The sequence below is a fragment of the Silene latifolia genome, chromosome X (assembly GCF_048544455.1).
Source record: "Silene latifolia isolate original U9 population chromosome X, ASM4854445v1, whole genome shotgun sequence".
NCBI classification, from domain to species: Eukaryota; Viridiplantae; Streptophyta; class Magnoliopsida; order Caryophyllales; family Caryophyllaceae; genus Silene; species Silene latifolia.
Genome location: NC_133537.1, coordinates 12,912,793 through 13,056,971, shown reverse-complemented (window position 1 = coordinate 13,056,971; position 144,179 = coordinate 12,912,793). Strand labels below are relative to the sequence as shown.

General features: G+C 38.0%; 7 protein-coding genes and 1 long non-coding RNA gene across 13 annotated transcripts; 3 read left to right on the top strand and 5 right to left on the bottom strand.

Moving 5' to 3' along the window:
• Positions 1 to 6,704: 6,704 nt before the first annotated feature.
• On the top strand, positions 6,705 to 8,862 carry LOC141616897 (uncharacterized). Its single transcript, XM_074434054.1, has 4 exons — positions 6,705 to 7,055; positions 7,874 to 8,110; positions 8,198 to 8,278; positions 8,509 to 8,862. The coding sequence occupies exons 1-4, from the start codon at positions 6,705 to 6,707 to the stop codon at positions 8,860 to 8,862; spliced, it is 1,023 nt and encodes a 340-aa protein (XP_074290155.1).
• A 73,285-nt stretch (positions 8,863 to 82,147) lies between these two features.
• LOC141616896 (uncharacterized) lies at positions 82,148 to 83,848 on the top strand. The gene is made up of 2 exons (XM_074434053.1): positions 82,148 to 83,606; positions 83,703 to 83,848. The coding sequence occupies exons 1-2, from the start codon at positions 82,148 to 82,150 to the stop codon at positions 83,846 to 83,848; spliced, it is 1,605 nt and encodes a 534-aa protein (XP_074290154.1).
• A 12,319-nt stretch (positions 83,849 to 96,167) lies between these two features.
• LOC141622917 (transcription initiation factor IIA large subunit-like) lies at positions 96,168 to 99,844 on the top strand. The gene is made up of 11 exons (XM_074438944.1): positions 96,168 to 96,419; positions 96,676 to 96,846; positions 97,056 to 97,223; positions 97,490 to 97,547; positions 97,679 to 97,734; positions 97,893 to 98,018; positions 98,212 to 98,364; positions 98,816 to 98,876; positions 98,968 to 99,128; positions 99,236 to 99,319; positions 99,616 to 99,844. The coding sequence occupies exons 1-11, from the start codon at positions 96,174 to 96,176 to the stop codon at positions 99,637 to 99,639; spliced, it is 1,308 nt and encodes a 435-aa protein (XP_074295045.1). The 5' UTR covers positions 96,168 to 96,173; the 3' UTR covers positions 99,640 to 99,844.
• Positions 99,845 to 101,219: 1,375 nt separating this feature from the next.
• On the bottom strand, positions 101,220 to 103,785 carry LOC141622916 (L-type lectin-domain containing receptor kinase IV.2-like). The gene has a single exon (XM_074438943.1). It carries the CDS (start codon positions 103,491 to 103,493, stop codon positions 101,505 to 101,507), a length of 1,989 nt encoding a protein of 662 aa, XP_074295044.1. The 5' UTR covers positions 103,494 to 103,785; the 3' UTR covers positions 101,220 to 101,504.
• An 870-nt stretch (positions 103,786 to 104,655) lies between these two features.
• On the bottom strand, positions 104,656 to 110,957 carry LOC141622915 (uncharacterized). 3 transcript variants are annotated; one of them, XM_074438941.1, is made up of 6 exons: positions 109,081 to 110,957; positions 108,531 to 108,609; positions 107,845 to 108,087; positions 106,687 to 107,255; positions 105,934 to 106,270; positions 104,656 to 105,043 (listed from the first exon to the last, which is right to left on the bottom strand). In XM_074438941.1, the coding sequence occupies exons 1-6, from the start codon at positions 109,138 to 109,140 to the stop codon at positions 105,003 to 105,005; spliced, it is 1,329 nt and encodes a 442-aa protein (XP_074295042.1). In that variant the 5' UTR covers positions 109,141 to 110,957; the 3' UTR covers positions 104,656 to 105,002. The 3 variants fall into 3 exon arrangements, 2 of the variants coding, with proteins under 2 accessions (XP_074295042.1, XP_074295043.1); XM_074438942.1 differs by lacking the exon at positions 109,081 to 110,957 and adding an exon at positions 108,705 to 109,063; XR_012533140.1 differs by lacking the exons at positions 104,656 to 105,043; positions 105,934 to 106,270; positions 106,687 to 107,255; positions 108,531 to 108,609 and having other exon boundaries at positions 107,998 to 108,087.
• A 1,578-nt stretch (positions 110,958 to 112,535) lies between these two features.
• LOC141622911 (alpha-glucan phosphorylase 2, cytosolic) lies at positions 112,536 to 120,931 on the bottom strand. 3 transcript variants are annotated; one of them, XM_074438936.1, is made up of 17 exons: positions 120,653 to 120,931; positions 119,268 to 119,506; positions 118,704 to 118,883; positions 117,945 to 118,121; positions 117,736 to 117,821; positions 117,425 to 117,614; positions 117,250 to 117,342; positions 116,329 to 116,513; positions 116,125 to 116,242; positions 115,906 to 116,034; positions 115,583 to 115,801; positions 115,265 to 115,468; positions 114,807 to 114,965; positions 114,031 to 114,294; positions 113,423 to 113,613; positions 113,110 to 113,260; positions 112,536 to 112,850 (listed from the first exon to the last, which is right to left on the bottom strand). In XM_074438936.1, exons 2-16 carry the CDS (start codon positions 119,478 to 119,480, stop codon positions 113,134 to 113,136), a joined length of 2,535 nt encoding a protein of 844 aa, XP_074295037.1. In that variant the 5' UTR covers positions 119,481 to 119,506; positions 120,653 to 120,931; the 3' UTR covers positions 112,536 to 112,850; positions 113,110 to 113,133. The 3 variants fall into 3 exon arrangements, with proteins under 3 accessions (XP_074295037.1, XP_074295039.1, XP_074295038.1); XM_074438938.1 differs by lacking the exon at positions 120,653 to 120,931 and adding an exon at positions 119,714 to 119,732; XM_074438937.1 differs by lacking the exon at positions 120,653 to 120,931 and adding an exon at positions 119,594 to 119,676.
• A 1,458-nt stretch (positions 120,932 to 122,389) lies between these two features.
• On the bottom strand, positions 122,390 to 124,848 carry LOC141622914 (uncharacterized). The gene is made up of 5 exons (XR_012533139.1): positions 124,763 to 124,848; positions 124,229 to 124,317; positions 123,234 to 123,500; positions 122,625 to 122,747; positions 122,390 to 122,538 (listed from the first exon to the last, which is right to left on the bottom strand). It is a non-coding gene; the product is annotated as an uncharacterized LOC141622914 (long non-coding RNA).
• Positions 124,849 to 125,158: 310 nt separating this feature from the next.
• Positions 125,159 to 130,746, bottom strand: LOC141622913 (putative anion transporter 4, chloroplastic). 2 transcript variants are annotated; one of them, XM_074438939.1, is made up of 9 exons: positions 130,117 to 130,746; positions 127,838 to 128,064; positions 127,286 to 127,658; positions 127,097 to 127,141; positions 126,851 to 126,997; positions 126,428 to 126,565; positions 126,299 to 126,332; positions 126,005 to 126,184; positions 125,159 to 125,435 (listed from the first exon to the last, which is right to left on the bottom strand). In XM_074438939.1, the coding sequence occupies exons 1-9, from the start codon at positions 130,531 to 130,533 to the stop codon at positions 125,428 to 125,430; spliced, it is 1,569 nt and encodes a 522-aa protein (XP_074295040.1). In that variant the 5' UTR covers positions 130,534 to 130,746; the 3' UTR covers positions 125,159 to 125,427. The 2 variants fall into 2 exon arrangements, with proteins under 2 accessions (XP_074295040.1, XP_074295041.1); XM_074438940.1 differs by having other exon boundaries at positions 127,286 to 127,645; positions 130,117 to 130,245.
• Between the last annotated feature and the right edge of the window lie 13,433 nt (positions 130,747 to 144,179).

Here is a 144,179-nt window from a genome sequence, read left to right as displayed (position 1 = left end):
ATTTCCACTAAGAATATCCATTTTCTATCCAAAAATAACAACACATTAATAGCACAATAACAAAGTAGAATAACACAACAAAGAAAGCAGAATAGCGAGTAACACAGAATAATAGGGGAATAATAAAGTAGAATAAAAGGATAACATATTCCCGCAATTTTTGGTAGTTCATGCATCTCGATTTATATTGTCTTGCAATTTTTGCTTAGTATTTTAGAAGCTACATTAATAGCGGGAATAGCGGTGGAATAACATTAATAGCGAGTAGAATAACAACACATTAATAGCGAGAATAGCGGTAGAATAACACAACAAAGACAGAATAGCGAGTAACACAGAATAATAGGGGAATAACGAGAATAAGAGGATAACATTAGAATAATAGGAGAGTATTAGTCCGATTCATACCTCTTCGATTTCCGATTCTTCTTCATCTTCGTCATCGAAGGGGACTTTCAAGAAATGGAAGAGTACAAGTTCTACTGTTGTGGTTCACCCACTTCTTGCAGTTACCGCATCTTCGCTTCCTCTTTTGTTGCTTGGTTTTGGCCTTTTCTTTGGAGGACCTTAATCTTTTGCCACTGCCCTTATTCTTGGCCTTGTTTGGCGGTCGAAGGTCAATGTCATTTGAAGCCGTGATGCCTAGAAGAGCCTCGATTTCCTGGTTTTTAGTCTTCGGTTCGATTGGTCCTGTGATGTTCTCCCGAATCGTGTCGGGATTTTCTCTGCTTGCTTCATGTGTTTAACGAGCATAACTGTCCATCACCCCGACGATTTGCATAAATCTCAGACCAAACCTTTGACATCTCAGCTTTCTTGATGTCAACCTCATCAATCTCTTCTATCACCTTTCCATTTTCATCTCGGACAACTGGCCTGTATGATTTCTTTGTCCATCGAGCAAGGACATAAGGGTCAGGTATCCTGTGGACCTGCCTACCATTCCACACCCAAAGTATATGGCGACAAACAATGCCATGCCTCTCAAACAGCTTACATGTACATTTGCTCTCGTTAGTTTTGGTGTTAAATTCAACTCGGAAGCTCCTGTGCTTGAGTCCATCACGAACGTCATGATACTCCACCGCCCCTACCGTTGTCAAACCCCCACCCCCATGCTGCATATGGCATGTTTGACTTCATTCTGAAAGTCCCCAAAGATAGGATGGGTGTAGACAAGTGAGGCATGCATCTCCACCTTAATAGCGAGAATAGCGGTGGAATTACATTAATAGCGTAGAATAACAACATTAATAGCGTAATAGCAAAGTAGACTAAATTTAGCGACTACTTTGCATTATTGCAGACACTATCCATTTCCACAAAGAATATCCGTTTTTTATTCAAAAATAACAACACATTAATAGAAGAATAGCAAGAGAATAACACAACAGCAGAGAATAACAACAGTTAATAGCGAATAGCGTAGAATAACAACACATTAATAGCGCGAATAGCAGTAGAATAACAACACATTAATAGCAGAATAGCAGTAGACTAAATTTAGCAGTTACTTTGCTGTTATTGCAGACACTATCCATTTCCACAAAGAATATTCGTTTTTTATTCAAAAATAACAACACATTAATAGAAGAATAGCAAGTGGAATAACATTAATAGCGTAATAACACAACAGCAGCAGAATAGCAAAGAGAATAACACAACAAAGCAGCGAGAATAGCGAGTAACACGGGAATAATAGGGGAATAACAAGAGAATAGCAAAGTGGAATAACATTAATAGCGAAATAGCGAAAGTGGAATACCTTCATCGACCCTACTTTCTCGAGCATACTATGCTCATTGGCATTATCCATCCTCCTTTGTGTATGCCTTTGCTGCTCTATTGCGGAATTGTACCTCATCCAAAACTCGACGAGGGTTCCAAATGGCTTTCAAACCGCTTGAAATAGCTGTTTGAACTTTCGGATCTCTGGGTTGTTCGCAACAAACAACCTAGAGGCAGATCCCGAAAGTATGCCGGTATCCACTTTTGTCTGATTGCAAAGACATACTTCAACCACCGGTTGCTTTCCATACCATGGGCTTCAATAACGATCTTCGATTCTGTTCAAATTCGTGTGGCTCGAGGTCGACATCCCACACAACGGCATTTATGTCGGTCATAAATTCCGTATCATTGCGATTGCCCTTCCCACTTTCTCGGGCATTTTCGCGATGATATGCCACATGCAATACTTGTGGACGTAATGGTTGAAGACATTTGGGCGAGGCTTTTTAATTCCCGGGCACTCGTCTCAGTAATTACACATTGAGGTTCTTCTTTGCCCCATTGCTTCGAGGAATTTTTAAAAATCCACTCAAATGAATGCCGACTCTCAAAGTCAAGTAACCCAAACCAAAAGTCACCGTCTTCTTGTTGTGGTCTACTCCGGTGAAGGGAGTAAACACCATGAAATATTTGTTTGTCCCATAAGTAGGGTCAAACGAGATCGTGTCTCCATATAACTTGTAGTTGTTTATCCCTTCCTTATCAGCCCAAATAACCTTCGTCAAGCATTTGTTCTCATCCCGATCATAAGCAAAGTAGAACCCCTTTGTTTCACCAAAGATTTTGAAATGCCCAATGAACATTTTAGCATCGTTATCCCCAATGTAACACTTGATATTTCGTTTGAAGTTTTTGAAGTCTAGCAAAGAGGCACCGATATTCTGATAACCATTTGAGTATTCCTTGAGAATTCTGAAGCTCAATGTTGGACCTATGTTGAGCTTAGTATGATCAATAATGGTCCTCTTAATGTAGTCATGGACGTCCCTTGAGAGCTTCTGGAACTCCCTGTTTTTGACAGAGTAAAGAGAGTGATTGTGAACGTCTACAAAGACATCCACAATATACCCAAATTGGTCTGTCGTCCGTTTTTTTACAGGTTCTCAACCTCATGTTTGCCTTGCAGCCACACCTTGTCGAGCATGCTTCTTTGGTCGTCTAATTCGCCGGTCTTTGTTCTCTCTCGTACTCAAATTACCAACTTCATGATTTGTTGCTTCAAGTCGCATTTTCTTTTCATATCCCTATACCCCCCTCATTACGCACCGGTGATTTGACGGTGACGCCCCCTTATATTGCGCATTTGTGTACCTTCTCACATCAAATCCAAAGCGATGCATAGATGTTGTAGAACTGTACTGCATCCTCCAAGGTAAGAAAGAACATGCCACGTTTAGGCGTAAAATCACTCTCAACAGTCCTCACCCACTGCTCAGTCCCCCCGGGTGTACTGCTGTAATGAAGAGTTGAGACAAACTCATCGTTTTCTTAAATGTCCTCGAACAGGTTGGGCTGGTGTATATACTGTTATTAGAAGAATCCCCATTAGGTAAGACTGCATTGTCTTCAACAATAGACACATAGAAAGATCTGCGACATGAAATTAATATAATGAGTACAAATCATTGGACAACAAAATCACAATAACATCACAATAACAGAGTAGCACGGGGGAGAGATCAACATTGCGAATGTGACAATAACAAAGATGATAACAAAGCAGTGTGAAACAGACGACAATCAATAACATCACAATAACACTAAATGTGTTTATCTCATGCTACTCTCTTATCACCGTATATTTTCACGCTCTCGCACAATAATATCACAACAATAGTAGCATAATATCAGAATAAGAGTACAATAATATCAACATGTTTCTCTACTTTTTTACAATAATAGTACAGTAATATCAGAATAACAGTACTCTGGTTCTACTTTATTACATACAGATAATATCAGTATTTATTATGTAACTCTTTTGCAAGGCATATATTTTCATGTTACTTGCACAATAATAGCACAATAATGTTACAATAATACCACAATAACAAGACAATAATATAATCATGTTACTTTGTTTGATTCTAATAGTACATTAATATCGAATAATGATTCTCTTTTTCTCTTTTTGTAATGCAAGCCGATACAAATAGTATCGAAATAACAAATGAGAAACACATAGAAATCAATAATTGATTTATAAACACTCAGGCTAATAATAGTACATTAATATTAGAATAACAGTTCTCTTTTTGTACTCTAATACAAGCCAGATAGTACAATAATATCAGAATAACAGCTGAGAAACACATAGAAATCAATAATTGATTTATACACACTGAGGCTAATAATAGTACATTAATATCGAATAACGATTTTCTTTTTCTACTCTAATACAAGCCGATAAAGATACAATAATATCGAATAACAATGAGAAACATGTAGAAATCAATAATTTATTTATAAACAACGGCGGATGAAGAGATAAGAATGAATAGCAAGATACTGTTTCCATATTCACTGTCGAGTTGATTTCTTCGCTAACATTGTTATTGATCTCGCTGTCCATCTTTTATACCTGAAAACAGTAAAATCAAGTATTGAATTCAATTAAAATCAACGAATTTACACTAAAAATCAACGATTTTTACATTAATTAGGTTTTTTACATTAATTTCGAAAATACGATTGAATATACTAAAAATCAACGAATTTACATTACCTGTAATTCGATTGCAGCTACAAATCAACGATTTTGTGTAATTTTATTAGGTTTTTTATGAATTTCCTATAGTCGGCGTTCTGATTTTTGAGTTTTCTCTGTTTTTGATTTGTAGAGAGATGTAGAGAGAGAGAGAATATCGTTAGAATGAGGTTGCTGTTTTCATGTTTCAGCGCTTTTGTATTTTTCGATTTTTCCTTTTTTTTTTTCTAATTTATCTTTTAATCTCAGCCCTTGATTTCTTTTAATCTCAGCCCTTGATTTCCCCAACTCACAACTCACCATAAGACCCCAACTCACGAGATCCCGCCTCTATATATATATATATAGAAATTGCATCAAGTGAGTCTAGGTATCTTAGGTGAGTCTAGCATTTTAATCTCATCCATTAGATCTACTCCTAATCAACGGTTGAGATTAAATCTCAGAAATTATAACAAACGTATAAAAGCTAAGAATTCAAACCTCCCCCTCATAATTCAGTTTCACTTTCTCTCTCCTCCGTCTCTTTCCCTCGGTTTCTCTCTCTCTCTCTCTCTCTCTCTCTAAGTCGAAAATAATCCTCTGAATCAAGCAAACAAACCCTAGGTTCCTGTTTTTTACTCGCTTTTATCAATTCATTCACAAATCAATCAAATTCGTGTGTTTTCCAGGTTCTCATTGCTACAATGGATGCAGATTCTACCGACATTAACATGCAAACAGGTAATTTCCGTAATCCTTTCGTTTTCAGTTTTCCTTTTCGCGATTTCATCTGGATTCTATGTCGCTGATCATTCGCTATTGTAATTTCATTATTCCGTTGCTTTTCAGTTTTTTAGGTTAATCGATTTTATGTTTGCTTCAATTTTAATGACATCCGTTCACTTCTACTTCAATTTGACGGTCTCCTTTCCTTTGATTATTCTCGTATTTGCTTTTCTCTTAAATATTAGGTGCAATCTCCTTGTATTTGTTGTTTTTCCTATCGAATTTTCATATTTGCGTTTTCCTCTGCTTCTGCTTACAATCGCAGTTGCTTTATCGTCACATTCCGTCAATTTTGATTAATTTGTCTTTATTCTGTTGTTTTTCAGTTTTTTAATTAGGTTAATCGATTTTCTGTTTGCTTCAATTTTAATGAAATCCGTTCACTTCTACTTCAATTTACGGTCTCCTTTCCTTTGATTATACTCGTAGTTGCTTTTGTCTTAAATATTAGGTCAAATATCCTTGTATTTGTTGATTTTCTCGTTCAATTTAGGTCAAATTTCATTATATTTGACCTCTTTTCCTGTCTTGTATATTCCTGTTCCCATGTCTCAGTATATTCCTGTTCTGCTGTCAAATGCTTACAGCTCACTTGTTACATTATCAATGTTATTCTTTGTAACACAATCACATATATTCATTTCCATTGCACATATAACATATCTTTGTACCACTTCGGATGTCCTCTTGTTCTCATTTTGTTACTTCAATGTACTTTAGTTTCTTGTTCTAAATTGTAGTCCAGCCTCTTCGCATATTTCCTGTTCTCCCGTCCATCCTTATGTCACTACATTATCATAGTACTAGTATTACTGTAACAATGTTACTCTTTGTAATACCACCGTTGTATTTCAGGTCACTAATACTCGTATTTTCCTTTTTGTATTACAGACTCAAGTACTGTCACTCAACCCCATTCTACGCCAATTGTCCAAGAGCAACCCAATCCTCAACCAAATAATCAGCTTGTACTATCTCACACGCCTAATGGAGGTGAGCGCTGGATGCGTGTGGTTGAGCACAAGTTTAGACCTACCATTGGTGCAGTTTTCGCCTCGCTCCCTTGAGGCTGGAATCAAGTTCTACGAGGTTTATGCTCGGGCATGTGGATTTACCCCTCGGAAGCACAGTACGAAAACACTACGAGGTGGTGTTGCACACCAAAAATTCGTAGTCTGCAACCGTCAAGGGTTCAGGGAATCTAAACCGAAACAGCGTCCCAGAACCAAGGACGATGAGAATATGGGTGATGGTTCGTCCACAGCTAGTACAGTTACACGGCGAGTTAAAATCACAAGAATTGGATGTCGAGCATACGTGAGATTTGCCCTTCTACATGGCCTTGATGGCCCAACTATGATTGACGAGTTTTAAAGTCCACAATCATCGTCTCACCTCTGTCAGAAGAGATCTCGATAAGATTTCACGATCCCTTAATATGTTCCAGAAGACGCTTATCTTGGACAACTCCAAGTTGAATATTGGCGCTGGATTGACCTTTAGACAGGTTAAGGAACTTGTCAATGGGTATGAAAATATCGGTGCTACATTGATAGATTTTAAGAACTTTCAAAGAGATATCAAGTGCTACATTGGGTTAAGAGATGCTGACCTTTTCATCGATCGACTCGAGAAACTCAAAGCGACCCAACCCCAGTTCTACTTCGCCTATGATGTTGATCCGCAAAACCGTCTAACAAAGTTCTTTTGGGCTGATGCTACATGTATTAGAAACTACTCATTCTTTGGGGATCTTTGTGAGCTTCGACCCTACTTACGGAACCAACAAGTATGATATGGTTTTTACACCATTCACAAGTGTTAATCACCACAGAAAGTCGGTGTTGTTTGCCGGTTGTCTCCTGTTACACGAGGATGACATCTCCTTCCAATGGACCTTTCAAAGATTTCTTGACCGCCATGGGACAAAAAAAGCCGCAGATTCATGATCACGGATCAATGCCCTGGCATAAAGAAGGTAATAGTGTGACAATGTTATCAGAATGACTTACTTAAAGTTACTCACTTGCTCTTTCCCTATCACTGGTCAATATCACGTTCGACTTGCTTTGTTTCATTATGCCTGGCATACAACAGGCTTTCCCTTCTGTTTTCAAGACAATTTAGGCATCGTTATTGTATGTGGCATATTACACAAAAGATCACAGACAAAGTTGGTTCAACACTCTGCAGAGACACGGACTTCCTTGCTCGCTTCAACGCTCGTTGTTTGGGACCCGATATGGAGCCGTCGGAGTTCGAAGAGAAGTGGCGGAAGGTCATTTCGATTTCGAGCTGGAAGATAATGATTGGTTGACTACAATGTTCGACGACATACACCATTGGATTCCTGCCTACCATCGTGACCTTGCCTTGGGCTGCATATTAAGAACAACACACGATCGAAAAGTACAAATTCGTTTTTCAAGCGCTATGAGAATCACTTTGGTACACTGGTCGAATTTTGGATGAGGTAAACAACTCTTTTTCATTCCTTACGATGCCGGGAACAGTGTATGTTACAAAGATTACCATTGTTTAATTGTTACATAAATAATTTGTTGCCGAATCCTTGTTGCATTAAAACCAGGTTCCAAACTGCTATAGACCAGCAGCGCTATACACGAAGGTGCGATGATTATAACAAATGACCACTCATTCCCCGAGCTTAAGACAGAATTACCTATAGAAAAGCATGGCGCTATTATATACACACATGCTGTGTTCAAGGTGTTTCAAGAAGAAGTAATGGCTGCCGATTCATGTGGTGTTGATGACTTTGAGAAGGAGGAGCATGTGCGCATAATTCATGTAATCGATGCTGAGACAGACAGAATTTTCAAGGTGAGGTTGGACCTTAGAAGCACGGATGCGGTATGCGAGTGTAAACTATTCGAAAGAATTGGATTACTCTGCAGGCATATTCTGTAGGTGTACAAGGGCAAAGGAATTGGGCGAATACCAAGCAAGTACATTGTAGATCGTTGGCTAAATAACACACACGCAGCGAAGGTTTGATTCGAAACATTATTACAAAGGATGTGATTTTGACTTGTTACAATGAATTGTTTTACTGATAACATTGTAACCATAATTTCTTATAGTAACATTGTCACCATGATAAACAAACTTTCTTTGCTTTTACTTCCAAGCTTGATTCGAATGGGAATGTCATTGAGGATTCATATATGGCTACGTCTGGATAACGGTCATTTGTGCAACGTATGGTCGAGTTCCGTCAGATAGTTGGTGTTCTCAAAACATTACCTGCTGAACACACGGAAGAGTTAGCATCCCTCCTAGTTGAGTTCCTGCGAAGTTATGTATTGAACCGCTTACAAAAGACCAAGAGATGGAGATCTTTGTTGGGCTGCAGCTCGTCGTCTGAAGTCACTATCCACCCTCCAGAACAAGCACGCAACAAGGGCAGCGGAAAAAGATTGAAGTCAGCTAAACAACAGGCCATTGAAAAAGCAGCCAAGCCAAAGAGGCTATGTGCATACTGCAAAGAAAGAGTTACCCACGACAGGAGAACATGCCCTCTTCGCATAGCTGATGTAGCTGCTGAGAAAGCAGCTAAAAAGAAAAAAGTTTGATACTGTTATGATGTTACAGTAACATTGTGACCTTAGCAATAATTAGTAGGATTTTGTGTTGCTGTGACAATAATATGTCACAGTAAGAATAAAAAGTAGAATTGTGTGTTGTTGTGGCAATAACATGTCACAGTAAAAAGTCATTCGATTTTCCTACATCATAGTTAACATTTTATACAGCACTTACAACATTTTATACAGCAATAAATATTGTTTTAGGACCATTGTCCGTCCCGTTTTAGGAGCATATTTCCTAAGTTTTACAGTAACAGTGTTATACAATTTGTTATACGATTTGTTTTGTTTAAGAAAAAGGGTTTAGGGTTGGATTAGGCGGTTCCGCGAAGCGGTTCCGCCTAATCCAACGCTAAACCATTTTCCGTCCCGTTTTAGGAGCGTTTTTCCCCAAATTTAAATCCCGTCCACGACAGGGTATCACCCGTCCTTCCTTAGGGTTTATTTTTGGTTTTACTGTAACACTGTTGTACTACGAACAACCTTTGTTTAAGGAAAAGGGTTTAGGGTTGGATTAGGCGGCTCCGCGGCTGCCCCGCCTAATCCAACCCTAAACCCTTTTCCGTCCCGTTTTAGGAGCGTTTTTCCCCAAATTTATATCCCGTCCACGACAGTATCACCCGTCCTTCCCTAGGGTTTAGTTTTGGTTTTATCAGTAACATTGTTGTACTACGAACAACCTTTGTTTAAGGAAAAGGGTTTAGGGTTGGATTAGGCGGCTCCGCGGCGGCCCGCCTAATCCAACCCTAAACCCTTTTCCGTCCCGTTTTAGGAGCGTTTTTCCCCAAATTTAAATCCCGTCCATGACAAGGTATCACCCGTCCTTCCCTAGGGTTTAGTTTTGGTTTTTTTGCACCACGATTTTTAAAGGAAAAGGGTTTAGGGTTGGATTAGGCGGCTCCGCAAGCGAGCCGCCTAATCCAACCCTAAACCCTTTTCCGTCCCGTTTTAGGAGCGTTTTTCCCCAAATTTAAATCCCGTCCACGACAGGGTATCACCCGTCCTTCCCTAGGGTTTAGTTTTGGTTTTACTATAACACTGTTGTACTACGAACAACCTTTGTTTAAGGAAAAAGGTTTAGGGTTGGATTAGGCGCTCCGCGGCGATTCCCGCCTAATCCAACCCTAAACCCTTTTCCGTCCCGTTTTAGGAGCGTTTTTCCCCAAATTTAAATCCCGTCCACGACAGGTATCACCCGTCCTTCCCTAGGGTTTAGTTTTGGTTTTATCAGAACATGTTGTACTACGAACAACCTTTGTTTAAGGAAAAGGGTTTAGGGTTGGATTAGGCGGCTCCGCGAAGCGGTTCCGCCTAATCCAACCCTAAACCCTTTTCCGTCTTGTTTTAGGAGCGTTTTTCCCCAAATTTAAATCCCGTCCACGACAGGGTATCACCCGTCCACGACAGGGTATCACCCATCCACGACAGGGTATCACCCGTCCTTCCCTAGGGTTTAGTTTTTGTTTTTTTGCACCACGATTTTTAAAGGAAAAGGGTTTAGGGTTGGATTAGGCGGCTCCGCGGCGGTTCCCGCCTAATCCAACCCTAAACCTTTTTCCGTCCCGTTTAGGAGCGTTTTTCCCCAAATTTAAATCCCGTCCACGACAGGTATCACCCGTCCTTCCCTAGGGTTTAGTTTTGGTTTTATCGTAACACCTTGTTGTACTACGAACAACCTTTGTTTAAGGAAAATGGTTTAGGGTTGGATTAGGCGGCTCCGCGAAGCGGCCTCGCTAATCAACCCTAAACCCTTTTCCGTCCCGTTTTAGGAGCGTTTTTCCCCAAATTTAAATCCCGTCCACGACAGGGTATCACCCGTCCTTCCCTAGGATTTAGTTTTGGTTTTTTTGCACCACGATTTTTAAAGGAAAAGGGTTTAGGGTTGGATTATGCGGCTCCGCGAAGCGGTGCCGCCTAATTGTAGACACCTCGTTTCTGCACCTCTCGCAAACCACCCGGTGATGATTGGGCCGCATGTTTGATTCGCGGAACGATTAGTGACAGTTCGTAAGATTATCGTCAAGTGATTGCTCAAATATTAATGTCAACCTCTTAGTTGTCATCTACGTGCCGATACGGTCGTTTTGGCGATAATTAGAGTACATTCGAGTCCGGGTCAAAAACCGTCTCCATTTTCTGATAGCTGTTAAATCCCGAGTCAGAATGTTCTGGAATGTTCCGGATATTTCTATTCCATATTTCTCAAATTTTATCTTTTGGCAAATAATATCCCGTAATAATTACATAAGATATTAAAGATAATCGAATTATTTCCGTCCTACCATAACTCAAACGCGGAAATCTTTCTTAAGCGAGAGAAACCTCCCGGGAATAGACGCAAGCAGGTGTCTTTGCGCCTCTTCCAAGAGACGCAGTGGTGCCGCGCCTCTTCCCATGCCCTTCTTTGCATGATTTACGTATCTTTTTTATATCTTTCCGAGATTCACTTCCAAAGAGTCTCCGAAACCCTATTCCTTCACGTGATTAGTATAAATAGGAGCTTTCGTTCCTCATATTTCTCACGCGAGTGTCCGCCCTTCTCTTCTCCCTTTGCATTCTAGACTTTGTTCTTACTAATTGGCGCCTACGTGCTTGGACTTCCGACCACGTAAGCTCGGATCTTTCCGGGTACCAGCCTCTCCGTTGCATGACCGACCAATTTGACCACTACACTCAATCAATCTAATTAATCAACTTGTTAAATCGTTTTCTTCTTTCGAGGGCACTCTTTCCTTGCATTCGCGTCGAGCAATCACTAATCGATCTTCTTAGTTCTTCTCGTTCCGTCAACATGTAAGTCTGAGGGTGTATAATCTCTCTTTTATTTATTGTATTTTATTATTGCATAACAATTGTAAGGTTTATGTCGAATACACCATTAAAACCGATTTCTAAAACCGTCTTTAAAACCTTTTTTGCGGATTTCCAGTAGACAGACGTCGAGAAAAGACGCAGCAACCGCTGCGCCTCTTCGAAGGAGCGCAGCACCTGCTGCGCCTCTTCGTGAGGCTGCCGCAGTTCCTGCTTCTTTTCTTCTTCCTCTGTCCTCTGTAATTCGTGTCAAATTTGTTTCTTTTGTTTTGTTCGTCTGTTAATTCGTTCACATGATAGTTTAATAATTCATATGTATATTATTAATCATTCATCCACATGTTTAAATCGTCATAAATCCGACTCAAATCCCTAATAATCAATATTTGCGGGTTTTCGTCATTAAATTCAATTCGGGTTTTAGAAATTCAATTCGTTCATGTTGGGTTTCTGGGATTCATTGTTGATATATTTTCACCTGTTTGTTCATTAATTTATCGTCAATTCACCATGTTTAGTCTAATTCGTTTCGTTAGTTAGTTTAGTTAATCATTCATTAACATCGACCCTTCACATAATTAATCTGTCTTGTTTCCGTCTCATTCATGTTTTACTGTTTTATGACCTCAATCATATGTAGATAATTCATTAATCACTTTAATCCGAGTCAATTATCGAAATCAATCCTTAAAATTAACAAATAACATTAACGGTTTGCGATTCCGGCACTGACCAGAACTCACCCTTGAACAGACGCAAAGAATCGCCGCGCCTCTTCCAAAGGGCGCATGTCTTGCCGCGCTTCGTTCGAGATGAGTTCTGTCCCTGAACTCTTGTTCTGCCTTGACGTAGTTTAATTAGATTACGTATTAATCAACTAATATCTGTATTATCACCTTCTGACTTGTTCGTATTTCTTTGTTTTATTTTCTTATTTCTTTTTTCTCAAATTATCCGTTTTAAAGGTATTTTCGACATAAATCGCCTGTTCCAATGTAATTATTGTATTTCATATTATTATTGTATTTCGTATCATTTGTATGCTTCACATGTAAATGAACCTTAAATCCAATTTCGACCTAATTGTTTGCTAATTACATGTCAACCGACTTAGTCTAATTCTCACATGCTAGGATTAATCTATGGATGTTGCATTGCATGCATATAGCCGACGGTATATCAAGTACGAATAACTTCCCTAATCATTAGTAGAGGCCGCTATCGAGGCGGGCGGGATTAGGTGTTCGATCAAAAGAGCTTCCTAATACGTACCCTCACCCCTTACTCCAGATCTCCGTGAGCACCCGTGTTCATTGGCATCCACGAGAGTCATTCTAGACATAGAATGCTAAGGGTAACGATTGCTTAGTGTTCATGTCACTACTTTGTGTCTTGACATGACACGAGGTATTCGAACGGTTCCAATTTCCCATAAAAATTGGTGGCGACTCCATACAAAATGCAAACGCTTGTTTTCGAGCCCCTTCACCAAGCGCCCCCGTGGGCGGCCCGCTGTCCACGGTTTGGCGACTCATTGGGAATATACACTTACGTGTAGCTAAGGGTGAAACTTGAACAAGGTTAGGGAATAAGTTTGTACAAGACAATTGTCGGTTTTCATAACTCGGTCTTCCTAGACCGTTTAATTCGGCCTTCTTAGGCCCAACCCAACCCATTCGACCAATCGTCCCGTCTAAACGGTCCTAATTCTTATTTGGGCCTAAAGATGGATAGCGATTGACGTCATCCATACCATGATGATGCTTACTCTTGTTTGTATCAAGGGCCTTCACTACTTGAGGAAATGGACTAGGAATCGGCCTTACTCTTGTTTGGCACGAGCCTCTCCACAGACTTCGGGTTTGATGGTTCGGTATGGCAACCCACCCTTTAAACCAAAACCCTTCTAAACGCACTCAGCATCCCGTTATAATGCTTGTATAAATGTGTAAACCTTATGTGATCACCATTTCTAAACAAAACCATGACGAATTTTCAAAAAATCAAAACCCGTTTTCAAACAAGAATTTCGAAATAGGGCCTTTAATTAGCACAAAATCCGGTCAAAACTCTGTCCGTTTGTCGTGTCAAAATTCGGGCCACAAGCCCATTTCAAACCTCACTTCGAGTCCACTCCTACAACTACACTACAGTTGGCTAGGACACACATTTTCAAAGACCTTGTCTTTCTTCAAAACTCACTCAACACAAGTGGCACACACCCACTTCACAAGTCAAAACTTTTCCTCTTTTAGCAAGTGTGATGGAATGGTCGATCGTGTTTTGATTCGTCGCCGATCTCTTATCCAGTTTCCAAGATGCCTGGGTCAAGTGATGATACGAACCTCCAGCAAATTCAAGAGAGTAATGATCGAATCCTAGCCGCGATAGCCCAAATGCAAATTACCCAAGAACAAACCTATGACCGCCTTGAGCTTATCGAAGGCCGTATCTTCGATGTAGAGGGAAAGCTACCTCCCCCTAAAGGTGGAGTGCTACAATTTTCCGATGACGAGTCTAAAGATGAGAATCCTGTCCTAGGAACAACCGCAGCTGAGAAAAGACTCCAATACCTAGAGGAGCAATTGATGTACCTTAAGGGGGATGACATTTACAGGGAGAACAATCGTAAGTATGAAGCCGTCGATTCCAAATTGCCCACTAACTTTAGCATGACGGATATCCCTAAGTTTAAAAGACATGAGAACCCTTTGAACCACATCCGCGCCTTCAAGGACTACATGTCTATCAAAGGCATCAAACCCGAGATGTTCTTAAGGATCTTTCCTTCATCTCTTGACACCATCCCAAAGCAATGGTTCTACACTTTAGATCACAAAAAGGTCGCTACTTGGGAGGACGCCGCCATCGAGTTCTCGAAACAATACGCGGATAATGCCGAAATCCAAGTCAATATGCGTACTCTAGAGGTTCTTACCCAAAATGACAAGGAAGGATTCACCGACTTCCTAAGTAGGTGGAGGAAGACTAGTACTCAACTAGTTGAACGCCCGGATGAGGCCACTCTTGTGGAGAAGTTCGTGGACAATCTCAAGCCCATATATGCCAACCATTTGAGATATCAAAACATCAAGACTTTTAAAGACTTAACCGTACTAGGGACACGAATTGAAGATGATATCCGTAAAGGACTCTTGTCCAAAACGGTAGGTCGAGGATACCAAGGGTCCACAAGTCGTTCATACGGCTCTACTAGCAAGACCGACGAAGTTAACCTTCTCGAGCCATCCAAGAAAACTAGCCCACCAAGGAAGTTCACAAACCTTGGGGATACATACTCCAATGCTCTAAAAAGGCTAATGAAGCAAGGTAAACTCCAACCCATTGGGCCTACTCCCGAACCTGAAAGGAAGTCCAAATTCTGGGATGAAAATTCCTACTGTGAATACCATAGGGGCAAGGGGCATGACACAGAAAAATGCTACAAGTTGAAACACGTGCTTCAGGATATGATTGAAGATGGTCGACTTCCAATTCCACCAGGAGGTAAGCCCAACAACACTCAGAATCCTCTTGGAGTTCTAGTGATTACAAGTGACGAATCTACCTTAGATTGCTCACATCTCATTTCTCCCACTGAAAATGAAATTCATGCAATTGAGAAAGAAAGACTCTACTCTACCATCTCCCCTACCATCTCCGACTTCATCGCATGGGCAAGGAGTGTAGATAGACAAGTGTGGGAACTAGAAAACATGGTAACGACCTTACGCGATCCCAAGGCAACGCCTAAAGAACGCGTACCATTGACCTTCTCTCAAAATGCCACTATGCAAGAAGTAGTCGCCGTGGTCGACAAGCTAGTCGATCAAATCATACAACTAGAAAGTGACATCATGAGAATGAGGGAACTAGCCGCAATTAATGGGGTTTGGGCCGATGATGATGAAAACGAATATCTCATTGAAAACTCCTTAGTTAAGGAAATAATCCAAAATGGTGAAGACCAAGATGTGGATCACCTAACTCGTTCGGGTCGCCCATATCAAAGCACCACTCAAAACGGTCCAACCAACGTCATCACACCAAATGACAACGAAGATGACCCCTCTGATCATTTGCTCAAGCAATTACAGAAAACCAAGGCTGATCTTTCAGTCTGGCAACTAGTGGCAAGCTCATTTCCACACCGCCAAGCTTTACTGCAAGCTTTGGCCAAATTAAATGTAGCACATAACTCTACTCCTGAAGATGTAGTCAACTTGGTCTTCCAAGAATCACCCAAGCTAAGTAATCCTATTACTTTCTCAGACGAAGACTTGCCACCTTTCGGCGCCAGTCACAACCTTGCTCTATACATCACTGTCATCTGTCTAAAGAAAAATGTGCCAATGACCTTGGTAGATGATGGCTCCGCGGTCAACGTCATACCCCTCAAAACGGCATACAAGCTAGGCATGAAAGAGTCGGACTGGACCCCTACAAATCAAGGTGTACGTGCATATGACGGTACACGACGAAAAGTGGTAGGACTTGCTAACCTAACCATAGCAACGGGACCAATCGAACGAAAGGTTAACTTCCAAATAGTGGACATCGAAGCTTCATTCAACATACTTCTGGGAAGGCCTTGGATTCATGCTTCCAAAGCAGTAACATCCACCCTTCATCAAAAGATCAAGATCCCACTAAATGACAAAGTTGTGACGATCACTTCGTCACCCATCAAGGCCATAATCGAGAAGCAATCAAATAATCAAGTCCTTGCGGATCCCATATACGAACTTGGGGGCTTCCAAAGTGTAAATGTCATAGAAAGTGAGTTGGCACCCTTATACTATAATCCCTACTCTAACTTGGTGGTCAACCACATACCCAAAAACCAGGGATACTTCCCTGGAATGCCTTTGAACCCGATTCGGAAGAACACCTTCGCGCCATACAAGAAAGGCAACTCATCGAGAATACCACTTGGACTAGGGTACAAACCCACAACAGAAGAAGTTCTCGAAATGCTTGCCCAAGTCCAAAATCGCAAGTATGTAGGAGTCCAAATGAGGCCATATCTCCCTACCTTGAATGGATACTTCGTTCAAGAAGGAAGTTCGGAACTCTTTCATGGATTTCCCGAACCTTGGCATTACCTTGAGAGGAAGTTAGCCGGAATCGAGATCTTTCACGATTGCTACTTCATTCCTCCAGAAACGGTTCCTACCGTCAAAATCCGTCAAGCACCTTGCTTAGACGAGCAAGCTGTAAGCCTCCTGTTTGGAGAGGACCGATTTGTTAAGGCCGCGCAGGATGAGATCATTACTACGATACTTCAAGACGATCGCTTCAACCCCACCGCATTGATCACAGAAATCGACACAAAGCAGCAAAAAGGATGGAGAAAATCAATCAAATGGACCAACAATCAAGGAAGACTCTTCAAGCTCACCACTGGAGAAGGAGAGATGTTCAAAGAAGAACCAGAAGACGACGAGTTCGAATCGAATCGAGTCGGAGTCAGAGTCGGAGTCTAGAGAAGTCATTAGAGAGTCTACTCCCGTCGTCATCCCCACTCCCTTCGTTTCTCCCAGCTTATTTCCAAGTAGCCACGATAGTTCGGAAATGCCCCAATTCTCGTCCTTTACCGCCACCGACCATGGATCAGTTGGCTTCTTTGTTTCAACTTTACTCAAATATTAATATGAATAAATCGGGTTACTCGCTTACTCTTTGCGTTATCTTGAGTGCAATTCTGTTTATGATGATACTGAGGATGACCAAGACCCAGACTTGACCGAAATACCTCCCTACGTAGCCAAAGAAATACTACAGGAAGGGGAAGGGGGACCAGTAATTGAGGACACCGAACCCATCAATGTAGGAACCGAACTAGAACCCAAAGAACTTAGGATAGGGACTACCTTGAGCTCTACCGAACGGGCCGACCTCATAGACCTCCTAAATGAATTCAAAGACGTCTTCGCTTGGTCCTACAAAGACATGCCAGGGATCGACAGGATATTGCCGAACATAGGATTCCGATTAAGCCGGTTTCAAACCCGTGAAACAGAAGCTTCGACGAATGAGAACAGAGTGGGCTCTAAAGATTAAGGAAGAAGTTGACAAACAATTCAAAGCCGGGTTCATCAAAGTTTCCGAGTATTCTGACTGGGTAGCTAACATAGTACCCGTACCCAAAAAGGATGGGAGAATCCGAGTTTGTGTTGACTTTAGGGACTTGAACAAAGCAAGCCCAAAAGATGACTTCCCTCTACCTCACATCGACATATTAGTGGACAATACTGCAGACCACGCATTATTATCCTTCATGGATGGATATGCGGGTTATAACCAAATCAAAATGGCCATGGAAGACATGCATAAGACCGCGTTCGTCACCCAATGGGAACCTATTGCTATACTGATAATGCCGTTCGGATTGATCAACGCCTGAGCTACATACCAACGCACCGCGACTACACTCCTACATGACATGATGCATAAAGAAGTCGAGGTATATGTAGATGACATGATCGTCAAATCCAAGGAAAGAGAGGGACATATTGCGAACCTTCGCAAGTTCTTCGCAAGGCTACGGAAGTACAACATGAGACTCAACCCTCAAAAGTGCACATTTGGGGTGACATCTGGCAAACTCCTAGGATACGTCGTTAGCCAACGAGGCATAGAAATAGATCCTTCCAAAATCAAAGCTCGATCGAAATGCCACAACCTCAAACGAGAAAAGGAAGTCGGGGATTCCCGGGAAAAGTGCAATACATAAGTCGATTCATATCGAAACTTACGATGATTTGCGAGCCTATCTTCAAGAAACTCAAGAAAACAGACCACACCATGTGGGACGAGGATTGTCAAAAGGCGTTCGACAGAATCAAGGAGATATTGGCTAAACCACCGAAGCTCATGCCACCACAACAAGATCAACCTCTTGGTTTGTATCTCACGGTAACCGAAACCGCCATGGGTGCCATGTTAGCTCAAACCGTAGGAAGTGAAGAAAGAGCTATTTACTACCTAAGTAAGAAGTTCTTGGAATACGAGTGCAAATACTCACAACTCGAAAAGACATGCCTCGCTCTTGTGTGGGCAACAAAGAAGCTACGTCACTACATGCTTAGCTACTCCGTCAAGATATTCTCCAAAATGGATCCAGTCAAATACCTCTTTGAGAAACCCGTCCTCAACGGACGCCTGGCAAGATGGACCATGATGCTCTCAGAATTTGACCTCAAATATGTGCCACTGAAAGTTATAAAGGGTCGCGCCGTCGCCGAATTCTTCGCAGAAAATCCCATCAACGACGCACAAACCATAGATACTTGGTCATTTCCCGACGAGGATATACTTCAAACAGATGTAGACTCCTGGGACCTATACTTTGATGGAGCATCAAACCTAAGAGGATTTGGGATAGGAGTGTTGCTCATTTCTCCTGAAGGTGAGCATACACCGATTGCTGTCAAACTCGACTTCGAGGTGACGAACAACGCCGCAGAGTATGAGGCTTGTCTAATTGGACTACAAGCGGCAGTAAGCTTAGGCATCAAAAACCTCCGAGTGCATGGAGATTCATCACTGATCATCAACCAAGTTACGGGATCCTGGAAAATCCGAAGTGAAAGCCTAGCACCCTATCAGGCTAGGATAGACCAAGTCGCTCAATTCTTTGATCACGTAACCTACTTACACCTACCTCGAGAAGAAAATCAATTTGCAGACGCTCTTGCGAAACTTGCATCTTTGATAAACATGCCAGATTACATGATGGAAATGCCTTTGTGTATCGAACGACGGTCGGAGCCGGCTTATGTCCATCAAATTACCGATGAAGAAGAAATCGCACAGGAACCCTGGTTCCAAGCAATCCTGAATTTCAAGCTCAATGGCACCTATCCGCCAGATATGGACAAAAGGGGACAGCGCGCTATACGCCTACTAGCTTCCCAATACATCCTAATGCAAGGAGAATTGTACAAAAGAACACCTCTTGGTGTAGTCCTACGTTGCCTTGATCATTCACAGGCACGAAAGGTGATGGAAGAAGTCCACGACGGAGAATGCGGTTAGAATCACAGACCTAGACGGGAATGAGTTCTCAAACCCCACAAATCTCGACCAACTGAAACGATACTATGCCTAGAATAGGAACAAAAACGCGCCTCGCGTAAACCTAAGTGTCGCTCTTGTGGCACTAAATAAACGGCCCCTGGCCCATTTGAATGTCACTATGCTCTTGCATCTTGGCAAACTTGTCATCCTCATATCGTCAAACAAACTAAATTCGCACCTCCCGAGTAAGCAAAAGCTCATGCTTATTTTCTATGTTCATTACAAGCTCTTGCTTCGAACAATTATTCTTTTACATTTACTCGAACTACGCGCAAGGGTTTGATTTCGCTTTCTCTAAGTGAATACGTAGGCAATCCTTCACGGGATTCAACCCACCATTATATTTAAAATGTAAATAGAAGGACATTTGCATTGCATATGAAATTCGACAAGAATAATTAAAGAAAATCACAACGGTTTCATAACCACTTAACCTTTTTATTTCATTCAATTTCTAATAATAATAGTACGACAAATAATAAAAATAGATAGGCTAGGATTCTAAAAATCCCTCCTTTCTTATTACAACAATAATAATAATAATCTAATAGTAATAATAAGACTAGGGCTATTCCTCCATCTTTCCCTTGCCCTTGTCGTTCTTGTCATATTTCTTGTCACGACCTCGAGCCGGGCGCTCTTGCACCACTTCAGACCTAATCACCAACGGTCTTTCTCGAGGCCTGACTCTTCCATTCTTGCCAACCACCATCTCTGCGACAGGAGTAGTCTTCGATTTCTTTGAAGGATGAATGACTTGAAACCCGGCTTCTTCTTCTCCTTCTGTCAGATGCTTCTCCTTCTCTTTCTCTCCCTCGCGCACCTTGTAGTCAACGGGCTCGCGCTTCCTCAGTCTTTCGCGCTCTTCCGAAGTTGCAGCCTTCCTCCACCTCAGATAAGAGTCCGACACCCACAAGGCATTGGAGGAGAAGTTCAAGAACCACATGTTTCTTTGGGCCCATTTCATAGCCCACTCTCTCCGGCTCTCTGTAGTAAGCGCCATAGCGATCATGAACGGTGTCAAGCCTAGGAATCATCTGCTTCAACCCAACTTGCCTCATCAATCTCTCAGGGAAGATGCATATCATAAACTCCAATCCAGGAATGCGCACGGACCTAGTAGGATCCAAAGAAGACACTCCAGTGACAGACTTGAGGTGCCACCACGGAACGACCCACCCGATCGCGGGCCATCATCATTCTTCACTTGTTCTTCCAATAGTCGCAGACCGGTGAAGTCCACCATATACAAACCCGTCCTCATCGAAATCATACGGGCATGATAGGAAAGTGCATGAACCGGGGCTCGAGCGATGGAGCCGTTCCATAAGCCAAACCTACCAAAAAAACAGGCATTAGACATCAAAAACAAAAAAAAAAAAAAAAAAAAAAAAAAAAAAAAAAAAAAAAAAAAAAAAAAAAAAAAAAAAAAGACACGAAAAAAAAAGAGAAAGGTGTCTTTTACCTGTAGGATAACGGGACTCCCCAAAAATGGAAGATCGCGGTTGGATTTCCTATTATCCAAGCCCAAGATAATCTCCCTAAGCATAGACAAGTGGGCTCTGCGCGCCTCCATTTGCTCAATAAGACCCAATAGACGGGGATCACCTCTCAAATCTTCATCAACATGTCCCTGAAAGACATATACATGCAGCAAACAGAAGCCAAATGCTCTCCTCCTAGCAACATAAGAAACTGTGGGGTCAGCTCTGTTGATGAATCGGTCTACAAAATCCAGCATTCTCACGCCTTTCGGGGTAACTAAGCGATCCACCTCGAGTCTAGTAAGTCCAAGCAAATCTCTGAACTTGCTCTTATACCCTTGAGCAAAGAGAAGGGATGGCGGTAGATGTTCAGGGTCCCACCCGCCAATAGCAGCAATTTCCTCCGGAAAAGGACAAATATCACCTCCTGGGAACGCAAAAACATGATAATTTGGGTCCCAATAATCAAGGCAAGCATCCAAGAACGGTTTTACAACCTTAATGAGTTTCAAACTCAACAAAGACCCAAGGTTATAAGCACCCATATCATGTTTCTCAATGTTCGAAAACTCATTAGTCCATTCCTTCAAGCGAATCTCCAAAGTATTCATGATGATAATTTTCTCTTGAAAATTTATTGGGAGTTTTTATGTGTGAATCGACGAAGAAGAGACGGAAGAATTATATGATTTAAAGCTTCGACGCTTCTATTTATACTAATTGTCTTTGTTTCCAAAAATCCGTCGAACCGACCCGCTTGGGAACAAAGCGCGGCACTGCGCGCCTCTTCAAAGGGACGCACTCTGCTGCGCCTCTTCCCCAGCCTCACTTCTGTGATTTCCGCGTTTGGATCTTTCCTAATTCTATAAACAAATAATTTCCTATTCCTACGGGATTTTATTTTGGTAAATCCGAGAAATTTACCATGCTTCAGGTTTCCTTAATCCGCGGACGCGCATTTCGAGGCGACATCGACATTTTCCGCCATTTTTCTCACACTTTTATATTTAGTTTTCATTTTAATTCTTTTTTATTTCAACATTTACTTAGTCATTTCATTTTCTTAATTTCTATTTTTTCCATTTTCTAACTTATAGATTTCTCTTTTTCTTTTTTTTTCGGGGGTAACCCTCCCTACCGTCCGGTCATTTCCGACAAAATTTTTGCATTTTCACGTCCTTTCAAGTCTCATTTTGCACTAATTAAAGGCCCTATGTGTATATAAAAATGTATGTGTTGCGTGATTTTCTATGTAAATTTCGGCAGCATGACGGCGTAAACCGTTGTCTACCAAACCTGTTCAAAAGCTAACCTGCAGGTACAAACAACACAACCCAACATCAAAAGGCACTCAGGCCATCGTATATACAACAAAAAAGGCAAATGTACAAGCAAACTGGGGGCTTCGCCCCAAACAGGTCCAAATGTGCAAGTAAACTGGGGGCTTCGCCCCGAATAATTCCAAAAGTCCGAGCAAACTGGGGGCTTCGCCCCAAACAAGTCCAAAAATGTTCAAAATCAAGTCTACAAAACCACGCGAGACTCTCACAGCACCCTCCAGCTCGGCAACCCTCGCCATAAGAGCGGCAATCTCGGCGTCCCGAAACTCGAGCTCCCTCGACAAACGAGCCGTCTCCTCCCGAGACTGGGTCAACTCTCGCTCCAGCTCACGACCAGCCTGTGGACAACAAGAAATTGGCTCATGTCAATCAACTCAATCAAAAGGGGAGATAATCAAAAATCAAAAGAAGTCAAGTGAGGTTCATACCTGACGACCCCGACTACCGATGAGTGCCTCGATGGCGGTAGCTCGCAGCCGGTTGGCCACCCTCCATAATGCCACGAACCGAGACGGCGCAACCTGCATTTTCAAAAAAGTAATTCTCAGCAAAATTGAACAAGTTCAATCAAATGTGTTCTTACACGAAAACTATGCAAAATGGGAACTCACTCTCCGAATCAGATGCTGCCAGTCATCTAGGCCAGCATCCGTCACAGCCACGTCAAAGTCACGCAGCTCGGAGATCGTCGTCCTCCCAGTAGCGTCAGTGTACTCAAGGGTCTCGGGGTACTCTGGGGGCTCGATGCCCGCCGCCTCAACCTCCTGCAAAGACAAATGGCCCTCGTTAATCGATGATCTTTCATCGCGATTCTCGAAAATCAAAATCAAATCAAGAAAACAAAAGATACTCACCACTACCGGCCAATACGCCAACCTCCCGTAAAGGAACGCCGAGTAATCCTCGTCAGGGAGAAGAAGGTCGTCGCCACTAGCGCCAGCCAAGTCCGCCTCCCTCTCAGCCTCAGAAGGCTCCCTAAACATTGTCCTAGGAGGATCGATGGGAACCGTCAACGCGCCCCGAAAGCACTGACGAGCTAACCGCTCGCCCAGATACCACACAGGACCCATCGACGTCCACAACAGCAGCCGACTCGAGCTCCTAGGTCGAAGGACCTCAGCGACAAAAGGAGGCGCTCCAGCGTACTCCGCCCAAGGTCTGGGCACCCACTGCGATAAAATAAAGGCAAAGGTCATTCCTATGATCAATTTAAAACGAAGTATAAGAAGGTGTGAATGAATACAAATGAGATACTCACGCTGCTCAGCTGAAGAGCGTTCACATCCCGCCGGTAGACATTGTGAGAAGAACGCTTGCTCTTCGTCCGGCACATGACCCAATCCCTCACCACGGGATAGGCCCTCTCCAACGGCTCCGTCCTCTTGGGCGCGAGGCCCCAAAGTAAGAGTACACCCACGCCCGTAAGCGAATAGTCAATGACGATCTTTCGATCTTTGATAAAAGAAAGGAATTTACTTTGGTCTAAAGGAAGGTTCATACCTCCAACAAGAGCCCCGTGTCCGACAGGCGCCAGGAGAAGTCCCCTTCTCCATCAACTCCCGACGAACCATGGCCCTCATAAAGCGGATGAGGACCGCAAAACCAGCAAAGTGACCCGGTCCCAACGCCCGAGGGAACTCGGGTTAGAAAGAAAGGGGAGAAGCTTCGTCGACAACCTCTCACCCTTGTCTCCGAGGTAAATCGAAGACAAGAACCACCAAAGCCACGAGGCAGCCCTCTCGCTCACCACAAGGAGGAGGAGCCGTCTCCCTCCCATCGATCACCACCGATGCCGGGGTCTTCCCGCAAAGTAATCTCGAACGTAGGTACGGGTACCAAACCCGGCACCGCAACAGCCTTCGGCGACAGGTTCCGGCCGATCAACCTCCTCGCCTCGGCCGAATCCGCCCTCATGCCGCCTCCGGCCACACCATCTCCTCGGTCCCACACACGGCACCGAAATCATGCCGTAGTCCTCCAAGGTGACTCCCACCTCACCAAAAGGCAAGTGAAACGTGGAAGTCGTATCCCAAAATCGATCCAAGAAAGCGCGGACCAGGCTAAGGTTGGCCCGTAACTTCCTCTTCACGATATCCCTCCAGACCTGAACCAGGGGACCGAACGCTCCACGCTCGATCATGGCTCTCTCCTCCTCCGACAGCCGCTCGTAATGCTCCATCGCTGTCGTATACCCCGAGAACGACCGGATGTTCCCGGCCTCCTATTATGATTCGAAACAAAGCTATCTTTAGTTTTGAGTAAATTTGAAAGAAATTTGAACAAAAATAGAAAAGGATAGGTAATGAGTTAGGGAATTCCTATTTACCAAGCTCTTCACCGTCCTGTAGGACAAGTGACCCTCTGCAGCCCACACGAGGTGCCTACTCTCCCAGGTCTCGGCCCATGCAGGAGCACCTCTCAGCTGACGACCTCCTCGTCCGAGGTGGGCCCGTCTCGGAATCTCCTCCTCCTCCGCAGCCTCCTCCTCGGGAACCTCGTCCGCAGCAGCCATCACCGCAGCGGTGAAGGCCTGCTCCAAAGCCTCCTCAACAACAGCGGCGTCTATGTCCATGGGATCCCTCCCAGAAGTAGAAGCATCGTCACCTGCAAACATTGAAGCAAATTCAGGCCGCGTCCCATGACGACAAGCCTTTGTTGAGAAGTTTTCGAGCCTTCAAGGCCCGGGAATTCCCCATTTCTGGCCATCCTTGGCCATGTTCTCACCAACCCGATCACTCATGTGATGAATTGAGTCAAGTCAAGACAAAGTCAAGGCCTAGTCTCGGGTTCGAGTCGAAAATTCGGCAGCATTTCGCTATAATGGCGGTTATGCCCTAGAAAAGTGTCCTGAAAAAGTTGTCACAAACCAAAATTCCAAGATGGTAGAAAGTTTACCCATCACCCAAGGATCCCAAATATCAAGTTTCATCACAAATGGGCAATCCTAAGGCCATTTTCGAAGCAATTTACGATCTAGCTGTGAAACCGTCTCAAAATTCGCTCAAGGGCTCAAAACTCGATGAAAATTCGAAGTAAATACATGGTTATGTTCCTAACATTACCTATTATCCATTTCTAGCATCAATTTGGCACAACAAATCCATTTGGGGAAAAAGCCCCAAATTTTCGATCAAAAGGGTCGAAAACCCTAATGTTCGCGGCTCAAAATTCAACAAATATGGAAGATTAATGCAAGATTAAAGCACATACCTCGATTATTCATATTTTAAGCAAGCTTTTGAATCCAACCTCGACGAAAATGGTGAAGATTTGAGAGAGAATGGAGTGATTTATGTTTCGAATAAAATGAACATAAACCTTCTGACTTTCGCGTTTTACGCGACCGCCAAATTGGGGAAAAGACGCAGCAGGTGCTGCGCCTCTTCCAAGAGATGCAGCTCTTGCTGCGCCTCTTCCTTTTGTTCCCTCCTTATGGATTTTCAAAAATCCGTTATGAGTTCGTTATTCGTGGGCCCATCTTTGGTGCGCCTCTTCCTCGATGACATTTTATCATTTTGGTCCGTTTCGACGATTTCCTTTCGTTCCGGCCCGCGTTTTATCCAAATAGCGACAGTATTTTGCGTATTGTCCGAATTCATTTTATCCCGCGCAGCATATTTCGCAAAGATATTGTTCAATTTTTATGTCCAAATGTGAGTATTTTGCGATCGCTCACTCAAGACTTTCTTTCTACGACGATCAAGATGTTCCTGGTCGTTTATCCCCAGCGCAGTAGTATTTTGCAGTACTGCTTACTCAAGGATTCCCCTACGACGATCAAGATGTTCCTAGTCGTCGACATATTCTCCAACCCAGAGTTCGCTTGAGGCCAACGCAAGCAGATTCAACCTCCAAATTTCGCCAGAGTTCGCTTGAGACCGACGCAAGCGGATCCCCAGCAGTTTCTACCGACGTCCTGCTGTTTTCAATATCTCTCATTCCCCGCGAAGTTCGATTAAATCTCAGGTATGATCTCTTCTTATGGCTGGCGAGCTTCCTTACGTAGTCTAATGGACTTTAAACGACCCTCCCGATAGTCGACGGACTCTAAAATGTTCCCGACGACAGTCCATGGTTCGACCCCTTGAGCCGCCTCGCGTCGCCATAGTCGTAGGTTGTAATCTTCGATTGACCTGATGGCTATACTTTGACTTTGCCTTGTCCAAGCCTCGGTCAAAGTGGGGGCTCAGAGACACCTCGTTTCGCACCTCTCGCAAACCACCCGGTGATGATTGGGCCGCATGTTTGATTCGCGGAACGATTAGTGACAATTCGTAAGATTATCGTCAAGTGATTGCTCAAATATTAATGTCAACCTCTTAGTTGTCATCTACGTGCCGATACGGTCGTTTTGGCGATAATTAGAGTACATTCGAGTCCGGTCAAAAACCGTCTCCATTTTCTCGATAGTTTGTTAAATCCCGAGTCGAATGTTCTGGAATGTTCCGGATATTTCTATTCCATATTTCTCAAATTTTATCTTTTGGCAAATAATATCCCGTAATAATTACATAAGATATTAAAGATAATCGAATTATTCCCGTCCTACCATAACTCAAACGCGGAAATCTTTCTTAAGCAGGAGGAAACCTCCTGGGAATAGACGCAGCAGGTGCTGCGCCTCTTCCAAGAGACGCAGTGGCTGCTGCGCCTCTTCCCAGGCCCTTCTTTGCATGATTTACGTATCTTTTTTATATCTTTCCGAGATTCACTTCCAAAGAGTCTCCGAAACCCTATTCCTTCACGTGATTAGTATAAATAGGAGCTTTCGTTCCTCATATTTCTCACGCGAGTGTCCGCCCTTCTCTTCTCCCTTTGCATTCTAGACTTTGTTCTTACTAATTGGCGCCTACGTGCTTGGACTTCCGACCACGTAAGCTCGGATCTTCCGGTACCACCTCTCCGTTGCATGACCGACCAATTTGACCACTACACTCAATCAATCTAATTAATCAACTTGTTAAATCGTTTTCCTCTTTCGAGGGCACTCTTTCCTTGCATTCGCGTCGAGCAATCACTAATCGATCTTCTTAGTTCTTCTCGTTCCGTCAACATGTAAGTCTGAGGGTGTATAATCTCTCTTTTATTTATTGTATTTTATTATTGCATAACAATTGTAAGGTTTATGTCGAATACACCATTAAAACCGATTTCTAAAACCGTCTTTAAAACCTTTTCTCGCGGATTTCCAAAGAGATGACGTCGAGAAAAGACGCAGCAACCGCCGCGCCTCTTCGAAGGAGCGCAGCACTGCTGCGCGCTCTTCGTGAGGCCGCCGCAGCCTCCTGCTTCTTTTCTTCTTCCTCCGTCCTCTCGTAATTCGTGTCAAATTTGTTTCTTTTGTTTTGTTCGCCTCATTAATTCGTTCACATGATAGTTTAATAATTCATATGTATATTATTAATCATTCATCCACATGTTTAAATCGTCATAAATCCGACTCAAATCCCTAATAATCAATATTTGCGGGTTTTCGTCATTAAATTCAATTCGGGTTTTAGAAATTCAATTCGTTCATGTTGGGTTTCTGGGATTCATTGTTGATATATTTTCACCTGTTTGTTCATTAATTTATCGTCAATTCACCATGTTTAGTCTAATTCGTTTCGTTAGTTAGTTTAGTTAATCATTCATTAACATCGACCCTTCACATAATTAATCTGTCTTGTTTCCGTCTCATTCATGTTTTACTGTTTTATGACCCCAATCATATGTAGATAATTCATTAATCACTTTAATCCGAGTCAATTATCGAAATCAATCCTTAAAATTAACAAATAACATTAACGGTTTGCGCTTAAAACTTCACAGCCAGAACTCACCCTTGAACAGACGCAAGAATCGCTGCGCTCTCTTCCAAAGGGCGCAGTGCCTGCTGCGCCTGTTCCAGGATGAGTTCTGTCCCTGAACTCTTGTTCTGCCTTGACGTAGTTTAATTAGATTACGTATTAATCAACTAATATCTGTATTATCACCTTCTGACTTGTTCGTATTTCTTTGTTTTATTTTCTTATTTCTTTTTCTCAAATTATCCGTTTTAAAGGTATTTTCGACATAAATCGCTTTGTTCCAATGTAATTATTGTATTTCATATTATTATTGTATTTCGTATCATTTGTATGCTTCACATGTAAATGAACCTTAAATCCAATTTCGACCTAATTGTTTGCTAATTACATGTCAACCGACTTAGTCTAATTCTCACATGCTAGGATTAATCTATGGATGTTGCATTGCATGCATATAGCCGACGGTATATCAAGTACGAATAACTTCCCTAATCATTAGTAGAGGCCGCTATCGAGGCGGGCGGGATTAGGTGTTCGATCAAAAGAGCTTCCTAATACGTACCCTCACCCCTTACTCCAGATCTCCGTGAGCACCCGTGTTCATTGGCATCCACGAGAGTCATTCTAGACATAGAATGCTAAGGGTAACGATTGCTTAGTGTTCATGTCACTACTTTGTGTCTTGACATGACACGAGGTATTCGAACGGTTCCAATTTCCCATAAAAATTGGTGGCGACTCCATACAAAATGCAAACGCTTGTTTTCGAGCCCCTTCACCAAGCGCCCCCGTGGGCGGCCCGCTGTCCACACTAATCCAACCCTAAACCCTTTTCCGTCCCGTTTTAGGAGCGTTTATCCCCAAATTTAAATCCCGTCCACGACAGGGTATCACCCGTCCTTCCCTAGGGTTTAGTTTTGGTTTTACTGTAACACTGTTGTACTACGAACAACCTTTGTTTAAGGAAAAGGGTTTAGGGTTGGATTAGGCGGCTCCGCGAAGCGGTTCCGCCTAATCCAACCCTAAACCCTTTTCTGTCCCGCTTTAGGAGCGTTTTTCCCCAAATTTAAATCCCGTCCACGACAGGGTATCACCGTCCTTCCCTAGGGTTTAGTTTTGGTTTTTTTGCACCACGATTTATTAAGGAAAAGTGTTTAGGGTTGGATTAGGCGGTTCCGCGAAGCGGTGCCGCCTAATCCAACCCTAAACCCTTTTCCGTCCCGTTTTAGGAGCGTTTTTCCCCAAATTTAAATCCCGTCCACGACAGGGTATCATCGTCCTTCCCTAGGGTTTAGTTTTGGTTTTACTGTAACACTGTTCTACTACGAACAACCTTTGTTTAAGGAAAAGGGTTTAGGGTTGGATTAGGCGGCGGTGCCGCCTAATCCAACCCTAAACCCTTTTCCGTCCCGTTTTAGGAGCGTTTTTCCCCAAATTTAAATCTTGTCGTATGTTTTAGGAGTGTTTTTCCCCAAATTTAAATCCCGTCCACAACAGGTTAGCTTCCGTCCTTCCCTAGGGTTTAGTTTTGGTTTTACTGTAACAGTGTTGTACTACGAACAACCTTTGTTTACGGAAAAGGGTTTAGGGTTGGATTAGGCGGCACCGCTCCGCGGTGCCGCCTAATCCAACCCTAAACCCTTTTCCGTTCCGTTTTAGGAGCGTTTTTTGACAATTTTAAACATAGTTACATAATCGTTGTTCAATTTAATATACCACAATTCTAATAGTAAATTGGACAATTAATCGAATTAAGATGTCATTCATTAAAAACAAGTGTTACAAACACTGATTAAAAATGAAATACTTAGAAACAAAGAATGATAGTTAACTTAAATATATCTTTGTCACATGGCATAAATCAGAATAATAAGGAATTATTAAATCTTTTACTCCCTTCTTAGTCGTTTATTCACAGGAGGAGAATGTACGCTGCTTTCGCCCTCTGGCAACTCCTTTTTCAGATTATTCCTGTAACTTTCCATCTCTTCAATAGCTTTGACAACAAGAGGCCACTTCCTGTTAATCGAAGGGTTGAGTTTAGCATATGACTCCCTAAGAGCTGTAACACCAAGGAGAAATTGACGGTCTAAATCAGTTTCAGTGTATTTCTTCAGCTTATTTTCTTCTAGCTGTTTCCCAATACACTTGTTTTCCGCCATCAGAAACTTGATATGAGCTTCAGCATTGTTCAAGTCATTTTCAAGCACTTGTACTCGTTCTAGCATTTCTATTACCTTACTATCAGATGATATAACCTGCTCTAATAATGAATCTCTATGCCTTGTCATTTCTTCCAGTTCTAACTTGGTGTCTTCTAGTTTCCTTTGAATTCGTTCCATTTTTCTCTTGCTGCAACAAAAAAAAAAACCTATTAAAACAGAAAAATAAACTGTTTTCCCTAAATTGGAGAAAACAAAATCTATTTATAAACAAACATAAACTGTTTTCCCTCAATTAGAGCAAGGTAGTCATATAATAAATGAAATTTTAGCAACAGTTGTAATATTAAACCATCCATAATCTTTATAGATATTTAATATTACAAAAGATTAAAAAAAAATTAGACATGAAAAACCTTTGAATTTGTCTTGGCTTATTTTTTTGTTTAGAAAATGAAGTGTAAATGGTGAATGAAAATGAGATTATTTATAGATAATTGAAAAAAACAAAACAGTTTAAAAAAAAAAAAAATAACTGCCTTGAAAAATGTCACTTTGAACAAAGTGAAAAACTGATTTAGAAAGATAACTGCTGCAGATTGTAGAATTCAAAGCGTCAAAACCGTCTGTTACAGTAACATAATTGTGTTTTTTTAAAATGAGATTATTTATAGATAATTGTGAAAAACAAAACAGTTATTTTTTTAAAAAAATTAACTGCTTTAAAAACCACTTTTATTAACTCGCTTTAAAACTGTTTTTAAATGATGATTGATGTTAACCACGTGCATGTTCCCCATAATTAAGTCCAGTTATAAATGCTTGCCCAGTGGAGAATTCAAAGCGTCAAAATCTTTTATTATAATTTTCATTTATTACTATCACAAAGATGTTACAAAGAAACATTATTTTCATTTTGTCTCGACTTTTTTTGTTTAAAAAAAAACACTAACATTTTAAAAACTGTTTTCAAAATTAAATGCTTTAAAAAAACAGTTAATTTTTGAATTCCAAAAGACAAAATAAGACATGAAATTTATTCAACCCATGTTTCGTTTTCCCTATGAAGTGCGAAATATAATACCAAGAGTGAAGAATTCAAAACGTCAAATTATGTTTTCTCTTTTCACTCTTGAAATCACACAATGTTACTGATAACATAGTTAATGAATTCTCGCATATAATAAGTTATCTTATTCAAGAATAAACTTATTTGTAATATATTCCAAAATATTCGAAAATATGTTCCACTGTCTATGACAGCCACTATTACGTTGTTAAAGTAACATTGTTTTAGAGTACATCACTTGATTTTCACTTTAAAACGAAGTACATGCATTTCGGTGTTGAGTGGCTTCGGTTCATTCTCAATCGGTGGTTCTTTGTCGACAATTCATCTTCTTTGCCTTCCCTTTGAGCATTCTAGCGGCTTCCTCCTTGTAGCTATATCAGGCCAGATTGTTTTCTTTGATTTTTTGAAGATTTCAACAGCGTCCAACAATTCAGCCCGTATTTTGTTTATGTCGGCCATGAGCAAACATGCAGCAATTTGGGAAGCACATGCCCGCCGATAAAATGTGTTGTTGAGCAAAGAAGACTTGTTTGCATATCCAAAAAAATTGGAGACGGCTGTCATAGTGATACAGGCTGACTCTTCAAATACGGAAGCCCGTTTCTGCCATTTAAACTTCACATTTACCACAGGATAGCGGAGCATTTCAGTTACCCTCACGTCGCCCTTTGTGTCCAGGTAGTCACTCATGCAACCGGCCTGTCAGAAACAGAACATTAATTTCCTTTTACTATGAATTAAGAAATCTGAGTAATCAACAATGTTACAGTATAGGTGTAACAGTAACACTGAAACAACATAAAAATGTTACAAAGATAATGACATCGTAACATCGAAATCAAATCAAATCGTAAACATACAATTTGACAACTCGGGGACTTATCACGCCATTGCGATGTCGTAAGTGAATGAAGACTCCCGCTTAGTATACGATTGACTGTCAATCACACTAATCTCTTTGTTGAGAATATTAATACACACACGTAGTAGTGATAGCCAGCCAAACAAGGTATAAAAATAAGTTCGGCATCAAGTCTGTAATTTGCCTTGCTCGCGTTGATGAAATTATCCCAAATTTCAAACAACTCGTTCTTTATATCGACGTTCACTATCCTCCCGCATCACAAACCAGTAGAGCATGCTGTAGTTTTAAAAAAAAAAAAAAAAAAATGTAAGGGTTAGATTTCCCTTGTAAAAGAATCATATGTTATTGAACAGTAAGCGGACATTTAACACCGATGCAACTTACCATGTGACCTAGTCCTAAGTAAAGTATGGTTGGCCTCTCGCCCTTGTGCCTCTTTTGTTTTCTCGACATAATTCAAGAGTAGAGACCAAAGATTCAAACACCATCCAATTTGTGTGACTCCTAGGACGTAGTGAGAGTATATCGCTCTTGTCAACCTCCTGTTGTCTCCAAACGCTGCCAGATCTCACTGTTACAGAACCATAAGAGTCGATTACTCAAGAGTTTTCGCGAAAATGATGTAACATAAACAGTGTTTAAAAACACTTTTACGAAAAACAAGGTAACAAGAACACTTTCACAAGAACAACAAGTATTTTACCTTTTGTGGTAGTTGATATCATCCATAAACGCATAATCAAGAACGTGCCTTCTCGGACTAGTTGTCTTTGGACGATGCGATTTACGATTTACTCTCATAAATTCAGAGACTAGGAATATATCACCGTCAATTTCACCGTGACCTAGAGAACATCCCATAGCATCATCTTTATGAAATTTAAATATTATCTCCTCATCTTCACCAATTGCTCTAGGAGAACGCTTGTAAGCAACCGACTTCACCCTCACTGCTGTTTGGGCTCTTCCTCCTTTTGTTTTTCCCGTGGCTTCTTTGTTTTTTCCTCTTCCTTTTTTTCCTCTTCCTTTTTTCCTTCTTCTCTTCCACCTTCTTTTTTTTGCAAAGACTTTTCCTTCACTGTTCCTTTCATTCCCGAATTTTGATATCCTCCCTTGCACCTCTTTTCGTACTTGATTCAAGTCGCTAAGAACAAGTATTGCACATATTTCAAAGACGGTACAACATTCTTTTCCGTTCATCCCCAAACTCGAGTCAAAAACCTTCCCGTGTAGAAAGCCATGTGCATCATCATGAAAACCCCACAATCCACATTTTTTGCAATGCTCTGCCATTTAAATTTCACATTCTGAAGTGGGAAACTTTCCACTTTGGAGCCTTTTGCAATTTGCATTTCTAACAACATTTTTCCCATGATATTTGCCCGCACAAAAAGTAATACTGTTACTGTATCTATGTTACTGTAACAATGATTTCCAAATTTTTTAATGGAAATTTAAAGGTACAACATTGTTACTGTAAGTAGAGAAACTTACCGCATTTCTTGCCATTTTTGCTTTTCGGGATCTGGCATATAAGGGTTTGTTGTCTAGGTAGTCAACGGTTTTCGACATGAAATTTATGCAAGCACAGAAAAAGTGGTCCTCCAGAATGAGTGGAATGAATATCTGCAATTAAGCAGATATATATCATTGCTAAACAGAACTTCTATACACTCTACTTATATAAGAATAAAAAAAAAATATTAACAGTAATGTGGTTTACCATATCACAGTCGAAATTCAGTGGACTCGGGTTGTATTTGATCCACTGTGTTAAGGACAGCAAAACTTCACTTTCTAAATGTTTGTTTTGAACGGGTTTTCCAACAGACATAGTTGCTAATGCGTCCTACCAAAATAAATATAAATACAAAGTCAATAAACATTATAGAAACACAAAATCAATAAGAATAAAAATTTATTTATTACAGTAACATACAGATTGACCCAAACCCATGAAGATCCTCAATGGTGTATCACTTGCTACCTTTCTGGAGATGAGGTCATTGAGCAACATTGACCAATATTCAGTCACCATTATATAAATAAGCTCACCAGGAGCCAATGAAATTAAATCTTCCCTTGGAATGAAGTGATACTTCCCATACGAGACAAGCCTTTCCCTGTTGGAAAATGATATGTAATAGTCAGAACACCTTTTAATAGAGTAACAGTTTAACAGTAACAACTATTTAGTTGAAACAGTATTCACTTGCAAAGTAAAACGTTTTGTTTATCACAGTGCAAGAGTAAATAAAGTACTCACGTATCTGAGAGGTTCTCGTCATCGTCGATAAAACAATAGTCAATTGTTTCTTTCCTAACTTCAAGAATAGGCGCCATTATCTCCTTGTGTTTTATCATAGTCTTGGACACAAGTGTTAGATTCGGAGCTGGTAGGCCACATTCGATTGTGAAGCCGTAGCGAGGATCCATCACGCGCATCCAGTCTTCAGTTGTTTCGACATGTAACAAATAGTGGTCGCCAGTATCTTCGTCGTAATTGTCATACAGGATCTCATCACTGCAATCATCGACAATATCAACTTCATCATTGTCGTCATCTTATGCTACCTGACTGCACTGAGTAGTTATTGGTTCTTCGCCGCCAACCTGTCTCATCATCGGCCTCACTTTGGGTTTTTCTCCTTCCTCGCCTTTTTCATCATTCCCATCGGCGTCTTCATTACCAGTTGCTTCATCCTCCTTATCATTATCTTCGTTTATATCGCCAGCACTGTCTTCATCTTTATCATCATCGTTCTCTTCATCTGGTTTTTCATTCCCATCATCCTCTTCTTCATCTTTATCGTCATCTTCCTTTTCATTTCCCTCACTGGTTGGTTGGTCATCAACCTGGCCTGATGCATCATCATCGGCCTCTTCCTTGTTATCTGTGGCACAAGTAATTGAATTGAATATAAATTACTAATGTTTTTCGGACTAACAATGCCTCATAGTTATACTAACGATTATCAGAAATTTTCTACTTCAATTACCTTCGAAGATCCTTCTTCACCGCCTCATTCGTTGGGTTCTCTTGACTTGGCCCGATGCATCATCTTCGGCCTCTTCCTTGTCATCTCGTGTAGCGATAATTGAATATATATATATATCATCAGTAAACTTCTGATAAAACTACGACACAGTAACAACGTTACTATAACAGTGTTACAGTAACAGTGCTAACAGTGTTACATCAGCTAATACAACGAGTGCAAATAGATTTCTCTATTACCTTTGGGAGATCCTTCTTCAGCTGCCTCATTGGTTGGGTTGTCTTCAGGCTTGCCTGATTCATCAACTTCCGCCTCTTCCTCGTCATCTGTGTCACGGGTAATTGGATTCAATATATATTAACAATTTTTCTTTGAACCAAAAAAGGCACAATAGATACACTCGTAAATTTCGTTAAAATTACGTCACAAGAACATTGTTACAAGTTACATCCTCCGACACAACGAGTTTAAATAGATTCCTCAATTACCTTCAGGAGATGCCTCTTCACTTGCCTCACTAGTTGGGTTATCTTCAGTGGCTCGATGCATCACCTTCGCCTCTTCCTTGTCATCCGTGTAGCGATAATGAATGAAAATATATTACTAAATTGTTTGTCAAAAAGCACCCGAATGTAAAAGCCTATAACAAAGATTACACTATTACCTTCACCGATCCATCTTCCGGCTCGCTAGTTGTTTTGTCACCCTGCCCTGACGCATCATATTCATCAGCATCATCGTTTTCATCTAAAAGGAAAGTAATTGATTATTAGTAATTATTTGTAAAATGAAAACTCTATAACAGCGATGATGTAACAGTGTTAGTGCAAGTGATTAGATTATTGTAGTATTGTTACTATATTACCTTCATCAGATACATCTTTATCATCCTCTCCACTCCCCTCTTTGTCGTCTTCATTTTCTTCTTCTTTATCATCCTCCTCCTCTTCATCTCCGTCATCCTCTTGACCTTTGCCAGATTCATCCTCTTCATCTGCATCATCGTCTTCATCTCGCATCATCCTTTTCGTCCGCATCATCCTCTTCATCTCGCATCAAGTAAGTAATTGAATATTATATTACTAACTATTAATATATATAAAATATTACAAGAATAAAATGTTATTATAAAACTATAACTAAAAGTAATAACAATAACATCATTACTTTCGATCTATTACCTTCACCAGATTGGCTTTCAACATCCTTTACATCCTCCTCTTTGTCCTCTTGGTCTTCTTCCTCTTCATCCTCCTTTTCCTTTTCATCCTGTTTATTGTCTTCCTCCTCATCGGCACTTTCTTCATCGTTATCTATGTCTGTGCCACCCTCTTGAAGCCTCTTGTTTTTAAGACGACTCTCAACATCGCCGTCATCGTCATCCCCGTCCTCATCATCATCCTCTCCATCATCAGTCCCGTCATCATCGTTGCCATCATCAGTCCCGTCCTCATCATCACTTTCCACTCCGTCCTCCATCTCATCTTGCCTGTCCTCGTCATGAACCTCCTCATCCTCTTCATCATCTTCTTCATGATGTTGCTCACTTAAACTCGCTCAATACTTCCTTTACCGGGATTCGACTTAACTGTCCTAGGACTTTTCTATGTTGGAAATGGTTCCAACTTCCTATCGACTTTGGACCTTGTATATACCGGAAGTCATTCGCACTCCTCTTCAACGATTCACCTTTTCGCACAACATCTTCGGCATATTTAAGGTATTCGGGCTTTAGTGGTGATTTACTGTTTCGCTTTGATTCGAAAACCTTCGATCGCCGAGCAAATCTCTCGTGAACAAGGTTGGAATCCCTTCTATACATCAAAGAACATCGAGGTCGGTCTCCTAAGTCAATAAACCAGACAGAAAGAAACGAATTAGATACCAGATTTGGGAGTTGTAACAATTGCAGACAATTAAATTTATAAAAACAACTCACATCAACAACTTTTTCCTTCAACTCGGCATCTGTTTCAATGCCAGGAAGCTTCTCCATCAAGATGTACTCCTTCCCTCACTACTCTTAAGAAAAACCGCCTCGTCATCCTCACCTTCATCGATTCTCGCCCATCCTATTTACGAAAACATATTAGTAATTAGTAATTAATATTAATAAATAACAATATAGTAAGGTAACGATAATGTTATTACAAAAGCCATTACGATAACGATATTACAGTGACCATATTACGATGACGATATTACACTCGACGATTGCCACATTACCTTCAAATGGGATCCCTTGCCAAGGCAAATAGGATAGACAGTTTCTGACATCTCATCAGCTCCTAGACAGCCAATCTTTCCTTCGTCTTTGACTCTTTTTGAAAGACTTTCATCTGTCCAATGCTGTATCAGAGGTAAGTCAGTTGGTTGTACCTCGCCATGGAACTCAAACCGGTGAATGTAGGCCAACAGCAGCACCACAATACACCCACAAAGACACTTAACCGTTCCTGTCTTCAACCCCTTGACACCCTCAACTACCTTCTCATAGACATACTTTGACCAATTAAAACCTTTTATTTTTTCAACATCGTCCACAGCCTTCAACATGCGAAAATCAACGAGAATAATTTGGAGTCGGCGCTAAAAAGTGGAGAGCGCATAAAGAACGAACATCTGCTTGAACTCATCACCGCAAGCACCCTTGTTATTCTTAAACCAACTAGTCACCAAATCTAGCTTGATGTTAAATGCTTGTAGAGATGTTGAACTTCCTTCTCCATTTGTTTTTTAACTCGGTGTCCTCAAGATGGGATCCGCGACCGATCGCGGTCAAAGACCACATTATTACCCTTCACCGGCGGTAAAAATAGGTCATGAACATCATACTCGTGACAAAGACAAACTCCTCTGTTTCGATTACATGAACCTTCAAACCGTCGCAATCAAAAACCTCAACAAGCAAGTCTCATTAGCCGGAAGGGACTACTGATATATTCATCTTCAATAGTCCTCCAAAACCAATTTCTTTAATGGCTTTCTTTTGCTTTACGGTAAACTTGCTCATAACATCGACCAACGATCGGGCCCCGCACTTAGTTGGGTATTTATCCGCCTGTATTAAGGAAGTATAAATTAGAACCACTTTGCTTAAACAAAGTGTGACACTATTTTATGCCAACAAACCAAAGAAAGAAAGCAACAAAACAAGGATACAAAAAGGTGTTACTTTGTAACACCGAAACTTTAAACAACTCAACACGACGAACAAATAAATCAGTAGAAAGGAGAACGGTAACACACATTAATTGCTCATTTATTACAAATTATTAACCCTAATTTTGAAGCGAAAAACTAGAATGCGTAAAAATCAATTACTCACTTCGAGCAAAACAGTTAGGCTAAATTTATTACGAATCGGTATAATCGACACAAACAACAACAATAACAACAACAACAAAGAACAACCTAATTTTTTAATGGAAAATTAATTTCCTTCTAAGATCAATTAACAAACAAGTATAATCGACAATGTTACAAAGACATCATTACAAAAGTAGCACTTAAACAACATAAAAATGTTACGGATAGGTGTTATTCTTTGTAACATCGAAATCAAATCAAAACTTTAAACATACAAGTTTTGGCCACTAGAAAGACACATACTTTTTTAAGACCTCTTCTTTTTCAGCCTTCACCACCGTCTTGGTTGGTCTCTTCTCTGTTTTAGCCCTCTTCGACATTTTGGAGCTGACGCTCGAGTCATCCGAAACCTCATAATCTCTATCACTTTCTTCTTCAGATGACATGGGCTTATCTCTAGGTCTCTTTTTTGTTACTCGTCTTTGGTTTCTTTGTTTCTGCCACCTTTTTTGGCAGTCGTTTGTCGGTTTCTTTTTTTTTCGGACACCTTCACGCTCTCTTTCTTGCTTACTAGCTTTTAAATTGTTGGCTCTTTTGCCGCTGAAACTTTCTTTTTTGGTACAACCTTCTCCGCCGTCTTTTGTTTGGGCACCTTCTTTGCCACCTCTTCTTTCACCAACTCTGCAGATTTGGCCATTCTTTGTTTTCGGTCCGACCCTTTGTTACGATAACTTTTTTGGGCACCTCTTCTTTTGTCTCCTTTGCAACCGATTTTGATTGCTTAGTCGCGCCTTTGACGTTGGCACGCTTTGCCTTTTGAGGAGGTGCACTTGCTTGCTTCTCAATGGGCACCGATTGCTCCTTCGACAACACCGGTACATCATGCGACGGCTTTTCACGGCTTCTTCCTTGGCACAAGGTTTCTTTTTTACTTTGCTGGATCGGAACATTCGCAGCTGCTCCTTTGGTGCTACTTCTGCTGGTGGCTTAAGCACCTTTTCGCAGGCACCTTACTTTCCTTCACCGGCACCTTTTTTGAAGGAGCAGGTGTTGCCTGGCGTAGACTCTCTGTAGGCACCTTCGTCGCCTTTTCAGCTGTAGGATTTGACAGCTTTTCGGTCTGCATCTTCTTAGTCGGCTTTGGCACGTTCTCTGTCGGCACCTTTTTGCTCTGTGGCTTCTCTGATGCGGCCACTTTAGCCTTCTTAGTGGGAGCTGATTTCTCAGGTACCTCTTCTTTCCTGACATTGTTATTTTCAAAAATTAAAATCAGAAGTTTACAATAACAATATAACAGACAACTATTAAATTGAAAAGGAATGATGGTAGTCAAGTCGTTGAAGAAATGACAAATGGAATACGAATAATGGCGGTCGAATAATTTTTAAAGATCAATTGATTCTGTTTTACTCTTAACAATGAGACAATATATCATAAACCCTAATAGTAGTGACTTGCGGTCGAGCAAAGATTTGTAGACACATACTCGGATGCATGAGATGCTTCAACTTCCTTCGTCTTTGTTGGTTTTGATGGCTTCTCTGTCACCTTTTTGCTAGGTGTCTTCTCTCGATCTTGCTACTTTTGCCTTCTTCGTCGCAGTGATTTCTCGGGCACCTCCGCTTTCCTGACATTGTTTTTCCAAAAATCAAAATCGAATAAGATTAAAAGTAAATTAATTACACTACTACACCGATAGGTAATGATGTCTTTGCTCTTTAAAAGGATAGGGGTAGTATCGCTGTTATTCTTTCGTCGATTACAAAGAACATTGTTAATGTATATATGTTGAGAAATATTATAAACTTCAGGAAAAGGGACATTTCATGCAAATCACTAACAACTCAACACAACGAAGAGTCATAGGGACATACTGATCCGCATGAGATGTTTCAACGTTTTTAGTTGCTGGCATTTTGGAAGGCTTCTATGTCAGCGCTTTTTTGCTCGCTGTCTTTTCCGAAGCTTCCACTTTAGCCTTCTTACTGACAGCAGATTTCTCAGTTACTACGTCTGCTTTCCTGACATTGTTTATCAAAAAACCAAAACAAAATAACATTAAAACTAAAACAATTACAGCTATTAAACTGAAGCAGAATGATGGTGGACGAGTCTAACAAAGAATGTGGAATGGAACAAGAATGATAGTATCCTCATAGAATGAGACAGTGTTACAGTATTGTCAAACAATTGTTTTGATATAAAACTACAAAGAACAACATTCGAAGCAATTCTTTGCTCTTGAAAAGGATAGGGGATACACTTTTACTCTGATAGTGTTACAGTAACATTGTTAATGTAGATCTGTTGAGAAATATTATTAATTTCAGAAAAAGGGACATTTCATGCAAATGAGCTCAACACGACGAAGAGTTATAGGGACATACTGATCAGCATGAGATGCTTCAACGTTTTTCACGTGCTTTGACGGTTTGGAAGGCTTCGTGTTGGCGCTTTTTGCTCATTGTCTTTTCCGATGCTTCCACTTTGGCCTTCTTATCGACGTCGATTTTTCAGTACTACCTCTGCTTTTCTGAGATTGTTTATCAAAAAACCAAAACAGAATAACATTAAAACTAAAACAATTACGGCTATTAAATCGAAGAGGAATGATGGTGGACGAGTCTGAGAAAGAATGTGGAATGGAATAAGAATGATAGTATCCTCACGAGAATGAGACAAAGTGTTACAGTATTGTCAAACAATTGTTTTAATATAAAACTACAACAATGATTCTGAAGCAATTCTTTGCTCTTTAAAACGATAGGGGATACACTTTTAGTATGACAGCTTTTACATAATATTGTTATCAGAGATTTGTTCGAAATATTATTAACTTCAGGAAAATGAACATTCCCTACAAATCACAAATAACTCAACACGACGAACAAATAAATCAATCGAAAGCAGAACGGTAATACACATTAATTGCTCATTTATTACAAATCATTAACCCTAATTTTGAAGCGAAAAACTAGAACGCAGAAAATCGATTACTCTCTTGAGAAAAACAGTTAGCCTAAATCAATTACAACAAAGAACATTAACAACAAGAACTGTAATAACCTAATTTTTTTTACTGAAAACTCAATTTCTTTCTTCGATCAATTAATAAACGCTTCAAATCACTATAATCGAGACTAACAACAACAACAACAATAACAACAACAACAACAACAACAACAGTAATAACCTAATTTTTTACTGAAAACTCAATTTCTTTCTTCGATCAATTAATAAACGCTTCAAATCACTATAATCAAGACTAACAACAACAACAATAACAACAACAATAATAACCTAATTTTTCGCTGAAAAATCAATTTCCTGCTTTGAGCAAAATAGGAACCCTAAGTCGATGATTATTTGAAGAAAAAAGAGTATAATCAACACTAAAAACAACAACAATAACAACAATAATAGCAACAGCAACAACATGCAGTGGCGAAATAAGTTTAAAAACAATATAATGAAATAGAGCGATTTTATACCTCTTCGTCATCTTCGAAACGATTGTTCTGAGTAAATATAATAATGATCTTCACTTGATTAGTGCGATTTTGCTTGATGTAATAAAATTTACGGAAAAAATTTATGGTTTAGTGAATTAACTGCCAAAGAAAAAGAACGTGAAGCGGTTTTTAGAGGGAGATACAGGCGTTTTAGAGAGAGAAAAGGAAGTGAATTTATGATGAATAATGAATGTGTCGTTGTTATTATATCAGCGCGCCTACTTTTTTTTTTTTTAAATTAAGACACGTGTCATAATCAGGACGGTTGGATCAATAAGATCCAACGGTTCTTATTGATATGCTAGACTCATCTAAGATGCTAGACTCATGGGATGCTCACTCTATATATATATATATATATATATATATATATATATATATATATATATATATATATATATATATATATATATATATATATATATATATATATATATATATATATATATATAGGAATGAGATCATGTGAGTATTAGTCATATAATTGAGGATTGAGGATTAATACAAGCCGTCAATCTAAGAGATTCAACCCTCCCTATTGTTTGCGGATCATTAAGGGTAAATCTGTCATTTCGACGCGCCTATATATACCCCTTCCCCCAGCAAATTCATTCATTCTCGTCTGATTTATTTCTCTCTCTACCTTCTCTCTTCTTTTCCTTCTTCAATGGAATCCGCCGTTTTCTTACGCTTTATTTCCTGATTTTGAGTTCAATCTCAGCTGTATATTTCTCGTTCTTCAATTTCTCGTCAATGAACATACTCTTTCAATCATAATCGCACTGTCAGGTACTTCTATTACTTATTTAATTCGTAATTACAGCTTTATTTTCATGTAATTGTTCTTTTTTCATAGATATATTTGCAATTACTAGTTCCTTAGTATTCATATTACTGCGTTTCTTATTATTTTATGTATCAATTTTCAATTTCATCTAGATTTATTCTGATTTTGATGTTTTAGTTTTGTTTGACCTAATTTGTTGTCATTGTCCTGCGTTTCCCCTAATTTTGTTTTCTATCCTTTGATTTTTAAATTATTTCCATATTTCTAGGTTTTATTTAATATCTACTACTTTTTTCCCTCATAAATGACTTTTAACTGGTATTTTGTTTGACCATCACCATTTCATCTTGTTGAGAAGTAAGCACAACATAAATTTTAAGATATTGTTGTCGATTCTAGGTTTTGTTCTTCGTTTTGTTCTGATTTTCGCCATTTTTATTTTTCAGATTTGTTGAATATATGTTCAATTTATGCTAAGCAATGTGTGCGCATTTCACGATCTGACGAATATTTGATTATGGATCTTGTTGAGGTACATGTTGTACTCTTTCGAAGCTATTTGTTTTTTAGTGCAAGCTAGCTCTTCAAATTGGGGCAATTATCAGTTTGAGTATTCTTTGTTTTCAATTGGGGCTCTCTTTACTGTTGTTGCGAAGGTTTTCGGTTTTCAATTATTGATCAATGCCGGCATCAATATGAAATACAAAGTGTAGCGTTGGCAAAGACAGGGAGTAAGTTATTTGCAAGGCACTGAGTGTAGTATCTTACTATTTGTTTCACTATTTATGTTATTTGATAACTAGACATAGTCATTCTAAGTCAAATCAGAGTACTTAAGGTAGTAGTCTAGTTGACACAACTAGTAGTTTAGTTAACACTTGGTTCATGTTTTGAAGAGTGACTCTTGCAACTCTTACGGAGTCTAGTTTAGGAATTTGATGTATAACTCTGAACTTAAATGCAGTATAAATACCGATACAACATCAATTTTCCCTTCGTTGCAAAATGAGTGATCCATTTCGACTGTTAATAGACTCTAACTTAGCTTTTGCTTGCTAGTAGATTGTATGTAGTATGTCCAATTTGATGTATGTAGTATGTCGTTTTGACTGTCCAAGTTAACCTGGTAAATATTGAACATGGTAAGAATCTATGTTACTCTGACACTTCTAATTCCCAACACTCGACACTGATAAGGGTATGACACTTTAACATCTTTCTTTAAGCCAAGATATGCATATTTTTCATAAAAATGGCGGAGTCCAACACTTGAACACGCATTCGGCCCATATCATATACCTCAATACGGATCTAAGCAACATAGGTAAGAATATCGTCATTGTACATATTGGTGTTTTTGAGTGATTAGTGAAGAAGTAGTTGTATTATTCAACTTTTTTTTTCCTTGAATAGTGAAGTACATAGGATTAATGTTCATAGGTACTTGGCAGTACAACGTAAGTGGTTTTAAAACCTTAAATTATGAGTTTAACTTAAGAGTAAAAGGTAAGAAAGACAACATAATTCATCCATAGTTTATAGTTAAATCTTAAGTGCTATACCGAGGTACTATAGCAAATTTGATGAACTTGATATGATAATCAGATTAGTGTGTTACTTTCTCTTAACCCATCATTAGTGTCGATGTTAATATGTCATCTTTTAGCTCAAATGGCAGAGCATGTGTTATTGCACAAGACGTGGGTTCGAACCCCACAAAGATGAGATTTCTTGGTAAAGTTTGGTAAAGTGTGATATTGTTTCAAATATCATGTGATATTTTACTTTAATGGTTGTGATATTGTTTCTCATATAACAAAAGTGGATAAAGATTTAAAAATCCTTTTTACTTCAATACTGTTTTGTATATAGTGTGATATTGTTTTACATACAGTGTGATTGTTCCTAATGACTTGTGGTATTTTATTTACCTGGTTATGATATTGTTTCACAATAGCACATAATTGGAGACTCCATTTAAATTACTTTTAACCGTGATATTGTTTTGTATACAGAGTGATATTGTTTATAAGTACATGTGATATTGTAGTATTGTCTACAATTAAGCGTGATGTGATGATATTGTTTAAGAAGAATGGTGATATTGTTTCAAATGAAGTGTGATATTGTTTACAATAACGTGTGATATTGTAAAATACAAAAGGCAAATCTTGGTAACACTATATTATTGATTCTGAAGTTTTATGATATTGTTAACCAAAAATGGAGAAATAATACAAAATTGTTGACATTTGGAATTACATCTAAGCATAAAAGAATTTGTATTTGTGCGTATAATGAGTAAAAAAAGACAATTTTGCTAAGTTGATGATGTAATATAGACTTTCTCAGCATGCATACAAGCTCTTAATCAACATCCGCAAGTGAAGAAATCTGCAAAAAACAAAAAAAAACAAAATAAAGAACAAAAACATAATGTCACTAGTAAGTTTAACACATTAATAACAAAACTGTGATATTATTTCTAAAGACTTGTGGTATTTTATTTTAATGGTCCTGATATTGTTTCACAGTATCACAAAATTGGAGAGTCATTTAAAGCACTTTTGAAATAGTGATATTATTTTGAATAATGTGTGATACTGTTTCTAATAACGTGTGATATTGTTTCTCAGTATCACAAAAGTAAAATACAAGTAACAAATCTGCCTGAGGTTTCCTGATATTGATAAGCAAAAAAAATACCACAAGTCCTTACAAACAATTTCATGCTATGCCATACGGGATATAAGACCATTACATATAAATTTTTTTGAAGATGTGGCATAAAACTTTATAAACCTCAAAACTAAAACAGTAAAATTCCGAAAACTGAGTAGTCTAGAGTCAAAATACCAAGTGTTATCCAATCCAATTTCTGAGAACTAGGTAAGGATACATCTTTTCTTCTCTTCTCTTGGCAACGATTAACGGGGCTATAATGTCTTGGCTGCATATATACCAACGTACATTGACAGGGTATTAGTAACTGTCATTAATATCTTGAATGAGTGTTGTAGAATTCACTATTAAGGGTCGAACTAAGACCTTGGACCAGTGGTGTGGCACAACACATACGACCAATTTTTCGGCGAGCACAAGCCACAATACGTCAGGGTGCAAGCTAAGTCATGTCGTGATTTTTGACAAAATCTGAGTGTGGCACATTAAATGGCACCCTCACTGGCGGCATAGCTCGACCCATTTTCACCCCTATTTAATGCATAAAACGTACCACCGGTGAATGACAGATACGAGGAACCTGCCGAATTGGATCTATTCATATTTTGTTTGGGTTATCCTGTATCTCCAACATGCTCCAAATTAGCATAGAAAAGCATGATCAATTTGTACACCTTTTTCTGCAATACTCATCTCATATTCCTGCAATAATAACACTTCAGTTCCACATTGTAGTTAGAAGCAAACAATAAGCGGAGAAGGGAACCCGTATGGGCCTAAACGGTTACTTTATTCCATTGTAAGGGAGCAGTCTGAATCCTACACCTGATTCAACACCTGATTCGATTAGAGGTAAATCAAGAACCAAATACTCCATAATAACAAAGGGAGCAGTCTACAAACATCCAGTCGCAAACTTAGAAACGATAAATAATATATCAGGGAACACTCGACAATTAGCTTCTCATACTGAATCCTACACCTGATTCAACACCCGGACAGATACTCGTAATTGAATCTCAGTGGCGTAGCTAATTGATTGGATTAATCTCAAACATACAAGACTGATTGTACTAATATGAACAATCAGAAGCGAAGTCCCAAATTCAAGAATCCAATGTGAATTAAGACATAATCAGAAGACAGACATGAATTCTGAAACTGATACAGGTCAAATATTAGGCATTCTGTAGCAAATTGTAGTACCAGAAGTTTTACTAGTTCGCTTATCAGAGGTTTACATATTAATTCACGTATTTGTGGTACTCCGTAGTTACTTGACAGTCGACAGTCGACACAGTGAGAGATTTTCATTATATAACGGAATTCTACAGTAGATAGCAGCAACCGTATCAGATAACTCTTTCCTTCCGATTCCTTTTTCCTCCAAAACTCATTCACAGACAAAAAATTTCATTCATGAAACCAAAACTTGTAATTCTCGATTTCTAATTCGATTCACAACTTCTTAATCAACAACATAACTTCAAGAATTAATTACGACGGAATACTCAATTTATCGCTCCACTTCTAGCGACAAGTAGTCAAGTACATAAATCACTATGGTTTATAATCACGTTTTCACATCACAATCATATGCTAATACAATACGAACACAATCAATACTGCAAATTAAAATGCCTAAATTACACCTAGTATAATCAAATGTAAAGAATTTGTTAAAATCGCTAAACATTATTCAATCTTTACGTTCTTATTCTTTCGAGCAGAGTATTATAATCAAATGTAAAGAATATGTTAAAATCGAGAGCATTAAGACAAAAATTGTACCTGAATTCTGCTCAAAACGGAATTATATTGAAGAATGATCGGTATTCCTTCGTAATTTTGACTGATTCGCCAATTTAATCCCTTGTTTGCGTCGATTTTGATTTAGTTTAGAAAGAGAAAGCTTGTTTGCTTCAGTTTTGATTCAGTTTTAGAGAGAGAGTGTAGAGTTAAAAAAAATGTAACGCGTTATTCTTTTGATCGACGATGATTATGTTTTTTTATTTACCTTATTAGCGAGTGATATTGTTTAGAAGAACGAGTGATATTTTATTCGTTACTCAATCCTCAAATATTTAAGAGTTCTCACCGGATCCCGACTCTATATATATATATATATATATATATATATATATATATATATATATATATATATATATATATATATATATATATATATATATATATATATATATATATATATATATATATATATATATATATATATATATATATATATAGATTTATATAAATATATAATCCTCTTAAAATTGCATGCCTAAGTAGTAAAAGTAATTTCGCCAGTAAATAAAAGAATTACAGTAACATTAGATATAGTTATATGATAGTGATCACTCATTTGAATAGTAAAAGTAACAATATTATCAGCGAGATTAGTGAAAATGGTAGAAACAACAACGGGAGTAGTGAAATTATCAATATTAATGCGACAATAGTGACAGTAACAATAATTATGGTGAGAGTAGTGAAATTAACAATGATTGCGGGCAAGTAGTGAAATGTTATTACTATTGTTTCATTAATAAGAGTAAAATATTAATAGCGGGAGTAGTGAATTTGTCTCAAACTTTATTTCATCGTAATTTTAGAATATGTCATAGAAAAATATATTAATTAAAAAAATAAAATTAATGGTAAGTAGAGGTAGCCCGGGCGAAGCCGGACACCAATACTATTGAAAAGAATTGTAGTAACATTGGATATAGTAATATGATAGTATCACTCATTTGAAAAGTCAAAGTAACGATATTAGCAACTAGCGGGAGTAGTGAAAGTAATAGAAGTAGCAACGAGAGTAGTGAAATAATCAATATTAATGCGACAGTAGTGAAAGACTGAAAGTAACGATAATTACGTAACAATAATTATGGCGGAGTAGTGAAAGTAACAGTAGTAATAACGAATGTAATAAAAATAACAATACTAACAACAAAAGAAAATATATATGAACAATTAGCTAACCAATCGATTTAAGTAAAATATTAATATCGGGAGTATTGAATTTGTCTCATAATTTATTTCATCGTAATTTTAAGATATGTCAAAGTCGATTATCATTAATAGTCAACATCCACATAGGCCTGAGGGTACCGATATCAAATAAGTTTTCTTTACCTTCTCCTTTTATTTAATTCCTTTATTTTGTCTTTTATTTATTTTCTCTATTGTATATAAACTAACCTCGTCGCTTGTCTTGTAAATAATTGTGTAAAATTTATTTTTAACCTCCTTTTCTTTGTCTTTAATTCGTCAAATATATAATATTACACATAAATAGTAGAGGCCGTCAGTTTGATGGGTGATCCGGGTGCCTAACACCTTCCCTGATCGTACCTTTACCCCCGAATCCGCAATCTTTGGTTCAGACCGGAGTGACGGATCAGTCCCCATTCCAGGGATCAAAAGAGGCCTTTTCCGTTAACTAATTTTTGTATGTTTTTTTATAAAACCTACTGGCGACTTCATATTATTTATTTATTTTTCAAAAAGGAGATTTTTTCAGGGATCTCACAGTTACCAATTTTTTTTTTAAAAAAAGACCATATATGCTATGTAGCTTTATTTAGTCATTTCTATTTTAACTTGATCTACCTTACCATATTAATAATTTCTTAATTCATAATAGTATGGGAAGCATATGCATGTATAGAAATGTTAACTAGTATTAAGTAGTAGCTAGCCTTGATTGGCCTTCTAGAATAGTGGACTATACATTAGGGTAGATTACTACATGCATAATTCCACGTAGTACATGTTTTACACCAAATTTTTACACATCTAAGGTCTATATAGGGATCTAGTAATGATTAGTAAGCAAAGCTATGATTTTAACCGACAATGAATAGCTATAAAAAGGGGAGTTTGGCTAATGATTTATGCACACAACAAAAAACTATCATTATATAAAGAATAAGAAAAGGGAGGGGTACATGAGGAAAAAGGAGGATATAATAAAGGAGATCTTGAGTGCGTCTGACAATCCCGACAATAAGGTATGGTTTCGGGACTCTTCGTCGTAGTAATTATTTGATTATCGTCATACCGTTATATTACTAAGAATAATATAAGTTAACATGTCATAATAGTAGTAGCTATATTTTCATTTTAATATTGTTATATGACTCACATGTTATATAAATTGTCCCATGTGTTTTTGCTTATGTTGGTACCGTTATAATGTACATTTGTCCATTTGTTCATTTGTATACGATTATTGAAGAGAGATGACATTATTATTTATCCTGTGTACACGGAGGAGGGCATAGCCCAAGGAAACAATGGTTCCAGATATATATACCTGGTAAAAGACAAGGGAATTTCAAAAGTGGTTACATTATCCCGTGTACATGGAGGAGGGCTTAGCCTAAGGGAGTTTTGGCTCCGTAATGTGTCTCTTTTCAGTAATAGTATACCATGGTTATTAGGGAAAACTGTTTATCCCAGGTAAGATATATGGGAATGTCATTAGGGGCCGGTGGAGGTTACTAGAGCCATATTCAGCCGGTGGTTGGCTGACCCCATACTGTTCATATCTTTTTCAGGTATCAGAAATGGGGAAGGGCGTGAGTAAGGAAAATTTAAAGGATGTCCGGTATGAAGAATTTTATACGAATAATAATGTTTCGAGTAAAGAAAAATCATGGTTAGGCGAGTAACAAGTTTTCTTTTGTAATTTAGCCTAGTATTTCCTACAGGGGAGATACGGCAGTAACGCTATTGTAATTTTCACAGTTATATTTTATAAGTTTCCGCTGAAGTTTTAATAATAAAGTAAAGTTATGCTATTTTATTACTCCCTGCGTTTTCGGGGCGTTACAGTGTGTCACATGGTCATGAATCGGTTGAGACCAGTCAAACCTTTTAGTAGTCAACCCACTTATTAAACTACCAACAATTGACTTATCAGCTAAATCCGACTGTGAACACTCCTTTACTTTAAGCATAAATTCCCTTGCTTTCTCTGTTTTAGGCATGGAGGGCTTAATGTTATCAGCCATTGTCATCCTCATGAGGTGTAAACCCAACCTGTTAGATTTCTCCCAAGCTTGATAATGATACTTTTCGGCTTCGGAGCTCTCAGGTGTAATTTTTGTTGGGACCTCATCTGTCAGGATGACAATGTCCGAAGCCATTATACCCAGTGTATACTGGATCTTTAAGGCCCACTCATCATAATTAAGCCCATTGAGCTTTACAAAAGAGTCAGCAGATGCAAACATATTTGGAAATGCTGCAAACATTTATACATGTTACCAATTAGTGCTTTGAAAACTATCATACAGATTCAAATAATATTATATAAACTTTTATACATGTATTTAAATGACCTTTGGGCAACACTTAAATACAAGTAACCATCATTGATGTTAATGTATACTTTTACAATTAGTTATAACACACATGAATCAAATAAGAATGCTATCTTTGGATATACATACTATTTGACCCAATTTATGAATAACTAATCCTTTTATATTATCAACTATATTTAATGACCAACCTTTGGGTGATCTCCCAAAATATAGATGACAAAAAATAATTGATCAATCTTACTATAATGTCATTTAAACATCTCTCTAATTATGATCAATTGATAACTTTTATTTTTTAAATGTCTAAATAAAATATAACAAGGCCACTTTGGTGACTAACATGTGATATACAAAATAAACATTTAAATTTAATGGGTTATATAATCTTTTATGTTTTAATATTTAACAACACTTATCACCCATAAAAAAAAATATGTTACAGTGCATTGTGCATATATGACTATCACATCATTAAGAGTGCATAGCCAATTATTGAGAGTAATTATCAATACAGTGGGTACTTTTCATCCCCCTACTACTAAGAGAATAAAAATTCTCTTAGTTTTCCCTCCAAAAAGCATCTAGCTAAATAAGGTAATAAATAAAATTTTCTTTCACTAAAGTAATATCTTTTCAATGAATATATTCTTATAAATAAACTTTAATTATTTAAACAAATTCATAATTACGATTTTTTCATTAAAAAAACTATATCATATTAAATTGTAAAGTATAAGTTGCTAAATTTTTCTGTAATTCAATAATTATTACTGTAGAGAATAACTTGACACATACTTACTATTAGCTTCGTGACAAAAAACATTCACTAAAAAAATTCACAACTTAAATAATTTTTTTATTAGTTTTCCATTTCATTTTTTTGTTTCATATCAAAATACAATGAAGTGAACTGATAAACATTAATGAGGTGCAAATTTTAAAAGTATATGGAAATATATGGAAATAAATTATATATGGAAACAAATTAGATTTTCATTTATTAAACTTCTCTAAAGTTTTCCCTCCAAAGTGCTCAAACTTATATATTGAAACAAATTAGATTTTCATTTATTAAACTAATTTTCCATTTAAAATAATCTATACATAAAAACTATATCTCCAATTATTAAATTCGTGACGAAAAAAGATTTTTTTAAAAAATTTATTCTAGATAAAATATTTTCATAAAAAACGCAATTTATGGAATTATTCAATTCTTTTGATTAATTTTAATATTAGCTATTTTTTATAAAAATTCGCGAGATATAAATCTAAGATCTATAACTAATACACTAAAAATTAAAATGCCTATATTTACCGCGCATTTGCACGGGATCTACACTAGTTACTATCAATTATATGTTACGGTGCACACTAAAACAACAAACACAATAAGTCAGTTTAAATGTTTATAAGATGCAACGGAAGCCATTAGTTAAGTACTACTGTCAATTTTCAAGTACTACTGTCAATTTTCAAGTACTACGGTTGAAAATTCCATCAATTACGTCAACAGCGGAAGCAATGTTTCATTGAAAAAATTGTGAGCATTCATTTGTCATATCTAAAAATGAGGCCCGCTACCCCAAATTATGTGAATGTGATGTACGTCATACACATATACATGTGTATTCAATTGATGACATGATATCCAGTACACAAAGCAATAAAAACAAATTGAAGTGATTCATACAGTTTAATGTATGTGCAGATTTTTTTTACCATTGTTGTACTAATCCTTTATGCCATCAAAAAGTTCATCATCAATGATTTTTAATATACCATAATTATTTATCATAGTCACTACCCTTTTTAATCAAAACAAATAGTAATTGCACATGAATACAATTTCACCGACAATTGATAAATATATTAATGACTATAAACAAAAACAACAGTCAATTCATGAACCCACACAATCAGAATGGCAATTCTTTTATAGGTAAATTAATCAAATCTAAATTGCTCTGATACCAAATGTAAGATAAACTTTATGATTTCATTAATGAAATCCGTCCCAAGAATCAATATAGACTTGAATTAATTCAACCCTAATACAATCAATAGACGAAATAAAGGACTAACCTTGGTCCATGTCTTACAGACGCAATCAATACAATAAGAAGTATAAGACGATTGATTCTCCTCCTTAACCCTTTCCTTTATGTTCCTTTGATGATGGAGGAAGAAACTGACTTTCACTTTTCACTTCTTTAATGTACGTATGTTCTTTGTGTTTTTTGTCAGGATTAACTATTATGTTTGTTTTAACCTCCTGTATAAATAAATATACTACGTACCTTTTCACACAACCGAAACCCGATCGTACCTTTTCGTGAAAGACGGGATATGTTAGGGTAAGGTAAGAGGGAATAATAATTCCCGGACTTTATTTACATTAATCGAATCCGATCCATCACGGAGTCGTCTTTTATATTAAAGTCTCGTAATATTTAATATGAGTTTAACTTGCATTTAAACCCGAGACACATAGGGCACTCGAATATTATCAAATATTCTAACAAGAGGCCATATGAAAAGGATCTACTCGCTCTAGTTCGGATAAGACGAGGTTCACCAAATCATGTACTAAACTATAATAAAATCCCGAGTGTGCACACCCCTCAAAGGATCAACCCAAAGAGGAAGATAAGAGGATGGGGTCTCGATCAACTAACCCCCACCAAAAGCTTTGTATAGAAGGCCCCTTATTAGGAACAACCCCTCTACCAAAACCGTTATAGAACCAATGTAAAAATCCATTTCCAAATAATCAAACCATTTCCTTGAAATTCAATAACTCGTATACAACTTTGTAGAAAGGCAAAACGGTTTTGGTTTCAAATCAAATCATTTGAAGTTATAAAACTTTTTATTTCAAAACTAAACCAATACCATCCCCCTTTACTACTAAAAGAATAAAATTCTTAGTAGTTTTCCCGCTTAAAATAATCACTCTTAAATGGGCCTATTTAATTGGATACTCACTGGAAATGAGATAGGGAATGAGATTACTAATAGCCCACTATATTGGATTTCAATTATCACGTTAAACATGTGCTAGAATTATATATGGAAACAATAACAAATTTATATTCATTTATATTTTACCTCTTTTACAAGAAACAATCACAATCCACAATTTATTATGCAATCATTTTCATTTTCAAAAATATTATTGACAGGCTAAATTGTACACCTATCAAAGATAAACCAACTAGCCTAAACTAATGCAGTAGAGGAAGTCGGGATCGTATCCACAGGGAGACAAACGTGTTCTATCTGCTAATTAAGAGTCCGTCTAAGTAATAAGTCTGGGGGTTTGATTTGTTAGATAACTAAACTAAAGTAGCGAAAAGTAAAGAAATAAAGAGTAGTGAAAGAGTCTAAAAATATAAAGAGAGATAGCTAGGATTGTTGGTTCACCATGGTCTAACAACGGTTAAAGGTAGGGTCAAATTATGGTCTGAAGGGTAGTGATAAGGTTCTCTCGGTCCACTAATCACCCTAGAAACTTTCTAATATGCTCTCGCTCTATTTAAAGTATTCTATTGTTCGTAGCAGGTCTCACTCGATCTAGGTCGGAGTTTACCAGGTTAAGTAACTAGTCGCATGCATTCAACTAATTAAATAAGATTAATTGCTACAATTAACAATTTAGACATATAATTATTCTAATATCCCTATTAAAATCGTCACACAACCATGGATCCCCTAAATCCCAGCATAAGAAATTTAGCTACACATAGTCAAACTAGCTTAATCAACAATAATAATGATAATTGAATTAGACATGATAAAAAGATGTAAATAATGATTGAACATAAAATTTGCAACTAATAAAGAAGAAGAACGAAATAAGCAATAAGAACTAATTGAGGAACGAGGATTAATTAATTACCAAAATAAAGGAAGAAAGATTACAAAGCTTCCGATCCGAAATTCCAAGGAGCAAAGTAACGTGTAAACAATGTTTTTGCAAAAGTAAAGATAACCTAAAATTGTTCTCAGTTTGTCTTTATATAGAGATAGCTGAGATTTATTAACTAAACAACTAATGGGCCTAATTAACTAATTAAGTCAACACGGCCTGATAAGCAAAATAGTCGATCGACTATTCAAACCAGTCAATCGACCAATCCTCCGAGCAAAATAGTCGATCTATTAACGGGTCTAGTCGATCGACTATTCCCAAGATTGTAACCAGTCAATCGACTATAAGCAGCATGCAGTCGATCGACTTTTTCCCGTTAACAGCAACGTTCAGCATCAACTTCATGTACTTCCTTGCAGCCTCACGCATACCAAGACGATTGTTCCCGAGCTCTAACTTCACTAGTATCCAAAGTGTAACTCCGGGGACGGGTTTTGTCTCATTCTTCACCCCTTGGGTCAACAACGTACATGAAACATAATACGACCCAAAGTAACCGAAACAAGGGAGAATAGTAGCTTACGCTACTCAAAATGGCATAGAAATGCGTGCAAAATGGCAAGATAAAATATATAAATGAAGCACGCATCAAACCTCCCCAAACCAAAGCCTTGCTTGTCCCCAAGCAAGCAAAGACTAAAGATATAAACAAATAATGGAACGGTAGACAAGCTCAGACCTAACTATGCTTCATACGCCCAAACCAATTTTAATGCAAGTAGCCAAAACCAATGCACAAAATCGATTGCAAACGAGTTATACGTATGAAACAACTTACTAAACCTTCAACCTTAGTATATATTGAACTTTCACGGGTCGCTCATCACTTTGTTAAGGAACATGGTGAGTATATACAACGTAAGATAGAAGGAAATATAGCAACTCACCTAACTGCAACCTATAAGAACATGCATGCAATCTAACATGATAGTTATCTCTACCAACCATACATATGCATTCCAACTAAACAGGACCAAGTCAAATGCCAAGGACTTACAAATATGGTGAAGTGAGGTGATTGGGTAAAACGGGGCAAAACATTTTTGGAAGTGTGGAGATAAGAGCCAAGCTAGTATCAAACGAAACCAAATATTAAACTCATCAGCCTCATAAACCCAACTTAAAAGAATAAAAATACGCCAATGCGGCATAAACTCACTCATACCATTAAAACACGACTCCCGTAATATATAAAGACAATCATGGGAGCCAGAATCAACACAATTTCTTCCTTCTTTTTTTCTTCTTTTTTAGTCGTTTTTTTTTCAATTTGATCTTTCTTTTTTTTTTTCATTTTATTGCCGACTTTTTCTCAACTTTTTTTTTCTTTTTTCTTTTTTTTTTCAGCTCAATTCAACCCTCTTCTCATTATCTAATACAAATACCAAACTGACGGACACATACCCACAATTAACAAATAAACTAGCTTGACTAGGGTAGGCAAATTTAGGATTGTAGTTAACATTTGGGTCAAAACAACTCAATTTGGTTAATGTGAGGCTCATGGGTATGTTTATGAGAGAACTTGCTACTATCAATAGAGTGTGGGCCGACGATGATGAAGATGAGTATCTCACTGAACACTACCTAGTCAAAGTCAGTGAGGAAATAGTCCAAAATAGTGAGGATCAAGATGTAGACCACCTTACTCGTTCGGGGCGTCCATACCGAAACACTTCTCAAAATGGTCCCATAGCGAATGGTCCAACCAACGTTGTCACACCAAATGATAACGAAGATACCTCTACTGACCATTTGCTAAAACAACTACAGAAGACAAAGGCTGATCTTTCAGTCTGGCAACTAGTTGCAAGCTCATTCCCACATCGCCAAGCTTTACTGCAAGCCTTGGCCAAACTAAATGTGGCACATAATTCCACACCCGATGACATGGTCAACTTGGTTTTCCAAGAATCACCTAAGCTAAGTAACCCTGTTACTTTCTCGGATGAAGACTTGCCACCCTTTGGCGCTAATCACAACTTGGCTCTTTACATCACTGTCATTTGCTTGAAGAATAATGTGCCAATGACTTTGGTAGATGATGGCTTGGCAGTTAACGTTATAGCTTTGAAAACGGCATATAAACTGGGCATGAAAGAGTCGGATTGGACCCCTACCAACCAAGGTGTTCGCGCATATGATGGTACACGACAAAAAGTGGTAGGACTTGTTAACCTGACCATAGCCACAGGGCCGATCGAACGAAAAGTCAACTTCCAAATAGTAGACATTGAAGCATCCTTCAACATACTTCTGGGAAGACCTTGGATTCACGCTTCCAAAGCGGTGACATCCACCCTCCACCAGAAGATCAAGATCCCACTAGATGGTAAAGTGGTGACAATCACTTCCTAACCCATCAAAGCAGTAATAGAAAAGAGATCGAGTAACCAAGTACTCGCGGATCCAGTACATGAACTTGGGGGCTTCCATAGCATATACGTCATAGAAAGCGAGTTGGCACCTTTATACTTCAATCCCTACTCCAATTTGGTGGTCAACCACGTACTCAAATCCCAGGGATACTTCCCAGGAATGCCTTTGAATCCTACCCGAAGGAACACCTTTGCACCCTACAAAGAAGGCAACTCACAAAAGATACCACTTGGATTAGGGTACAAACCCACTAAAGAGGAAGCTCTCGAGATGCTCGCCCAAGTTCAAAACCGTAATAATGTGGGAATCCAAATGCAACCCTATGTCTCTACCCTAAATGGATACTTCGTTAGGGAAGGAAATCAAGAACTCTTTCATGGATTTCCCGAACCTTGGCACTATCTCGAAAGGAAGTTAGCCGGAATCGAGATCTTTCACGATTGCTACTTCATTCCTCCAGAAACGGTTCCTACCGTCAAAACTCGTCAAGCACCTTGCTTAGACGGACAAGCTGTTAGCCTACTATTTGGGGAAGATCGATTTATTAGAGCCGCGCAGGATGAGATCATTACCATGATACTTCAAGACGATCATTTCAACCCTACCGCATTGATCACAGAAACCAACTCAAATCAGCAGAAAGAACGGAGAAAGTCGATCAAGTGGACGAACAATCAAGGAAGACTCTTCAAGCTCACCACTGGAGAAGGAGAGATGTTCAAAGGAGAACCAGAAGACGATGAGTTCGAGTCAGAGTCAGAGTCGGAGTCTAGATAAGTCCCTAGAGAGTCTCCTCCTGTCGTCACTCCCACTCCCCTTGTTTCTCCTAGCTTAGCATCAAATAGTAATAGTAGTTCGAGAAATGTCCCAACAGCTGTCCCTTTACCGCCACTGACTACAAAACAGATGGCTTCTTTGTTTCAACTTTTCTCAAATTTTAATATGAATAAATCAGGTTCTGCTTACTCTTTGTGTTATTCTGAATGCAATTCTGTTTACGATGATAATGAGGATGACCCGGACCCAGACTCAATCGAAATACCTCCCTACATAGCCAAAGAAATACTACAAGAGGGGGAAGGGGGGCCGGTAATAGAAGATACTGAACCCATCAACGTAGGAACCGAACTAGAACCCCAAGAACTTAGGATAGGGACGACCTTGAGCCCCGCCGAGAGGGCCAGTTTCATAGACCTCCTACACGAGTTCAAAGACGTTTTTGCTTGGTCCTACAAAGACATGCCAGGGATCGACGGGGACATTGCAGAACATAGAATTCCGATTAAACCAGGTTTCAAACCCGTAAAACAGAAGCTTCGACGAATGAGGACAGAATGGGCTCTTAAGATCAAAGAAGAAGTCGACAAAAAATTCAAAGCCGAGTTCATCAAAATTTCCGAGTACTCAGACTAGGTAGCTAACATAGTACAAGTACCCAAAAAGGATGGGAGAATCCGGGTTTGTGTGGATTTCAGAGACCTAAACAAAGCAAGTCCCAAGGATGACTTTCCTCTACCACATATCGACATATTGGTGGATAACACAGCAGATCACGCGCTATTGTCCTTCATGGATAGATACGCAGGATATAACCAGATCAAGATGGCCATAGAAGATATGCATAAGACCGCCTTCGTCACTCAATGGGGCACCAATTGCTACACGGTTATGCCATTTGGGCTAATCAATGTCGGAGCTACATATCAACGCACCGCAACTACGCTCTTACATGACATGATGCATAAAGAAGTTGAGGTATACATAGATGATATGATTGTCAAGTCCAAGGATAGAGAGGGGCACATTGCGAACCTTCGCAAATTCTTCTCAAGGCTACGAAAGTACAACATGAGACTCAACCCTCAGAAATGTGCATTCGGGGTAACATCTGGTAAACTCCTGGGATACGTTGTTAGCCAACGAGGAATAGAAATAGACCCTTCCAAGATCAAAGCTCTAATCGAAATGCCGCAACCTCAAACAGAGAAAGAAGTTAAAGGATTCTTAGGTAAGGTGCAATACATAAGTCGATTCATATCGAAACTCACCATGATCTGCGAACCTATCTTCAAAAAGCTAAAGAAAACAGATCACACCATGTGAGATGATGACTGTCAGAAGGCATTCGACCGAATCAAGGAGATACTAGCCAAGCCACCAGTGCTCATGCTGAAGGAAATGTAGATTCATATACATATTAACATACTCACATATGTCTAAATTTATTTGTCATAAAATTAAAACGGATTTTATGCATGCAAACAAATAATATAATAGAAGAGAAATCATGTCCTTACATTGTTGATTTCGGATTTAAGGGCACAAAAGAGATCACCTTTCTCTTTTGATCTTGAGCTTTTCCTTATGGATGAACAAGATCTAAGTATAAGATCTCTCCCTAAGCTTTATACCCAAGGCTCCTCTTAATTTTAATTAATATTACAAATACTAGTATAATATTAATCAAGTAGAAAATTGACCCAAAAATAATGTAAACACTTGATTATTTTCGGTTTTTAGAGAGAAAGAGAAGAGGATTTTTATTCTCTCTAAAATTGTATATTTGGATGATAGATTGAATGAATGAATAATACACTACACTTAGTATATTATTAGGTAAAATTATGGAAAAACAATGATAGCATTTGCCTTCTCAAAACCGTGTAAGAGGAGGGCATTAGGGGAGCCAATGCATGGAAAAGTTGTTCTTCACAATGAACAATAGGCTTGCATGGCTAGTGACTAGTGCAATCATCATGCCTTCCACTAATTACAAACAACATATAATTAGCTTAAATCCCTCTAATTTTCGGCCCACTCTATAATATGGATTCCATATTATTTTTGTCAATTGTCAATATGTCACATGTCATATGTGACATAAATTTGTTATGTATTTTTAACATATTAAAAATCAACGTATTATCAAAAATACGTCACATACAAAAATCGACTTAGTAATTTTATAATTACTTGTGCCAAAATATTTTACCATTTATAAATTACAACTGATTGTATTTATAATAATTCATCCAATTTAATTGTTATATTAAACAATTATTTCATCTGAGTAATGATACAATTCAATTACTCAGACCGTATCTTATTTAATCATATTTCAATATGATACGTAAATTTTACTTCCAAAATCGTCCGTCAATTTTCAAGTAATTTAATTAACTCGCAACATTATATGATTAATTAAATAATCAATTAAGAGTGTTGCCCTTTAGGTATGACCTAGGGGTCAACTCGATCACCACCGTCACACGACAAACGAATGTCAAACTCTAGTCGACCAATCATTACCGATATATGTTGACCGATTGACAGAATAAAATTACTTCCCAATTGTATTCTATATAATGAGATTTAAACATGTGATCATCATGATCAACAGTCGTGATCGCATTATTGTCGGAGGACACATATTCCAACAATCTCCCACTTGTCCTCGACAAGTGTGCGTCACCAATTCTCTTGTCCTATTACTATCTCCCACTCAATGCAAGGTGTCTTTCAGGTCGTACTTGCAAGTGATCATATCGAGAGTGGTTTCCTCGATCTGGAGAATAACTGTTTGACCGGACATATCTATCATAGATACTTTCCGAGCGTGGCCACGCATTTCCAGTTCATTACTCCTCGAGTGGCCCTGAGATATGGTTATAACCCTGACTAGGGGTGGACAATTCCTATCGCACTCATTCCCTTCGACTAGCCACAGCCATCATAACCCAAAATATGCCCATTTGACCCCATTTACGAAGGTCGTAGTAACACAAATCAAAGTTAATCGAATCGTGCCATCTTAGGCGAATAGTCTTTAGTCAAAAGAATCGACTCATTTGAATACTATAGTAGCTCTCGCCACGACCAGGCTATATAAATTTGTCAGAACTCTATAAGCGGTCATTAGGCCCGACAAAATGTTCCTAACAGTCTGCCTATGTGATCGACTAGTCATCTCTCATGACTCTATGGCACTTGAACTTGCCATCAATCGCATCACACTCTAGTCACTTCGAGACGTCACCTCATATAAGTAACTATGGGCAAAAACAATGTTAATCCATGTTCACTTTAACGGGGTTCAATTGTCTTCACAACCCGTTTGGATATAACAATGTACAAGGTGAGTTAATAATAACTCAAACGACAAATGTCGACATCACACTCGGGTAGTCAATATCATATTACAACCTTGTGATGTATATTGTTAGTGTAAACACTTATTGATTGCAATAGAAGTTTAACATCTCATGTGTCCATGTGTTCAAACTTCTTACACTTGCAATTTCCTTCATATTCATGTTCTCATAGCATGAATCTTACCAAGTACACATCAAGGTTCCCGACCTTGGTTTCGGTTCTTTAACTTGAAAGAACTTTCTTATCGATTATCTCATAACGAACGAATTTGTGATGAATGATATAACTTGTACTGATCAAGTACTCCATCTACACCCAATGTACTAGGTATATGTTTTTGTAGAATCTTGTAACAATTGACAAGATTATTTAGCTTAGCACTTCTCACAAGTCCTAGCTTAACTAGGAAAGATTGATTTTTGAATAACCTCTTATTCAACTAAGCATCTTTCCAAAACTTCTCATTTCTCTTTCTAGGCTTAAAAGAATTGGGATTCTCATAAATCCTCATATGTGCTCGGATTTTCTATAATATGTGCAACCTCTTGACACACAATAGAACATTCCGTCAAACACCGAAATCGCTCATCGGATTCTACTTGAGAATGCATGACGTTTCTATTATGGCTCACCAATCAATCATCATGCTCTTATGCATATGATTTATAATTGGACATGTACATGATTATTTTAATGGCGGAAACATTAGTTACTAATAATCATGAGATCAACCGTTCATAGGTTCAATGAACGACCATGACTGCTAATGGCAATTCCATTTTCATCTACATGAATAACCTATGTGAATGTTGATACGATGTGTATCTCTTAATACTAATCCAACATCCTTTGATGTAATTGGATTCATCATTGTCCATTTTCATCCAGAATTGAAAACTCAATTGCTTCTTTATGAAAGAAGGTATTAGCTCGTCATTCTTTAATGAGTGATGAGTCGTAAAAATTCAAAAGATGATAACTCCCACTAAATTCCATGTCTTCACATGAGAATTTCCTAACTCCCACTCAATTCTACATATTTCGAAATTGACTTCTCGATTGAAATTTATTCAAGAATTGAAATATAAATTGCATTGCCAAGTTATTAAGATAGAACCATATATGTTCCCATCATATCCCTTCAAAATACCTATTTTGAAGTGGTCTCATCTTAACCTTACGGAAAGAGATTTTAAATCTCCAACACACTCATGTCATAATGATGTGTAGTAATGTCATTTTTCAAATATAAACAATATCTAGAATACGTCCTTCACAATTACCCTTTTGGAAGGAGGTTTAACCATTTCATAGGGAGGTTAAGCAATGACATTTGCGTGGTTAAAACTTTGGCCATTGAAGATATCGGTATATCAATTTTGCAACTCGATCATAACTAGTATGTTACTATGATTCATTTAGGCTCTTAAGTAAATCTCAAGGTTGAAACTATTGGTCAAATGCTTCATAAACTTAGTCAAAAACTTTGTTTAGACTTTACATTAGTCATTTTCTTCCAAAACTTTCTTTTGGTCTCCTCGTGTAGTTATCTTGAGAAAATTCTCTTATGATTACTACACTTGGTCTCTTTAGTCATATAGAACCTACTAAAGACCATAGATCTCATCTATTCGGCATACTATGTAAATAGATATACCTTCATTCAAATCATTCTCTCTTGCGTAGATCTTCATTTACACAAGTACACAATTTTATCTTGCCTTGTGTGTTGTGTCCTCATTTTTCTCCCACTCTATCTTTAGAATGAATACACTATACATTCAAAGATAGCATATAAGACACAAATTAATGATGTTGAAGTATAAGGAGAACTACCTCATAGGTTGACTAATTGTTATTGATTTCATATGTGATCTTGGTGATTGACATTCCTTTAAGAGAGTTCATAGACTCAAAATCGCTTCATAAATGATCATACACAAGCCTTAAGCATGTGGACATATAATGAAACCCGTCATTATATTTGTCTATTAGATCACTTTTAAGTGAATGATCTTATGTTTCAAAACTCAAGCATTTAAAGATGAATTTTAGAACATTAAAAGGATAAATGATAAAACGGGTGACTTGGGTTGCAAACCAAGTCGCCATCATCCAAAATACAACTCATTATCCAAAATACTTTTCCATGTCGAACACGGAAACTTAAAGTTCTAAAATCCAAAACATTACTTAAAATAAGACAATGAAAAACAAAGCTCCATAAAAGCTATCCTTAGCTTCTCCATGGTTTCTCATGCTTGTTTTTCTTTTCCCTTGTCTTTGCTTGGTGGAGGCCCTATTTACAATAAAAAGGGAGATACATTATCACAACTTTGCATCATAATACCATAGTTGAATTAGAAACATAAAAGAAGGTTAGTCATTTACCTACTGGAGTGATCTTTCCAGCTTTGATATCACCAAGGTATTTGAAACAATTTCTTTTCCAATGTCCCATGCCATTACAATAATGGCATTTATCAAGAGGACCCTTCTTGACTTTGGATGTGCTAGCTTCACAAGACTTAGCTTTGGTGAATGTGGGAGCTTGATTTTTACCCTTCCTTCCACTCTTCTTGAATTTCCCCTTACTCTTAGTGCTTATGTTAAGCACATCTTTGGGAGGGTTCACATTTAACCCCATGTCCCTCTCGGCTTGCACAAGTAACTTGTGCAACTCCTCAAGAGACACGTCCTTGTCTTGCATGTTGAAATTCACCCGGAATTGCACATATGCCTTGACTTTGGACAAGGAGTGTAGAATCCTATCTACGATGAGTTCTTTGGGGATTTCAACCTTTTGAATTTTCAAGGTCTCGACAAGCTCCATGAGTTTGAGCACATGAGGGCTAACCTTTTGGCCCTCTTTGAAGTCGAGATCAAAGAATGTCGCGGCCGCCTCATATTGGACGATCCGCGGAGTTTGTGAAAACATGGTCACAAGTTTGGAGTAAATCTCATTAGCATTGCCCATTTTGAAGGCTCTCCTTTGGAGGTCCGCCTCCATCGCAAATATCAAGACATTTTTCATTGCGGCGGACTCCTTTTGGTAAGCCTCATATGCTTCCCTAGTGGCCGCGGTGGACCTAGTGGAGGGTTCGGGTGGAGAGGCCTCGGTAAGGTAACAAAGCTTGTCGTCACCCTCGGCGGCTAATTTGAGTTGGGCATCCCAATCGGAGAAATTTGACCCATTCTTTTCAAGTTTACATCGATCCATAAAGGATCGGAGCCAAGATGAAGTAGCGAGAGGTGTAGCATTAGGGGTTGGTGTTGCCATTGTTATGAAAAAGAAGTGGTCTACAAAACAAAATATAAGGAGTAAAACAATTGTCGTTTTAATAATACTCGTAAAAATGTATGATTTAAACAAGTTATATGCATTTTTCTAGTGACCTCTACCCAACTAGATAAATGATTCCAAGACCCAAATTCATATCGACTTAGGCACGGTGGGGCCGATACATCCTTTATCAATATAACTCGGTGGATTAACGTTTAATCGATTCTACTTTTAGAACTCTTGGTCGATAATATTACATTAACAATTATCTATAGCCCAAAACACATCGACAAGGGCACGGTGGGGCCGATACATCCCTTATCAAATACTTTTGTTGAGTTCAATCCAAATTTCGAATAAATGTGCCCATGATCCAAATCCACATTAACTTGGGCACGGTGGGGCCGATACATCCCTCATCAACATGAATTCGGTGGATTAACATTCATCACCCACTTCCCCTACGTAACAAGGTTTGTACCCCGGTGTGGCCGAGTGCACTCCCTCACGAAATAGGTTTTCATGGTTTCTACTATTTGGTAAGGCTATGTCTCAATTGATAGTTTTAGCGAGAGGTCATGTCAATTTATTATCTATCACGTTTTAAGTGAACTAAAGCGGTGAACTACGATAATTCTAATTGACACGGTCGATAAACTCGATAAAAAGACAATGCATGTTTAGTTGTGGCGAATGTGACATAAAATAAAATGCAAGCATAAAGATAAATAAATCCTAGTATGGCCTTTCCTAAAATAGAAAAACTATTTAACTATTACAAATTCGGAAACCAACTCCATTGGTCCCTTGAACTTCGGTTGTGGCACGCATCTCGAGGTAACACCGTCTTTATGTATCGCCATTCTTGAAGAAATCCGTCTTTTGGAACTCCGGAATGAATAAAATTACATAATAAATTACATAATTTCCTATTATACATTTGTAACTAAAATAAAATAAATCTATTAAATTACAAAACGGTGATACGAGATCACAATAAAAATTACAACCGAATCGATATTCCCATACATTTCGGGAAATACCAATTAAATCTAAGGCCATACTAAGTAAAATTACATAATTCAAAATTACATAAATTAAAATTATGACAATCATAAAGAAAAATGCAGCATTATAATATATATGAACATGCTCAATTTTATGCTAAATCACCTTTTAATTAGCCAATATCGTATATTACTCGGTTTTTACGGATTTGCGTGATTTCAACATTTTATAATCACAAAAATACATAAACTCATATTTATGCATAAGTTAATTACCCTAACCTCTTAGGACTTAAAATATAGTCTTCACTAATAATTTGACCATAATTAACCCATATCTTATAAAATTTGTTCATAAATGGACTAAAATTACAAAAATAAGCTATTAAACTTCAAATAAATCACAGAATTTCAAATAAATTCAAAATTTGAAATTTAAACTCATGAACATTCTGGAAAAATTCCATGACACTCATAATGTTCAAAATCTTAGGTTAAAAAAATTCGAAATTTTTCCGGAAAAACAATGTTGCGGTTTATCGATTTTTAATAAAATAATCATAAAAACATGGAAAAATTATTTTCACTAACTTTTAAATTTTAGATCTGAAAAAATAATAAAAAGCAACATTAGACGTTTTTCCTAAGTCATAGATTATGTTTTATTAATTTTTCACTAATAATGTCACTATTTATGCTATTTTTCTTCAAAAATTCATAAATCATGCAAAAAGACTTCTTTATAGCCAATTATTTTACACACATCTTGTAAAATTGCATGTGACAACATATTAATTTTCTATGACCAGATTCGAAATTTAACTCATATTAACCTATTTTTCACCTAAATCCGAATTTAATAATGAAAAATTCATTTTTCGAGCATAACAAGTCCAAAAATTATGAAAATTTCCAGGTTATCTCAAAATAATATATGTGACAACATATCCAAAAACCAAGTGAAAATTCGAAGTATAGCTAATTTTAGACCAAAAATGACATTTGTACTCATAAAATCATATTTAAATGCCATTATTGTAAATTATGAACAATAAAAATCCGAAAAATTAACCAAAATATCCTAAAACATTTTAGGACCAGAAATATTAACATGCATGTAATAATTTCGTGATATATCATAATAACACAAATTTTACAAGTTTTATTTGTTATTCTTATAACTCGGAAAAACTTTTAACCAATTTGCATGCAAACAACCGTGGCTTTTGATACCGATTGAAGGAAATGTAGATTCATATACATATTAACATACTCACATATGTCTAAATTTATTTGTCATAAAATTAAAACGGATTTTATGCATGCAAACAAATAATATAATAGAAGAGAAATCATGTCCTTACATTATTGATTTCGGATTTAAGGGCACAAAAGAGATCACCTTTCTCTTTTGATCTTGAGCTTTTCCTTATGGATGAACAAGATCTAAGTATAAGATCTCTCCCTAAGCTTTATACCCAAGGCTCCTCTTAATTTTAATTAATATTACAAATACTAGTATAATATTAATCAAGTAGAAAATTGACCCAAAAATAATGTAAACACTTGATTATTTTCGGTTTTTAGAGAGAAAGAGAAGAGGATTTTTATTCTCTCTAAAATTGTATATTTGGATGATAGATTGAATGAATGAATAATACACTACACTTAGTATATTATTAGGTAAAATTATGGAAAAACAATGATAGCATTTGCCTTCTCAAAACCGTGTAAGAGGAGGGCATTAGGGGAGCCAATGCATGGAAAAGTTGTTCTTCACAATGAACAATAGGCTTGCATGGCTAGTGACTAGTGCAATCATCATGCCTTCCACTAATTACAAACAACATATAATTAGCTTAAATCCCTCTAATTTTCGGCCCACTCTATAATATGGATTCCATATTATTTTTGTCAATTGTCAATATGTCACATGTCATATGTGACATAAATTTGTTATGTATTTTTAACATATTAAAAATCAACGTATTATCAAAAATACGTCACATACAAAAATCGACTTAGTAATTTTATAATTACTTGTGCCAAAATATTTTACCATTTATAAATTACAACTGATTGTATTTATAATAATTCATCCAATTTAATTGTTATATTAAACAATTATTTCATCTGAGTAATGATACAATTCAATTACTCAGACCGTATCTTATTTAATCATATTTCAATATGATACGTAAATTTTACTTCCAAAATCGTCCGTCAATTTTCAAGTAATTTAATTAACTCGCAACATTATACGATTAATTAAATAATCAATTAAGAGTGTTGCCCTTTAGGTATGACCTAGGGGTCAATCGATCACCACCGTCACACGACAAGAATGTCAAACTCTAGTCGACCAATCATTACCGATATATGTTGACCAGTTGACAGTAACAAAATTACTTCCCAATTGTATTCTATATAATGAGATTTAAACATGTGATCATCATGATCAACAGTCGTGATCGCATTATTGTCGGAGGACACATATTCCAAAACATGCCACCTCAACGAGATCAACCTCTTGGTTTATATCTCACGGTAACTGAAACAGCCATGGGTGCCATGCTAGCCCAATCCGTAGGAAAAGAAGAAAGAGCTATCTACTACCTTAGTAAGAAGTTCTTGGAGTACGAGTGCAAATACACACCACTCGAGAAGACATGCCTCGCTCTTGTGTGGGCAACGAAGAAGCTACGCCATTACATGCTTAGTTACTCCGTCAAAGTATACTCCAAAATGGATCCTGTCAAATACCTCTTCGAGAAACCTGTTCTCAATGGACGCTTAGCAAGATGGACCTTGATGCTCTCAGAATTCGATCTCAAGTATGTACCCCTGAAAGTCATAAAAGGACGCGCCGTTGCCGAGTTCTTCGCAGAAAATCCCATCAATGATGCACAAACAATAAACACCTGGTCATTTCCGGATGAAGATATACTCCAGACCGATGTAGACTCCTGGGACCTTTATTTTGATGGGGCATCGAACTTGAGAGGATTTGGAATAGGAGTGTTGCTCATTTCTCCTGAAGGCGAGCATACACCAATATCTGTCAAACTCGACTTCAAGGTGACAAATAACGCGGCAGAATATGAAGCTTGTCTCATCGGATTACAAGCAGCAGTAGGTTTAGGCATCAAGAATCTTCACGTACATGGAGATTCATCTTTGATCATCAACCAAATTACGGGATCTTGGAAAATTCGAAGTGAAAGCCTAAGTCCTTATCAAGCCAGAATAGACCAAGTTGCCCAATTCTTCGATCAAGTAACATACCTACATCTACCTCGAGAAGAGAATCATTTTGCAGATGCTCTTGCAAAACTTGCATCTTTGATTAACATGCCGGATAATATGGTAGAAATGCCTTTATGCATCGAACGACGGTCAGAACCGGCTTACGTGCACCAAATTACGGAGGAAGAAGAAATTACAGAGGAACCTTGGTTCCAAGCAATACTGAACTTCAAACTCAATGACACCTATCCACCGGATATAGACAAGAGGGGACAACGTGCTATACGCTTACTAGCTTCCCAATACGTCCTCATGTAAGGAGAATTATATAAAAGGACGCCTCTTGGTATAATCCTGTGTTGCCTTGATCATTCACAGGCACGAAAAGTGATGGAAGAAGTCCATGATGGAGAATGCGGCCCTCACATGAGTGGACCAATGATGGCAAAGAAAATCACACGTTTAGGGTATTATAGGACCACAATGGAATCCGATTGCATCAAGTATGTCAGACATTGCCATAACTGCCAGATATTCGGGAATGTGCAACACGTCCCTCCTTCATTACTCTACACAATGACATCTCCTTGGCCATTTTCTGCTTGGGGAATTGACATCATCGGAAAAATCACGCCAGCCGGAATAGGAGGTCACTGTTTCATTCTAGTGGCAATCGATTATTTCACCAAATGGGTAGAAGCGGCTTCCTACACTAGTCTCACAGCCAAGAACGTGGCAAAGTTCATACAAACCAACACCATCTGTCGATACGGTTGCCCACATGAGATCATTAGTGACAATGGGTCACATTTCCAGGCTGAGGCTGAGCAATTGCTAGCCAAATACAAAATCAAGTATCACCACTCCTCGCCATACAGACCACAAACTAATGGCGCGGTAGAGGCGGCAAACAAGAACGTTGTCACAATCCTCAAGAAAATGATTGACAACTATCGAGATTGGCCAAGCATGATACCATTTGCCTTATGAGGATATCGCACATCTGTTAGGATGCCCACTGGAGCCACCCCTTTCTATTTGACCTAGGGCATGGAAGTCGTGCAACCAGTCGAGCTCGAAATACCATCCTTGCGTATTTTACTCGAAAGTCAAATCCCGGAAGCCGATTGGAAAAAGGATAGATATGAAGAACTCATCCTCCTGGATGAACGAAGATTGCGCGCATTACATAATGTGCAAACATATCAGGCACGTATCAAACGAGCCTTCAACAAAAGGGTTAAGCCAAGGAATATAAAAGAAGGAGACTTGGTCCTCAAATCAATTAGAGCTCTTTTACATGTCGATCCACGAGAGAAATTCAAACCCAATTGGGCCGGGCCATTTCTAGTCAGGTCCATACTTCCAGGGGGTGCGGTTAGGATCACAGACTTAGATGGGAATGAATTTGCCAACCCGACAAACCTCGACCAATTGAAACGTTAATATGCCTAGAATAGGAACAAAACGCGCCTCCCACGTGTCGCTCCTGTGGCACGGAATATAAACGGTCCTGGCCAAGGTAAATAAAGCTGACGTCACCTTGCTCTTGCATTTTGACAATTTGTCATCCTCATATCATTAAATAAATTGAATTGCACTTTAGGAGTAAGTAAAAAGCTCATGCTTATTTTCTAGTTCGCTATAAGCTCTTGCTTAGAACAATTATTCTTTTACGTTTACTTGAACTACGTGCAAGGGTTTGATTTCATTTTTAAAATGAATACGTAGGCAATCCTTCACAGGATACAACCCATTACTTTAAATGTAAATAGAAGGACATTTGCATATGCATTTGGAATTCGACAAGAATAATAATAGAAAATCCCAACGGTTTCATAACCAATCAACCTCTTTTATTTCATTTCTTTTAATAATACGCTACATAATAGAAATAAAGTAAAAAAAAAACAATAGGGTAGGATTCTAAAAACCCCACCTTCTTATTGCAAATAATAATAATAATAAATAATAATAATAAAGACTCAGGCTATTCTTCCATTTTCCCTTTGCCTTTGTCATTTTTATCATATTTCTTGTCTCGACCTCGAGCCGGACGCTCTTGCGCCACTTCAGACCTAATTACCAACGGTCTCTCTCGTGGTCTTGCCTTGCCATTCTTGTCAACCACCTTTTCCACGACAGGAGAAGTCTTCGGTTTCTTCGAAGGATGAACAACTCGAAACCCGACTTCTTCCTCTCCCTCAGTCAGATGCTTCTCTTTCTCCTTCTTTACTTCATGAACCTTGTAGTCAACAGGCTCGCGCTGCCTCAATCTCTCGCGCTCCTCCGGAGTAGTAGCTTTCCTCCACTGCAAGTAGGAATCAGATACCCATATAGCACTAACAGAAGAATTCAAGAATCACATGTTTCTTTGAGCCCATTTGATGGCCCATTCTCTTCGACTCTCAGTGGTAAGGGCCATAGCGGTCTGCGGGACGGTATCAAGCTTCGGAATCGTCTGCTTCAATCCAACCTGCCTCATCAACCTCTCCGGGAAGATGCATATCATAAACTCCAAGCCAGGAATGCGCACCGATCGGGTAGGATCCAAGGACGATACTCCGGATGTGATTTGAGATGCCACCATGGTACGATCCATCTAATTAGTGGACCATCATCACTCTTCAGTTTGTTCTCCCAATAGTTGCAGACTCGAGTGAAGTCCACCATGTAAAGTCTAGTCCTCATTGCAATTGAGCGAGCATGATAAGCAGGAACATTAACTGGGGGCTCGATCAATCGAACACGCTCCATAAGCCAGACCTACCAAAACGCAGGTATATATAAAAAAGAAAGAGAAAAAAAAGAAAAAAAAATAAAACAACAACAAAAATCGAAAAAAAAAACAAAACAAAGAAATAAAAAAGCTTCGCTCTGTTACCTGCAAAGGCTGCAATATGATGGGAGTTCCCAAATAAGGAAGGTCGCGGTTGGCTTTCCTGTTATCTAACCCCAACAGGATCTCTCCTAAACACAGGCAAGCTGGGCTCCTGCGCAGCTCTATTTGCTCGATTAAGCTCAAGTAACGAGGGTCACCTCTCAAATCCTCATCAACATGCCCTTGAAGGAGATATACATACAGTAGACAAAATCCGAATGCCCTTCGCCTTGCAACATAGGAAATGGTAGGATCTGCCCTGTTTATAAATCGATCGATGAAGTCCAACATTCGCACTCCTTTTGAGGTCACAAGACGGTCAACCTCAGCTCTTGTCAACCCAAGCAAATCTCTGAACTTATTCTTATACCCTTGAGAAGTAGAGGGTATAGCAGGCAAATGCTCCAGGTCCCAACCACCGATCGCAGCAATTTCTTCGAGAAATGGGCAAATATCTCCTCTAGGAAAGGCAAATACATGATAATTCGGGTCCCAATAATCAAGACAAGCATCTTGGAACGGTTTGACTACCTTGACCAACTTCAAACTCAAGATCGATCCAAAATTATAGGCGCCCATATCGTGTTTCCCACATTAGAGAACTCATTTGTCCACTCTTTCAGACGGATTTCAAGAGTATTCATGATGTATGCTTAATTAGAGAGCTTTTATGTAATAAGACGAGAGAAAGACGGAAGAATTATGTGAATAAAACCTCTCTCGACGTCTATATTTATACTAAAAGTTGTTTCCTAAAATCACGGACAGACACATCGGGAACAGCGCAGCACCTGTTGCGCCTCTTCAAAGGGACGCAGCTCCTGCTGCGCCTCTTCCTAAGCCTTCTTTCTGTGATTTTCCGCGTTGGATCTTTCCTAATTCCTCCAAGAATAATTTCCTATTCATACGGGTTATTATTTTTGTAAATCCGTCAAATTACCATGTTGCGCGTTTCCTAAATTCCCGGGCACGCATTTCGAGGCAATATCGGCATTTTCATCATTTCAGCACACTTATACATTTCTTTTTAATTTTCTTTTTTGGGGAATCATTTCACCAATTTAGATATTCATTTTCAATCTTACACATTTTCTTTTAATTTTCTTTTTTGGGGCAATTATTTCACTCCCATTCCATTTCACATTTCAAACTTATATGTTTCTATTTTTTTCTTTTTTTAAGGGGTAACCCTCCCTACCGTCCGGTCATTTTCAGTAATTTTTTTGCATTTTCGAGTCTTTATCTTGCGCTAATTTAGGCCATGTGTACAAATATGTGTTTTATGTGCAATCTCTGTGTACATTTCGGCAGCATGACGGCGTAAACCGTCATCTACCAAACCTGTTCAAAGCTAACCTGCAGGTATAAACAAAGCAACCCAACAGCAAAGGCACTTAGGCCATCATATATACAACCAAAAAAGGGTATATGTACACCAAATTGGGGGCTCGATCCCGAAACAAAGTGTATAAAATGCAAAATAAAGGTTCCAAAATGTACAAAAGTGTGTGAAGTACGGCCAACAACAAAAACGACAAAGAGCAACAAACTACAGCTGGTCACCGCCTTGCTCAGCAACTCTCGCCTCGAGAGCAGCAATCGCGGCGTCGCGGACCTCTAGCTCCCTCAGCAGGCGAGCTGTCTCCTCCCGGGACTGGGCAAGCTCTCGCTCCAAGTCACGCTCCCTCTGCAAATACAAGAATTGGCTCATGTCAATCGTTTCAAACATAAGGAAGTTAGAAAATTCAAAAATAAAGTAAACGGAAGGTTCATACCTGACGTCCTCGACCGCCAGCAAGTGCCTCGATGGCAGTAGCCCGTAGACGGTTGGCTACCCTCCACAAAGCCACGAACCGGGATGGCGCAACCTACATTTCAAGGATCCTCAATAATTTGATAAGTTTAAACAAGTGTATTCTTATACGAAAGCTGACTAAATTAGGGAGCATACCCTCCGAATCAGATGCTGCCACTCGTCTAGACCAGCATCTCTCACCGCCGCGTCAAAGTCGCAAAGCTCGGAGATCGTCGTCATCCTCGTCGCATCAGTGTACTCGAGGGTCTCGGGGTACGCTGGGGGCTCAATGCCTGCCACCTCAACCTTCTGCAAAATTCAGATGGTTTTCATTAATTGATGATCATTCATCATGTTTTCATGTCAATCGAAAGGGAATAAAACACTTACCATGACTGGCTAGTACGCCAACCTCCCGTAGAGGAACGCCGAGTAGTCCTCACTAGGAAGAAGAAGGGCATCGCCACCGACGCCAGCTATGTCAGCCTCCCTCTCAGCATCGGATGGCTCCCTAAACATCGTCCGAGGAGGATCGATGGGAACCGTCAAGACATCTCGGGAGCAGTGACGAGCCAAGCGCTCGCCCAAGTACCACACAGGACCCATCGACGTCCTCAAAAGCAACCGGCTCGAGCTCCTAGGTCGAAAGACCTCAGCCACAAAAGGAGGAGTACCAGTGTAGTCCGCCCAAGGCCTGGGCACCCACTATGAAAAGCAAACAAGAGGTCATTCATATGATCGATTCCGAAAGAAAGCAATGAAAAAGTAAACAAAGAAAAGTGGCTCGAAGATACTCACGTCGTTCAGTTGCAGAGCGTTCACGTCCTGTCGACAAGCGTCGTGGAAGGAACGCTGACTCTTCGTGCGACACATCACCCAATCCCTCATGACGGGATAAGCTCTCTCCCCTGGCTCCGTCCTCTTGGGCGCGAGGCCCGGAAAGTAGGAGTAAGCCCACGCCTGTAAAACAAGATAGTCAATGACGATCTTTCGTGATTCGATAAAGAAATGATCTTTCATGAAAAAAAATGGAGGTCCATACCTCCAGCAACAGTCCAGGGCCAACAGTGGCAGGAGAAGTCCCCTTCTCTATCAACTCCGGATGAACCATGGCCCTCATATAGCGAATAAGGATCGCAAAGCCAGCAGTGACCCAGTCCCAGCGGCCTAGGCCACCCGGGTCGGAAAGGAAGGGAAGAAGCTTCGTCGACAACCTCTCTCCCTTGTCTCCGAGGTAGATCGAAGACAAGAACCATCAGAGCCACAAACGAGCTCTCTGCTCGGCAGTGCAAGGAGAAGGAGCCATCTCCCTCCCCTCGATCACCACCATTGCCGGTCTCTTCCCAGCAAAGTAATCCCGAACATAGGAACTAGGCACCAACCCGGGCACCGCAGCAGCCTTCGGCATCAAGTTCCAGTCGATCAAGCTCCTAGCCTCAGCCGAGTCTACCCTCATGGCTGTCTCCGGTCACACCACCGCCTCAGTCCCGCACGGCAAGCCAGAAATCATGCCGTAGTCCTCCAAAGTGACCCTAATCTTACCGAAAGGCATGTGAAAGGTAGAGGTCGTGTCCCAAAACCGATCCAGGAAGGCCCGAACCAGGCTAAGGTTAGCCCGAATCTTCCTCTTCGTGATGTCTCTCCAAGCCTGTACCAAGGCACCAAATGCTCCTCGCTCGATGATGGCCTGCTCCTCTGCTAACAGTCTCTCGTAGGCCCCCATCATCATCGTGTAACCCGAGAACGACCTGATGTTCCCGGCCTCCTATTTTGATTCGAAGCAAGAGCTATCTTTAGTTCAAATGAAAGGGAAAAGGAATAGCAAATAGAAATGAAAGAAGATGAATGAAAGAGTGATGAGTTCAAGTTACCAAGCTCTTCACCGTCATGTAGGACAGGTGACCCTCCGCAGCCCAGATGAGGTGTCTGTTGTCCCAGCTCTCAGCCCACTCGGGCGCTCCCCTCAGCTGGTGACCACCTCGTCTAACGTTGGCCCGCCTCAGGGCCTCATCCTCCTCAACAACCTCCTCCTCGACGACCTCGTCCTCAGCAGCTGCCACTGCAGCAGTGAAAGCCTGCTCTAACGCCTCCTCAAGCGTACGAGAAGGGTCAAGAGTTGTGTCCACGTCCATGGGAGCTCTCCCTGACGTAGAAGCCTCACCACCTGCAAAATTAAAGTGAATTTAGGCCGCGTCAAGTGACGACAAGCCTTAATTAAGGGATTTTCGAGTTTTCGAAGCTCCAAAATCGCTCTTTTCTCGCCATATTTGGCCAATTTTCCTACTTAACCATCCGCTCATGTGGTAATCTGGGTCAATTCAAGCCTAAGTTGAAGCCTAGTCATGGGTTCGAGTCGAAATTTCGACAGCATTTCGTTATAACGGCGATTATGCCCTAAAAAAGTGCCCTGAAAAAGCTGTCACAAATCAAAATTCCGAAATGGTAGGAAGTTTACCCATCATACAAGGATTCCAAATACCAAATTTCATCGCAAATGGGCAATCCTAAGGCTATTTTCGAAGCAATATACGGTTTAGCTGTGAGACCGTCTCAATTTCGCTCAAATGCTCAAAACTCAACGAAAATTCGAAATAAATACATGGTTACAATCCTTATACTACCAATTATCCATTTGAAAGGTCAATTTTACAAGGCAAAATCATTTGGGGGAAAACCCCTAAATTTTCGACTTTTTAGGGTTGAAAAACCCTAATTTGTCGATCCAATTTGATCAAATACGGAAGATTAATGCAAAATTAATACACATACCTCGATTAGTCATGGCAAATGCAAGCTTTCGATCAAATTTTAGCAAGAAATTGTTGGAATTTGAGAGAATATTTGAGGTTTTATGTTTCGAAATTATGAAATGAATCCCGTATTTCATCGAGTTTTTACTCAGGAAAGCCGCACTCAGGAAAAGACGCAGCAGGTGTTGCGCCTCTTCTAAGAGACGCAGCTCTTGCTGCGCCTCTTCCTCAGTTTCCCTCCAAATGAATTTTTAAAGATTCGTTATAAGTTCGTTATTCGTGGGCCCATCTTTGGTGCGCCTCTTCCTTGATACCACGCATCGTATATTTGGTCCATTTGACATTTGTTCTTCGCCCGGACCCGCATTTCCAAGCCAACTGCAAACTATCGTAATATATATCTTTTACCAAGACTTTGATTGCCACAACGAGCGTATATTTTCTGACAGGTGTTTCGACACGCCTTTATTCTGTTCCCCCAGCGAGAGTACACGGACAGCCAATCGTCCCTCTCGAGACATGGAGATCAGTCCCCGATTATGTTCCCCCAGCGAGAGTACACGGACAGACAATCATCCCTCTCAACACGTGGAGATCAACATCAACCCCAAGCTTTTCCGAAGTTTGTTTGAAAGCCGACCCAAGCAAATTTCTCCTAGCAGTTCCTGCCCACGTCCTGCTGCCTCTTCCAATATCGCGTTTTGCTTCCCTTTGGAGTTTCAAGGAATTTCAGATATGGTCTCTTCTTATGGCTGGCGAGCCTCCTTACGTAGTCTAATGGACTTTAAACGACCCTCCCCGATAGTCGACAGACTCTAAAATGTTCCCGACGACAGGTCCTTGGTTCAGACCCCTTGAACCGCCTCGCGTCGCCATAGTCGCCATGTTATAATCTTCGATTGACCTGATGGCTATACTTTGACTTTTGCCTTGTCCAAGCCTCAGTCAAAGTGGGGGCTCTGTAGATACCTCATTTCTGCACCTCCCGCAAACCACCCGGTGATGATTGGGCCGCATGTTTGGTACACGGAACGATTTGTGACAGTTTGTAAGTTTATCGTCAAGTGGTCGCTCAAACACTTGTGTCTACCTCATAGTCGCCATCTACACGCCGATACGGTCGTTTTGGCAGTAATTAGAGTACATTTGGAGTCCGGGTCAAAAACCGTCTTCACTTTCTAATAACCGTTTAAAATGCCGAGTCAGAATGTTCTGGAACGTTCTGGATATTTCTATTCCATATTTTCCAATCTTTTAATCTTTGGTAAAATATATCCCGAGATTATCATATAAAATATTAAGGAAATATGATTAATCCGCTATTCCATAATAGAAATACGGAAATCTTTCTTCCGCAGGAGGAAACCACTGAGGAAAAGACGCAGCAGGTGATGCGCCTCTTCCAAGAGACGCGGTGCTTGCTGCGCCTCTTCCTCAGTCCTTTTTTGCGTATTTTTCGTATCTTTTCGAGATTCACTTCCAAAGTTTCTCCGAAAACCCTAATTTCCGTCGTGTGATTAGTATAAATAGGAGCCTTTGTTCCTCATATTTCTCACGCGAGTGTCCGCCCTTCTCTTCTCCCTTTGCATTCTAGACCACGTTCTTACTTTTTGGCGTCTACGTGCTTGAACTTTCGACCACGTAAGCTCGGATCCTTCTGAGTACCAGCCTCGTTTTGCATGACCGACCAATTTGACCAGCTCGACAATCAATCAACTTAATCAATCTGTTTAATTCCTCTAAGAGGGCACTTTCGTCGTACATTCGAGTCGAGCATCACTAAACGTTAACTTAGTTCATTTCGTTTCGTCAAGCATGTAAGTTTGAGGGTGTATAGTCCTTATTTTATTATTGTTTTTTATTTTTGTAATCATTAATGTAAGGTTTACGTCGAAAACACATTCAAAACCGATTTATAAAACATTGTTTTAAACCCTTTTTTCGGATTTACAGAAGACAAACGTCGAGAAAGGACGCAACAACTGTTGCGCCTCTTCGAAGGGACGTAGCACCTACTGCGCCTCTTCCTGAGGCTGCCGCAGTTCCTGCTTCCTTTCTTCTTCCTTCGTCTTCTGTTTGTCTATTTGTTTTGTTTCGTCTTCAATTGTTCATCATTCTTTTAACATGATAATTTGAGTATGATAATTTTAACATGTAAATCATTAATAATTTATCATCTTTCAATTCCCGACTTAAATCCCTTATAATCCATATTTGCGGGTTTTCGTCATTAAAATCAATTCGGGTTTTAGAGATTCGATTCATCCATATTGAGTCTCTGGAATTCATCTTTGACATATTTGCATCTGTTATTTATCGTTGCCATCATTAGTTCGTCATTAATAACATGTTTAACCTAATTAATTTATTTAATTTGTTTAATTTGTGTTATTAATTCTCATAATTAACCTTTTTTAATCTTGTAAATAATTCATCCTAATTAATTTTATCCGTGTTTTATCGTTTTTATGACCTCAATCACATGTAAATCATCTGTTAATCACTTCCATTCGAGTCAAATAATATAATCAAGCATTAAAATCACCAACGAGCATTAACGATTTGCAATTTCGGCTTCACAGCCAGAACTGAGCTCAGGAACAGACGCAGCGTCTGCTGCGCCTGTTCCTGGTTGAGTTCTGTCTCTGAACTCCCGTTTTTGCCTTGACCTAGTTTATTAGTTTACGTATTTAATTAACTATTACTCGTATTATCACCTAATCTATTTGTTTATTTATTTATTCTTTCTTTCCTAAAATTATCCGTTTTAAATGTATTTTCGACATAAATCAATTAAATCCGATGTAATTATTGTAATTTTCTTTATTGTATTTATTATTGTATTTCTTTTGTCATATTGCTTGTATGCTCTCACCTGTAATCGATCCTAAATTCCTACTTTGACATTAATTGTATGCTAAATTACGTGTTCACCGACTTAGTATTAATTCTCACATGCTAGGATTAATCTAATGGATGTTGCATTGCATGCATATAATCGACAACATATCGAGTATGGACGATTTTCCCTAATCATTAGTAGAGGCCGCTATCGAGGCGGGCGGGATTAGGTGTTCGATCAAAAGAGCTTCCTAATACGTACCCTCACCCCTTACTCCAGATCTCTGTGAACATCCGTGTTCATTGGCATCCACGAGAGTCATTCTAGACATAGAATGCTAAGGGTAACGAGTTCTTGGTATTCATGTCACTACTTTGTGTCTTGACATGGCACGAGGTATTCGAACGGTTTCCAATTTTCCACAATAAATTGGTGGCGACTCCACAAATGCACAAGAAAAGCTTGCTCACTTTTCGCCCCCGTGGGCCCGCGTCCACATGTAGTTCCACGCATCGCCGCCGCTGACGGAGAGAAGAGAGAGATTTTTTGTGTGTTAGAACTGGGTCGGACCTAAATGTACTTGTTATAGGTTTTCTAGTTTAATAAAAAGCCCAATTACTATTTGGATGGAAATGAGACACTTTTAAGACGAGTTTATGGAAAGACGAGTTAGACCATGTTATTTTTGACAAAAAAAAAAAGCTGAATTGAGCTGAACTTAGAGCATGTTTGGCCTCGATTCTCAAAAATGAGTTTGTGTTTTTTCAAACTTAATTTTTCAAAAGTGTTTTTCAAAAGCAGAAACCACAAATAGCTGCTTCTATTTCTATAGGCAAAAATATGGATTTTTAGCTTTTGAGAATTTTTGTTTAACTTTTAGAAAATGATGTGTTTGGCCAAAAAGTGTTTTTGAGTTCAAAAACACTTTTACAAACTAAGTCAAACACACACTTAATAAAGCTGAACTGAATTGAAGTAAGAGTTAATTTGTGAAAAGATAAACTGAACTAAGTTGAATGAACCTGAACAGAACTTAATCGAAATGAGCTGAAATTAAGTCTAAAAGAACAAGACTTTAGCAAAGGTAGCCCAATGTAAGATAATACTCTACATTATTTATTTATGTTTTAACGGGATTTAAACTCATGTCATAAACTTATGGATTAATTCATAGGAATAATCCATACTATTACGCATCTTCTCATAATAATCCGAACAGTTATTTATAGAAAAATTTGAATTTGATATATAATTTAACTTGTTGAGAAAAAAAATGGGAAATTTTTTTTAGAAGTGGAAAAGAAACGACAATTAGATTACAAAATTGATTAAATAAAATAAGTGCGCTAAGAAATGAAAGTAAAAAAAATGATCTTCCACAAATCAATTAAGAAAAACATATTGGAAAAATTATCAATATTAAAATTCAATATGGAGAATTTTTTTTCATTGAAAATGAATGCATCACAAGGAAAATATAGAAATTATAAAAGTCACATGTGCAAATAATGTGAAAAATTTGAGAAAAGAAACGATAAATCATAACAGAGAAATTAGTTTAGGAAAATAAACGATTTTGTTGTACGACAGTCTTTTTCGTGTTTTTTGGGTAAAAAAGTGACTACTTTTTTATTAATAGTGACCACTTTAGGGAAAAAGACCTTTAGTTGTAAAAAACGGTCATTATTTTACCAAAAATGGTCGCATTTTTATATCGCAGGTACAACGATCATACAATAGAGTTTGCGTAGAAAAATATACGAAAAAATGAGTATATTAGAAATGAGAATAAGAATGTTGATAAACTAAAGAATTAAAAAAAATGTTAGGAAAACACGATTAAGTTTACTTTTTGGAGAAAATGGTTTTGCTTATTTCGGCAAAAAAATGACGTCAAAATCACTAGCCGGGAGGTTAACATCGAAAATTTGATTGTTGTGGCCAAAATATGTTTTTCCCGCCAAAATTTGTAAATCACGTAACATTTTTGTAATTAAATAGTACTCCCTCCTATTCTAGATAACTCTCCCCTTTGGAGGAGGGCACTAGATTTAAGGAAGGGAGTATTATATTGTAAAGTATGTGTGTGGGGGTAGGAGATTGGAGAGAGGGTGTTATGAATTAGATTGTTAATTGAGAAATTAAGAAACTAATTACTCCCTCCCTTTTTTACCCAGATTTCAGTTTCCCTCCCTTTTCATACACTCAGCTGCTGATGCAGTGTTTCCATCACAGTTTCGAAACACAGACGGTGAAGCGTAAAATTAAAATTACATGATGTTCAAATTATTACAAATTCTAAAACTTAATTAAATTACATACGGACTAATAAAATTACATGGACTAATAAAATTACATGAAGTAATAAAATTACATTAAGCGTAAAATTAAAATTACAGAACAATACGGACTTCAGAATTTTTTTTACAGGAATTAGTAACAGATGGACTTCAGATTAACCATAGATTTCCTTCATCATTTCTTGAATGGCCCATTTAAGTAGTCCCTTAAGCTAAGTTAACCCAAAAACTCTGTCAAATGTTACATATCCTTGCACCAAGTCTGAAATTTGGCACCAAAATTCAAATATGGAGCCAAAATACAAACAAGTTTCATTTTTGCGCCTAAACCAAAATTTTAAAATAGTGCAATGTTCTTTGTGCTATAAATAGAATGGATATTTAGTGGGGGTCATTTATCAGCAAGAGTCCAAAGAATACCTTTCACATAAACACCTTTCAAACAAAAAAAATCAGGAGCATTCAATGAAAAATCTCACTAACTTAGAAAAATCTAAAATTCTTGAAACACTTTTAGAAAACAGCACTGATGGAAAACCACACTATGGGGTAATGAAGAAAGTGGCAGCAAAATACTCAGTTTGCAGGAAGACAATAACTGAGGTGTGGAATCTAGCAAGGTCACAGAGGAGGTCAAATATACCAGTCAATGTCAACAGCCTAAAGAAAGGAAGCAGAAAAATTGGCAGGGTGGTGTTAGACAATGAGAAGCTCATGTCAATTGAGCTTCTTAAGAGAACCACACAACACTCACTTTCTGAACAATTAGGGGTAAGCCAGTCAACCATATCAAGATGGGTCATGTCAAAGCAAATAAGGGGGCACACAAATGCATTGAAACCAGGTTTGACTGATAAAAACAAACTTGCTAGATTAATTTTCAGTCTTCAACATTTACAATATCATGAAGTAACTAAAAGAGTGGTTTTCAAAGATCAAAGCAATATCATTCATATGGATGAAAAATGGTTTTCTAAAACTAAACCATCAACAAGGTTTTACTTGGCTAAGGGGGAAACTGAACCCCATAGATGTGTGCAATCTAAAGCATTCATTGAAAAGGTAATGTTCATGTGTGCTGTTGCTAGACCAAAATATGCTGCAAATGGTGATCTCATTTTTGATGGGAAGTTAGGAATTTGGCCATTTGTTAGCCAAGTTTCAGCAGTTAGAAATTCAAAAAATAGAGCTACAGGAACACTTGAAACCAAGTGCATAGAGTCTATAAACAAGCAAGTTACTAGAGATATGGTTATTAACTCAGTGTTGCCAGCAATAAAGGCTAAATGGCCTTCATGTCTAGGTAAACATGTTATCATTCAACAAGATAATGCACGACCACATATTAACAATGATGATCCTAATTTTAAGAAGGCAGCAACAGTAGATGGTTGGCGTATTGAATTGGTTTATCAGACACCCAATTCACCAGACTTAAATGTCTTGGATTTGGGATTTTTTAGATCAATACAATCACTCCAACAAAAAAAAAAGGCAATCAAGTTGGAAGAACTTATTCAAAACACAGTGACTGCATATACAGAACAAGATCCACTCAAACTCAAATATGTTTGGATTACATTGCAGGCATGTATGCTTGAAATTATGAGAAAAAAAGGTGGCATAGATTATCCTGTGCCACATATGCATAAAACTAAACTAGCAGCAGCTGGTTTACTTCCTGAATATCTTAATGCTAACATGGATTTAGTGAAAGAATGCATACAATATGTTCAGAATGTTGGTGATGCAACCACCATAAGTGAATTGGTGAATTCATTAAGCAGATTATCAGAGAATGTAGGGGATATAGCAAGCAGCAGTGGAACCAGTAATGAACCAACAGGAGACAATGCACCTGTTGGTAACATTACTGAACATAGGCAGGGTAGTAATGAACCAACAGGGAACAATGCCCCTGTTGGTAACATTACTGAGTAAACAATCCAGCAACCACAACATTTTGACAAATTTTGGACAGTTTTTGTATGTCAAAGACTAGATGTGTACTCACTGTCAGCATATTCGCAGATGAAGAAAGGAGAAAACACAGTAAACATTCCAGCAGTACCAGCAAACAATCCAGCAGAAAAAGCAAAGAAGAATGTGGAAACAGCAAAGAATCATGCAGAACCAAAGAAACAAACCAAAGAAAAGCAAGCATGAATCAAGCAAAAACACATTTTGTAAAGTCTGTTGAAGCATTTCATTTTGAACTTTGCACTACTTTTATATTATTCGGTTTATGGCACTATGGATATTAACATGAAACATGAGCAATTTAGTCAATCAGCTTTAGTAAACAATACTCTCAATATTGTTGTACATGCACAGCCTCTTCACAACAAATGGTGGTGGCGTAGTGCGTGTACATCAACGTTGAAGGCTAAACACTACCCTCAACAACTGATTATTGGGCAGTTTCATTTAGATGAAAGTAAATTTTTTTTCGAAAACAGTTATCATCACTAGTCCATTCAAAAAAAAACAATAATTAATTAGAGAGAAAGATCAAGAAATCGACCTCCCTTGCCCTTCATCTTCCTGTAAATCAAGCAAAACCAGGCCAATATTTTGAAAGAACCCCAATAAACCATTTTGTAATCAACGGGCTTTCTCGTATCGCAACTGGATCTAATTCATCATCTGAATTAGAAACATCTGAACAACATGCAATCTCAGAAACCTTATCACTTGCAATCTCAGAAATTTCATACTCCATTAAAACTTCAAACTGAGGCCAATATTTACATAGATCCTCCATAAACCGTCTTCTACTCTCATCCTTTTTACGCCTTGCTAACCACCTGTTAGCCTTTCTCTCATTTTCTCTCCTCTCTTGCTTCCTCTCCCTCTCCTCATCCCCAACTGTGAAATGAACAACATCAGAACCACATGCAACAACCTCGTCAATCAATCCAACATCAACTTCGTCATCTTTCATCTCCATTTCCTCATCACCCATATATAAATCTTCATATAACTTCTCCATATAACGCAGATCAATTTCAGACGAAAAAGCCCCAATTTTTTTCATGTTTTTTTTGAATTTAATCGATGGTAATGATGTAGATGATGGTATAGATTGATTATATGGTGACAAAGATGAAGATAAGATGAAGAAATTAGAGATTGATCAAGATAAGAAGGTAAGATAACGGCGGAAGAGAGGTTATGAGAGGGAGGATAATGGCGGAAGAGAGAGAATGTTAGGGTTTTCTGTGAGGGGACGGAAAATATAAGGCGGGAGTAATTAGGGTTAAGTGTGGGTGGGTTGGGTTAGATTAGTGGATTGTATAATTAGTGGGCTGGGTTAGTGTTATAATAGGATGGGTTAAGGGTGGGTTGGGTGGTAATTATTGAAAAGTAGTAAGGGTAAGATGGTCATTTCATAACAAAAAACTTTACCAAATAAGGAAATAGGGAGAGTATTGTAAATAGACGAAAAAGGAAATAGGGAGAGTTATTTAGAATAGGAGGGAGTACAAAAGATAAATTTTGAAAGAAAAAAAAAATACTTAAAAGGATTTAAAATGTTAATTATATCAACAAAGTTAACTTTCAATTTCGGTAGCACATCAAAAGAACTTTACGATCCAAGTACCTAGATTGTCATGGTTCTATAATAAAATATCCATTGTGAAAAATAAATAAATTATTTTACGTTTTATTTATTTAATTTTCATATATATTGTTTGCCACGGGAAATTTTTTTGGCCACGAAAATTATTAGTCACGAGAGAATCTGTAGCCAAAAATTCAATAATAGTCACGTTCTTATTTTTCCCGTTGCTATCTCTTTGCCACGGCCACTTGCGCCACAGAAGGTATTTCCATGGCAAAATGATTTAGCGACGAAAATTTATCACTTTCGTCATGAATTTAGTTGTGGCCCAAGTGCTCATTTGTAGTAATGAACGTTTTAACTCGCAATAAACCCGACTTTGAATACCATCCTCTAAAAATACACTCGTCTCAATCTTGATATGGTTTTTTGTCTTCTCCATGCTCCTCCCATCAACAAACCTAATCTCCGTCCTCTTTCTTTTCTGTGCCTCTTCAAATGCCACCGTCGCCGTCGTTGTCCCTTCATTACTATCTTCTGATCATTACAAGCCATGTTTAATTCAGATAAACTTGCAAACATCCTATAAATTCATTATCCTGATAAAATCTAAGACCATGCCAACTAACCTAACATCCTATAAACTTACAAAGGATTTTGTTTTTCTTGGTTTTTAAGAAAGTTCTGCCTTTTTAATATAGTTTGATGATCTCAACTTAAATGGGTTGATTTGGTTTTGCTCAATTTTTTTATTATTTTTGGTGATTTTCATTGGTACTTAAGGACATGGCACTCTTTAGAAGTTATTTTGTATAAACCACCCGATGGGTTTCTGGAGATTTCATAAAGGGTTTATGGTATGTATTGATTTTGGTGTAAAGGTGCTATCTTTGATTCATTTGGGTCATTCAAAACAGTACCAACACCGAAACCTATTTGGACGATGCACTTAGGATTATGCGGAACAATGTGAGAAGTTCATGAAGAGTCAAGGTGTAATTGTTTTTTAGAAGGGATCGAAACCTAGGTTTGAGGTTGATTGATGGTTGATGACGGTGGTGAGTGGTCGGTATTTGATTGTGAATTGTGATGGTGGGTCAGTGATTGGAAACAGGAGATGACATAGATTGATTGATGATTTGATGAGGGTATTTAAGTAATTATAATTAGAATAACAATTAAGGACTTGTGTAACAGGTAGCCAGCCGTCTAGTTTATTTTGAGAATAAGCTGCCCAATGTTTGATTTTTGTTAGTTAAAATATTGTTCGGATTATTACAAGAAGATGGGTAATAGTTGGGATTATTTTTATGAATTAACCCTAAACTTATTGGTATCATCGCTCATGATTTTACGAGATAGACTAACTAACATCTAGATATAAGATAATACATCAAATACCAGTATAGATTTGTTTTAAACAAGTGTTATTCATTCTTGAAAAAAAGTTGTCGCTTTACTTAATTACCCATGTAAAAATGGTTATCATTTACCAATAGGGTTGTAACCAACTCCATCGGAGCCTGGCTCGGAAGGCGTCGGTCTTGGCTCATAATTTTGAGCACGAGCTCTCGCTCGGTTTGAAGCTGTTGAGCCTGAAATAAAATTCGAGGCTTGAGATCGAATTAAGCTCATTTTGTCATAAATGTTCTTTTCACTTTCCCATGTTTGGAATCCAGCTAAATTTATGTAGTTTTAAAAACAAATAAGATTACAATATTACTAAAATACAATACGAAGTAATTTCGATGACTACAATGCACGTGCCTCTACTTCATGTTTCTAGAGTTCCATACTTCGTATTACCTATTAATTACTCTACGAATTAGTAATTACTTTGCATTTAACCATGTTGTAAGATTTGGTTTAAGATACTCCTTCTCAACACGCCTAAATATGAATAAGTCCCATAGAAGTATATCTTATCTTAACAACATTAACCGAGAAAATAATCTCAAACTTTGATTTCGTATGCAAGATATTAGTTAAAGCATTAGCAATAGTAGTTATTATTTTTGAGATTGTCACCAAGAACTTTATTTAAAAAGTTTATCTACTGAATCATAAAGTTGATTCTTAATTTTAAGAATTGAGTTCTAAAATAAGAACTAAGTTGTTAAGCATATGGAACTGTGATGACCAATGATCATAAAATAGAAAATGTATGATGCCTTTAAACATTGTCTATTTCCAAGAAAAAAAAAAAGAAAAAAGTTATTCTATTGAAGAATAAAGTTCTTAAATATTGGAAGTAGAGAAATATGATATGGCATGAGAATAACTCTATATAGAGTTCTTCCATTGCTATTGCTCTTATAACTATTTTAAACCGCTTATATATATAAAGAATATAAGTTCCCCAAACCCGAAAACAAAGCTATTACGATGCAATCCTACATTAGTTCAATCAAATCCAAATACCAACAAAAAAACATTTTCTTATAACAAAATGGATCGTGGAAAAGGAAAAGCCAACATTATTACTAACCAAAATAACACATCTAATTCATTTGCGTGTAAAAAATGTGACAAAACCTTTCCTAGTCCACGTGAATATGGTGCTCATATGAAGAAGCACAATATAAGGCTTAACGACCTTGAGCTTAGCCTTGTCATAAAACCACCTAAGGTACCAAAAAAAAATAAACGTGTTTGGTGATGCGTCTATGGTGACCAAAAAGAATGGCAAAGAAGGATCATCTATGAAATCTAATGACCATGATATCGGCGATATTGTCGACCTCGAACTATCTTTAAAATCCGGTGGCAAAATTGAAGTTATAATTTTGGATTAGATAGATATGAATGTGTAATAATTCTGTTTTTTCATATGGAAAAAAAATCGATAGAAAGATATATATTGGATTTACTATGTAGTATGTATAGCTATGATATATTCGTATCAAAACAATTCTGTTTTTATATATTGTTATTTTCTTTCATAAATAATGTATTTACTTAAAATTGTAACATTTATATTAATATACCTTAGTAATGTTGTACGTACATGTATAACATGTTACTCCGTATGATAATTCTCATATTTTATATCACAAAACGGATTTTGAAAAGATTTGAATTTTATAAAACACAAATTGAAAGTTCCTCTCAAAAGGGAGGGGTAACATGGTTAATTAAACATAAATCCTCTCACAATTAAAAACTTAAAAAAGTCATAGCTATTATGAAATATTATTATGTAATATTATATAGATGTTCATATGTTAGGATATTCTAGAGTTATTGTATTAAGGAAACTCTACCCTATTATATATGTATATATATACCCCTAATAATGGAATAAGAAGACAGTTCTGTCTCTCTTTTCTTCTCTCTACTATTCCCTCTTTTCTTTATTTCACAACACGTTATCAGCACGAGTCTCTAACCCTAATTTTATTTTTCAATACCGTTCCCTATTGCGCAGGTATGTTTATTAACTTATTAGCTATGTAAAAGAAAAAAATATATATATCGATACACTTGTTTATTACATACAAAGCAGTACAAGTTCCTGACCCATGCAATTTTCACATTGTTACAACTTACGCGTTTCATTGTTAACGACAATGTTTGGTAAACAGAACTGAATGAGTTTGAGATTGTGTATTAAGGGAATTAATATATTTTGATCATATAGTTCATTCGGAAGTATTTTATAATAGTGTATATAATTATTATTACATCAATCTTATAGATTATACTATTGAGTATTGAAAAGTTCCACATATTTGGTGAACAAGTTGTCAAAGGGGGCATATCATACAATTTTAGGCCTGAATCTCCAAAAGATTTATTTTACAAAGATGAGAAGATATGTCCATTTAATGACTTTGACCCGCAGTTCAAAGTTTCAAAAGGGTGTAACAATTCAACACCGTCTCATCGGTCTATATATTCATATTGTATAAATATAAGTGGCCAGAAGTCCACATGTAAATATAAGTGGCCAGAAGTCCACCGAGGTGATTTTATGAACCGCAATTGAGTTTAAAGAGATCTTTATTTAGGGCAAATTTATTTGTGAATTGACCCTTGTTCATTTGAAGTTGAACAATATAATTAAATCTGGAAGAATAAGCCAAGAAATGTGGCCTTAACAATTGAGCCTAATGAGTTGTCCTTATCGAGCTAAAAGTAAATACCTCATGAAAGAAAATATTATATCAAACTCACATATTTTCAAAGTTGGATATGAGTAAGAGAAAGATCAAACAAGAATGTGGAAAGATCAAATACGACGTGAATTTCTGACATTCACATTATGGCCCGTAATTCACAATGTTTAGAATTACTAATACTATGACCAGAAGTTCATAGTATCGACGAATATCGCATCCACGGATTTATTCCAACATATCGTCCTGCGATTTATTCTTATTTAATACGGAGTACAACTGTATGATGGTAATGATAGTTTAATATAAAATAAATAACTAACATAACGATGTACTGAATTGTATTTATGCATTTGTTTGTTGACTGTTGACCGCCTTAAAAACTAGGATTGTGTTTACATGATTTTTGGTTGAATTTACAGCTTCGGTGGATTCTCTATCATGTGTTAATTGCTCGTATTCTTTGTATGCAATCTGTTAGTGCTTCATATCTTTTATACATAAGAGTTTTATTAAGCCTATGATAATAGTTAGCATGCCAGAACTAGCATTTCGTACCATTAGTCGAATAAATTGTACGGGAGTTGTAGTCTCAGCTAGGTACAATAACAAAATAGGGATTACATAATACATAAAGACCCACGTCAAAAAGACAAAATTTAATAGCTATGCATACATACTATGTACACTAGTCCCGTTCCATGCTTATTATTTACGTACACAAATCTGTAATTTACTTTCTAAAAAACCATGATGCATAGCGTGTGTTCAGAGGTAAGTGCAAAACTAATCATGTTTATTTACGTAAACCTATCTAAGTCACCATCATGTTTATGGTTATGTTTACTACAAAATATTAGTACGTACACAAATTTATAATTTATCTTGTTTTACGTATAATTTTATATTTATTTGTTTGTTTCTTGTTTTAAACAAGTATATTATTATATGTAATTCATTTATGACGATTATGAGAGATGCACCTGAAGATGTATGCCTCACGGATTATTGGACCATAGCTAGTATATAATTTTTTTTATCAATACTTTGGCCTAAAGCTCAAAGTTTTTACTTATTACCTATTTGGACTACAAGTTTCATAAATAAAAGTTGTATACCAGAAGTATACAAGATTATCATCATGGAATGTTCGAGAGATAATCTCACTCTCAAAAGAGTTATATAGTCATAGTCTTGCCTACATATATGAGACACTTGTTGTGTTTATGTCATATCATTTGTCTGGCTGGATAGACAAATCTTAAATTGAGTTTATATGATACATATATTGCTAACCAGAAGATTAGCGTGATAAATATAGTCAACTAAAATGTGGTATGTGATAAGTGATGGACACACATTCTATTCTCATGAAAGATTGCCATAACTGAGAAAGTTGACATGAAATGGCTAAGATGTGACAGTTCAGGCCATCCGGGTTCTTATTACATACACCCGTTTTGATAAACCTGAAGTTTATTCAAAGGAAAATATAAGTGTTGAAACTCTTTCGTGTAAATTTATTAAAGGCAAGACATTACACGAAGACTGAGTATATTTAATATTGGAGATCACGGTTTGATTATTACATGGAATCGTTAGTCTCCGAAAAGGGCATTGTGATTTAGCACATTTAAAATCGAACTGCATTATATGTTACTCCCCAAAAGATTTTGTTAATGTACAAAAATGCTCATATTAACTCTTATCGGTGATATGAGAAATTAAGGTCTAAGGTGATTATGACAAATTGTGGACTATACATTGGTTATAGTTTTTACCACCTTAGGGGGAGAATGATAAGGAAAAGCTGGTAAAAAACAAACAAGTATATATATTATCCCCAACTGAACCTGAACTTCAGCCGTTTGTTTTCATATATGAAATACATCAAGTAGAGGTTCGTTTATTCATTTGGTTATGAAGATGTATTATATATGATACCAGTTTGATCACCTAATGTGATATGTTACATTAAAATCTATGATTTAATTACAGACAGATTAGCCCTATATGTGGTATAGCGAGCTATAAATTAGTCATGGAAAGTACATGTAATGAAAAATTAGATTCTTGCCAAATTGAAATATAATCACACATGAAAGGTAGTGTAAAAGTCATATCGGTTCACATATTTCAAGTAATAACAAAATGACAAGCATGGGCAGTTGGTACTCCTATGGAGTAAAGAAATTTGGATGTCCCGAAAGTGACATAAATATCTGAATGATAATAGATGGCCTATATAGAAAAGAAATGGTAACAAATATATTCAGATATCACTGATTCGGTACTGACAATATCACGAGATGTTGAAATTATATCGATATGGTTAAGGAACCGATATGCATTTGCGCGCGGAATTTAATGGACTAGATAATGGGTTTCTTGTAAATAAGTCCAATTTTATTGTCGACATATAATTTATGATTATAAATGAGCTCATGGACCTGAAATTCATCCATTGACGTGGAGTCAATCAAAATTATGAATATTGGAAAAGAAACTGTACAGTTTGCATTATCGAGTTATCATCATGTGCATTTAGAGATTTTGTTCATCATTTGCATCTTAGTTTTAATATATATACATTATTGCATTGTTTTATTTTGTTGTTTAGAATTATTTACATATCATATGCATACACATAATTAATTATATTGTTTTACTTTGATAAATGTTTAAATGGAGAAGTAGTTTTTTTTAATCCAACGAGGATAACTCCCTATAAGAGCCTCTTAAATGATCAACATATGACAATGCTTGATCAATTGAGTTTTGGGAACGACTCATGATTATGAACCTCTACGACAGTGGCAGACCCAGGAGTTTTAGAATGGGAGTGCACAACTGTCAAAAAAAAAACGAACGATATAACAAATGATTAACTATTAAACTTCGCCATCGTCATTATATATTACACATACAAAGATTTAAAGTTATCCGACGAGATTTCATTAAAAACGCTTCGATACATCTTCATCACTACTTGCACAAAAAAAAATCATTTTCTTATACGTAACTAAACAATGATTCAAGAATCGATTACTCATGGGATTCCTTAATTTGTTGTTCACAAATATTTTCATTCAATTTTCATGTGAGAAGATAATTACGGAGAACATGATGAAGTTTCATGTGCCTTTCTTTATAGATTACGCGAAAGCCCTATAAACTTTTGTATTTATTCATTAATCTAAAATGGAACACAAAATCTGAAATTGGGAGTCTACAATTTTAAGTGAGATTTTCAAAATTAGGGCTCTTTAAATCTAAAATTTGGGATGTCAATTAAATTAACAATTAGAAATAATCAAAATTTAAAACACAAAATCACAAATAGAGTATCAACAATCAAAACTAAAGTAGAAAACATTCATAGAATTAATTTATTAAAGAGAATTCGAATTAGCAATGTAAATTACAAAATTGGAAAGAGGAAATTTAGAAATTAGGGTTTAATAACTTAAACAAATTAGGGATAGGCAGCAGTAAGGGCGCAGGGGTAAAAAGAGGAAAAAAGAGTTTAGGGGAAAAAAGAAATCAAATTTGCAAAACAAAAAATGGTGCGTATGAGGATTCAATCCCGGGTAAGCCCAAGAAAAGGCACAATTCTTATCCGCTGAGACAGTTTGTATGTAATGGATATCTGGGCATCCTAATTGTATATATTATAAATAAGCTTAATTTTTCAAAAAAAAAAAAATACGTCGATCAAGGGAGCGCACATGCGATGCTGTGCGCACCCCTAGGCCCACCCCTGCTCTATAACACGATTGAAAGGTTATCGTGATTATTTCCAAAATGGAATATTCAAACTCAGGTAGAGTTTACTTGATAAATTATTATTTGTCTCAACCTGAAGTTTCAGCATATAAGAATTCAGATTTAAATGAGCTTCTTGCTAAACATGTGAAATTAGTTTATGGTCCAGAAGTACCATAATGATTGGAAAATAATGTAGACAAAGTCTACAATGAGAATGTCAATCCATACACATGTGGTTTAGCAAAGAAAATCGCTCAACAGCATTGGATGATTTATTCAATAATTATCGAAATGATTCTCTTAAGACAAGGAATTAAGGAATGATAACTACACTCTTTTTCTTCCCTTCGTCTAGGTTTTTTTTTGTCCTAATAGATTTTTCGTAGCAAGGTTTTTAACGAGGTAGCACTATACGCGCATTATTACGCTATAGTCATGATTGTCATTATTGTTGCGGTAACAATTATTTTGGGCATATAATGCTATGTCATATATTGAGGAGAAACTCCATCATAACTATAGAGGTATTATTTGAAATGAAGATTCAAGAATTATTATGAAATGATCATATCCAGATTGTGAGTTCCCATGAAGTATGATGATTGAAGTTATCAAGAATTTCTACTAATTGAAGATATCAAGTTATCAACGAAGATGAATTATATTTTAACAATCGAGAAATTATGTCAAATCATGGATCGTTTCAAGATTTATCAAGTTATGTAATCATCAGGGGGAGTAGGCACCGCTGTACTCTTTTTCCTTATCCGTGGTTTTGTCCCACTGGGTTTTCCATGGAAAGATTTTAACGAGGCAACTTGTTATGCGTGTTTAGAAGATATTGTACTCTTTTCGTTTCTAATGTTTTCCCACAGGGTTTTTCTAGTAAGGTTTTTAACGAGGCATGTTTTTCAGTAATGGACATCGAAGGGGGAGTGTTATGAAATATTATTACCAATACTATATATTAATTTCAGAAACCAAGGGACTTCAATGTAATTAAATAAATCTATACAAATTAATTATACTATATAGTTTTAAATCAATAGCACTGTGCGATGGACCTGAACAAGGGACTTTAATATAAATATTATATAGTTTTGGTTGAAGTATTAATTTAGAGAACCCTAGAATATGGTGATTTTCCTTAAAATAAATATGTCCCACTTATGGTATTAATTAGTATAAAGATGTTAATTATTTTAACATAAACAAATATATTTATTTCGAGTATATTATATTTTGGAAACTATTAATAAGTAAATTATATTTTGGAAACTATTAAAAAGTAAATAAATTAAGCTAGATTTTCAAAAAAATATAATATTCCATAATTATTTTAACTTAATTAATTTAATGCATATATGTAATATATTTTTTCTGAATAGTGAGAGTAATAAAAGTAACCTTGGATATAATAATCACTCATTAGATATTAGATACTTAAAGAGTAAAAAGTAATTCTGTTAGTTAGTAGTGAAAAGAATTGTAGTAATATTGGATATAGTAATACGATAGTAATCACTTATTTGAATAGTCAAATAACAATATTAGCAGCGAGCGGGAGTAGTGAAAGTGACGAACGTAACAACGGGAGTGGTGAAATTATCAATATTAATGTACAAGTAGTGAAAGTAACAATAATTAGGTAACAATAATTACGGCGGGAGTAGTGAAAGTAAAAGTAATAATACTGAATGTAATAAAATTAACAATACTAAGAACAAAAAAGAGTATATATGAAAAATTAACTAAACAATCGATTTAAGTAAAATATTAATAGCGGGAATAGTGAATTTATCTCATAATTTATTTCATTGTAATTTTAAGATATACTTCGTATCATAGAAAAATATATTAATAATAAATTTATGAGTTGTGCAACTTTAAAGTACTTTTAGTTATTGAAAATATATTTTAATGCTAAAGAGAGGTAACCCGGGCGAAGCCGGGCACCCATACTAGTGTAATATTATATGGATGTACGTATGTTAGAATATTCTAGAGTTATTGTATTAAGGAAACTCTACCCTATTATTTGTGTATATATATACCCCTCATAATGGAATAAGAAGATAGTTCTGTCTCTCTTTTCTTCTCTCTACATTCTCTCTACTATTCTCTCTTTTCTTTATTTCACAACAATAGCCGTAATTTTCAAAATTTCTTTTCTACTATAGATCTTTTTATTAATATTACATCGCGTCACTCTCTTCGAGTGTTAGGTTCAAAGGTGTCGCGCCAAGCGAATGGCTTGTTCGTGGGGAAAAGAACCACCATCTCGCTCTTTCCTTCCTTCTGTGCTATACTTAAAGTAGCGGTGTTGATATTTGTTATTTTTCTTCCTTTAAAATTTCACCTAGTATTAAAGTTGCTATTTAAAATAACGGCGACCTCAAATCTAAAAAGAAAAAGCAAACAACTTTGATAACTTGCATGGAACTATTTGTGAGAATTAGTTTTAAACGAACTTCCTTTATTATATCTCGCTACATAAATTTTCTAATCGAAAATTCTTACATCCACCGATACTTGGGAAGGGTCAACCTATTAAATTGTCTTCAGTATCCCGAAAGAGATTACCCCAGTTGTCGGTAGGGGATACTCCTGATCAACACAACAAAAAACTAATGTGTACAATGACATCATAAACCCATGTAACTAGAGAACTTTTCTTTCAATATTTCTATCACATTTTTAAAACGTATACAATCAAATAAATCAGCGTCAATAAAACAAAAATAAATTTGAAAAATAATACTTCCTCCTATTCTAAATAACAGTCCCATTGTCCATTTCCGTCTATTTACAATAATGTTCCATTGTCCATTTTTGGTAAGTGTTGTGTGGTCCAAATTCAGTTCCATTTTCGTCTATTCACATAACTGTCCCATTATCCGTTTTGTGTGGTCTAAACTCACTTTCTTAATTTTGTGCCATATTCACAATGGGACATTTATCTAGAATAGGAGGGGTATTACCGAAAGTTGAAATCTTAAAAGTGAAGGAAGACACGTGGAAAAATACGGAGTATAAACGGATGCAAACCTATTTATATTCCCCTCTTTATTCATCTCTCTCTCACTTTTCAATTCCGCATCAACACTTTATCTCTCCACCGCACAGCACCGTACACGTCGGAGTGACGTCGCTTTCCGGCGGAATGACGACATCTACTACCAGTGCAGTTTACATTCACGTCATCGAAGACGTCATCGAGAAGGTCCGCGAAGAGTTCGTCTCCGATACCGGTCCCGGTGAAAAAGTCCTCCATGAACTCCAATCTGTACGACGTCGTTTTGTTTCCATAATTCAGTTGGTTAATAGTTTTAATTTAACTTCATTTAATTTAATTTATGCTATGCAATCTGTGTTAATTAATTAGGGTTTTCGGTACTTAAAAGGTTAGGGTTTTGATCAATTAATGGTGAAATTGATGTGATTTCGGTAATGTTTTGGTAATTAGGGTTAGGGTTAGGGTTTATGATTATGATTTAGGTAATTTGGGGGTGAAATTGATGTTAACTTGGTGGATTTGACAGTTATGGGAGCTGAAAATGATGAATGCAGGAGCAGTGTTGCCTCGACATGAGAGACCGATGGTTCAAAAGCCGCCTGTGGTGCCGGGAGTAACTCCGGTGCATGATTTGAATGTTCCGTATGAAGGGACTGAGGAGTATGAAACTCCTACTGCTGAGATGCTTTTTCCTCCAGTGAGTGTTTCAAGCTATGTTAAGACTGAATTACACTTCTTGAGTATTTTTTTTCGATATTTATTATGTATATTTGATTGATTGGTTCGGAACTTGGAATTCTTTTAGATTTGATGTGTTAATGACTTAGTTGTTGCCTTGTTGCACTCTTTTTTGTTAGTATTTTGGGCACGAAGTATTGAATTGATGAGCTTGGTTTGTTATTGTAGACGCCTCTGCAGACCCCGATCCAGACTCCTTTACCCGGAACAGCGGACAGTTCAATGTACAACATTCCTACTGGGCTTTCAGATTATCCAACCCCGAACTCGAATGAAGTCAGTGGTACTCCTAATGTTGATATTAAACCAGAAGCTGGAAGGCCTAGTCTTTATATGGTACTCTTAACTTATAGTTTCTTGCACTTCGGTTGATGGTTGTGTTCATCGTTATGAATTCGTGATCATCTTTTGAATCTGCCGTTTGGGGGATTGAAAACCTTACTACATAGGAAACGTTTCCAAGGAAAACACCCTTCCTCCTTTCCCCCTTCACCTCCCCTTCCCTCCGCGCCCCTTCCCTTTCCTCCTAAGTCCTAATATCCTAGCCAAATAATGCTTTGGTTTGATGTAAGATTTTGCTGAACCTTTCTTTTCCTTGCCAGCCACCACCTTCTCCCTGGATTAATCAGAGGTCTTCTGTTGGTGTCGATGTTAATGTGGGTGAGTTGACGATGAAGAATATCTTTTCAATCCGCTTCTATCCTTATGTCATCTTTCTCTTCCTTTGTTTGGTTATACACCCTTACTAAAATAGCGTACTGTTTCCTTTTTTTTCTTCTTTTTTGGGATAGCTTATGTGGAAAATAGGGAAGAGGGAGACAGAAGATCAGCACAGCAAGGAACTCAGGTATTTTTAAATTTGACGACTATAGTCAAAAACTTTTGAAAGAAACATAATTCTTGTTTCAGGTCTCAGACTATTGCAGTTATGTTTGGTATGAATAACTTATGGATTGCCTTGTAGCGTCTTTTGTTCCTACTTCTAATTTTGTGAGAATTATCCAGGACTTCTTAACTGGACCTTCTGGGAAAAGAAAACGTGACGATGGTCAGCCACAGTATCAGGCGGGTGGATATATACCACAGCAAGATGGAGCTGGAGATGCTGCTCCTGAAATTTTTGAGCTAGAGGTAATGGTCTTATTCACAAGTATAAGTTGGGAAGAACAAAATTTTTGCTCTTGCTTGGAATAAGTCGAAATCTAATTCACAAAACCAAGGCCATTTCTAGAAATAACTTTTGTTTTACTTGAAGATTTGAATTCGTTAGAGGATTCAATACGTCAATGCTTTTCACTGTGACGTACCGGTAACTATGTTTCAGATTGTCCAAAGCAAGACATCTGGAAGAAAAGGGATAGCGAACTTCATAAATGGAAAGGTCACATGTGGCATACAGAAGGGATCTTCTTCTAAGATTCCGCAATTAGATGGGCCAACTCCTGATCCTTATGATGACATTCTCTCTACTCCCAATGTAAGTTAATAGCTCGTAGTTGTTAGCTACTTGTTTTTTTGTTGACAGCTCGCATCTTTGAACATAGTTTTAGTAGTCTTTTATTATGTGCATACTGCTTACTGCATACTCGCAAAAGATTGTTTAGTACGTCTCATTTTCAATTTATCTAATGGTGCTTATATAGTGAGATTTATTTAATGGTGCTTAACTGCTTATATAGTGAGGGCAATTTCTTTTGGAATGGTCATGAATGAATACTTGTCTGCTAGGTTCATTCTGTCCCCCAAAATGGCATGAAATGTATCTTTTAGGATAGATTTTGTCAAGTGGTCAACAGTCAAGGGTAATGTTTGGTTATGGCAGGGCAATAGAGGCAACAAAACGATGAATTTACATATATATTTGTTTCGCGCTCTCAGTTGGACAAAATCAAATATTAGATTTCAGTGATTTGTGTTTCATGGTGCAGATCTACAATTACCAGGGGGCGGTCAATGAAGATTACAATGTGGCGAACACTCCAGCTCCTGGTATGTTGGAGTAATTTTTTACTTCAATGATATCGATTTAACTTGCACGGGTCTGAATCTCATGTTAGCAGCACATTTCAAATTTGCTCAGACATGCAAGCTGGTACCCCTGTCCCCTTGGCTCAAAATGATGTTGGCAATGATGATGATGACGAGCCACCCTTGAATGAAAATGATGATGATGACCTGGATGAAGTCGACGGAGGAGAAGAGCTCAACACAACACATTTGGTTTTGGCGCAGTTTGACAAGGTAAGCAAATGCCTACCTACTCAGTTGCTCAGTAGCGTTCTGGTAGTGTGGGGTCATTTAAGTATTGTTAACTGTTCGGTATCTATTTTATCAATTCTATTTGTCAGGTGACACGTACCAAAAGCCGATGGAAGTGCACCCTCAAGGATGGCATCATGCACATAAACCAGAAGGACATTTTGTTTAACAAGGTGATCAGTTGAATCTTATTCATTCCCGCCTCAAGCGGAATTAGGAGAGAAAAGAGGAAATTGTGTGTTATTGTATTTCTACCCAAGATTCGTTTATGGTGTGTTTGCGTTCTAAAAAATTTCATTGGAAGCTTCCACAGAATTCGTTTACATATTAACACGAGTGGAAGAAAAAAAAAGTAAAGAAAGGCACTTATAACATGAATAAAGCTATTATCTTGGTTTTACAATAAGGTCTCAGAGAATAATTTTGATCTGTTTCTTTTTCTTTATCTCTGCGATGTTTTATTGGGCAGGCATCAGGAGAATTTGACTTCTAACCCCGAGAGTCATCTTCCAGAAAGTTTATGCTGACCGAAGGAAGTATCCCGAGTTGCTTTGGACATCTATTGTTCTTATTTCATTAGGTAGATATGTCAGGGCCATCAACATAATTCACATATGCTGTCATTATTAGTCTGTAAAATCGAGAATTTACCAGATAATCACATTTTTGCAGCTCTTTGTTGTCGATTTTTAGCATCATATTCATGTCTGTGAAGGAGTGTTTAGGTTAAACTTGACCACTTTTCATATCAATTTATGAGGTCAGGAGTCTCCTATGCAGGTAATGTGCTGTTTGTCTTTGACTCTCTGTAGATATCATATGGAACTGTCATTAAGCATATGATGTTTTCCCAAGTACTATTCTTTGTTCAATCTTCATAATGTGAATCAACAATCGACTCCCTGCGTTCCACTCATTTGCTTATCTTTAATTAAAACATCCCTTACAAAGAATAAAAAAGTTAGACAAATGATTGGGGCGGTGGAGTAAGAATCAACGAAATATATGAAGATTATTTCAAGTTCGAGCTTCATCCCACTTTTCGGAGATTGTAGTTTTCATTCCTAGAATTCATACGCGAGTCTTATGTAAACTCGCTTTTACCCATGGATCAAACGATTTTAGTTTTAAATTAATGACAACAAATTGATTACTTTTGTTGTAAGCAAGTCACTTTAAAATCTTTTGGCAGCTTAAATGTAATAAAGCGAAATTTAATTCAAATTCCAAGTGAAGTATTATCAAGTCCATATATTAATCTATGTTAACATCACCGTTTTTTTAATGTGGTTTGTGCTTTGCTATGATTAATAAATAAAAAACTCGAGGTATTTACAGTAAAAAGTTAGAGAAACTAAGGTCATTACAAGCGAAATTTGTAAATTCCCGATTACTCCCTCCAATTTCATTTATTGTTCCCCTTTCTTTTTGATATAAGAAATAAGGGAATCAATTTAGACCACACAATACACAGGACCCCACATCAAATTGATTTTGGACCACACATACTTGTCCAAAAAAGGAAAGAGGGAACAATAAGGAAAATGGTGAAAAGGGAAAGAGGAACAATAAATGAAATTGGAGGGAGTATAATTTTTTCTCTAGCATACACGTTGCCTTTTGTATCGAAGTAATGTTTGGAAATGAGCATTCGATTCTCTTTCAAACACGCTTGTATAAATAACCGAACTAAGTTGAAACATAAACATATGGAGGAGACAAATATAGGTATAATAAAATTCAATTTGCCATTCTCTTGCGTTGAAATTTGTACTAAATGAAAACAGATAAACAATTGTTCAATAAAATGGGATTATAATTGAAAACGTTACATAAATGAGCAGGATGACTACTTTGACCCGACAACTGTAATGGGACACCTATGATAGTATGATTTGTCACAAAATATCAATTTATGAAGCATCACAAGCTTGTAACGGAAAAATGTGACTATTTTATAATAATTGTTATCATTATTTGATAAATAAAAAATTGAGGATAATTACTTTTTTTTTTTTTTTAATCATATATAGTCACAAATCTTGCATCGCAATAGAGACCAACAGTTTCCTATGAGCACAGAACATGCCAAATCAGAATAAACATTCGCTGATACTCAGTCAGCTCTCACGGTTCTTCGAATGCACGCTCAAGGAATCGAGGCAAATTCGAGAAGTCTAACTTTGGGTTCGGGATGAAAGAACCACAGAGAAAACGTTCCATTAAGACAGAAGAACATTAATAAAGCACAATCGATTTTGAAACCCTGCAAAATCATAGCATAAAAACTTTGCTGGTGAATCAGAGTATCAACTGCTCCGAATTAAGTACTAATCCAAGACGATGCATACAACTAGTCTATCGGCCGACTATCAGTATGGAATCAGTGCTGTAAGTTGTTGAAATGGCTTTAGATGGTGAAGCAAACAGAGGGAAGGTTTCATTTCCACGGTTCGAATAAACAGGTCTGGCATCATAAGGAAGTGTCCCAAGCAGATTAGTATCCCCATCCAAAATTTGCATAACCTGTCTCATACTCGGCCTGGCTTCGGGCCTTGGATGAGCACAAACCATGCCTAACTTTAGTACTAGCTCGATTTCTTCGACAATCTGCCCTTCTAATCTAGGGTCAATTACCTCACTAATCGCTCCTCTCTTCCAACAATCATACACCCAATCAACCAGATACTTGTGCCCGTCGCCTTGAGGGGTAGTAGGGCTCCTTGCACTAGCTACTTCAAGGATGAACATCCCAAAAGAGAAAACATCGGTCTTAGTAGTCGCCTTCCCCTTTCTACTAAGCTCGGGAGCAAGATACCCGACTGTCCCAACAACATGGGTGGTTTGAGGGTTTGTACCATGGTCGTACAACCGAGCTAGGCCAAAGTCACCTAGTCGCGCATTCATGCTTAAGTCTAATAAAACATTACTAGACTTAACATCGCGATGAATTACTACTTGCTCCCACTCTTCATGGAGGTATACTAGTGCCGAAGCTACACCCCTTATAATCTTAACCCTCTCGAGCCACGAGAGATTCACTTTTCCCTCGTTGTATAGATATTTGTCGAGACTACCATTTGGCATATAATCATAGACTAAGATTAACTCCCCTTGCCTCCGGCAATATCCTAGGAGTTGTACCAAGTTCCGGTGCCTTAACCTCCCCAAACACCCAATTTCCGCCACAAATTCCCTCATCCCTTGACTCGAACCATGAGACACTTTCTTAATCGCAACTTCGGTTTTGGAAGAAGGTAAAGTCCCTTTATAGACCTTCCCAAATCCTCCATATCCTAAAAGCTCCTTCTCTTTGAAACCTTTGGTTGCTTTGTAGAGATCCTTGTATGAAACTCTTTGAACGCGATATTCCTTCTCCCAATCATCAAAGATTTCCTCATATTTCTTCCTCCATCTCATGTAAAACACCAAACCCACCATTACTAGCACAATTGACACAATAATTAACAAAATTTTCGAGCCTAGGCTTAGTCGCCTTCGCTTACCAAAACGAGGAAGCGAAGGAAGTTTTGACAAAACTAGGCTCGGAGCTTGGCCTACTCCACCTTGTCTAAAGCTCCAACCAAGCACATAATGGCTACTAGCTACTGAACCAGTAGACGAAGCCAAACCAACATACATAGAATCTAAGGCTACTTTGGAAAGATCAATCCGAGATGATAATAGGTTCTTACTAGGCCTAGGGAGACCTAAAGGAGCCATAGCTACCTTAACCTCCATATCTCTATGGTCATAATCAATCCAAATTTGAATCGGCTTAGCACCAATAAGATTTAAGGTTTTATTAATACCTTCAGAGTCGGAGAAATACCCTGCTGAAGCTGACGCATTTGATATGAGGTTGTCGACATCAATCCCGACATGATTGCTGTCAATGTCTCCAAATTCAAAATCCTGGATAGTATCCAACTCAACTGCAAACAAGTGATTCGACGAGTTCCCAATCGTCGATGCGTTAAACAACCCAAAATACTTTCCTGGTGTACCCAGGTGAAAATCCATGGACGGAGAAATGAAAAAGACGATCCCATGGCCGCTTATCACTTGAATTTCAGGAAACATGGCGAAAGCAAAGGTGGTTGAGAAGGAAAAAGATGATGGCGATTTGAAGCTGAGACGGGATGGAAAGAAAGCATGAGCTGTTAGCTGTTTTGAGGTATTGGTAAGCTGTAATAAGCCATTCTGGTGTATTGTGGCCCCGCCGTCAAGCCGAAGCTTGGCTTGCTGGAAGCCATTGAAGGTGAAGTGCTGTAAGTTCTGAGCAAAGGATGTGGATAGAAATGTGCATAAATAAAGCGATATAATAAGGTGGGTGTTAGTGGCCATGGTTGAATAAATGAGAGAAACATGTACACCCTGATATATATGTGGACTGACTGAGAAATGAGATGAATAAAAATAAAAAATAAATAGCAGGTGTTTGTGGAAGTTTTCAGCTTTTGAAAAGGTATACTCCCTCTCGTTTATTTCTTCCACTTCTATTTTGCACAAGAAATAAGGAAATGATTTTAGGCCACACAAAACACTCTATCCCACATACAAATGAATTTGTACCACACAAACCTTTCCAAGAAAAGAAAGAAGGAAGAAAATCCGACTACCATGAAAAAGGAATGAGAGAAGAAATGAGCGACTAGAAGAGAGTATAACAGACGGGTAAAGACCTCTAATAAAATGGGTAGGGGGGACAAGGTGGGGCACCCCCATGTGCTTCCCACTTTATGTCAAATGGGTATTTTGTGAGGCAAATGGTATCCGTCTATATGTATAGACGGATAGTGTCCGTCTATAATGAGAATTTGTGATAACATTATCACATGATATGCTGTTGAATTTTCTTCTGTAAGACTTTAGAGGTAGCAAATCAGTCAACAAAGTGGAAAAGAAAAATCAACAACTAAAGACAACGTTTTTTCTGGTTTTTATTTTTATTTTATTTTTATAAGGAAAAAATGTAGGTCAATCACTCAATCCCCTAGAATAGGATCAACTTTTTTCATCATTTCGGATGATCGAGGAGAATTAAAGCCAATGACTTTCAATCCATTTCGAAGACCACGAATGCCCCAAATTGCCATAAAGTCGGCTTTCTCAACAAGAGTGAAAGCCAATTGTATTTCTTTTCTTATTAAGTGTTCTTTCCTACAAAGTTTGATTGAATTAAAAAAGGAAATAATAAATCCCTGGAAGTCAATTTCCAACAACCCATGACTATGAGCCTCAACTTGCATTTAAAGAGGAAGAATGATAAAATAATAAAACTTTTATAAATAGAAGAACGCAAATTCTACTTTACTACAATCACTAACACCGTGCGACGACACAAGAAATGACTATTTGATGATAAAATAGTAATCACTTTTTATTACTATACAATGACCAGTTTTTAAAAGCGGTCACTTTTTAACATAAAAAATGATCACTATTTTTTATAAAATGATGATTTTTTGTGAAATTATACTATACAACTGTCGTACCCTCGAATTGCTGGAAGAAGAAATGAATAGTACTCGTATATAACCAATAAAACCTTACAAGTATATAACCCATGTAGGGACTAGGGAGTATCTCGCACAAAACGAGCTAACTACGTTACCTACTCGTCTGTAATGAAAAGATCACGAAAACAACATAAGTTCAAGTTGAACAATCAGCTATAATCACCACTTAATGAACAAAGTAAAAGCGCATATGCGAAAGATAGTAACCATAGGATTTACTGGGAACATGAGAACTTACAGCATCAAACAGTACTTGTACTCTACTGCTCCTGCCTTGAAACACATCCAAAGATTATCCGACATAATAGTAGAGATCACTGAAAGTTCCGGACTTTCAGTTAGCTTGCAGAACCCTCCCTTGATTTTCCTCCTCAACTGCAATGTTAAAATATGAATGAGATAAAAGCATCCAGAGTTTTATTTGAAAATTCTACTTATGGTAATGCACATTATTTCATTATCTTTGATAAATACTTTGATTTAGGCCCTAAAAGGGGCTATCATGGTTTTGCGTATCGGCCATGATACTGAAACGTGACAGATATCAAGGTTTTGAAGTTTTGTGTGGCAGGATATGTAGCGATATTGGTCTCTATCATAGTGAAACAGTTGAATTAGGTCGTGACGGCCGATTTCAAGATCAAGTCTGAATTAGGTGAGATATTGGTCGCATTCAAAACTCGTCATGAGTGACACTAGGACATCTCAGCAAAATATATGTTTATGTTCATAAAAATAGCCGAGTCCCTCACTTGGACATAGGTCACGGGTCACGGGTTCAAATCCTGGCAACCTCAAAACTCCTCAAAAACTCGAAGTGGAAACCCAGCAGCACATGGTACGGGGGAGCCGGTGCACAACTAACTACTCTTCAAGCCCGACGGGCATTTGAGTGAGGGAGCGTAATAGGAATATTTATAATAGTTGAGCCTCAACCATCACCTTAAGGTTTTGGTTGAGTTGGTTCATCTATCAATAACAATGTCCTAGTGTCATATCCATGACGAGTTTTGACTGTTGGACACAGATACGTGATGGAATAAGAAGAGCTGGAGTAACTTAGGTTATCACAGTTATTTACCACACTATTTCAAAAAGACAGTTTTGAGTGTCGAATACGGGTACGCTAACATAGGTAATAGGTTATTTCATTATCACAAGTATCTCCAACACTATTTCATAAATTTAATTTTAGCAGCATGAACTGGTAAAAGCTACCGACTGTCTGATTAGTCAGTATGAGGGAACTAAGAGAAAATTGATACCTTCATGAGCATTGATGGAAAGTGGAATGTTCAAGGAAGAATCAGAAGTCTTCAGTGATGAAGAGGTAGACGGCTCCTCGCTCTGAAGCAACAGAGTCACAGCAGTTTTCATTTTCTCGACAACACCCTTTTCAGTTGGACTCCTCCTTGGACTAATCACCTCGGAAATGACTTGAGATAGCGCCCTCTCATCTTCCCCAGGTTCCAGCTTGCATTTAAGGTACTCTGTCATTGAAACCCCTTTGTCCCATTTCCGTGCTTCTCCAGTGCTTTTAGGACTTGATATGGACAATCCTTGGATCTTGGAAGTAGCTTCTGACATTTCTTCACTTATTGCCTTCATTTTTGCACAAATTTTTTGTAAGACGGTTATATTATAACTTATTGTAAGACCACTTTACTCAAAGTTTGAAGTGACACATATATCTCACCAGTGAGTCACTGACCATCTCGCGACTTTTAGTGACTTTTACACTGAAATGATCTCAAGCTAACTTGTAGACCGTCTTACAAGAGACTTACCGTCCCTTTTGTTGGAGATTTCTTCTCTAATTCTTCCATGGTTACCAATACCATAACACTGGGTTACCCGGATTCGCTTAATTGCCTAACGAATCATGATTCGATTCGCATGAATTAAGAAATTCGAATTACATAGAATTATGGTGTTTGGTTATAATTTTATTGAATTATGCTCTATTTTGAGCAAATCGTGTATCCGTATTATGAATTCAAATTGGTCGTATTACAAACCTCGTTAGTCTGGCCGCCCTCAGTTAAAGGTGTCTTCTTGGGATTGTGAGCTGGCTTTTCCGTCTCCTGATCAGCCAGCCTTAAACTATGAGGTGAACTATCTCTCTCCTTGTTGTCATCTGCGGTCTTACTGTCGCTAGAATGCCCCACTTTGTCCCCAGAAACTTTGGTTCCATGTAATACAGGTTCCACTGTCATTTCAGAAAACAGAAGCTTATCTTTCTGCTTATCATCACTCTTTTTCATGATCAGAGCTTCAGATATGATTTCACTTGGACTTGGACTAGGAACTTTTTCTCTATCAAGATTGCGAAAGCTTTTGACTTGACGAGTCTCATCTACTGTCAACTTAGGGATGGAAGAAGTCCCTGCTTCACGGTTGGAGTGGCTTTTAACCAGAGGACGTCCAATGTTGGTTTGCCTTCTTGGAGAAATCGGGTCTAGGTTACCAGGATGAAGGTTGGTAATGTTGCTGGTATTATGATTATCATGGAACATTATTGGGTTAGATACTGGATTATGCCTTTCATTGTCTTTGGAACTCTTGCCTGCATGCTGCGGTTGATGCACTGAAACATTAAAGTGCACTTCCATTAAGTTTGTCTGTGTTACATGCCTAGAACATTTCCCAAACTGTCTCAAGAAATTAGACCGACGTGTTCTGTACAACATTACCCTAATGCCTAAAAAGCTCCTATATATGGCAAGATAAGAAGTCTAATGTACTTTATCCCTGAGATGAAAACACATATACCCTTCCCGAATGACTCAAAACATTGATAGAATAGTATATCCAAAAAAACTTCAGAGGACCCGGCGAGAGGCTGCACAAAACTAAACTCAAAAAATATACCCTTAAATAGAAAGCTTTCAAAGAATGATCCATGTTTCTACAGGACTTACAAATATCGTCTTATGTGAGATCCTTGCATCATGGACATTATGTAGTTCACAGAAAGATACAACCTACAAGCTAGAGTTGGAGGTAAAGTTACGTCATAAGCAATTTGAAACCGACCCACAAAAATACACGAGATACATAGCAATACAAACAAGCCATACATAAGCATTTCTTAAACTTGGATTTCTCCTTCAGCAAAGAGTTTCAGATTAATCAGAAAAGCCACAGAAAGCATTAAAATGATTAAGCTAAATTACGTGGATTTCCATGAGGTTCAGTATCGTCATCAACTTCATAATCTTCCAAGGCAACACCCCATGAAGGTGTGTGATTGGCATCACGTCCATGTTTCTTTCTCGCAATAAAATGTCGCCATTTTTTGGCGCTATCCTTCACTCTAGCAAGAATAGATAGTTTCTTGCCATGGTGCAAGTGGTCCTCTTCATGGTCATGTATCCTTCCTAATCCTGACGAGTCATTCCACGCTGTTGGGTTGTCAGCTGTATCAAACATGTAACTAGAATTTAAGAGAGGTCCAAAATAAGAAGTGAAAATACCTTTACACATAACCAACTTAAAAGAAAAAATACATAAAGAAATAATAATAAGATTAAAATGAATAGTTCCGTTTCAATTGGATTTGTTGTTCCGATGATACCAACTCCGACCATCATTTTGTCACAATGTACACAGGCTACAAATATTTTAAAAGGTGTTGATATGAATATAGTTGATCTGTTACACCAAACTCAGACAAATTTCACATTTGAATTGTACATATATTTTGGAAAATTAATAGTCGATATTGAAATCGCTTGACCACCAAAACTCAACAAGCACATTATAGAGGTAAACACAATTTGCAACATGAATCAACATAAAGAAGAATAAGCAAATCACTCATTGTCAAAAGTCATAACACACAGCAAACAGTAATAATTACTATGAAAAAAAGGTTCCGCAGTTTTGGCTGCTCCTCTCTTTCGTGGCACGCCATCCAATGCCATGTTCGGAGTAGTAACCTATGAAAATTTTTATATCCTTGGGTTAATATGTTAGTATTCAAGAGTTACATTAATGAATTGCTAGATGTTCTTACAGGGACAGTAAATCAGACCCAAGTGAGTTTTAGAAACATAAGGCAGAAAATGTGGAAGCATTCTGTTTTCATCTGCCAGATGGAAGGCCAAGAATGATAAATATCAGATAACCATACTTTTAATAATCATCTTCCTTAACATCAGCATTAAGAAGTGGAAGAAAAACTTCTTTCTTTTTGTTCCCAGTCTCTTTATTTTCCCTTTGTACTATTTTTAGCATTCCCTTTAACTAACAAAATACCTTGTGGATCATACTCATACTTAAAAACCGACTATCTCGTAGAGACGATCTCATTTTAATATAATGTCGGACACTGAGACCAACACATTTAGATATAAACCCTACCCATATAATATACCCATTAATCCACCAATAAACAACGAAAAAACTACCTCAGTCTTACTGTAGAGGCCGTTAGTTTGATGGGCAGTCCAAGTGGCTAGCCCTTTCATCAACCATATCTTTACCCCTGAATACACTGTTTGGTATAGACTGAAGTCATGGATCAGTTCTCAAACCAGGAGTCCAAGGATCGCGCAACTACGAACGTGTTTTGTTCCTCCTTCATTATTTCTCACCAATTCTTTCACTCAACCCAACTATATCCAGCCCTTTTTCCTGCTGTCCTGTGATCCATGAGCTTCCATACCCCTTCTGCTTCAGCCCAACACCCTCGTATGGCCAATGAATTTGATAGAAGAACACAAGTTGCAAAATCATTGGGGTATTGCTCCAAAAGCCTTTGTGACGCCCATTCTCCAACTTCAAGGTTTCCATACAATTTACAAGCACTGAGAAGAGATTTGTAGATTGAAGGTCTTGGCACAAACGGCATACTTCTGACGAAGGCTTCGGCCTCGTATATATACCCAGCTCGACCAAACATGTCAATCATAGAAGTATAGAGATCCATACTAATGGGATTACCAGAGAATTCCATGATATCATGTCGTGTTCTTTCATCGTAAAGAACAGATTTTTAGCATCATTGATTAGACCGCATCTTCCATACATGGAAACAAGCCCATTTTGAACATGTAGATTGATCCTGGAACCAATCTTAAAAGCAAGAGCATGGAGTTGCTTGCCAAATTCAAGGCGTGAAACCATTCCTATCGTTCTCAAAATGCTCGTCAGTGTCATGAAATTACAGGCTACACCAGAGCGTATCATACTTCGGAAACATTCAAAAGTCTTCTCATTGTGTTCTAGATGTGAGAAACCGGCAATAATGGCATTCCATGAAACTTGATCCCGTTTCTTAATACATGAGCAAAGTCTCTCAAAGTCGTCCAGTCTACATTTACACTCTGCATATACACTCACAAGACTAATTTGAATATACTCGCAGAACTCTAAACCCTCGCATATAATGTGACCGTGAATCTGCTTACAATGATCAAGATGAACTTTCCCAGAAAATGAGCTTAATAAATTGTTGAAAGTCACAAGATTGGGCCTTTCACCCAAACGCTCCATCTCCCTAAACATATTCATCGCTTCATAAGGTAATCCATTTCGTGGATAGGCAGCAATCATGGTGGTCCATGTAACACCATTCCTCTCCTGCATTCCGTCAAAAACCCGCCTCGCCTCTTCCAAACCCCAGCATTTCGTATACATATCAATCAGACCAGTAGCCACCACCAGATTCGACGAGACCCCATTCTTCAAACATAACCCATGAAGCTGAACACCAACCGCACCACCATCATCCAACCGCGTGCACCCGACCAAAGCAAACGAAACACTAAACGCAGTGATCGAAACCCCTTCTCTTAGCATACCCACAAACAACTCAATCCCACGTTCCGCCATCTCAGCCATCAAACACCCAGAAATCAATGAGTTCCAAGTCACAACATTTCTTTCAAGCATTTCATCAAACACCTGATGTGCACACCCGATAAGTCCACATTTCCCATATAGATCAACAAGGGCACTGCAAACATAAACATTCGACAATAACCCCACTTTAACCACAGTGGAATGAAGCCCAAAACTCGTATCGAAAAGCCGGGATTTTGAGCATAAAGATATGATTTTGTTGATAATATGAGGTGATCTATCATATTGTATCTCACTTAAGAGGTCTAAAACAAGAATTTTAGGGTCGTAGCATACGTTAGAAAAACCGTTATTATTATAAGCATTTAAAAGAGGATTAGAGGTTGAATATTTACAAGAGAAGGTTAAACCGCGGGATAATTTGCAAACCGTTGAATTTAAAAGTTCTGACAGTGATCGAAGTGATAACGAAGTGGTCATAGTTGTCCGTTGACTATTTTTCTGGTCCAGAATAGTAAGTCATGAGGTACTGTTCAAGCCCAATTTTAAGAGTAATATGGGCCTGCAAGAGGATTTTGATGCCGTATCGGTATCGCCAATCTGTTAGTTTTGTGTATGATCGTTGCATGGATTTAATACGCCTTTTATAGCAGAATTGAATAAAGATGAAAATGAGATAAGGTTGTGAGATGTCTTGATTTAAGATGGAACAAGATCGTCTAAAGAAAGTTATAATCGGTAATTGCTACTCGTATTATTAAATGAGGGAACATCTTACTCAGAGGGTATGAGTAAGACTATCATACTTTTGTATGCACTGAAGTAAAATGAATGCAATTGAGCTGAATGAAGTTAAATTAAGAGTTAATTTGAGTAGAGTCTTGCCGAATTTAATGAAATGAACTAAACTTAACGAAGCTTAGCTTAACTGAAATGAGCTGAAATTTAGCCGGAAAGAATAATATGGGCCTGCAAGAGGATTTTGATGGCCGATCTGTTAGTTTTGTGTATGATGGTTGTATGGATTTAATATGTCTCTCATAGCCGAATTGAATAAAGATGAAAATGAGATAAGGTTGTAAGATGTCTTGATTTAAGATGGAACAAGATCGTCTAAAGAAAGTTATAATCGGTAATTGCTACTCATATTATTAAATGAGGGAACATCTTACTCAGAGGGTCTGACTAAGACTATCATACTTTTGTATGCACTGAAATAAAATGAATACAATTGAGCTGAATGAAGTTAAACTAAGAGTTAATTTGAGTAGAGTCTTGCCGAATTGAATAAAATGAACTAAACTTAACTTAACGAAGCTTAGGGCATTAGCAATAGAGGTTTGTCAACGGGTTTGTGCGATGACATGTCCTCTATTTTTCAGGTTTGTCAACAAACCTTCTATTGCTAGGCATGGGTGTTGAGGTTTGTTGTTGGGAATGGTTACTAGGTAGTATACGGGTTTGTAGAAAGAGAGTGTGAGAGGAGGAATAATATGTGTGGGCCACCTTATGAACCTTGAAAAGGTTTATCTATTGTTGACAAGAGGTTTGTTGTAGAAAGGTTTGTATTTTTGATGATTTATCACTTGACAAACCTCAAAATGGGTTCATCTATTGCTAATGCCCTTAGCTGAACTGAAATGAGCTAAAATTTAGCCGGAAAGAATAAAGCAGTCTTTTTTAAATCTTTATGGTAAATTTCCAAGTACAAATGTTATTTTCCTTTTGGGAACGGGTGATTAATGATACATAGCCAATTTTTGTTAGGTTTGATCATGATAGGGGGGGGACCGAAAAACAATGACTCCTGGAGGCGACCCAATATCGGTTTTACTCTTGATCGTGAAACTAGTAGTTGCGTCATGATCTCAATTGGAAGTTGTAATGGTATAAATCTTTTAATACAAAATAGAAAGTAGAACCACCAAGTTAATCAGTTGCAGGAATCAACTGTCAATTAGTTGAGACTGCTTGACCTACTCGGCTACTCGTACCATGGTTCAAATTCCGCAAGCACAAAACAATCAGTTGAATGAATAAGAGCCAAGACACAACACAATTTACCACTGCCTTATAAAGCTAGGTGCTTTATGTGTTGCAAACCCATTAGCAACCAATATTACCATCCTTACAACTTATTTATTACCGAGTATATAAGAAAAGAAGAATTAACAGAATATCAGAGTAGGAAAACGAACTTATATAAGTACCCCCATCGATAGATATATGGTCTTGCCTTTGATAATGACTAGCCATATCGTCTAATTTTTCGTGTGAGTACTATAACTGAGGTTCTTCTACAACCCCTTAGGCATACTTGCACAGTTGTATCTCCGCTGCAGGTTAGCAGCTTACATCTCCAACAATGTCATACCTACAATGAGATGTAATATCTCAATCAGTACATCTCCTGGAAGGCGGTTTCCCAGCACCGTAAAAAACCACCCATTAAATGATATAAATTGTAGTCACCATTACTAAATATACTCCGATGAAAAAATATACTCCTATAGTTTTATAATAAAGCTATAAGGCGGCTTTACCAAAGAATTTGTGTATCTCAGTAAATATTGGCAGTTTTATTTTATGTGAAGATGACAAGCTAAGTATGTAAGAAGACCAAGAGGACTTACATGAACGAAGTTATACTTCATCCCTTATGGTACAGGGCATTGTTCTATGTTCCAGATCTCCTTTGCATATTGAGCAATCGTCCTGTCGCTGCTGAATTTGCCACTCCCAGCAGTGCTTAGTATAGACATCTTGAGCCACTTCTTTTTATCCCTGCAAACCAATCTAATATATTAGCAAATCTGTTCGCAGGCAGATCGGACTTGAGAGTTTCAAGATGCACCCTACAAGTGGTGTCGTAAATGAGGGGAAAATGGCGATTCAGTGTCTCAAAATTGTAACTAAATAGTAAATACAGTGGTTAATGAATCTTACTTGTACGCTTCATCAACTTTAGCCTGCATATCAATGTAACTTGGAAAATCATGACCAACCAGGAAATAATCCCCACGGCCATAGCCAGAATTGCCTTCAAGAGAGTCCAGAAGAGGTTCATAATCATAGCTTCCAAATGCTCCAGATCTTATGAATTGTTTAGCCTCCTCATAACGTGGATCCGGTTTAAACTGCACCGTCAATATCAAATTTACATTTAGTGAAAAAAAGAGTCGGGTCAAGTATTTTGAATTAACATATGAACAAAATATAAGTGGGACTGACTCAAAAAAAAAAAATGTAAAAGTGCAGGAAACTCTATGATCAGACTAATGAGCAATGTGTGTTTTTATTTTCATGCACTCATTTCCGAAGAATGAATGTCCGATGTCTCGCACTGATGTTATAACCAAAGCTCAAAGATAAACCCAGCCAAAAACTCTTCCGGAAGTGAGTTTTATTCAAGTCATACTCTATGGTAGAACTGCACTCCTATACAGAATTTTTTTGCAACCGGCATTTACAGGGTATTTGGATAAATAACATGCAATTATACAACAATGCTTATGCAATTTTGTCAAGTAAAGGTGTTAAACATGAGACTATACCAGTCCATTCTCTCTATCCTTGCGGAGTTGTGGTACTTGATCTGCGGTGGCACCAAACAGGAAGAAATTATCCTCCCCGATTTCCTCCCTGATTTCAACATTAGCCCCATCCAGTGTTCCTATTATAAGGCATCCATTAAGGGCAAACTTCATGTTACTAGTTCCACTGGCTTCCATGCCAGCAGTGCTGATATGCTGTGATAACTCACTTCCGGGAATAAGCATCTCGGCCACAGAGACATTGTAGTTTGGAACAAATACAACCTGAATGGTTCCCAAAATAAGAATAAAAGTGAAATCACTGAGAGAGCACTGAAACGTAGAAAAACGTAGAAAAGCATTTAGAACTCAAGAATCAAAATCCTACTTTTCCTGAATTATTACTTGTCTTGCATTTTCATTATCCTAAGCTTGACTATAACGCGATAAGAACAAGGGGAGGGGTCCACCTTAAAGATCTTAATTCCAATGGAACACATTTAAACACCTCTCTGAATTAATTTTGGCTCTACTTATACAATAGTTCTTTTACATTTTCAAGTAGCTACTTGTCTTCCAAAAAGCATGAAAGGCGAAACTAATTTGATTTGCATATACTACTTCAAGCATTTTATTAAACATAATCCATGTTAAAATGATCAATAATTCCTAAATGTTATGCAATCAATGTTAATTTAAGAAAGAATGTACTACAAAGAATTCATGCTATAGAACATGATACAAATTGAGATCCTTTACATGATTTTCCAAAGCGGTAAAAGATTGAATGTTAATACCTTGAGATAATTGTTGACTTCCGGATCAGTGTTAACAACAGACCCAACATCATTAACCAATTTCACAATTCTTTTGGCATTTGTATATGTCGCAAAAGCCTTTCCACCGATCATGATAGTCCTAGGTGTTGTTTTACTCCTCTCCTCTGGCTTCATCTCCTGTTAAAGCAATTTTATGTCATAGCACGCTAGAGCATATGCTTAACTCTGATAATAGTTACTTGGTTAGTTCAAACTTTCAAGTGTAACTGGCAAATGGTAAGTTTTTGAGTGAAGCGTGGTAAACATTGTCCCGGCTACATTAACTCTCTATGTGAAAGAAAAAGATTGGGGTTTGATTGTTCATCGTTGATATGATATGATATGATATGAACCATTTTTAGATTAGAAAAAGGTGTTGAAGACTTAATTACAAGAATTAAACTTTTTACTGTCTAAGAAAGAAGAAGACTCCATACCTTCAATTTCTTGTACCGGTAAACTGCACCCAGAATGTTTAGAAGCTGCCTTTTGTATTCATGAATTCTCTTGACTTGTATGTCGAAAAGGCTATTAGGATCAATGCTTACGCCTGTCACTTGAAGTATGTATTGCGCTAAACGCTGTTTGTTCGCCATTTTAGCAGAACTCCACTCTGCTTGGAGGTCTTCATCATCAGCAAACTATTAACCAATATAAGTACTTTTAGGGTAAAAATTTTTATGCAGTTAAGGTTGGTATAAGCAACACAATTTAGCTATTATTAAACAAAACAAAAACAGTTTAGCTGTGCTTACTTTGCGTAAATTAACCAGCAGATCAAGATTGGTAATCCACTCATCTGTTTTCAGCCATTTTGTGATAATGTCACTGAGCTCTGGACTGCAAAACTTGAGCCAGCGGCGAGGAGTAATACCATTGGTCTTGTTCTGAAACTTGGTGGGCCATATAGAGACATAATCAGCAAACAACTCCGCCTTTAAGATGTCACTGTGTAGCTGAGCGACACCATTTACCTGCAGAGATTGGACGTAAACAGTAGAAAGATTAAAAATCATAAAAATATAGTGGAAACCTTTTCCCCTTGATGTTTGTTATATTTGCATAAAACAAAGCTCACCGTGTGAGCAGACACCACACATAAATTTGCCATGCGTACTACAGGCTTCTGGGGATTATCATCCAAGATACACAAAGAATTGACTTTGTCTTCTAGATCAGGTCGTGTTGAACGTATCATCTCCACAAACTGCAAAGAAAAAATAGAGTTCAATATATTGCAGACCTTTTCCACAAAATTGCAAAAACATGAATAAATTTCAGCTATAAGCAGACCTACCCGCTTGTCAATTTCGGCTATAATTTCCATATGACGCGGGAGAAGCTTCCACATTACAGATTGAGACCACTTCTCCAAAGCTTCAGGCAGAACAGTGTGGTTTGTGTATGCAATTGCCCTGTTTTTAGTCACACACTTGTCAGTTGTCATCATGGAACACTTAATTTAGATATAGGGAAATCAACCCGAGTAAGCTACACCTACCTGGTTGTTACACCCCAAGCTTCATCCCAGCCAAGACTCTCATCATCCATGAGCAAACGCATAAGTTCTGGAATCGCGAGAGTGGGGTGAGTATCATTAAGTTGAACAGCTACTTTGCTAGGAAATTCAGACCATGACCTTGGTCCTTCTCCATCTTTCCTCTCTTTGAATCTGCTAATGATATCCTGCAATACGTGAAGCAAGCTTGTTAGACTGACAACATGACAAACAATCTATATGTACTCTCCATCTCATGCGTGGTGACGATGGTGTAGAAATTAACAAGAACAGTTCATAAGTATGACTTTTTATTAGTAATTTAGTCCATTGTTTATTATTTCTTACATAAGACCTCCTAACTCATGCACATGAACCACAAGAAGAGACGGCATCAGAGACTAAGAGTGACAGTGCAGCATCTCTATACTCTGCTAATGTTCCTCAAACTCGGATAGAAGTGTCCAATTAGGGTGTGTGTTGTCCAACTAGAGCAAACTAGGCTATTTAATAAAAAGTTCCGTGTTCTTGGCTCAAAATGAAGTGCCCAAATGTTATTATACCTATCTCAATGTTTACTGTTGTGTGTCGCACTGTCGCACATGGGTATGCAAAGTAATATGAATAGTTGGAGTGACCTAGATAAAGTGATATCAAACAAAGTTTCAGATAAAAACCCTGCTTTCAGTTCATAGCTTTCGAAATATACTCTTCCTTGAAAATGTATGACAGTACGAACTCTATTTATTCTGGAACGTAACAGAGTAACGGATAATTACCCAAATTTACAAAGTCCAATGATTTTTGTTTATAAATATTTCCACTCCATGTCGTTCCCCTAAGGTTACAATTATCTATGGTGGTGACAAATCAAAGGCAGTAACACATTAGCATGAACAAATCAACGAGGAAAGAAGGGGTAACCTGTAGTGAAGCACTGCATAAAAAGAATTGCTGCTTGAGACGCAACAGCTTTCCACCTTCTGTAGCATCTCCTGGATACAAAACGGCACAGATCTGGAAGTAGACAAAAAAGAAATATTAAAGAAACATGTAGATCAGTCCAACTATCTCAAAGTAAGTAAATCTTGATGCTCACTTGCTGAGCTCTGGAATGGAGTTGCAGAGAAGATTCATATTGCCCATCGTTAAACTGGAAAAGATCAAAGTCCGCAGCAGAAGCTTTTGCTTCCCAAAGGCGAAGACTTATAGTGTTCTTGGTCTTGTATCCTGGGATAGGGACATCATAGGCCAGAGCTTGAAAAACCTCGCCATCTACCCATTTCCGCCTGAGATACACATAAAAAAATGCTCAAGCTGTAGAGGGATATGTAGGTCACATTTAAGTATCAAAGCACTCCATTTGCTGATGATGTGATAGACTAGTAAATCTTTATAAGGAATACTTACGATCCATCAGGATTGACCTCAACATGACCGAAAAATCTCACAGGATATACAACATCATGCCTGACAATTTCCCAAGGACTGAACTTCTGTGGAATTTCAAAAGATTCTATGTAAGTCTAACGGAAGAAATGTGAAAATATGTAAGTAATAGGGCTCCTTAAAATAGTTCCATATTAATTAATATGCAGGAAGGCAAAATTAGCTAATACCTCAAGCCAATCTTCAGCAAGTTCTTGTTGGCCCTCTTTGGTAATTATCTGCTTGAAAAGACCATGTCTGTATCTCAAACCATATCCCCATGCTGGGAGATTCAGTGTAGCCATGGAATCCAGAAAGCACGATGCAAGCCTCCCTAAGCCACCATTTCCAAGAGCTGCATCTTTTTCCTACAACAATTGTATTGACACCAACTCAGCAATTCAGCATGTGCGGTTGACAACTACCAATTACACAAATCATCATACAACACATTAATAGACCATATTCTCCTTAGTATTATTAGGAGTAATGCCGGCACCATAACGCACACAGACAAGTAGACAACAGCTAGAAAGCGATGAGCCAAGTGTCCGAGACTTGGCATTTTACAGGTTTCAGGAGTACAACAACAATGTTACGTAGTTTCTCAAGGGCCAAGGTGAAGGGCAAGGGGGTGTGAGATATGGGCACCGTTAGCCTTACCCTTGTATTAAGAGTACACAGAGATTGTATCTTGCTTATACCCAAAAATAAAAACTACGTCAAAAATTGCACCAATGACTGTTACTACACCGTAAAAAGAAGCGCCACCAGTTCAGTGAGCCATTATTATTGAGATTATCATACTAAAGAATAACGGGTTTTAGCCCTATTGAAAACGGAAACATTTGATCACAAGTGAAATGGAAATAGAGTCTACAGAAACGAGGTAACTGCTCTTGGCAAGAATCTTTAATCATAATGAAATCTGTTAAAAAAAAAAGTCATACCTGTTCGACAATCTCCTCAAGCTGATGGCCAAGCTTATTCAACGCATCAGCATAAGCATCTTGAATGTTCAAGTTCCCAATAGCATTTGTCAGAGCTCGTCCTTGCAGATACTCCATAGACAAGTAGTATGTCTGTTTTGGATCAGTCTTGTGAAAGTGAGCATAGGTCTCGTTCCATTGCTGCAACAAAATGATTCAAATAATATACAGACAATTAGTTAGCCTATTATATGTCTTGACAATTCCCTACAGCAAAGGCTGCAAAGCCTAATAAACGCTAACCCTTCATCTTATCAAGAGAGAGTAGTGTAAAAACAAGTCAACAAATAAAGAATCAAGAAATCACAACCTATGCGATATTGAACTCGCAAAAATATTCACATCACGACATACCAATATACCATGAAATTAAGTCTTTCTAAGGACACATAAGGCAAAATATAGGCGCATAAGGCACTGTACTTCATATATGCTAGGAACAATCCTAAATGCCAACTAGTTAATATAACTTCTACCTGCTGACAATAAAAGGTAACAAGATTCCATGATTGTTGGAATCGGTACCTGAGTTAGACGATCACGAACACTCTCAGCAGTGGCATAGAACGCCTGCTCAGGCTCAAACTTCAAAGGGGAAAAATGAGGGGTGAATTTGGCATGATAGTTGATATTGGACGCTATCTCAGTTGGTTCTTCGGACAGTGGATGTGCCTCAGCTGGAATTTTTGAAGCAATTCCATGCTTCTGTACACCATTCACCGTCTTCTCAGTTCCCATTGACAGCAGTCAAAAGCTCTTTTAATCTATATATATAAACCAAAAAACACCAAACATGTTATCAAAGATCAAACAACCATTCTAACAATAATACTCAAGCAATAACAGTAAACCTTCAAAATTTCCAGTCAATTTTGCTATTTCAGCCACAAAACACTAGCATGTCAGTCTCAATGGCACACTCATAAAATAGACAAAAAATTTAAACCTCGTATTATGATATGTTTACCCACATATGAGTGTCCCAAAACGAGCGTGTTGACCACTATAACCCAAAGTCTACTTCTTTTGTACTCCAGGCATATAGGGTAGATTGTCTCTCCTGCTAGACCCGTATATAATGGAATCTCATCTTAGTCTATCAACATAAACAATATAAAGCTTTATTTTTTTAGCTTAATGACAAAAATTGGCAGCCACAAACTAAAACTTATCATACACAAATCAAAACAAAAACAATACTCCATTACTCCGTATAACTCGAGCACACACATACGGTCTTATCATAAGACGGACAGACGGTCACAAGCAAGACTTGCTGTAATTAACACAAATACTTACTTGTGATGGTCACAAGTTATGACGGCACTCACAATCGATTGCAATGCAATGTCAATCAAAAGCCCCAAAATTAAACCTCAATTCTGTCTAAAACTGATCTCAGTAACAAAAATTTACTATTTGATTGAATTTACACACTTCTTCACAAGACTCACAAGCCATGAGGGTGGTACTTAACGACCTTGTGTTCAAATCCCATCATCATCATATTCGCCCTCGTGGCTCCCATTAAACAAAAAAAAAGAAGGAAAATTCAACATTATGCAATACACACATTGCATAATAACAGAATCTCCCAATTTCAGTTAAATCAAATAGAAATCGAGGAAAGCACAAACACAATAATAAATCAAGCAGAAAAATATATGAACTTAATTATGAGCAGTAGAATTTTATGGAAGAAAATTCCTCAAAAAAAACTAAAATGAACTTTAACCACTTAACAAGCAACCATGCAGCATAATACAAAATCTTGTTTAAGCCAAGATCGTATGGACTAATAAAAAGTTTTTAAGATTAAAACGGATATATCCGTTTCATTGGAGCACAAAATCCATGAACTAAAATAAGCAGGAAATTAGTGAGAGTAACTAAAGAGAAAAGTATCATACTTTTTTGGAATATGAAATGGAAGTAGAACTGAGAGAAGATCTCCAGCACTTAATATAGTAATAATGATAATTGATAATACTATAACAGCATAAATAAAAATGGACCGTTAAAAATTATTTGCATTATAGGATTTGTGAAAAAATATAAAATTAGCAAAGATATTTAGTGATTACGACAGAAAAAGAGGAGAGTGAGAGAAAAAGAATATGCGAGATGAAAGGAAAAAAGACGAAAAATGATTGTATAAAGCATACAAATTCAATACATACTCCTACTGTTCTACGGAGCATAAGGTGTCGTTTGGTTGTCATAGCAGAATTAATCTCTCGTTAATTTCAAAAACACAAAGACTTTTGGTTGACATGTAAGAATTGAATGGACACAGAAATTTCAAACTACCCAGGGGGAGCTAGCCCAGCTAGGTAATCAAACTCCTCCACCCCTGGAGCTAGGTAATCAAACTCCTCCATTACGGAGGAGTTTGCAATTCCTAGAAAATGTAAATCATGGGATTTTGGGTAACTAAACATCTCTATTTTTTCCAATTCATAGGATTTTTGAATTCCTCCACATTTCTAATGGCAACCAAACGATGCCTAAATAAGTCTCTCTTAAGAAGAATCATTGTCAAGATTAAAACGGGATTAAATACATGTCACTTGCATTAAAGACAATTTTTTTGCTAATATCTAAGCATTTTGTTTTTGTCTTAACTATGAAAATGGTAGTTATTTGACCCGTCTTAAACTATAAAATTGATTTTTCAAGTGAGATTTTTAGTTCACCTTAAGGAATGTCATTTAAATTAAGAATGGATACTCACTATTTTACCATAATATACTTACTGCATGTTGAATTATTTAAGTTATATCGCTTACTCAAAGGTAAATGGGAGTGGAATCGATGTGGTTTAATCGAGTTTAAAAGAGCTAATTTTAAGCTCAAACTTGCCCCAAAGTTTTTGGATTTGAACTTTGGAAGACCAACAAATTAAAGGGTAACTGGAATCAAATTTATGTCCTTCGTGCGCATAACACAAAAAAAGAGAATTAAAGAATTAAGCTTCCCTTTGTTTTAAGAATGTGTTAAGAGAATTAAAGAATCAAATTGGGTTTAGGCACTATTTGTTTTTTTTTTTTTTGGTGCTAGGCACTATTTGTTGTTTAAACAGTCCTAATGGCTCTCATAAGTCATAAGTCATACCCGACTAAAATAAAGTAGAAAATAAAAAGTGGTTGTAAAATGTTTTTTAAATTAAGACAGTTTTAAACAAGACCAAACCAGTTACACAAAATCTCATTTGTGACGGCACGTATCCGTCACTTTGGAGTGACGGATACCAATTTTCCTCACAAATGACCCAAATAGAGGAGAGAGGGAAGCACATGGGGGTGTCCCCACCTTGTCCCCCCTATTCGTTTTGTGAGTGGCATTATCTGTCACTTGCTCCGACCCGTCTTCAGCAAGACTAATTGAACCAGTTAACAAAATCTCATTGTACATTGTCCTTTCAAAAAGACCTCTCACAACTCTCTTCCGATTAAAATAAGAGCAGGCCGGAGAGAGGCTAGTACCACCTACAAGAGTACTATTCTACCAAAGTATGGGAAATGTTGAAATTGATGATGAGATGATATCTTTTGGAGTACACGTGGCAGCTTTAGAAGGGCACGCCTTACGATATTTTAGCTTATCTTGTGGATCCCAAAACAATTAATGGAAGAGGTGTACTGTACCCTGTATAGATTCAGCTGATTCTCGTCTTCTTCCTTCAACTTGGAAAATTGACAATTTTATGACAAACTCACGCAAAATACATGCAACTCTCAAGTCTCAGCCATCAACAATCAAGATGCTTTTTTACCGGTAGACTTGTGAAAAGATTCTGCAATATCAATAACAATAATCAAATTCGACACATTTTATATTCCGTTTTGAGTCAAGTAAATCTATATAGAACGCAAAATTTACCATCATGGATTGAAAATTCGTAGCAAAAGTTGGGATCGCAACTCGAAACCTCCAATTAAACTGGTGAGCATCATGTCGAGTCAAATGTCCATGGATGCTGCCCCGGATAATCAGTGTATGCCACTGTACTATCAATAATTTCTTAAATACAATTATCAATAATTTATGGCACAAAATACAGGAAAAATGATCAACTAAAAACGTAAAAAAGTCGAATAGAGTTGATTACAACAACTGCCAACATCTTGCCTGAGCTATTGTGAGAATGAAGGCAAAGACTCAGAGTAACTCAAAAGTTCACATTAAACATCATCAATGTGGGGATGACATGTGCATCCACATAACAAAGGAAAAAGATTGTTACCGAAGGCGTCTTACCCTAGTGGTTAAGACCGAGGTATTATGACAATAGGTCACGTGTTTGAATCCCCTTCTCCCTTATATTGTTCTGGCTTTATGACTCATTTGACACCAGAAAAAATCGATTAGTCTTAAAAGTGAAGTTTTGAATTCTATTTATAGTTCTGCGTTTGTTGAAGTTTAAAAGCATAAAAAAGGGAGTAAAAGAGAGGAATAAAACTGACAGATAGAGAGGTGCGGAACATGAACCTCAAAGTTGTCCTGACTCCTGATATTACCAGGCCAGGCTCTATAAGGCTCTCGCTTAGCAAGGGAACAAAATGAGGTACATCGGAAATTCTTTGTAACTTCTGTGCCTACTATGCTTCAATGCAATCCTTCATGGACGGTCAGGAGTCAAGACAGTCGAAATGCCGCAATAAACTCCCGGGAAAGTTCTAGAATCTTCTCGGTTCATTGCTAGGTTACTGGCAATCTGGCATGCGGGTATGCCTTCTCTTGGTTTATTCAAGGTGCCTGCATAAACGTGATGATTAGTTATCTTTTGATCACATTTTGTTCAAAAATTAAAAAAAAAAACAAATTCCTCGTCTAGTTTCGAGAAAATGTAGGAACGTGTCAAATCTACATAAGCATGTGAGCGTAAAACTGTGAGGTCTTGAAACGGTCTCATGTGACAGTTGGGTAACATTAGACTTACAGAGAACTAAGAGAAGAGCAAGAGCTTATGCTGAGAATGTGTGTTTACTCCATTAGTGATACGAGTCATATCACTCATGAGTATATAGGTCTCATGTATATTGTCATGTGAAGCATGTTCCGAACTAATAATTGTCATGTGAAGCAATGATATTAAACTTCCAGAATGAATGCAAATTTATCACTGAAGAATTCTGAAAACAGGACTGAACACATTCTGATACCAGCACTGAACACAGCATTCACTCATCTAGTTAAATGGAGAAAGTATACATGGGACAATATAAAGTAAAGGAGTCGGTAAAACGTTCTTACTTGTGAGACCAACCCACTAAATATATACGAGTAATTAACACGACCCATAAATGAACATTAATATGATACAGAGATGAGAGTAGATATCACAGATTCACAGCATATAAATGATATAGTTTTACTTAATCTTTACTCAACCCTCTCTTTTCTTCACACAGCTGAATATAAACAACTAACATGATGTACCAATTTGCAAGTTTTGTTAGTTAGGGAGGTTGAAAAGAACATACCATCAATAACTACGGAGTATGGCTGCATGAGCTCGATCAATTGCAATGTCCTATCTTTCAACAAACTCGAGCCCAAAATTCTTGATTACCTGCATTGCATTTTATATTTGGTAAACGTCTTTGAAGTGACAGTCTTATCAATCAAAATTACTTCATTCCAAATTCAACGTATTCATTTGACGTTAGTGGCCAACCAATGTCATGACTATCAAATTTTCCAAATATGTGCAGAGAACTAGAGACACCATGTAAAATTTGCAGGTTTGATTTATCAAAATACTACTTTCACATTAAAAAATTTAGATAGTGGTGACCACTATTTATTATGAGAATACATAGGTCAAAGTCAGCATTATTTGACCACCAAAGTCAAATGAGAATGATATGAACGGGATGTAGGGAGTAATTTTACTCGTTTAAGATGCAGGACTCCCCTTCCGGAAAGGCATCTGCCGACTTGGACGCAAAAGCTGTAAAAGCTAAAAAACAACAGTGATTTTCCTTAAAGCAGCTTCAAGTGTATGAAGAAAATACCTGTTTTTCTGAAGGCTCAAAGCTTTTCTATCAGCATGAACAAGTTGAAGTCTCCAGCTTGTTGGATAAGACGTAATAGGATGCATTCAGTTCAGAGTGTGTCAAAATAAGAAGACCTAATCAGCGATAATTAGAAGTCCGTTTCACCCAGGAGCGAATTCAGTGCACAATATGTTTAGCAACCAAGATAAGAAGAATCAATCAACCATAATTTAAAAGTCCATTTAAGCCACGAGAGACAGCTATAGCAGGTGTATTCTTAAGTCGAAGATATTCTAAGATGTATGTGCATCACACACTCTTTTACCTGCAAGGAAATGTTTGTTACACATTTCCGATTTTCCGCGGGCCACATTACTAGCAGACCATATCAAGCTGACCCAAAAATCCAACACATACAAAAGTCTCTTTGTTGACGGTCCTCTTTGCGTCCAAAAATTACAGTCAAAAAGGTTTGAAAATTTCCTAGAACACAATTGTTTCCTATACATGTACTACATTTTAATATTTACAGCCTATAAACGCACTTGTAATATTTCTATGATATGATGAGAAAAATTGTGAGAGATCCAATTTCTTCGTCCCTCCAACTCTCTCTGCCACTTACATTTCCAACGTACGCCATAATATCTACACCTAGCTGGCAACAAGGCTACTAATCGGCTTCAGGAATCTGCAAATCAAATATGTACGAAACTGTGAAAAAAAAAGGTGAACCTAAGGAATGAGCGAAATGCATAGCTTAACCATTTTTTGTTAATAAGGTTCACATGATGATAAATAAAACTTTAGGGGGTGTGTTTGGATAGCAAAAGTGGGGGAAAAGGGAGGGAAGGGAAGGGGAGGAGGGAATGGGGGAGGTGATTTTCCCTCCAAATCTTTCCTATGTTGGAGGGGGGAAATTTTGCCTTGTAAGAGGGAAAAGAAGGGGTCCATTTTCCTTCCCTTCCAAATCCCTCTACCTTCACTTTGCTAACCAAACAATGGATTTCTCATCCCTCCAATTCCCTCCCCTTTCTTTCCCTCCAAATCCCCTAATCCAAACACACCCTAGAAGTACTAAACACAGAACACCTTCAAAAATCGCCAAACAATGTTGTGAATGAGCCAAATCATAATGACAACGGCACAAAGCTAGTTCTAGTGGAAACAGGGGAGAAGGGGTTGCCTATGTCTACATAAACAGGAACACTAACGCGAAAGCATTTTTAAGACATCGTGAAATAGAGGGCCGATACCTACCAGCTTCATCAAAATTTACTTGCTCCCCGGTTGAAAATTGATTCCAGAATAAAGCAGCAACGATGTACAAGAAAGACGTAAGCCACAGAAATCCTTTGAACGAACCTACAAGTTCAACAAAATATCCAGCTCCTACTGTTCCTAGAATGGCAGCAAAAGTTCCAGCTGTGTTGGCCAAGCCTGTAGAAATACAAATATTAACTGAAGTCATAACGTGCTAACCAACACTTAAAGCTTCAAAACAAAATTGTAAACTACACAATTAGGTAAAACAACAAACAAAATCCCAATTACCATGTAAGACACCAGTATATTGTGGTGCGATTTCCTAGCATCAAAAGAAGAGAGAAGAAAGAGTTATGTGGAACTCAAGCTTAAGAAACTAAATGCCAGTAGTTATATAGGGCTTTAGAAAACACAAACCTGAATATTTACAAGAAAACCAGAATGACTGAAGGCCTTTAGCCCAACAGCTAATGTAAGCCAGGCAGAAGCGATAGTCGGGCTTTTAGCAGTTGTTAGTCCAAAAAGAGCAATGGCAGGACCAAAGAATCCTATGGACTGCATATAAAAAAGACGTTCTAGTTTAGACAGTGAATGATCACCTACTGCGAGTCACTTTAGGTGGCTATCAGGCCGAAGTCTACCAACTTTTTAGAATTTGATTGTTTGAAGAAAGAGTTAAAAACTTTTATGTATTATTATTAATGAGCAGTACTCATGGTATGTATGTTAAAAAATGAATTCTCTAGCGGGGGGAAAAAAAGAGAAAAAGAAGACAGGAAGCAAGCTGTCCATTAAGCTACAGAAGAAGTGAGGATTCCATCGAGAAAAATAGCTGCAAACCTGCATGATTTTTCTAGTCAAAGTGATACTTAGACCACGCTGGATCAAAATGTCGGAGCAAGCGCCTCCAAAATATCCCACAAGAGCCATCATAGTCCATGGAACAGCACTAAACCATGCTGCTTGTCTAAGATCAACATGGTATACCTGCATTACATGTTTAATCGATTATTCAACAAGGCATACACCTTTTCAGAAAAATGACTACATTATACGATAAATAATCAGGCTGTGAATTGGTCTTACACTGTTAAAATACAAGGGCATCCATGAAAGTATAACAAAGAACCCCTGCACATAAAAAAGTTTTCTTTAGCGTTAATCAGAAACAAACAAACAAACAAATGGTTTAGCTGTCCTCTGAATTCTGAAGTAATAATATCAGCACTGCTGATCAGAACATAAAGGTTAGCAGATCAAAATAACTATCATTACCCAGCTATGCATAGCATTTGCTACCATAAGCGACCACGTAGGAAGCTTGGACAGCAGCCGTTTGAAAGGAGGGATTGTCATAGCCTTTGATGTCTTCCTGGTGGCATTAGGTTGGGGAATCTTTTGCCGCTGTGCAAGTATGTACTTCAGTTCATACGCAGATATCTGAGGGCTTCTCTCTGGAATACTGGATGTAGCAGACAACCATACCAAAACCCATAGAAATCCAGATAATCCAAATATCACAAATGGACCAAACACACCAGCTCTAGACATGAGAATTGGAGACAGTACAAGACCAATAGCACTTCCAAGTTGAAATCCAGCCATCGCTAGGCCAACAGCTCTTGCTCGTTCTACCTGAGGAAACCATCTAGGACAAATAATTTCAAAAACTGAAACTCAGAAATCTGTTTCATCATCACTATATAAAAACAATAGTGAAGCATCCAATCAAGACGCTACGCCAATAAGTTTTTCACCCTTCTCGACTCAACGTTATGCTCTGAAGAATATAACATGGTTTTTATTCAACATGATATACATTAGTACCTCGATATCATGTTGTTCATTGAAGGAAGAGCAACACCTTCTGCGACACCAAGCATAGCTCGCATGAAAAGCAGAGCCCAGAGAGACTTCTCTGCTGCCCACGGAGTAAGAAAGGTAGCAAGTGACCATAAAGCAACACCCCATCCCATCACAGTCTTCCCGCCATAGTAATCAACAAGAGCTCCACCAGCAATAGGGGACACAAGGTAGCCCCACAGGAAAGATGACTGTCATCATAGCTGAAGCTTCGGTCAGTAACAGAACAAACAAGTATCACTCAAGTTCTAGTTTATTAAGCATATATAATCAATAATTTGATGAAATATTTATAATATCGTATGAAGTCTAGCTTATGAAATTACTTCAAAGTTCAAACCAGACTCTCTTAGAATCACAGAACTGATCAAACAATTTAGATGTCTGCAATCAACATAAATTACACGCGACAACTTGAAATTTCGAAATGCCAAATACGAAAAAGAGAACGGCAAAAAGTAATAAAAATAGCATAAAGATCAAACAAAATGCACCATAAATCAAGCAAATAATATTTCAAAACACCCGAATGACCGTCAGTAGCTCCATTAAACACCTCTCTAACTCCAATCAATTATGAAATCTACAACATACACCAAACATCAACCGAATAATCACCAAGTAATTCAGAATTCGTCAACCTAATGAGTTGTTTTCTCCACTTGCTCTGAAGATCAATACAATTAATGAAATCATACGAAATGCACCAAACATCAAATTTATAATCACTCAATGATTCAAATTTCCTCAACCTAATAAATTTTCTTCTACTAATTTAGAAGATTAACACAACACCTATACAACTATACCACAAATACAAGCTTTAGCTACATCGCTAATACTAGCACGATAGCATGTCCTCACGCACGTGCACACTACTCAAACAAAATAGCCATCGACAAATCGTTGAAATCACCAAAAAAATCCAGAGTTCTACAAAAAACAGTAAGAAGAGCATGAAATTGACGAGCAAATAGATAGACAGAAAGATACTCCACCTGAGCAACGGCAAAAAGAAAGACTCCAGCTAATCAAGAGAGAAAGTGGAACATATTAGCATGATAATACAACACATATACAAGCTAATCTGACAAAAATGCACCAAGCATCAAACGTACATCACTCAACGATTCAAAATTTGTCAACCTAACAAATTTTTTTTTTACTAATTTTGAAGATTAGTACAACACCTATGCAAGATAATCTAACAAAATGCGCCAAGCATCAAACGTATAATCACTCAACGATTCAAATTTCGTCAACCTAGTAAATTCTCTTCTACTAATATCGAAGATCAACATAAATCCTATACAAGCTAATCTAACAAAATGCACAAAGCATCAAACGTATAATAACGCGATGAATTAAAATTCGTCAACCTAATAAATTCTCTCCAACTAATTTCGAAGACCTGTACAAGTTAAATTTCACAAATGCACCAAGCATACATAGAATCACTCAATGATCCAATTTCCCTCAACCTAACGAAATTTCTTCTAGTAATTTCGACGAGCAACACCTTACACAAGCTATAGCTAAATCGCTAACCATAACATGACAACAAGTCCTTGTACACATGCATAGTACTCAAACAAACAATACTCCCTCCGTCCCCGGACATTTGTTGTCATATTCCATTTTGGGGTGTCTCAGTCAATTGTTGTCCTTTCTATATTAGAAATGCATTTGATGAACAATTTGGTCATTCACACTCAACTTGGTCCACATGTAATTTAGTAAGTGGCCCTCTGGCCTCTCCTCTTTCCTTGGTCTTTGTACCAAAATCAAAGGACAACAATTGACGGGATAGGGGTACAAAACAAACAACTAAAATACAAGGAAAAAAAACCCTCCATAAATTCTAATAAATCATCTTCTACTAATTTAGAAGATTTATACACCACCTATACAAGCTAATCTGACAAATGCAACAAGCATCATTCAACGATACAAAATCGTCAAGCTAGCAAAATTTCTTCTACTAATTTCGAAGAGCTAGAGCAAAATCTGAAAAATGCACTAAGTATCAATTGAAATCACTCAACGAATCAAATTCCGTCAACCTAACGAAATTTCTTCTACTAATTTCGAGGATTTGTACACATGCATAGTACTCAAACAAATATACATCAACAAACAGCTAAAATCACAATAAAACACGCAAAACCTCCAGAAGTTCTAATAAACAGTAAAACATGAAGAACACGAAATCGACACGCAAATCGATAGATAGATAGATAGACCTGAACAACGCCGGCGAAAGAACGACTCCAGTTATTAGTAAGAGAAAGCGGAACAATAGCGACGGACATAACAACACGATCAGCATTACATAAAGCTAAAGCTAATCCAAGCATCATCACAACCTTCACTCTTTCCGACGTTACAAATTCAATGAAACTCGGCGTTTCTATCTCTCCGCCGCCGCCATCCCCGGCGGCAGCTAAAGCTCTATATTTTCCGGCGAGATACGGCGGCGGAGCGCGGCGGAGGGTAGGTTTGGATGGGAGGAGAGAGACGATTCCAGCGGCGGAGAGCAGTGGCGGAGATATGCGTTTTGTGACGGTGAGAGGAGAGAGAAAGCTAGGGTTCCGGCGAGTATCGGTGGAGAGAGAAGGGAGCGGTGGTAAGGCGGTGATGGTTAGTCGAGTGGTGGTCATGGTGGTTGAGTTAGTTGGAAGAGAGAGAGGGAGTATGCTAGAGTTTGTTGGATGCTCAGTCAGACTACTACTAACACTAGTACGGAGATTTGACTTGGAGATAATGGAGGAATATTACAACTTACAAGTTTCCTAATCCCCTATCCCCCTATATACTAGTAAAAGAATAACATATCTCAAAAAATTTCCGCTTACATTTCTCAAGTGAGTTATACTAAATAATATTTATTTTCTATTTAATTTGTATTCACTATCTATATTTACTAATAAAATCTTTTTTATTTACTATTAAGAGAATAATATTTCTCTTATTTCCCTCCAAATGCATCTATCTAATTCAAGAAACAAGTAAAATATTCTTTCTTTAAACTATTATCTTTTTTATTAAACTATTTAGTGTAGATTAAAATTATAAACTATCTTTTTTATTAAACTATTAACTTTACTAATTGTTATAATTTTTTCATCAAAATAAATTAAATTTGATGTTAAACTATAAACCGCACGTTGTAAATTTTTCATTAAATGGTATAATTTTAATTTTAGAGAATAATTTGACACATACTTACCATTAACTTTGTGATAATAGAAATTTCGTTAAAACAATTGGAGAATTATTTAAATAAAGAAATCATTAATTTCATGGTAAAAAAAAATATTTATTTTATAAAAGTACACATTTCATAACGTTACTATTAGTTTTTCATTATAAATCACCCTAAAAAATAAATACTCTATATATACCGCGCATAGCGCGGGATCTATGCTAGTTGAGATACAATCATTTTTTAAGCCCAATGTGAGATAATTGCTAAATCCCACGCATCATTTTACTATATCCCACGTATTTTTTCTCTATATTTCATTTCTACCCTTACTCTTAAAAAAAATTTAAAAAAAAGGGAAAAAACCCAAACTACCCGCCTCTTTCCCCGACCCCCTCACTCGCACCAGTCACCACCCTGACCACCCTCCTCTCAGCAGCCAGCCCCATTCCCTGTGCTCATCACCATCGTCGTCGACCGCACAGCCCTCGAGTTTTTTAGCGCATCTACCCAACTCCCTCTTGTGGACATGGGGCCACGGGGGCGCTTGGGAACAAGCGTTTGCATTTGTGGAGTCGCCACCAATTTATTGTGGAAAATTGGAAACCGTTCGAATACCTCGTGCCATGTCAAGACACAAAGTAGTGACATGAACACCAAGAACTCGTCACCCTTAGCATTCTATGTCTAGAATGACTCTCGTGGATGCCAATGAACACGGATGTTCACAGAGATCTGGAGTAAGGGGTGAGGGTACGTATTAGGAAGCTCTTTTGATCGAACACCTAATCCCGCCCGCCTCGATAGCGGCCTCTACTAATGATTAGGGAAGTTATCTATACTCGATGTATTGTCGATTATATGCATGCAATGCAACATCCAAGTTTTAATCCTAACATGTGAAGAATTAGACTAAGTCGGTGAACAATTAATTTAGCATACAATAAATGTCAAAGTAGGGATTTAAGCTCAATTATATGTGAAGGCATACAAATGATACAATAAAAGAAATACAATAAAATACAATAATGAAAATTACAATAATTACAATGGATTCAATTGATTTATGTCGAAAATACTTCCAAAACGGATAATTTGAAAAAGAACAAAATAAACAAATAAGCGAACAGGAATTTGGCGATAATACGATTAATAGTTAATTAAATACGTAAGCTAATTAAACTAGGTCAAGGCAGAACGGAAGTTCGAGGCAAATCAACTGGAACAGTAGCAGAGTCTGCTATGTTTATAATACTCCGTATTTATGAGTCTTTGGGTACTCTATCGAGTAGGCCTTACTCGTCGAGTAAGGGTGAGTTGCGTTTTAAAATAGTTTCGACTTTGGGTACTCGATCGAGTAACTAGGATACTCGATCGAGTAAGGGGGCACTCGATCGAGTACCTTAGCTACTCGATCGAGTAGCTCGGTTAGCGGGTGATAATTCGACGGGTTTTATTAATAACACGGATTAATATATAAATCTTTCCGTCACTTTCATAATACACTTTTACAAACCTAATAAAATTAAAAGGGAGATTCAAGTTACGTTCTTCGCATTCATCCGTGTTGTTGACAAATCCCGGAGCTTGAGAGGTTGGATTCCATCGTTCTTTATACCTTTGTGATCCTTGCGTCGAGGGTAAGATCTACATACCAATTTTATAGTATTTCGTCAAGTTTCGTTAAACCCTAATTTTGGGATTGGGGGTTTTGTGTTAGTTTTGTGATTGTTAGTAATTATGTGATTATATGTTAGGAGGAGGATTCGTAGAAAAGGATTTGTGATACAGCTGTTGAGACCGTCTGATTGTGTTGCTGATCCAGGTAGGATTTCCTACTCAGTATTAGTCCCATAATGGGATATTGGTTGATGTGTTGTGTTTGGTTGTTTGATATAGTAATTGTATTGTGATTGTGGTTGTGATCGTTGTCTATGGTTCGCGAGGCGTGGCCTCGGTACCGAGTGGGGTCACTTGCGGGAGTGGCTTCACGCCCTAGTTTCGCCTATACATGGAACCCGCCACAGAAGGGATGTGCACATTAATGGACAGGGGTTATCGCTCACTATGTGGAGCGGGGATTTGGTGGGTACTTGCAGTGCGGTCCCCCAGCGGCGGTAGTCCGGTGGACGATCGGTGATTGAGATTGTTGGAATTGGTGTGGTTGTGTGTGTGATGGTTAAGTCATCTGTTTATCTTATTGTTGATATATATTGAGTTGTGTGATTAGTATCTTGACCCGTTTAAATGTTTTAAAAACTGTGGTGATCCATTCGGGGGTGGTGAGCGGTTATTGAGCAGGTATGATATGACGCGTATGGGATAGCCGGGATGAGTCATCACGTGGCGGTTAGAAGTCTTCCACGTGTCGACGATGTTTTATAGTTTTGATAGTTTTAGCGATGAGACCGTCCGAGGATCTTGTATTTTCTTTTTATCAGTTTGGAATTGCTATGTAATCACTTTAAACTTTATTTACTTTTAAAGTTGTTTCGTTATTGTCTTATGAATATCATGCCTCGGGTAACCGAGATGGTAATATCTTCATACCTGAGTGGTCCTGGTAAGGCACTTGGAGTATGGGGGTGTTACAAATGGTATCAGAGCGACGATCCTGAAACCTGTAACCAATGAATTTAATGAATATAGGAGTCAATTAAAATGAACCGGGGGTAAAGGTTGTAGGAGCTAATGCAAAGGCTTGGGAGACGTCCTAAAGTCGCGAACTCGCCCTACAATTTTGAACCGGTCACCATGGGATATGAGTCGGGATCGCTATGTGTTTATCTTGTGAATTGTGTACCTATATGGTGATGTGTGGCATGAATCGGTGGATGTATATATGTGGAGAATGGGGAATGTGTAGAAAAGATGGTGATGATGTGATTTCGTAAGCTATTGATTGAAAGCATGATAGTTGGTTTACAATGTTGTTTTGAATTGTAGGAAAAGTATATGAGAATGATGAATGATGTGGTAGAAAAAGGAAGTAGTTCATATGTGATAATATGTGATGAATGATGATGTTGCAGGATGGATGATTCATAATGTGGCATAATAATAACATGTGCATAGGAATGTTGTGTCGTATACGTATATTTGGTTTGCATAAGGTTGCATGATAAGTTTATGTACTTGTCCACTATTGTTCATGTGTATATGTGGTAAGAAGTGTGTAGCTGTAATGAATGAATTGGTTGGAAGAGATTAAGTAAGTAATTGCATAAAAATATGAAATTCATGTGTGGAACATGTTTATGTGGGTAATGGATTTTAATAATATGGCAATGTTTGTAACATGTGAATAGGGGATTTTATGTTGTATATTATGTTATTGTGTACGTAAAGTTATAAAATAAAAGCATGTGGTAAATCGTGATTGACAAGTTAAATAATCTATGTGCATGATTAATGTTGTTGCTTGGCTTTTGAAAATAGTAACATATGATTATGAATACTGGTTTTATGAGTTTTGGACTGGTTTTGTTTGCTTGGTTGTTGTTTAAGTTGTTTGGAAGTAAAATCAAGTAGTTGTGTTTTTCGATTATAAAGAGGTTGTCTTTAAACTGTTATAACTTGAGATGTATAAATGATTTTGATGTGATTCCAATTGGAGGTGATAGCTTGTCCTTTTACGATTCTAACGATAGGTCACACGCCCAAAATGACCAAATAATAAGTGAGTTATGACTGTTTTTCTGGCCTGGGCAGTCTTGAGAATTGGGGTACTCGATCGAGTATCCTTGGTACTCGATCGAGTAAGGGGGCACTCGATCGAGTACCTCAGTTACTCGATCGAGTAGCCCTGGTGATTTGTTTTACGTGCTTCTGATCTTCACCTACTCGATCGAGTAAGTCCCTTACTCGATCGAGTGGCCTGTACTCGATCTAGTGACCCCTGTTTTGGGTCATATGCTTGCCCTTTGACTTCGTTACATATTATGTTTAATTCAAAGGTGTTATTTTGCTTCTTTATGCATGGTTTTACATGTATGTTGGTCTTGATACGTAAGTTACCCAATCTTATGGTGTAGTGAGTGGCACCTGTAGTGAGTAGGAGTTCAGTTGGAGGACATGAGTTATATGTGTTGTGATAGATAGTGGAAAAAAAAAAGGAAGATTGGTATGGTGTATAGAGACATAGAGCATGTTTTGTGAGATGAGATGAGTGATATGTTTGTATGTTGAGTAATGTAAAAGTAAGTGAATATGGACAAGGGATGATGTGAGTCTAAGGAACGTGAGAATGAAAGGATTGAGAGTAAGGATGTGGATAGTGGCAACTTGAGATGTGTAAAGAATTATGGAGGGAGATGGTTAGGAGTTGAGTGGGTCAAGAATATATGTAGTGAAAGTTCGTTTTAAAAGGGGGTTGAGAATAGTGGTATATAGTGAACTTTATGGAGACATGTAGCGAGGTGGATTTGTAGACAGTGAGTGAGTTTGGAAGATTTGGTTTATTAAGAGGTGAAACTACGTGTGATTTCTTTGGGCATTTAACGGTATGAAATAAATTTTGATTTCTAGAGATGTACGAAGGAGATGCAATTGTTTGAACAGTGAACGTTGATTTTATGGATAGATTAGTGGCAAGTGTGAGTGATAGCATAATAAGAGAAGATCCATGGTAAGAAAGAATGAGATGATATCGATATAAATAATGGGATGTGAGTCTTGGAGCAATGAGAAAGCAAATTTAACACTAAAGAGTTAAGAATAAGTAATAAGGAGTTTTATGGTTAATTGATTTTGTCGAGAGTAAAAGAAAAGAATGAGGGGAGTAAAACTAGGAAAACCTTGGCCGGAGTTATGTGATATAAAAGTAAGGAATCTTCAAGATGTATGATACTATCATGGGGATTTGAGTTAACGGTTACATAGGAGTCTCGGGACAACATGATTATTCATGGGTTTTGAGGAATTAAGGGAGTAAGAAGTTGGTAGAATATCTGCACAATATGAGATTTTTGGTGGAAAGTTAGATGACGATACAATTAAGATAGTATTGGGAATAACGTTGAGGTAATTTTGTTCATGGGTTTGATGTTCTTTATTTGGGGATGTTAACCAAAGATAGGAGAAAAACCGTGTTGTTTTGATATGAGTGTAAGAGGTTGGATATACGAGCAGTTGTGGTATTGTGGTGTTGTCACTAGTGGTTAAGGGTGATGATAGATAAGAAAGACAAAGCCCATCATAGAGAGGTTGATTTTACAAAGGCCGGATTGATATGTATGGTTGTAAGGGAGTATAAGATGTGGTTATATGAGGCGAGCGCTAGTGGTTGAATATTAGTGGTATGGCATGAGGTGATGGTTATGCGAAAGGGAAAATATGTTATGAGGGGCATATGAGTTAAGCTCGGGCGACAAGTAACCTTTATCGAGTGGTAACTTACGTGATCAGGATTGACTAGTTGGATGTGATTGTGGGTCTATGATGTGTATAAATGTTTGTGTGAGGTTCTGACCTCACGAGAAGCGGTATGGTGTGATAGTTATAAAGATGTTATATGAATGTTTGTGATATATGTAGGGTACGACAATCGATGGAATGGGGCTAAAAGGTAATAATGTGATTGATCTGGCATGGATAGTTAAAATTGTATGTGTATGAATGATACTTGTTTATTAGTGAAATGGTAAGGATGATGTTCATGAGATTATTATTTGTTTAATTCATATAACATGTTGCATTATGATTTAGTAAAGTGGATTTGAGTAAGTTTTTCTTATCCGAGAAGTTATGTTGAGTCGGTGTTTATGGGGCTGTGTGTAAGTTGTGATGACTATCGATGTGGTTGTGGTGCTTCGAGTGGTGATCCGGGCACGGTACATAGTGTTGTGATACGGGTATTTTTGCATCTTGCGGTGTGGCTGTTTGGTGGCGGTGTTGCGATGTCACACCGGTTGTAGTGGAGTAGGCGGGATGATTATGATACGAGTTTTCAAAAGTACATACCGATCCATACATAGATTGTTGTTTTGTTTGCTTGATGCCTCCTGTGAGTTTCAACTTGTACGGATAGACAGTTGTTTTGTTTATTGATGTTTTCTTTACCAGGTTAAGTTTGAGAATGAGGGTATAGTATGATATGAAAGAGAGTTGTACATGTTTTCGTTGTTATCATGATATAGTGACATTCATTGATGGGACACTGATTGTGAGAAGTTGATCTGATAATTTTGATCTTGTTTTAAGTTGAGGCATCAGTAGTCATAGTCATGATCTGATATATGCGGGTGGTTCATAATCCTTTGTTGAGACAGTGAGTGTAGGGTGTTGAGTAATTAGTGTCGTGTTAAGTTATGTATGAGTCTTCTTAGTAATGAAAGAAAGGAACTTGAGGATCTAGTGTGAGTGTACGTAACAAGTGTGGACCGTGAGTTATGCTTTTGGCGATAAGAGTTTTATATAGTCTATATAGAGAGGTATGTCATGTTGCGATAATGTGGAAGAGTTGGAGTGTTGGTTATGCTAAGGGTTTTGCGGTATTAGTTAGAAGGAGTGCGAGTGAATTGAAGTATGAGAACTGTTTAAGTAAGAAAACCTTGGAAATAGGAACGGTTATAGAAATGAGGTTATAGGCGGTTATCCTTGACATGTGGTGGTGATGAGGATGATGAGATGATTTAATTAAGGATTTAGTATTAGTGAGTTACGGGGACGTAACATTTGTCTTAAGAGGAGTAAGATGCGTTAAAAGTGAGTTTCATGGTTGTGCATGTTGTAAAATAATTGGAAGTAGAGTGTTAGCATAGCGTAAAGGAGGGATTTGTTTTGTGGTTGATGTTGTTAAAAGGCCATGTGTAGACACCTCGTTTCTGCACCCCTCGCAAACCACCCGGTGATGATTGGGCCGCATGTTTGATACGCGGAACGATTAGTGACGATTAAATAAGATTATCGTCAAGTGATTGCTCAAATATTAATGTCAACCTCTTAGTTGTCATCTACGTGCCGATACGGTCGTTTTGGCGATAATTAGAGTACATTCGAGTCCGGGTCAAAAACCGTCTCCATTTTCGATATTTGTTAAATCCAGAGTCGAATGTTCTGGAATGTTCCGGATATTTCTATTCCATATTTCTCAAATTTTATCTTTTGGCAAATAATATCCCGTAATATTCAAAAGATAATCGAATTATTTCCGTCCTACCATAACTCAAACGCGAAATCTTTCTTAAACAGAGGAAACCTCACGGGAATAGACGCAACGACAGTCTTGCGCCTCTTCCAAGAGACGCAGGGGCTGCTGCGCCTCTTCCCAGGCCCTTCTTTGCATGATTTACGTATCTTTTTTATATCTTTCCGAGATTCACTTCCAAAGAGTCTCCGAAACCCTATTCCTTCACGTGATTAGTATAAATAGGAGCTTTCGTTCCTCATATTTCTCACGCGAGTGTCCGCCCTTCTCTTCTCCCTTTGCATTCTAGACTTCGTTCTTACTAATTGGCGCCTACGTGCTTGGACTTCCGACCACGTAAGCTCGGATCTTTCCGGTACCAGCCTCTCTCCGTTGCATGACCGACCAATTTGACCACTACACTCAATCAATCTAATCAACTTGTTAAATCGTTTTCCTCTTACGAGGGCATTCTCTTTCCTTGCATTTCGCGTCGAGCATCACTAATCGATCTTCTTAGTTCTTCTCGTTCCGTCAACATGTAAGTCTGAGGGTGTATTAATCTCTCTTTTATTTATTGTATTTTTATTATTGTATAACAATTGTAAGGTTTGTGTCGAAAACACCATTTAAAACCGATTTCTAAAACCGTCTTTAAAACCTTTTTTTTGCGGATTTCCGGTGAGGATGATCGTCGAGAAAAGACGCAGCAACCGCTGCGCCTCTTCGAAGGAGCGCAGCACCTGCTGCGCCTCTTCGTGAGGCTGCCGCAGTTCCTGCTTCTTTTCTTCTTCCTCCGTCCTCTGTAGTTCGTCTCAAATTTATTTCTTTTGTTTTGTTCGTCTGTTAATTCTCTCACATGATAGCATATAATTCATATGTATATTATCCATCATCATTAACATGTTTAATTAAGTCATAAATCCGACTCAAATCCCTAATAATCAATATTTGCGGGTTTTCGTCATTAAATTCAATTCGGGTTTTAGAAGTTCAATTCGTTCATATTGAGTTTCTGGGATTCATTGTTGATATATTTTCACCTGCTTGTTCAATAATTCGTCAATTCATCATGTTTAGTTTATTAATTCGTTTAGTTAGTTAGTTTAATTAATCATTCATTAATATCGACCCTTCACATAATTAATCCGTCTTATTTCCGTCTCATCCATGTTTTACTGTTTTATGACCTCAATCATATGTAAATAATTCATTAACCACTTTCATCCGAGTCTAATATCGTAATCAATCCCTAAAATTAACAATTAACATTAACGATTTGCGCTCGGCTTCAAACAGGCCAGAACTCACCCTTGGAACAGACGCAAAGAATCAGCTGCGCCTCTTCCAAAGGGCGCAGAGCCTGCTGCGCTGTTCCAGGGTGAATTCTGTCCCTGAACTCCTTTTCTGCCTTGACCTAGTTTAATTAGTAAGCGTATTAACTAACTATTAGTCGTATTATCACCTTCTGACTTGTTCGTATTTCTTTGTTTTTATTCTTTTATTCTTTTTTATCAAATCATCCGTTTTAGCGGTATTTTCGACACAAATCGCCTGTTCCCTTGTAATTAATGTAATTTCAATCATTGTAATTTATTATTATTGTATTTTGTATCATTTGTATGTTTTCACATGTAAATCGATCTTGAATTCCAACTTCGACATTAATTGTATGCTAAATTACATGTCAACCGACTTAGTCTAATTCTCACATGCTAGGATTAAAACAATGGATGTTGCATTGCATGCATATGGCCGACGGTATATCAAGTACGAATAAACTCCCTAATCATTAGTAGAGGCCGCTATCGAGGCGGGCGGGATTAGGTGTTCGATCAAAAGAGCTTCCTAATACGTACCCTCACCCCTTACTCCAGATCTCCGTGAGCACCCGTGTTCATTGGCATCCGCGAGAGTCATTCTAGACATAGAATGCTAAGGGTAACGATTTCTTAGTGTTCATGTCACTACTTTGTGTCTTGACATGACACGAGGTATTCGAACGGTTCCAATTTCCCATAAAAATTGGTGGCGACTCCATACAAAATGCAAACGCTTGTTTTCGAGCCCCTTCACCAAGCGCCCCCGTGGGCGGCCCGCTGTCCACAGTTTGGCGACTCATTGGGGAAATACACTTACGTGTAGCTAAGGGTGAAACTTGAACAAGGTTAGGGAATAAGTTTGTACAAGACAATTGTCGGTTTTCATAACTCGGTCTTCCTAGACCGTTTAATTCGGCCTTCCTAGGCCCAACCCAACCCATTCGACCAATCGTCCCGTCTAAACGGTCCTAATTCTTATTTGGGCCTAAGGATGGATAGCGATTGACGTCATCCATACCATGATGCTTACTCTTGTTTGTATCAAGGGCCTTCACTACTTGAGGAAATGGACTAGGAATCGGCCTTACTCTTGTTTGGCACGAGCCTCTCCACAGACTTCGGGTTTGATGGTTCGGTATGGCAACCCACCCTTTAAACCAAAACCCTTCTAAATGCACTCAGCATCCCGTTATAATGCTTGTATAAATGTGTAAACCTTATGTGATCACCATTTCTAAACAAAACCATGACGAATTTTCAAAAAAAATCAAAACCCGTTTTCAATCAAGAATTTCGAAATAGGGCCTTTAATTAGCTCAAAATCCGGTCAAAACTCTGTCCGTTCGTCGTGTCAAAATTCGGGCCACAAGCCCATTTCAAACCTCACCTCGAGTCCACTCCTACAACTACACTACAGTTGACTAGGACACACATTTTCAAAGACCTTGTCTTTCTTCAAAACTCACTCAACACAAGTGGCACACACCCACTTCACGAGTCAAAACTTTTTTAGCAAGTGTGATAGAATGGTCGATCGTGTTTTGATTCGTCGCCGATCTCTTATCCAGTTTCCAAGATGCCTGGGTCAAGTGATGAAACGAACCTCCAGCAAATTCAAGAAAGTAATGATCGAATCCTAGCCGCGATAGCCCAAATGCAAATTACCCAAGAACAAACCTATGACCGCCTTGAGCTTATCGAAGGCCGTATCTTTGATGTAGAGGGAAAGCTACCTCCCCCTAAAGGTGGAGTGCTACAATTCTCCGATGACGAGTCTAAAGATGAGAATCCTGTCCTAGGAACAACCGCAGCTGAGAAAAGACTCCAATACCTAGAGGAGCAATTGATGTACCTTAAGGAGGATGACATTTACAGGGAGAACAATCGCAAGTATGAAGCCGTCAATTCCAAATTGCCCACTAACTTTAGCATGACGGATATCCCTAAGTTTAAAGGACATGAGAACCCTTTAAACCACATCCGCGCCTTCAAGGACTACATGTCTATTAAAGGCATCAAACCCGAGATGTTCTTAAGGATCTTTCCTTCATCTCTTGACACCATCCCAAAGCAATGGTTCTACACTTTAGATCACAAAAAGGTCGCTACTTGGGAGGACGCCGCCATCGAGTTCTCAAAACAATATGCGGATAATGCTGAAATCCAAGTCAACATGCGTACTCTAGAGGTTCTTACCCAAAATGATAAGGAAGGATTCACCGACTTCCTAAGTAGGTGGAGGAAGACTAGTACTCAACTAGTTGAACGCCCGGATGAGGCCACTCTTGTGGAAAAGTTCGTGGATAATCTCAAGCCCATATATGCCAACCATTTGAGATATCAAAATATCAAGACCTTCAAAGACTTAACCATGTTAGGGACACGAATCGAAGATGACATCCGCAAAGGACTCTTGTCCAAAACGGTAGGTCGAGGATACCAAGGGTCCACGAGTCGTTCATACGGCTCTACTAGCAAGACCGACGAAGTTAACCTTCTCGAGCCTTCCAAGAAAACTAGCCCACCAAGGAAGTTCACGAACCTTGGAGATACGTACTCCAACGCTCTAAAAAGACTAATGAAGCAAGGTAAACTCCAACCCATTGGACCTACTCCCGAACCTGAAAGGAAGTCCAAATTCTGGGATGAAAATTCCTACTGTGAATACCATAGGGGCAAGGGGCACGACACAGAAAAATGCTACAAGTTGAAACACGTGCTTCAAGACATGATTGAAGATGGTCGACTTCCAATTCCACCAGGAGGTAAGCCCAACAACACTCAGAATCCTCTTGGAGTTCTAGTGATTACAAGTGACGAATCTACCTTAGATTGCTCACACCTCATTTCTCCCACCGAAAGTGAAATTCATGCAATTGAGAAAGAAAGACTCTACTCTACCATCTCCCCTACCATCTCCGACTTCATCGCATGGGCAAGGAGTGTAGATAGACAAGTGTGGGAACTAGAAAACATGGTAATGATCTTACGCGATCCCAAGGCAACGCCTAAAGAGCGCGTACCATTGACCTTCTCTCAAAATGCTACTATGCAAGAAGTAGTCGCCGTGGTGGATAAACTAGTTGATCAAATCATACAACTAGAAAGTGATACCATGAGGATGAAGGAACTAGCTGCGATCAATGGAGTTTGGGCCGATGACGACGAAGACGAGTATCTCATTGAAAACTCTTTGGTCAAGGAAATAGTCCAAAATGGTGAAGACCAAGATGTGGATCACCTAACTCGGTCGGGTCGTCCATACCAAAGCACTACTCAAAACGGTCCAACCAACGTCATCACACCAAATGACAACGAAGACGACCCCACTGATCATTTGCTCAAGCAATTACAGAAAACCAAGGCTGATCTTTCAGTCTGGCAACTAGTGGCAAGCTCATTTCCGCATCGCCAAGCTTTACTGCAAGCTTTGGCCAAATTGAATGTAGCACATAACTCTTCTCCTGAAGATGTAGTCAACTTGGTCTTCCAAGAATCACCCAAGCTAAGTAATCCTATTACTTTCTCAGATGAAGACTTGCCACCTTTCGGCGCCAGTCACAACCTTGCTCTATACATCACTGTCATCTGTCTAAAGAAAAATGTGCCAATGACCTTGGTAGATGATGGCTCATGGTCAACGTCATACCCCTCAAAACGGCATACAAACTAGGCATGAAAGAGTCGGACTGGACCCCTACAAATCAAGGTGTACGTGCATACGACGGTACACGACGAAAAGTGGTTGGACTTGCTAACCTAACCATAGCAACGGGACCAATCGAACGAAAGGTTAAATTCCAAATAGTGGACATCGAAGCTTCATTCAACATACTTCTGGGAAGGCCTTGGATTCATGCTTCCAAAGCGGTAACATCCACCCTTCATCAAAAGATCAAGATCCCACTAAATGGCAAAGTTGCGACGATCACTTCGTCACCCATCAAGGCCATAATCGAGAAACAATCAAATAATCAAGTCCTTGCGGATCCCATATACGAACTTGGGGGCTTCCAAAGTGTAAATGTCATAGAAAGTGAGTTGGCACCCTTATACTATAATCCCTATTCCAACTTGGTGGTCAACCACATACTCAAAAATCAGGGATACTTCCCTGGAATGCCTTTGAACCCGACTCGGAAGAACACCTTCGCGCCATACAAGAAAGGCAACTCATCGAGAATACCACTTGGACTAGGGTACAAACCCACAACAGAAGAAGTTCTCGAAATGCTTGCCCAAGTCCAAAATCGCAAGTACGTAGGAGTCCAAATGAGGCCATATCTCCCTACCTTGAATGGATACTTCGTTCAAGAAGGAAGTTCGGAACTCTTTCATGGATTTCCCGAACCTTGGCACTACCTCGAGAGGAAGTTAGCCGGAATCGAGATCTTTCACGATTGCTACTTCATCCCTCCAGAAACGGTTCCTACCGTCAAAACCCGTCAAGCACCTTGCTTAGACGAACAAGCTGTTAGCCTCCTGTTTGGAGAGGACCGATTTGTTAAGGCCGCGCAGGATGAGATCATTACTACGATACTTCAAGACGATCGCTTCAACCCCACCGCGTTGATCACAGAAATCGACACAAAGCAGCAGAAAGGATGGAGAAAATCAATCAAAGAAGACTCTTCAAGCTCACCACTGGAGAAG

Excerpts from the sequence above, each read along its gene's own strand:
- LOC141616897 (XM_074434054.1), top strand. The coding sequence starts at position 6,705 with ATGTTCCAGAAGACGCTTATCTTGGACAACTCCAAGTTGAATATTGGC. Across the intron at positions 8,111-8,197 it reads AGACAGACAGAATTTTCAAG|GTGTACAAGGGCAAAGGAAT; the intron begins GTGAGGTTGGAC and ends CATATTCTGTAG. Across the intron at positions 8,279-8,508 it reads ATAACACACACGCAGCGAAG|ATAGTTGGTGTTCTCAAAAC; the intron begins GTTTGATTCGAA and ends GAGTTCCGTCAG.
- LOC141616896 (XM_074434053.1), top strand. The coding sequence starts at position 82,148 with ATGAAAAATCTCACTAACTTAGAAAAATCTAAAATTCTTGAAACACTT. Across the intron at positions 83,607-83,702 it reads AGGGAACAATGCCCCTGTTG|CATATTCGCAGATGAAGAAA; the intron begins GTAACATTACTG and ends ACTCACTGTCAG.
- LOC141622917 (XM_074438944.1), top strand. The coding sequence starts at position 96,174 with ATGCAAACCTATTTATATTCCCCTCTTTATTCATCTCTCTCTCACTTT. Across the intron at positions 98,877-98,967 it reads GGCGAACACTCCAGCTCCTG|ACATGCAAGCTGGTACCCCT; the intron begins GTATGTTGGAGT and ends AAATTTGCTCAG. Across the intron at positions 99,320-99,615 it reads AGGACATTTTGTTTAACAAG|GCATCAGGAGAATTTGACTT; the intron begins GTGATCAGTTGA and ends TTTATTGGGCAG.
- LOC141622916 (XM_074438943.1), bottom strand. The coding sequence starts at position 103,493 with ATGGCCACTAACACCCACCTTATTATATCGCTTTATTTATGCACATTT.
- LOC141622915 (XM_074438941.1), bottom strand. The coding sequence starts at position 109,140 with ATGAAAGGGCTAGCCACTTGGACTGCCCATCAAACTAACGGCCTCTAC. Across the intron at positions 108,610-109,080 it reads GCCTCTACAGTAAGACTGAG|GTTACTACTCCGAACATGGC; the intron begins GTAGTTTTTTCG and ends AAATTTTCATAG. Across the intron at positions 105,044-105,933 it reads TTCCATCAATGCTCATGAAG|TTGAGGAGGAAAATCAAGGG; the intron begins GTATCAATTTTC and ends TTAACATTGCAG.
- LOC141622911 (XM_074438936.1), bottom strand. The coding sequence starts at position 119,480 with ATGGGAACTGAGAAGACGGTGAATGGTGTACAGAAGCATGGAATTGCT. Across the intron at positions 116,514-117,249 it reads TATGCAGTGCTTCACTACAG|GATATCATTAGCAGATTCAA; the intron begins GTTACCCCTTCT and ends CACGTATTGCAG. Across the intron at positions 116,035-116,124 it reads TAGCCGAAATTGACAAGCGG|TTTGTGGAGATGATACGTTC; the intron begins GTAGGTCTGCTT and ends TTTTCTTTGCAG.
- LOC141622913 (XM_074438939.1), bottom strand. The coding sequence starts at position 130,533 with ATGACCACCACTCGACTAACCATCACCGCCTTACCACCGCTCCCTTCT. Across the intron at positions 128,065-130,116 it reads CTTTCGCCGGCGTTGTTCAG|TCATCTTTCCTGTGGGGCTA; the intron begins GTCTATCTATCT and ends CTATGATGACAG. Across the intron at positions 126,185-126,298 it reads ATATACTGGTGTCTTACATG|GCTTGGCCAACACAGCTGGA; the intron begins GTAATTGGGATT and ends GTATTTCTACAG.